The sequence below is a fragment of the Mytilus edulis genome, chromosome 8 (assembly GCF_963676685.1).
Source record: "Mytilus edulis chromosome 8, xbMytEdul2.2, whole genome shotgun sequence".
Taxonomy (NCBI): Eukaryota; Metazoa; Mollusca; class Bivalvia; order Mytilida; family Mytilidae; genus Mytilus; species Mytilus edulis.
Window position 1 is genome coordinate 77,043,223 of NC_092351.1, and position 144,179 is coordinate 77,187,401.

The window sequence follows — 144,179 nt, forward strand, 5'->3', positions numbered from 1 at the left end:
AACTTATTAAAAATTCATAAATACTCGGTATATGAAAAGTATGCTGCATACATATGCATGGAAGATATTGTAGAGAAAAATATTGAAGGTACTAAACAAGGAACATTTTTGTATTTGCATACTTGCCATATAATTAGTACTTTTCTATTAAATGAAAACATAAATTAGCCTTTCCTAATTTTCATGCATTTTTCTGAAGCACAAAATATTTGTTTTAAAATCTATAAAAATCTTTGTAATTAAACCAGTTCCGACTGTGATAATCTACATGTTTGGCCCTTTGATGTAATTTATCAATATACATATTTGTGTTTTTTTTTCGTCTGTCAAATGCTTCGTAAGACTATAGGTAAGGCTAATAAAAACAAAAAATAAAAGTAACAATAAACAAAAGTAACAATAAACAAAAGTAACAAAAAACAAAAGTGACAATAAACAATAGTAACAATAAACTGGTAACTATTCTAGATCCTTTACCATCCACACTGTTTAAAGAAACGACCTAAAATACATGGGAATTTGATCAAAACATTTGAATTTAATTTTTAAAATCATATATCAGTATAAAATAGAAAAAAGTGAATCCAAAGGAAAATTATGGACGGCTGAATTTATTGATAAGAACTAAATCATCAGCGTATAACAGATATGATATATCATTATCATTTAACTTGGGTGGTTCACATGTTGAGTCAAAAATAGATGGTAAATCATTAATATATAAAGAAAATAATGTAGGGCTTAAAATACACCCTTGTTTTACCCCAACTGAGGAATTAAAAAAATCAGTGATACCTTCCGAGATCTTTACCAAGTACAAAACCTCTTTATACATATCTTTCATTATACTAAAAAAAAGGGACCATCTATGTTGTAATAAGACAATTTGTAAAAGAGGGCATCTCTATTAATAGTATCAAATGCCTTCCTGAAATCAAAGAAACAGGCATTTATCTTTTTTGACATATGAAAATGTGGTATACGTGACTTTCATTTTGAGCAATGAATTGAAAGGATTGCACTTTTGGAATATGGGATATAGCTAATCCATCCTTTTTCTCATCAATTAGAGATATATAGGTAAATTTATCCTAGATATTAACCTGTAAGTTTCTTCATTTATTTTTATATGCGTTAATGTCATCGTTTAACTGGGCATTTACATTTTTAACACACAAAATACCATTGAAATGCTGAAAGACACATTTATTATGTTTCAGTTACTATTATCATATAAAGAAAATTACGATTATCAAAGAAGAAAAATAACATAGAGTTACGATTATCATCCCGAATTTTTCAACGGCTATTTTCACAGCTCTTAGACAATTCCAGTGCACCGTTACGATTCAAATATGATGTAATGGTATAGATAAACCTTGCAGCTGAGTAACTATTGACAAAAACATGCTACATCTAAGAAAAACGAGTGTAAAGATTTTACCTATATCTACCGTCGCCATATTGGGATAATCGTAATTGCAGTTACTATTATCTCTTTAATACCAGTGCAGAAGCAGGTAAACACACCCATAGATAAAGGTACATGTATGTTAAGTTTAATTGACATTTTAAAACATTTGTGTAAAATTAGAAATATTTTATAGAACATATTTACAATGTATTTCATCACAAAAAGTCATCCTTTAAGATTATTCAAACGCATTTTTATTCAATGCTGTGCATTCTCCGTAAAAAAATTATCAATGCAAATTCGACAAAGAGCAAATAGTAAACAAACAATAGTAAATAGTCAAATTTATGAAAAGAAACAAAGAAAAAAGTTAATAATAATCATTCATAAATAACAAATTATTACGAAACATTATATTGTTTGCATCATTTACTAATTCTTTTTGTTTGTTTTAACCGCATTCAAAGCAAAGAAAGGATGTAAGTTATTTGTTTATTTTATTACACGTGAATTTCAAACATTCGTTTGCAATTACATGGTTATTCATTTTGCAAAACTTAGAGCAAATTTGTGAATTTTGTTCTCAATGATAAAAAAAATGAGGAAACTTATGGCTTCGATGTTGACAATACACATTTGAATGGATACAGGTCAATGTACGGCTTAAACAATGAGAAAAAATACACGGGATACAAAGTCCTCTGAATATCAAACAAATTCAAACGTGAAAAGCCAATAATCACTATAACCTCCATCAATAATGGTAGACAGGTAGCAACCATGACAATAAAGCGTGCTGACTGCAGCTCATCGTTTGGTTCACAGGGACATGATTGAACATTGAACCCTTCTTCTAACTTGGAAATTAGCGTAGTAATACAAGGTTTAAAAAGAATAGACAACTTTCGAGTTCGATGCATTTCCGTCAAAAACTCTGGTTTTAGTGAACGTCATTTTTGCGTTTAGGGGCGTCGTCACTTCCATTCCAATGTTGAGCGAGTGGTTGGAAAACTTTAAATCTATATTGTACGAATTATTCGGCAAATCGAATTCTCAAAATTGACAATTAGCACTGCTGTCCTTAGGGAATTGTCATTAAGTACCTACAGAACAACAAATCAAATTGAGAATGGAAATGGGGAATGTGCCAAAGAGACAACAACCCGACCATAGAGCAGACAACAGTAAAAGGTCACCAACAGGTCTTCAATGCAACGAGAAATTCCCGCACCCTGAGGCGTCCTTCAGCTGGTCCCTAAACCAATATATACTAGTTCAGTGATAATGAACGCCATACTGAACTCCAAATTGTACACAAGAAACTAAAAGTTAAAATAATACAAGACTAACAAAGGCTACTAGCAGTTAACTGACATGCCACCATTACTTCTAGTTTATTCTGCACAATGACGATCACTAAGACGCTTGATGAACGTAAATAGTGCAGGGATACAGGCGACCCCCTCTATCTGGTAAATGACGTCATAAATGCACGCACAATTGACGAGTTCCTTCCGTTGACGGATGAACTCGAAAGTGGTCTATTGATTCATTAGATTGAGAATATCATATGACTTTTTAAAAGCATACAAATCAAAACAAGTCTACATTAATGATAGTAAGTGACGTGAATGTTATTGATTATTATGTGTAGGTCAGTCTGGCACGTTTGGTGCACACGACTTTCCAACCATCAGGTTTCCAGCATCAACTGATATAAAGTTCAACCCACAATTCGATGCTACACCTTCGCTTGTGTATGGATTATATTTATACGACACATGGAAGGATACCAATCCAAGGATAATAGCTCATGCTGGCGGTCTTACCAGATATGGATTTAACCTATCAATTCGAACATTTGCAGACACCAAATTGTGGGGAGCTCGTATTTCCTGGATGGCATGTCCTAAAAGAATACTATAAGAGATGCAATAAATTGATGATGTGATGACGTGTTATTTTTCTTTATTATTAAGGCATAAAGGATGGTTTTCAAGCCGATCAATAATAGCTGTAGCAAAATCTGTCTCACTGGTATAAATCAGACATCTATTGTACATACTTAAGCAAATTATTTAAGATTTCGGTCTTGCACCGTACAATACATCGAAAATCGTCATATCTTTTTTCACCTTTTTAAAATACATTAAACACGAATTGCCGCCCCTGTATAGACGTCATAGCATGGTTTTACATCAACGAGACAGCAAACCATCGACACAAAAATCAAATTTAAAAATAATCGTCAGTCACCGCACCCTTACTTTATACGGTATTGTATAACTATTGGCTTGTATAAAAGTAAGGAGATGTGGTAACATTGCAAGTAGCATAATTATTCATCGTTCATTGTTAAAAACGTGAACAATTGCAGGTCGTTTTATAGCCTTCAACAATGAGCAAACTCCATAATGCACATACTTTTATATATAGCAATTTGTAAATAGCAATGAAAATACGGATTTTTTGTGTTATTAAATTTGCTGTTACAAAATGTTAAAAAATATTATAAATTAAGGAATGTATCTCCCTCATGCAAAGCTCTAATTCCTTTCAAGGATTTGGCTATACTTTTTTGGAACTTTTGGATTATAGCTCTACATCTTTTATATAAGCTTTGGATTTTACATATTTTGGCCACGAGCATCACTGAAGAGAAATTATTTGTCGAAATGCGCATCTGGTGCAGAAAAATTGGTACCGTTAATGTTATAACTACCACTGGGTCGATGCCTCTGCTGGTGGACTGTTAGTCCCCGAGGGTATCACCAGCCCAGTAGCCGGTACTCCGGTACTGGCATGAAAATACGGATTTTTTGTGTTATTAAATTTGCTGTTACAAAATGTTAAAAAATATTATAAATTAAGGAATGTATCTCCCTCATGCAAAGCTCTAATTCCTTTCACGGATTTGGCTATACTTTTTCGGAACTTTTGGATTATAGCTCTACATCTTTTATATAAGCTTTGGATTTTACATATTTTGGCCACGAGCATCACTGAAGAGACATTATTTGTCGAAATGCGCATCTGGTGCAGAAAAATTGGTACCGTTAATGTTATTACTACCACTGGGTCGATGCCTCTGCTGGTGGACTGTTAGTCCCCGAGGGTATCACCAGCCCAGTAGCCAGTACTCCGTGATGGCAAAATGTGCAACTATTAAAAAGAGAAAAGCAATGGCCTTGATTAAAACTACAAAATTAACAAAGAACAAACATCGATAACAACTGGATCAAATACAGGTAAAATTGAGAAAGGAAATGGGGAATGTGTCAAAGCGACAACAACCCGATCATACAACAGACAACAGCCGAAGGCTACCAATGGGTCTTCAATGTAGCGAGAATTACCGCACCCGTAGGTCAGTGTCCTTCAGCTGGCCCCTAATATATATATATACTTGTACAGTGATAATGGATGTCATACTAAACTCCGAATTATACACAAGAAACTAAAATTAAAAATCATACAACTTGAAGACTAACAAAGGCCAGAGGCTCCTGACTTGGGACAGGCGCAAACTTGCGGCGGGGTTAAACATGTGTATGAGTTCTCAACCCTCCCCTATACCTCTAGCCAATGTAGAAAAGTGCCTCGTTAAGGTTCGCTTCAACCTCACTACTTAGCACAGCTTCTTAGTATAGCATTGAGGCACGTAAGTTTGACAGCATTTTTTTCGTGAAAAAAGGCAAAAGATACCCGAGGGACATTCAAACTCATAAGTCGAAAATCAACTGACAACGATCTGGCTAAAACAGAAAAAGACAAACATACAAACAATAGTGCACAAAACACAACATAGAAAAAACTAAAAACTGAGCAACACGAACACAACTGAATTCTAGGAATGATTTCAGGTGTTCCGGAATGGTAAGCACATTCTCATCTACTTATGGAACCCGACGTGTTGCTCATGTTAGTAAAAAAAAACAGTAATAAGTCTAATTCGGTATGTGACATTCATGATAAGGGGACGCGTTTGTAGTTACAAAATTAGAAACATCTGGTATCGTGTGTAACGGATATAACATAACCAACTCGTGATGGCGCCCGTAAGCGACTTGTATTGCATCGTGTCACGGAGAATGACTGACATATCTACTGGTACTAGCCCGAATCATGAATATGTTCAGTGGGTCCACACTACAGCAAATGGAAGTGGACCAAACACTAACAAAACATACCTTATGTTTTTAACACTCTTTGGGACTTATTGGTCGTCTTGCCATACAGTAGGCATTCTTTATCTGGTTGAAAATTACCTAAAAACCAGAATTCTTTTTCACTACAGAGCTGCATGTACAAAGGGGATTAACCGGAATTCACTTCCTTATCAAAATCCAATTAAATCTCACCGCATCTAACCTAATGTCTCAAGTAATACATTGTAAACAGAAGTTCAAGACATCAAGGAAGAGGAAGCATGGAAGGTACTGAAGAAAAATCAAGGATAAATAAATTATTGATAACAATGAAATAGAGATGTTATTGATATAAAGAAAATATCTAACCTCAAGATAGGCAATTACCGATGAACTTTTTAATTTTGAATTCCTCAGGTTTCTGCGGACTGAAAAACTTTGTCTGGTCTTTTCAGAGTCATGAACACAGAGAAATCGACCATATATATCGAAAGTATTTCCGTAAGGTTTAACTATAAAACTATAAATAGATCTAAAAAAAAAAAGAACTGCCAAATTGACACAAATCTGTCATGCTAATTACATTTTATCTGATAACATTATGAATGAAGTTTAAGGAGTATATCTTAAAATCACAGACCATTGTACCAGCCTTTGAAAATATATTAATTTTGGCAAATAGATAAGGTCTGATGTGTTGACAAGAAGTATTGAAATCATACGAGTGAATCGAACCCTTTGATTTTAACCTGAATATTATCTTGTTTCCTTTTCGAAAAAATCTTGAAATTTTAAAAATGAATGTCATAAAAAAAAAATAAGGACATGAATACATTCACGCGCTCTTATTCTTTATATCTTGAACTTAAATTGTAATAAAACGTCAAGAAAATAAGACCATATACCAAGGGAAAATGAAAAACATGAAAAAAATAAGATATGTCCAAATTGAAAAAAATAGTCTTTTATCTACAAATATAAACTACAGGGTCATGAAGGTTACATGTACATAGAATGTTGAATTCAATAGCTATGAAAGAATATCTTTCCTTTATTATTTGATTTTTATATGGATGAGGATTTAAAGGCATCACAAAGCTATTCCCAGTCTTTCACGTTTTCTCGTTCACGACTTGTTAGCAAGAAACTTAAGGACCGAATTCATTGAGTTTGTACAAGATTAGAGCAACATGAAAATTTATGTATTACACATGCCTTATAAGCTTCAAATTTGCTTCACTGTGTACATAGGGTCTGCATAGAATTATAGGTATTCCTAGATATGAGACAAGTTACAGCGTTAAACACTATTGACGCCTGTCTATTGTAAAGACTTATAATATGGTGTGGTAGTGCCAATGAGACAATTCTCAATCCAAATAAAGAGTTATAGGTAATCTTTACCAAAGAGAACTTGCTCACACCGAACAACAAGCTATCATTAAAGGACCCTTAAACGATTAGTGTAAAGCAATTCAAATAGGAACACCAACGGTCTAATCAATGTAAGAAAACGAGAAAAGAGAAACTCATGAACCACACCAACAAACCACAATAACTGACCAACAGGCTTCTAACATAGGACAGTTTTATAAAAATGTAGCGATTCTAAACTTTTTAATATGCGCCAACCTTCACCCTAATCTGAGACAGTAGTGTATCATTACAACACATAAAGACATGCCGGTTTCTAAACCAAATCACCTTATTTCATTTCTATCCTATTCTAAACTATTCCCCTTTTTCTGAACCATTGAAAGCTACAATTTTGCAGTAACAATTATACTATTGTTTAAATTAAAAGGTAACCCCATCGGGGTTAAATGATATCTTATACAAACATGCATGTATTATGTTTCATACATAAATAATCCTTTTGATAAAGCTGCTTTAAATAGCTTCATTCACGCTTTACAATTAAAACGTCTTTAAGATAATGATCTATTGGCTGTTTACCTTTCTATGTCAAGTGCAGAAGTCAAAAGAATTGTTATTTATTTTAAAGTTGAGTAGAAGTAATTTGACCCAGTATGAGATGGATATTAGAGAAAACTTCGTACGGTAATTGTAAAAACAGATCATTTAACCTTAAGATAGGCCATTAAAACACATCAATATTTTCTTTTATCTGGAATATACAAATGATTGAAAGTACGTCGTTCCCGTTTGAATGCATGTTTTACACTAGTCATTTGTGGAGCCCTTCATAGCTTGTTGTTCGGTGTGAGCCTAGACTACGTGTTGAAGACCGTACTTTTTGACCCAAAATGGTTTTTCTTTTACAAATTGTGACTTGGATGGAGAGTTGTCTCATTGGCACTCATACCACATCTTCTTATATAGTTGTATATGAAAAAGTAACACAAAGCGATATACAGTCTCTAAAGATAGTCGGACATGTTTTTCTTTCTAATTTAGAATTTTTAAGACAAAACTTAAATTAGGTTGGGTTTTTTTTGTTGTTTTTTTTTTTTAGTTCTTTTTAATGTTTTTATGGATTAAAGATTGTCCATTTATTTGTTTGTGTTTTTAATACTTACTTTGTGTGCTTTGTTGTGTTTTTTTTTTTTTTATTGCGAAATAATACGTGTAATAAAATTTAAAAGTAGAGTTGGAACAGTTTTTGTAATCTAAGATTTCGGTTTCGTTATTCATGCAGCATGCCGATCCATAATAAAATGTATGAGTGACAGAAAGGTACAAAAAGGTGACAAATCCTTGGCTTGAGAAACTTGACCCCTTTCTATGATCATATGTATTTCGGTTGTGTGCAGACTAAACTTAAGTCTTTGCTTTTTAGGTTCATTCTTTCATCGTATCTAGGTTACCTGGAATCATTTGAAAATATGTAATAATGAAAAAAATGCAGCCTTTCTATATTGATAACATCCAAAATATGTTTGTTTATTGCCATCATTATGGATAAAGGATTTATAATAAATAAGAAAATTATATCAACACAAACAAAATGACGGCCTTTGTATGAACTTTTACAATAATTTTAATCATAATTGTTTTTGTAACTACCACATTTCCTTCTTAATGATGTAATAAAATATTTTATTTGACTTTTATTTGCAGTATATTGGTAACAAAACGCATGCGAAACAAAGAATACATTTGTGAATGGCCTTCGTCCCGTATCATATCGCACTGTGTTTTAAATGACTCGCGCAGTGTAGTAAAAAAACATATATATCACTGAAATAAAAGTATTTGAGAGTTACACAGAAGGCATTCGAAGTTACATAGTTAATAGATATTGCAGATACTTATGAATGAAAATGTTGTGCACGTGGACAAATAAAAAAACAAGTGGATTTTGAGGATTTTTTTCAATTGGATTAATTTAAAACGAAAACAATTGGGAAATAGTGAATTTAGTTGTTTTTTTATTCTAAAGTGGACATTCTGACGAAAAATTTACCAGGTATGTTGAATAAGGATCCTAACATTTAATAAAGAACAAGGCGGGGAATATGTTTTCCCCATTCAAGAAATTGTTCGCTAAATGTAAATATCTCGAGGGGGATAATATTTTTAGCTTTGAAAGTATTGGATTTGGATGCAATTCATGTTGGCATCATATCTAGGTTTTTCCTTTCGGGGTAAATAAAAAATTGCCAAAAAATGGTGTAATTTAAAAGCAGTTTCGGAAACAAAAAACAAATTAACAGTAAAATCCATTTGTCTAAAAAAAAACTATTTCGATGCCGTTTGCTAAGAATCGATTTCTTGCTTTTTGAATATGAGTGCTCAAGTTTTGAGAATATTATTTCACCATGTTGAAAAAAAAATCGCTCTTGTTAATTTTTGTTGACATTTCCCCGAAAGTGAAATGGGGACTTAATATTTATATAAAAAAAGCGACATTGCTATACATTCATTAGCAGGGTGTACTGGTCATATGGAAGTACGATGTTTTGCGTTGATGAATATGCTTTTCCAAATAGTTTTTTTTATAGAAAATGTGTACTGGTCAAGCAAACAAACATGTAATTTATATATACCTAACTATCATGACATTACAAAATGTTCTACACCACTGTACAATAAACTCATCATAGATACCAGAACTAAATTTTATATATACGCCAGACGCGCGTTTCGTCTACAAAAGACTCATCAGTGACGCTCGAATCCAAAAAAGTTTTAAAAAAAATAGCCAAATAAAATACGAAGTTGAAGAGCATAGAGATCCAAAATTCCAAAAAGTGTTGCCAAATACAGCTAAGGTAATCTATGTCTGAGGTAGAAAAGCCTTAGTGTTTCAAAAAATTCAAAATTTTGTAAACAGTTAATTTATAAATATAACAATATCAATGATTATTCATGTCAGCACAAAAAGTGCTGACTACTGGGCTTGTGATACCCTCGGGGAAATAAATCTCCACCAGCAGTGGCATCGACCCAGTAGTTGTAAATAAACTCATCATAGATACCAGGACTAATTTTATATATACGCCAGACGCGCGAGTATTTGGACCAAGATAACCGTTGTGATGTAAAGGACAAATGCTTGGACTGCACCGGCAAATTGACATGCAATCATATGGTGTGCGCATTTATTGTTGGCTTAACGTTCAGCGGCCAATATTTCATTTATATATGTTCAATGAGAAAAATCTAAAAATCAAAATTCGTATATTCAGCAATGTGGGACAACCTGGCTAAAAGGCGAAATTTCAGACTGGACCTATAAAAACAGATGAGGGATGTATATTTCGAAATTTTGCCTTGCTGCAGACTATCTATAACCAACAAAGAGCTATATGTCGCACAAGGCATACTGTAAAACATGGTATGGTATGATGGTATGGTATGTGTTATGGTATGATGGTATGGTACGAATACCATCATACCATGGTATGCATGAATGGTACCATGGTATGGTATGATGGTATGGTACAAATTCCTATACCATGGTACGAATTCCTATACCATGGTATAAATTATTATACCATGGTATAACTTGATAGAATGAAGCATGGTATGGTTTTTTGAAGTAGGAAATTTTGAAAAATTAATTTAGGTAATATGAACTATGATTTTGTTTTAATTTGTTTACATTATATATATGTTTTATTTATTAAAATAATATTTTACGAAATAGATGTAGACAAACCAGATAGACTATCACTCACATGTATAAAGCTGTGAACAGAAAACAAGAGAAAACTCAATTTAAACATCTCAGATAACAAGATAAGATAGATATAATGTCCTGTTCTGGCACATTATAAATGGCTGTCAATTATTCTTTGAAATTTTGGGAAGTACTGCATATCTTTTGATGATAATCTAGATAATGTAGTTAAAGTTTTATTGCATAACCTTCTGTCAATGGTCAACTTATATTGTTTTGAAATATGACACTTTAAACAGTTGCATATTCTGTCTACATCTAGCTATGGCCAAGAAATTCAATTAAAAATGTGAATAAAAGGTGAATGCATCTCCTGTGTGGATTAGAAAACACCATACTTTAATTAAAACTGTCACTAATATAATACTATGTTAGTTGATAGACACCACATGTTGTAGAGTGTATATTGTTTTCTTCATTTATATGTAAAAACAATGTGCATTATAGAAGTTAATGCACAATATCAACCAAGGAATGAGTCTTTTTTTTATTATGTGAGATTTTATTAAACAATTTTATTTCATTTTTTTAATACATGCTGAGAGTGACAGCTATTTCTGTGCAGATAGAGATAGGAATAGGTTTCTTTAAAATGTATTTCAAGGTCAATTATAATTGCCATGTGTTGTAAATATTTGACCTTTAATTACATCAACATTTAAGAACGATGTTTTTCCTTTTAGCTTTAATAAAGGGTTATAATAATTTGCTAGACGAAAAAAATCTATTATTTCATCTGATGTTCCATCGAATATTATGAATACATATGATCACATATTGTCCCTATATCTGCCATGATAGAATATTATGTAATGCAGAATTAAAGTATTTGATTCATTATTTTGAATATATTAACATGATTAAGTATATCACAGATTTCCCGTGAAGGGACTGCACCAATTGCCGCAACTATTATTTGTTTATAAATTTTTCCATCGAATTCAAATGCTATGTTTTCTAAAAAAAATTCTCAACAAATGTTGATGACAGATCTTGATTTGTCAAAACTGTCATGGGCTCGTTTACAGGACGTTTGAGGAAGATTAGTAAATATCTGTGTTATATTATACGAAACCAAAAGACTGTTTGCCATAGGTTCTAATTTCTCAATGATATTAATGAACGATGTAGTATCCTTTATATATGTAGACTGATTTTGAACTATAAGTATAAGAAAATGATCAACATAATGACCTATAAGAGGGGGGGGGGGGGGGGCAATACCTTTTTGTGTTAACCTGTTTTTGCCTCTGTGTTTTTAACTGTTATTTGAGACAAAATTAAACTGTTAACTGTTTTCAACTCACTGGCTGTCATCTGTTCTGTTAAAATTTGAAATGTTGTTTACTGTTTATATGAAAATGGGATTCCTGTAATTTGTTACTAGACACTTAAAGTGTTTATGGACATAATTTGTCCCTGAGAACTGATCTTACATGTAAATGTAGTTTACAATAATTTTAAGATTCACGCTAATCACATTAAATTTGCTGTCCATTTCATTCTTTACGGTGCTTGCTCAAAGGAGTGACATAAACAGCATATATGTAACTGTCTTTGAGTATAGTAAATCCTTCATAAAATTTAGAATGGAAATGAGGAATGTGTCAAAGAAACAACCCAACCAGAGAGTAGAAAACAGTCCAAGGTAAACAAAAAAAGTCGCTTACACAGTGAAAAAATCTTGCACCAGGAGGCGGGCTGAAGCTGGCTCCTAAGGGAGCAATAATTTAACTTCAAAAAGGGGGTGGGGTTAGAAGTTATATGGCCGTTTTCTGAACAAAAATGTGTACTAGTTCATATAAAATAAACGTGACAATACACTCCAAAACATATAAATGAACCAAAATTTAAAAAAAAAACAAGACTAGAGAACAGGTTCCAGACTTGGTACAGGTGCAACAAATGTGGCAGTGTTAAGCATGTTTTGTGAGATCTCAACCCTCGCCCTATACCTCTAACCAATGTAGTTAATTACTGTCTCCTATCTATAGTTTATCCCAAAGTTAACAGGAGTGGCTTCTCCTCAACCAGCTAAATCCCTGTTTTATTTAAAAGTCATCCAAACCCACCCAAGCATAATTATACATATATATGCTCATTAGCATTGATAATGTTTTTTGAAATGATCATAGATTTTAAAATTGAACCAATGAATATTTTGTTTACATTGTTTTTCAACCAAAATTCTTGTTCCTGTTTCTCATTGAAAAAAAAGTTTGTTTTGGAAAAGGTCAAAAAAGAAAGAAAGAAAACAGATATTTAATAAAATCCTGTTTAAGAATAGGTTTATTAACTTTTCAAAATTTCCTCTTTTGAAAAACCATACCATGCTTCATACCATAGCATAATAATTTGTACCATGGTATAGTAATTTGTACCATACCATCATACCATACCATGGTACCATTCATGTATACCATGGTATGATGGTATTCGTACCATACCATCATAATATACCACATACCATACCATCGTACCATACCATGTTTTACAGTATGCCGTCGCACAAGGTGTCTTCATCTTGAAATGGCCATACTCTCTCTACTTTATGCACCAGATTAAATTAACGTAATGTGTTCAGCCTGACGTGGTTTCGTATTTAAATAAAGCTTACAGCCAGACAGACATTATTTTCAAGCATGTGTCTATCGTCGGAGTGAGGGGTTCCTGGTGACCATATTTTTATATCCAACTTAAAGGATTGACTGCTCATACATTATGACAGAATATGAGAGGGTAAACGTAAATACTGCCTGACTCATTCTAAGGACAATCTGATTTAAACTTAATGTTGACCGTTTTACCGGATGATCCATTCAATTGTATATCGAGATGTAGGGGTAGGGACGTTAATTCCAGCCAGATGCATTGATCGACAAAAAAGGGGGGTTCAAAATACAGGAGTCCACTAGTCTAATTAATTACAGTTACTCATAAATGCCCTGTTCTTCATATGTATACTAATTATACTATATCTTTTGAATGATTATCTTCCGCACTTAGGTTGTCCAGGCTAACGCGAGACCACAAAGATGGTTGGAACTTAAACAATCCTATGTTATTTAACAGACGTGACACAGCTGCATAAATAGAAAACAAAAAAGGCATGCGGTTTAACCAGGTTTTACGGTTAGCTGTAACAGACATTTCCAGTATGTACCTTTCTCAAAGGATATGCTGACTTGGCAATTTCTTATTATGTAATCATTTTGACAGTATGATTAAATAGTTGAAGTATTTTCAATTATCGTACTGACTGATCAATTAAAGAAATGTACATATCATAAAGCGTTTAGATAATTTACAAAGTAGAATAAACAATAAATATTGCATCAAATGTGCGTCGAGATTTGGTATAACTGTGTATATAAAAATGAACATGTGGTATGATTGCCAATGAGACAGCTCTCCACAAGAGACCACAATGACACAGAAATTAACAACTATAGGTCACCGTACGGCCTTCAACAATGAGCAAAGCCCATACCGCATAGTCAGCTATGAAAGGCCCCGAAATGACAATGTAAAACAATTCAAACGAGAAAACTAACGGCCTTATTTATAAAAAAAAAATGAACGATAAAGAAATATGTAACACATATAAAAAAACGACAACAACTGAATTACAGGCTCGTGACTTGGTACGGGCACATACATACATAATGTGGTGGGGTTAAACATGTGTAACGTGTTTTGAGTATAAAAATTAAATGAGAATATTAATACTTGGTTCGTCCGAATCATAATCCACCAAATATGAAAGTAAGGACATGTGGTACGATTTCAAATTAGACAACTAGCAAACAAATTTCAAATAAAGTAGAGGTAAGAAATAATAGACTAGTCAACCGTTTGGCTTTTAATAATGAGAAAAATCCATAATGAACAAACGGTTTTGAAAGGCTCCGGCAGGAAAAAAACTGATGCATTTCAATTTGAAAAACAAACGGTTTAAATTATAACAAAACTATTTACGACAGACGAGTAAGACAGACGCGAACCAACGACAACTACTGAACTGCAGGCTGCCGACTTCAGACAACAACTGTCAACTTTGACTGAGATAAGTGTCTCAGAAATGCTACTTAGACTAGCAATATATTAATTTAATCGATACTGATGCCATGGCGGTCGAGTAACATAACACTTTCTGGTCAGGCCGGGTATATTGAAATAACGGATAATTCAAAAACAAATAATCCAATAATCCGTAGTCTTGTTGTCAAAGAAATATACAAGTAAATTCACTAATCTATTTAATAAAATTCCATTCCAGGACACTATTTACATTACATACAGTTTACAAAATGCATAGTTCATATATTCATTGGCACATTACTTTCACACATCACAAATGGGTTTCATTACATTCCGCATCAAAATAAGCAACAGTGTCTAATACTGTGCACACCAAAGAAAAACGCCACACGCATAGTGTCCAAAACCACGCAACAGTCTGAGCGGACAAAATATCAAAAATACAAATACAGTTGAATAGTAATAACACAACTTTCTATGAATCTATAAGTTCTCCCAAAATCGGCTAAAAACTGCCCAAAATAATGAAATATTTTTAACGTTTCATAATGTATAGTTCCTTTCTCACCTTCAATTCCTTAAACACTAAAACAGAGGTCTCTTATATACCTATCATCTCCAAATATTCTCTAACTGACCTAAATAATCTCCAAATATTCTCCAACTGACCCAAATAATCTCCAAATTTCTCCAACTCTTTGTTTACAAAAATAAAACATATAAATCATATGAAAGTGTACTGTCAACTACGAGTAGAACATGTTTATATTTATCTTTGGTTGTTGGAAGGCCACTTAAAATATCCATATGCCCGGGTCCTCCACCAAATCTGTCACCAAGAGCCAATGCACGTCGAGTTTAAGGGGGACTATCGAACATGCACAGCCCAAGGCACAGGGGGTCAGTCTTTCGCAAGACTTAAGCAATGGCAGGCAAAACTATAAAGCAAGCAGCAAGTTGTAACAATTTTATATAGTAACTGGTCCAAATAATAATAATGATGCCGAAACAATTTACAAATAAATAAAGTTCAAATGTTCCAAATAATAAAGTCACTAATTTCACTAATTCACAGTTAAAGTTAAGTCCAAAATGTTCGTAATATTCCAAATTGATGTTGTCTGGCTTGAATAGTTACTGTTGTGTTGAGCTGTCTTTTGAGTACGGATTTCTCCTGAGTAGCTGAGCCTGGTTGGCTTTTGAAGCACTCCTATCTGGATCACACCGACGAGACTATACTACGTGACATAGAGAAAATGCTATGTTAATCTCTTATAGCAGGATAGCCATTTGACTTAATGACTTTAACAGACGATAACCAAAACGTTAATATGACAAAATTAATTACAGTGGACATACAATAACACTTGTACAATGAAATCCGTTTTAATTATATACCTCGTATAAAGTCATAAAAGGGGTTAGTTGCGAAATCATAGAAACACCATTTTTGTAATTTAGTACGACTGTACAATTTACACGACAAATTCAATGTAAGCAATTGTATTCGAGTTCAAACCCTTGCACCCCAAGGGTGACTGGTGAATAGAATTACGGTTACTCTTGGTTCTCGATCGGCCGGCGGTTATACCCTTACTAAAGTGGGGCGTCCGTTTGGCTGTGCGGTATGTACAAGTACGCAGCCACGTCCGGTCAGAATCCGACACCTCGTGTTGAAAGAGTGCCACGCTCGTACAGAATTCTTCAATGACTCTTTGGGGTGGCCTGTTGCAAGGCCGTATTTTGCTCCTATTCAATATACTACTCTCGTTTTCAAGTTAAAGTTAACATTTTCCTAACCTTCATTTCCGATGCCATCTGTTGTGGAACCTATACCTATTGTATTGATGATTAATTTGATCTCGTCCTGAAAATGCGTTAAATATTTGCCACTGGACATAAAGCAACAAACAATCAATCAATCATACTATACAGTTACGTATTCCATTTTCCTCATTTTTATAACCATACGCAGCAGGATGTTACTTTTAATTCATTGGATGGCGTTGATTGTTGTATATCATATTTGTTTTGCATTTATTGTTTTGTATATAAATTTGGGATATCGTTTGAATTGATTTACATTTTATCATGTCGGGGCCTTTTATAATACGTTACTATATGGTAAGGATTTTGCTTGTTGTTTGAGACCTTGCAACGACCTATATGATTGTTTAACTTGACGCCATAAGGTCTCTGGTGGACTCATTTAAAGACGTACACCATCTTATAGAATTATAGCCGTAAAGCGTGCGTAGTTTAATTACAGTTTAGAATAATCTGGTTTAGGAAAAAAATCGAAATTTTAAAACAGTTATACACACAAAAAAATATAGTATTAAGATATCTTGATTTGAAATGTATAAATGGGTTCTCAGGACCACGTGCATCAGACATAAAAGTCTGGCAGAAGTATAACATTGATATACCTCATTAAAAAATGTCCAATTAAAACATGCGTTGTTTGACATAAAATAGCCATAAAATTAGGAACATCTTAAGATGTGGTTAAGATCTAAGAGAAAAATATTATGTAAATTGTGCACTTACAGTTAAATGCTGAATCAGCTTGGGTATCAAAATCTTAATTCCTTCTTTCATTACTGAGAGGGAATTTAATTTCAAATAAGAGTTTTTGGCACAAGTCCTTGTCCAGTGTAAGACATGAGCTGGTCCTTCACTTTTTATGTATGCTTTTAAATGTTTTAACACATTGTTTTACAAGACATGTACACAAAAAAGACGTCTATATTTATACAAAATCATCGTGATAAAAAACTGAAAAGAGTATAAATTAGGATTGGAGAGCAAGTATTGTAAGCACCGCTAGACTTTCTCCAGCTGAACAAGAGTCTTCTGTTTTTTTTTAATATTTTAAGACTTTTACACCCCTTTTCTTATCTTAAGGCTGTTTAAACATTAATTTAACTGATATCAAATTGAAACTTGTTAATTAAGCTGCAACATGTTTTCCCCTGTTGATAATTTGCTCCAGAATTCATGTATATATATCTATCAAATCTTTAATTGATGTAATATTAAATGACTTTTACATTTTTACACTTCGCCTCTTTTCTTTACGCTGTTCATGTGAAAAGTTAACTTAACTGATTCAAAACTAAACTTTTGACCAGTTAAGCTGTAGCGTATTTTTTCCTGTTGATAATTTGCTCTCGAATATAAAATCTTGTGCTAAACTTAAGTAGTCTTTAAATCAAGAGATCCTCGTCTAAATATTTTGCAGACTTTTTCATTAATAGTTTTTTCTCTTTAAGCTGTATTTATAAAATGAAAAAAAAACTGAAACAAGTTAATCTGCTTGCCCCTGTTGATAATGTGCTCCAAAATAAAATATCTTTTAAAAGCTAGTAACTTAAGACAGTCTGTAAATCCCTTAAAATTTATACAATTAGTATTTTATCTATGTGACCTCAAACGAAACTCGTTTTTTAATTAAAACCTCATTAACCTTTAATTTCATGCTGTTTTCTATATGTCAATAAAGAAAAATGTTAGTGAAAACTGGTGAGAGGTGTTTCCTGTACACAGAGTACACTAGTATTTTGGTCTGGATGGGGTTTCTTGAATATAAAATGATATGACGAAACACAAACCAATTAGCTTGGAGTATATGACATCTCAACTTACGTCTAGATTTCGGCACTCATCGGTCGTGTTCTTCGAATGTGTTGCGCGATTCTTATATTTCTGTATTTGATGAAAGCATTGTCGAGAGTTGCTAATCAAATGTTTAACTCTGTCTTACGCACAAAACCAACCCGAAAAATGTAGTCGTATATAATTTATTACGCTACTCTACAAGGGTTATATAACACCAGTGGAAGAGTCTAATAATCGATCACGGGTAGGAATAAATAATTCATGTAATCATACACAATCACGTTATTCAAATCATTCACGTTTCCCAATATAAATAACAAAATGTGTGTATGTAACCGGGATGAGTTGGTACACATTTGTTTACAGACCCAATTAATGGTTAACCATTTGAGTTCTTGTATGGCTTTATATATATATATATATATATATATATTGCACTCCTTTTCTTCACATTGAGGACTCTCCAAAAAATCCAAAGTAGCATTCAAAGATTTCAAATTATTTTGACCAAGTTTAAACATGATGACTCAGTTATATTCACTTTTATGTCTCATAAAGGAAAAAACTCGGGTCTTTTTCGGACACTTAAAAGATGTAATTGGCTAAGAACAAAGTCAGACATGTAATTTGAAATGAAATACTTAAAGCTTTGGAATTTAAAATTATTTATAAAATAAGCAGAATGATGTGTTATGATCATGAATGGCATAACAAAAAAACACTGTCCACCAGAGACCAAATGATGATGAAAGGAATTTGCAATACACACCTTTTCATACTACTATATACATAGGCGTTACTCTTGAAGCCTAAACATTTCACTTTGCATGTTAGAATACATGTTAACACCGTGAAGAATGTTGTACCTGATAAACATGGAATGATATTCTAATTACACTGCCTTTGATCTTTTGCCACCTGTAACACTGACATGGAATAATCTTGTTATATGCTATTTAAAACACGAGGTGTTACCCAATAGGTGGTAGTTTTCAAATCACGGCTATCAGCTGTCTGTGGTAATAAATAGCTGCATTTAGATTGGTTTGTATGATCGCTGTTGAACATGTATCAGAGGCCTTGCCCTAGACTTTTTTTCATACCACCGACATTTGACTCTGGAGTATGGAATTTTTCGACAGGTTACCTACATTGTGATCTGACATTCTGGTACTCGGTCAAGTAAAAGCAACCGAAAGAAGTAAAATGAAAGTCAATCGGTGCAATTTAACTGGAACACAACTGTTTTTCCCAATGTTTTTATGTGTCAACAGTAAAAACAGGATTAGATTAATAGACCAAAATCAGTCATGCATTTTACCAAGGAATTGTATATTTAAATATACTATTCCTTGATTTTACCAATCAAGTTTATAAAGTACAGTGCGGTTAAGGGAGCTACCATTTGATTTTTATGGGGGGCTAGGATGAAAAATTTTGTCCTGCATTTTTTTTAGTTGTAATCTCTGTCCTGCCTTTTTATTTTTCACTCTATTCGGTCCTGCCTTTTTTTTTATTAGTTTATCCTGACTTTTTTTACCTAAATTGTCATCCTGCCTTCTTTTTTTTGCAAGGTGTCTCATCCTGCCTTTTTTTTTTACTCAAAACTCCTGTCCTGCCTATTTTTTTCAAATTTCATCCTAGCCCCCCCCCCCCCCCCCCCCCATAAAAATCAAATGGTAGCTCCCTAAACTCATTTAGGAAAGCATGAATCAAAAGGAAATACTTTTATCTTTTAATATATCCATCGTTCAATTTTAAAATTAATTTTAAATTTATCATTAGTCATCAGTGCATGGATATGAAATGTGATTGATTTGAAGATTTTTTTTTATTACAGACAAAGTTCGCATGACAAAAGTATATATGGTAGATTGTTATACTTGTTATTGCTCAAATACATTTTATAATTGAATAAATCATAATATATGTGTCTCACTTGAGACGACTACAAGTAACATTTGATAGCATACCCGCTCTCCAGTGTTGCAATTTCAATAAGATTGTTTCAGTAGCAAGGTTAATATGTATACTTAAAAGCTACACTACACTGTTGAAGTTTTATATTAACGAGGGACAATTAAACCAGGTGTCACTTCTCATGCGACCATCGGTATAGTAATCCTTTGAAGAAAAGGATGTTTGGCAGGATTTTAGGCCAGGGGAAATGTTTTAACTTTAATAACTTTATTGAAAATCACTTGACGCCCATATGGGCCAATGGCTTAAAACATTATACATGATATACAGTTTACATATAAACAATGAAAATTAACAATGCAGACACTTTGTACTATAATCCTGTAACGGTTAAGGTAAAAAAGATTTTTTTCCGATTTAATGGGGATGGGGTTGACCGTCGCCCCTGTTTTATGGTGCACGGTATACGTCAGATGAAACATTTACAAAAAGCATGAACAGGTTAACATTCTAGTAATCTACAGCTATAAATAATCAAGGCCGAATCCATGATTTGTTTAAGGGGGTTCGTAATGTCCTAAAATGATCTATATACCGCCGTGCAAAGCGATACTATAAAAGTGTTGACGCGCCCATCTGATTTCGGAACTCATAATTGTCAGAACAAGCGTTCATCTTGCTCTTATTCGTACCAAGGCTACATAAGTTATGCGTTCACTTATTTGTTACTGTTGAAGATGTGCAATTAATACCAAATTTCAACTTCTAATACAACATTCGTACTATACTACACAGTGGATGAACGACTACCCACGAGAGTCTCACACAGTCATAGTAAAGAATTTTGTCTTGACTGAGTACCATGTAATAAGGATTTGTTTGTCTTATGAATGTAGACGTTGAAATGGCTTTCACAGACAACTTTATTGCTGCTAGATCACTTAGAAGATTTTGTAGCCTTGGATTTTTTCTATTTCCAGCTGATAACCTTATTATTATCTTATTCAGCCATGCAATAATTCCAACTCGGTGCAGATGAGTTTGTTTCTGTCAGCGATTTCTCAAAGCATTTCGTCTGTCCATCTATTTATAATATTACATAGAAATTCTCGTCCTTTTTGTAAAAAAAAAAAAAGGTCGGAAGATACTAAAAAACTTCAGATAAATTTTCAATTTCACAAATAATACATGCTGGTCTTGACGTATAGATTTTAGGTACTCGCGGTTTTTTTCCATCATAATTATGCGTTATGGTGTTCTTTTATTTGTCTTTGCCAGTTATCAACCCCGGCTGTTAAGTCCATTTTTGGTAATATCCATTTGGCGTGGCTCGGTACTTACGCATCCCGCAAATGTGTTGTGCTGTGGTCATTTTGTGTATACTTGTCTTTCAATTTTGGTTATGTAATTTGGCTGTATGCTATTTTGTTTTTCTTTGTTGACAGATTTGTTTCTTTATAGTAATTAAAATTATAACACAATATTGACTGCTGTACCCCTATTTTTGACATTTTTATCTATTGTGTCTGTTTCTTTTGCTCACGCATTAATGTCAACATAATGGAATTTCATGCGACTATAATACAAGTAAGAGGTTAAGCTAGCTATAAAATCAGGATTAATTCAATATGTTTCTTCTTCAGGAAATGCCTGTACCAATTTGGCAAGTAAGGAATATGACAGCTATTTGATTCGTTTGAAGTGTTTGAGCTTTTGATTTTGATGTTTGATAAGGGACTTTAAGATTTTAATTTTCTTTGCAGTTCAGTATTTTTGATATTTTTCTTAGAAAACTTTTACAACAGAAACAAGGGAAACGATAGAAATAGGAAACTGAATATTTAAGAGCACTAACAATTTCGATTAAAGAATATCTGGGGTTTGTGTAGATGAAAGTTCGATGTTAAACACAAGTTTAGTTGAACTTGTTACCGCGTGGTATCCATGTAATAACCGTCAGTCACAATCAGTTTGAAAACACAAGAGCAATTTCGTTATCAGAAATCACAAAGAACAACATATTTGATTGATGGTGACTTGTTTTTACGTATTAATGTCGGCATTGATTGACAAGTCTTCTACACTTACTAGCTGCAAAATAATGGCAAGACAATCTTAGTCAGTACATCTGTCAATTATTTTTCTAAAAATAGCATGGAATCACGTTACGATAATTGTAGTTTCGGATTCACATACTAAGTCAGGAATTTTGGCGGTATTTTTATGTTGTCTGTAATAGGAAAACGTTGTTCGGGAAACACGCTTGAACTCGGCGGCCGCAATTGAAGAGAAATTAATTCCCATTTTGTTACAGATTAAGAGCCATCAATTTGCTGCGAATTCAAGTGGCTAATGCGGTTGGCCATTGACCAAAGAAATCAATCTTTTTATAAGTAGATATTTCCTTCGGTATGTGAGGTATCCGACGTTTTCATCCCCAGCAGCATTATATACAAAGAGGAATTTTGACAAGAAAATTAGGTTTAGCATGTCTGAGTCAATAAAATATGTAATAATTAGGTTGTTAAGAGGTTGTGTTACATTTACTACATACAGATAACAAGAATTTATTGCACATAGCTTTGAAGATTTAGATCTAAACAACTTCAAGATAATTATACATCTTAATAGTAGTTTTTTTATTGACACAAAGCTTATGTATGTGCTGAGTATGCATTTTCGTGCAACCACAAACGCCAAGTGAGTTTTTCTGATATATTTGATGTTTTAATTAGCTGTTTCGTTTTTGTGATGTCTCTTTATGTAATTGAAACATTTAGATTAAAGAAAACTGTCAGACACCAAACTTTTTCCAGGGATCTTAGAGTTTAATTTCATTTGACGATAAACTGCATATTAACAAAGCATAAAGCACCAGACTTTGTCTTTGGATCCTGAAGTTTCACTTGACGCATTTGATATAATTAAAAAGTGCTGGTTCTTGGCATAGTTTAAAAACTTCATATGGTACCACAATCTAGGTTTAGAAATAAATGTTTGGATTGCATTGGTTCAGATTTTGAAAGCAATTTCTTCATTGTTACTTTCATCGGTCAATGAAATGTTCCACTTTCTTCATGTACCGTGTATTAATCAGATATAATATGGTGAATAATTTGTGTGTGTGTTTTTCATTCTTGTATTTGTTTTGTTTTTTTCTTATAGAAATGGACTGCATTATCAATTTCCTGTCTTGGAGCCTCGTCTTGAGTCTGGTGACCAGCAGAAAGAACTACAATTATCACACATACAGCCCCTACTATCAATATTCTAAACTGAGAAATATTCGGTCCATACGACAGATAACAGACGACGCCATGATGGGTGACCAGCCAGATTCTGGGTGAGTCTTTCATAATTTGGTACATACAGGGTTTCCACATCCGAAATCCGCAGATAGATCTTAATTTCCGAGGAGCAACTACACGAGACCGCGGGAAACGATGGGAAAGTAAAATCTAAATCCGATTCCCTCGGAGCATAATCCTCCGTTGAGATCTGATTCCGAATTTACTTGCACCGATTGCGGTCTCATGTTATTGCTTCTCTTCATTCGGATCCCAACGCGGAAATTTGGATCGATGTAACGATTGTGTTTTACATATTTCGGTATTGTATGTATTGTTTTAGTGTTAGCACAAAAAAATGATTGATGATAATATAAGGGATTGTATCTAAATTGTTAAATTCCCTCAAAAACAGAATACAACCACACGACTATGAAATATATAGAAATGTATATTTTTTGCAAACAATGACAAATACAATATAGAAAAACTGTACTCAAGCGCCCGGCATATGTGTTGAACTGGCGTTAAAGCATGCTTGTAAAAGGCTGTATATGCTTCAATGAAGGGTTACTATGTTGAAAGTTCTATCAACGCGAAAGCGTGCTTGTAAATGTAACTGTATATGCAGAGGGAGTTTATAGGCTGAGTTTTCGATTGATGTATATATTATAACCAAAAAAATACTTGTTAATTCTTAAGTATGCTCAATGATACTAGGCTAAAACTTCGATTAATGCGAAAGCTTGCTTGTAAGACCAAGGCTTTGCATACGGTAAGTACATGTATCTTTGCACCATGCCGGGTAATCAAACAACATATCGCGCTGCATAAGACATTATAATACAGTCTATGCTAGAGTTCACGAATTATATAACCAATACTATAAAATTATTATCAGATTTACAATAACTGTCAAAACTAAACTACCAAAGCCTAATGGTTATTAGTATTGCTTCAAACAGTAAGGTACTTATAGCGAACAAATAACAATTATGGAGATAACATTTTCTTTTTGATCTTTTAATACCACTGGGTCAAGAGGGTTAAATAAATACTTCATACTTAACAAATGTTGAGCAGCTGATTTCAGATTTGTTAAATACGTTTTTGATCTTGTTTCTATTCCGTGTTTAACTTATTTTAATATGAAGATTTCTAATTTGTTAAATAACTTCTTGACCTTGTTTCTATTCTATGTTAAAACTAATTTCATTTGAAGAGAAACACAATATTGAAGGGGTATATTGTTTTGAGTCAAAGAACTCCACAGAATTGTTCGCAGAATTAAACAAGTAAATAAATTTTGAAAGCCCGCATAGATTGGCGGGATTGAAGTATTTATTTCAATGGGTAACATAATAATATATAATTATCAAGAAAATGTTAAAAGTATGCACTTCATTTTTCTAATAAATGTTTGATCTCATTAGAGAGGCGGATTAAGGGGAGCCTTATTGAGCTACGTATATGATAAATGCATGTATATACTTTTACCAAGTATGGTCCAAACGTAAATAGGCTAACTTCTCCTCCTTTCAAACTCCTGGATCCGCATGCACCTACAATACACCATATATTTTTCAGAAAAAGCTGCTGACATCAGTTTAAGAATTGAACGAACATTCTAAATAGAAATAACAATTACGAGTATGTCATTAAATTGTTATTTGTTCGCTATAAGTACCTTACTGTTTGGAGCAATATTAACCGTTAGGCTTATAGTCGAGATTCACGTTGATAGTAAACATGCATATTTAGAGTATAAATATGGTATATTAGTATATATATGGTACAAATAAGTGATATATATCGACAAATCTGAGATTTATGATAATAAGGGGGAGGGACTATATGAGGCTCATACAGGATCCTGTCCTCAAGCACCTGTGAGCATAAGAACAGCATGCGCAGAATCGCGTCGTACTAAAAATGAGCTCCGTCACTTGCTTTCTTTGTTTTGATAAAATAAACATCGTTTAATATCATTAAAACATGTCTCTGTCAAATCTGCGAATCATACTTCAAGTCAATGAGCTCATTGAAATTCATAAGACTTTTAGGAAATAATCTAATTAATAGTTGACATGCGTATTTTGACATGTACCTCCGGTTTGATAGGCTTGGTTTTGTGTGTTGAATCAGAATGTCTTGTTTAAAGATCGTTAATGGTCTTAAAACTCTTACACGATTATAGTTAATGGTCATAAAAGTTGTCCGTAATTCAGTGGTCGTCGTTTGATTCTGTATACCATATTTATTTTTCGTTAATTGTTTTGTACATAAATCAGACGGCTAGTTTACGAGTATGTCATTAAATTGTTTTACATTTGTCGCTTATTAAAGCTAGCTATATAGTTGGGTGTTTTTGCTCATTGTTGAAGGCCGTACAGTGATCTATAATTATAGTTGTTATAACTGGATCCGTCTGCCGTAATTAAGGATGTTTGCTGCTCAGTTTCAAGATAAATAACTTTCCACAAAACTAGTATATATTGATAGGGGATTAATTAAGAATCAAAAAAGCAAATCAAAATAGGGAATCCCGGATTAATGTGCTTGTTTTCGAGATATTAGCCATTGACATTTTGGCGGGAAAATGTTCTCTCTTTACTTTTCATAGCTTTATTATTGACCAGTTAAAATTCTCAAAAACTATTAAAAAATAAATAAGATTTTATAAGACTTTTCAAATGGCTTATAATTATACATGTAAAAGATTTATAAAAAGGAAATTGGGGGTTCATGGGCATTTTTTTAAGGGCATTCAAAAGGATAAAACCAGAGGATTTCGAAAATCTGACCAAAAATTCCCAAACATGACAAGCAAACATCCTTAATGGACAGATTGAGTGCGACTTCACAATAAACTACCGTATTATGATGAATTCATGACCATTGGTGTCCCATTGGCAAGGAACTGTCGAGGAGATGTAAATAAATTGGATGCAAGGACTTCCTGACAATTGAAACCTTTTAAAACTTAAACGAGAGCAAATGGTAAAAACTTTAAAATGTATTTTATTTATAATCCGATTACTTCTAAGTTTAAACTTAATGTGAAATATATTTTCATTGCTCTGTTGAAATGTGTTAGATTGCACTTAGGTCAAAATGAAAACGCCTGTTTCCCACACGAAACAGAATGTATTAAGTTGGTTTTCCTGTACTAGTCATGTTGGGGGACTGTATAGCTATGTTGTTCGGTGAGAGCCAATGCTCCGTATTGAAGGTCGTTCTTTGAACTATAAGTGTTTTTTTAGACATTGTGACTTGAGTTGTTGTCTAATTGGCACTAATACAACATCTTATTTATAAGATGCTTCCTTTTGTCAGCTATCACTCCGGCAAATACATTCGGATTTCCGTTCCCGAATTGCTATCAAAAGAATAGAATTTGCTATTCTGTCCAGTAGACTTTTGTCTGCAGTTCCTATTAGCATATAGCAATACAATGGATTCTACCATCATGTAAAGCAGATGCTGATCAGTGTTTGTCGTACTGTATCGGCAGTTCTGATGGCCGGTACCTGTTAGATATAAGGTGTGTTAAATCGTAATGTTTCCTATCACAGAGGGAACATGCACGTTTATAATAAAAGGCGGACGTCTTACGCAAAGTGAGCTTGCTTTTACATCTGATTCTATTATATGACTCTTTGTTACTTTTTTTATACAAACTCCGTAACACATCTGGTTGAATGTTATTAAACTAATGTTGTTGTAAGCATCTGTAACCTCTATGGGAGCACCTGTGTTATGTAGTATAAGTTACAAAGGACTTCTACAAGTGCATATACATTGTACTAGTAGTAATAGACCTGAATGGTACCAAACCAATATACAGTTAACTGCCATGGCTGATTTTGCTTCAATCAATTAATGCCATTGCTGCATAAACATATACTAATAGGAAAAAAATATAAGAGGACGAACACATTAGAGAGAGGTTTAGCGCTATAAAACCAGGATCAATCCACCATTTTCTACATTTGGAAATGCCCTTACCAAGTCAGGAATATGACAGTTGTAGTCCATTCTTTTGATGAGTTTTATCATTTGATTTTGCCATTTGATTATTGACTTTCAGATTTGAATTTTCCTCGGAGTTAAGTAATTTTGTGGTTTTACTTTTTATTGGACAATACCACAGAAAACATCAGCCGCCAGGATAAGATCGAAGTATAGTGGTTTATAGGATCAAACCTCGAGAGAATACGAGTTCACATGATCTCACAATCAGTGGCGGATCCAGAATTTTCATAAGTGGAGTCCCACTGACTGACCTAAGAGGGGGCCTGCTCCAGTCTAGCTTCAGTGATTACCTATATAAGCAACCAAATTTTTTTCCAAAAAAGGGGGGGGGCTAAATCCGCCTCTGACAATAACAATCCGACTTTGACCGTCCGTGTAGACAATGTTGGAAACAGGCGTAAGAAACCAGACCATTATGACTCATATTTTAAAAACGGAAATGAAGAAAAAGATCAAATGATATCGATATATCTCTAATCTCGATATCAAGTTAACAAATAACAAAATGTTGCACTCAGAAAGATATTGTGTATTTGCATATGCTTTTACTTTGTTAATTAGGTGTAAAGTGGTATTTTGTTATTCTACTCGATGAAAGGCGTTCGGACAAATCGTCCGTTAATATCAGTTTGAAATCTAAAAATAAGTTATTTCTTATGCAGACCCTCCTGAATTTTGGAAACTGATATTCTGAATAAATGGGGTTGATTTCTTCCAAAGATTGAATTTGTATTGTTTTATTTGGTGTTAAGTTTAAGATGGTGCGATTTTGAGGTCTTTTGTTTCAAACGGCCCAATTTGCAATTATATCGTGTTTTTGTTGACAAATAATTTATTACGACCTCTGTTTCTGTCTTGTGACCGATGAATAGATAAATAGTTGTTTGTATTTACAAGATTTATTATGATAATTATATGAATGGGATTTTATCGTAATAGTTTGAACAAGTTTTTATGAATGGAAAGATAATCAGGCGTACAAAATTGTTTGATTAAAAGGGTGTTAAGTTTATTTTTGTGCACTAAGTACAGTTAGTTAACCAAATACTATGGCCTTTTAGCCGAATAACGAGCAACGATGGTGATATCTGAAATAGGAACATGCACTTTGTGTATACATGTACAGATTCGGATCCCGGATTTTGAAAAGGGGAAACACAGAGGAGGGATATATTAGACAACGTTTGTGAAATACGTAAACTAAGTATTTGCATTAACCATATATAGTATGAAGATCTATACCTCGCCCCACACCGCATCTGAAATCAACTTATTGGCAGTGACATTATTATACTTTTAATAATTCAATATGTTTTATAAAAAGTCCATTGTCTCCGGATAAAGTATTCCTGTCCCAAGTCAGGAGCTTCCGGCCTTTGTATGATTTTTTATTTTAGTTTCTTCTGATATTTCGGAGTTTAGTATGACGTCCATTAATCACTGAACTAGTATACATTTTTGTTTAAGGGCCAGCTGAGGCACACCTCCGCCGTGCGGGAGTTTCTCGCTTTATTGGAGACCAATTGTTGGCCTTTGGCTGTTGTCTGCTCTTTGGATGGGTTGCTGTCTCGTTGACACATTCTCTATTTCCATTCTCAATTTTATTGTGTATCTTTTAAAACACTGTCACTTCCAGATCAGTAAATTTGTACTCTATCCGCTCTTTTATAATTAGACCTAATAGATTATTGAATTCATCTCTCTTCCTATCTTTCTTTCTTTACTTACTTACAGACTTTTCCCATTCTTTTATTTCTTCCTTACTAATTTAAATGTTTACTGATAACTGCCAGACTACTGATTGCCAAGATGTCAGTATAATGGTAATCTCCTAGTTATAGCAGTAAAATTGTTAAAGGGGCAATATTGGAAAAAAAAACATAATTAGGAAGGGACTAGACTTGCAACAATTCCCTAGCTTTCTGTTATTTCTTTCTTACTCATTTATATCTTTACTGATAACTGCCAGCCTACTGATTGCCCTTGGAGAAAGGGGAAAAATTGAAGAAACAAAACATAATTAGGAAGGAATTCTACATGTAGCAAGTCTACTGTCTAACATAAATACATATACTAGGTGGTCTAGATCTAAAATTGTGTGCATGATTTGATCATAGGGGGCAAGTAGCGGACATAAAATGAACATAATCTTACTTTAAAAGATAAATTCATCTTTGATCGTAATTGCAACAAGGTCAAATAATGGTCATAAAAAACTGGGGATGGTACGACTAATCATTTCGGCCATTTAGTTATTGTTCAAAGACTAATTTCTTTAAATGTTTTTTTTAAACTCCCATTAATTAAATAGGGTTATCTTTTTGTACTTATTGTAATGTAAAAGGAAAGATAAGGTTTTGTGTGATCTTGTGTCAGTTGGGTGGAGCATCTCGAGTGGTTATTAATTATTACTACACATTCACATGCGATTATTTCATTAATAAACTGGGTAGCAGAAATGAAATATACGTACGTTGTTAAATTGAGTTTAAACCAATTTTAAAAGATAATGTTGTATAGAAGGCAGTACGATGACCCATAGTTGTTAATTTCTGTGTAATGTGGTCCCTTGCAGAGAATTGTCTCATTGGCAATCATACCATTATCTTTTTTAAATGAGTTTTTTCTCCTCCCTCTCCTATTTTCCTTCTTCCTTTCGTTTCTCATTAGAGGGTCTTATACACTCTGAACAATTATCAAACTTTCTCTTTTTTATCCCCGCTTTTTATATATTCTTGTCTCTGAATTTTTTTCTCTATATACCTTAATAAAGCATATCAAGGTATAGAAAGGGGGATTCTGAGACAAGTGCCTGTGTCGCCTTTTCAGTCTCGGAGACTCTCCCATACATCACTCTCGTTTTAAGTGTTAGATATAAAAGGAGTGGGTGGACATGAGTACTTTTCTCACTGAAAAGTTTCTTTTTACCAGTGGTAACGGGCTGTGTGTTAGGATTTGTTAGAGGATTTTTGGAATTCTGTTACCGAATTCTATACAAGCTGCCATCCAAATGAATCATAAAAATATTCTATACCAGAATACCGTCATGCCACAATATAAACTATGTTTTCTAAGTTATTTAGTACACTTTGTATATTTTACGTAAGTAACAAAGAGCACCTGTCCTGATATATTATTATGTTGTGCAACAGCATATATACTACGTGTGCATTTTGTAATAAATTACTATGTTGCAGATTGTTATATAATCCAATACTGTAAAAAAAAAAAAAAAAAAAAACAAGTGTTAATTTGACCACAAAATGTGCAATTGAACATGAAGAGAAATTGCCAAATCTTCACTTAAATTTAATTGAATGATCTGCACCAGAACAGAAGTTCATTATATACAAATTACCTTCTTGATGCAACATTGAACAGTTGCGCTACTGTACCAAGGGCATATAATGCAATTGTATTGTATGCATATTTATAAAAAAACAAGAATGTGTCCATAGTACACGTATGGCTCACTCGCACTATCAAGTAAAAACTCTTATTTGACATTAAAACTAGAAAGATCATATCATAGGGAACATGTGTACTAAGTTTCAAGTTGATTGGACTTCAACTTCATCAAAAACTACCTTGACCAAAAACTGTAACCTGAAGTGGGACGAACGGACGGACGAACGGATGGACGGACGGACGGTACGACAGACGGTCAGACGCACATATCAGAAAATATAATGCCCCTCTATACTATCGTAGGTGGGGCATAATAAACAGATATGGTATAATTGCCAAAAACCCTCACCACCAGAGACCAAATGACATAACAGTTTACAACTAACGGTCACTATATACGGCCTTCAACAATAACTAAAATTAATATCCCATGTCTCTGCTTCTTCTTCACATCAGTAGTTTTGTCTCGCCTTCAACTTTTGTCGCAGAATGCGAGGTATGAATTACTATCCGGCGGCGGCGACATAAACTACCCGTATTTGCTTTATATTTAACTGAAGAAGGTCACGTAAAATACCTAATATTACGAAATTCCCGTCTGATATATATTTCTATTGTCCTTGTATGGGGCACTATGTTCTTCCGTCTGTGCGTCTGTTTTTTTCGAAAATTATTGTGTGATTGAGGCATCTGTGCTCTATAGTTAGATTCTTTTTTTTTAATGTTATGTCTCACTTATTATATTGGTAACAGGATACTTATATTTGGTATACGGGTTCCTTGTAACCTAGTTGTAACACTCTATCATGTAAATGTCCGCTAACCAGGGTTCAGTTGACCGTGACCCCATTTCATAGACTCGGGATCAACGTTTCTTTGGATACGAATAACAGTCTGTTATATGTCAGTGGGTCAACTATTGAGGGTGTATTAAATACTTGTTAACAGATGGTACTAAAGACAAATTAACAGATATTACCATACAATTGCCAGATATAAAACATACATGTTATAATATAATTGTCAATTTCCTGATGTATATTACAATTAATTTCCCATATCCATCTATGTTTTTTCATGTTTGTAAGTCGAGAGGTGTTAATATACATTGTATTTATCTCATCTATAAATATCTCAGACATGCAATACAAATATACTGAAAACGGGCGGTAAACCGAATTGATTCTGAAGAGTTACCCGAGTTCATGACCAACTAGTTATAAAGTGAAACTGGAAAAGGGTCGTAAAGGAAGGATCAGGAAGGGATGGTTTTCATTAAAAACTAATGCATTTCAAAATAGACCTGGGGACAGTATATCTAATATATATGTTCCCAATTAAACTATACTTGCAGTAAACGCGAATGGTCTGAAAGAATAAGCAGCTCATGTTCAACAAGTTACTAGAAGCGATCATTATGTATATACAACGATTTTAAAATTTTAAACATTTACGAAAATTGAATATTTGAATGTAGGTATAATTCAAGAATTTTTAACTTCTTTGGTTTGTTTTCAGTCCAAACATATGTAAGATAAAGGAAGTATATGGGACTGGAGAGAGATTCTACCAAGGTTTTACAGACAAGAGACCCAAGAGGATATGTGATCGGCCCACGTAGGTATTGTTCTTTTTCTGTTCTTAGTCACAAAATCTGTCTCATCATCTATTGGAATTTTCAGGTATCTATGAGGTGAGACAATGAAATTACCCTTGCAGTAAACACATTTATTTGTTAGTACACTGTAAAGGGACATACCTCTTTGAAATCACTTCTGCGTTTGTGTCAAGTCTTTGTATAAGATTATTTTAAGCTTCTGAGAAAAAGAAATATTTTTAACTCTGTTTCACATGAATGCTTTAAAAAGTATTGACGAAACTAGCTTTAACAAACACATTTCTGTTAACTCACTTAGTTATTTGTATAATAATCTAGAAACAATTTATAAAATGAATTTTTTACCAAAAAATCTCTGGAATTTAATGAAGAATAAAGATCCTGCTGCAACCTTATCATTGAATTTTTGTGTTAAAATGAAAATAAAAATTGTGAAAGTCATCGATTTAGTTTTTTTTTAAAGGATTGATAATTAAGAATTTGTTTATGTTTTATCATGTTTGTGTAATGTATTACAGGTTTATAAGATATACATGTTGTACTGGGTACAGTAGAGAGGTAACAGGCAAAGGATGTCCAATAAGTAAGTTACACAATGCTCAGTTTTAAAGAGTAGGTAATTTTTACATCCATAGTGAATTCCATCCTGTTAGCTGATAGTCAGCTAAACTTCACAGCACTTATTGTACAAGGATGATTTTCATAAGCTTTTCTTGGCTCCTATTGAAGGGAATGATCAGTTATGCTCCATTGTATACATGTATGGTTGCTACCTCAATTTCACACAGTGAGAGATGTCCGCCTGTCCAGACCCATTATTGGTCTTGTTTAAAAACTAATTTTGGGAGTTGTTGTAATTTATTATGTAAATAAAGATGTTACCATAAATTATGGCATTCACATTTTTTCTTGGTCTTAAAATAAAAAGTCTCACAAAATAAATCAAATTCTTCATCAGTTTGCAAAAAGTAGCAAAAACTTAGACAGATCATTTGCAGCTATTTGTAATCAAAACTTATTTTAAAAGAGGTGGAGTGCATGCTACTTCTGAAAACAAATAACCACATGTCAGGCACATTTTTAATAGTTGTCTTATAAGATATATCAAGTAGTGTTTTGTCCTATACAGATGTTGGCATTTTTACATCTGTTAGTCAACATTTGTGTTTGGTAGAACACTTTCCAGGGGCGGATCCAGCCATTTTAAAAAGGGGGGTTCCCAACCCAGAGTAAGGGGGGGGGGGGGGGGGGGGGTGTTCCAACTATATGCTCCCATTCAATTGCATTGATCGTCCAAAAAAGGGGGGGTTCCAACCCCTGTAATCCCCCCTGGATCCGCCAATGCTTCATATCTGTATTGATCTTAGAAGTGAACCCCCCCCCCCCCCTATTAGGAAGCTAAAATTTATAATTAATGCATATAATGTTTACATGTTCTACTCTTATATGTTGCCTATATTTATCTATTCTAATATACAAGGGCAGTTACTAAAAAAAAGCATTTTCTTTCTTTTTTTTAAATTAATATCTAAAGAGAAATCAAGGCTTCAGGCCAAATGCAATATGGTATATCAATTATGATTTATATTTCAAAGGGGGCATAGTTGGTTAAATTATTTCATCAGGACTTATTTTCGCGAGTTTCAAAGACATTGCTGATGATATAAATTTCACAAAAATCTGGCAACACATGACAGACGCCCGGCATTTCTGTCCCCTGCAACGCGTTAAGACAAGTAATAAAAAAAGCCAATGTGGAGGCTCAAATTCCGGGAAAGGGGAGTATCACTTCAGAGCCTATATTTCAAAGTTCCATATACATGTATACAAAGGGCCTTTTAAAGGTCCATTTTGAGATGTCATATTTCAATTGGATGTGAAACTTTAACATCACATATTACTGTATCTAATGATGGTAGTTACGAGAAAACAACAAAATTCTGTTAGAAACTTATATATTGATGGGTATTTTGAAATTAAACAAAAATCTAGCCATTGTCGGATTGTAGGGGGAGTACACAGTCATGTATACAGGAAAAACGTCTGAAAAAAAAAGTGCATAAAAGGTCTTAAAAAAATTTCCACCTCACTCCGCTTGGCGAACAGTTTCGCATCCACATCATTTTAACCCTGGCTATGCCACTGTCTCTGATAGAGTAAATCCCACATATCCTTTTAACAATTGAAGGTTAAAGCAATGAAATAAAAGATTCTGTCTGGAGATATTCCACCTATCTGATTATGAAATCAAGATTACACATTGTGTCTCTTTCTATAACAGCTGGTTCAATGGAGAAGATATTATACAGATAATACCACACACGCCTAAACATTTAAATTCAAATAAAATCAACAAGGTTTTCACACTTCATTTCCTATTCACAGATAAAAAAGAAAACTTTTTTTTTAATTAGAGATTAAGTTTGTTTTTATCTGATTATTAAAGATTAATGGGAGATAACCCTGATTATTAAAGATTAATGGGAGACAACCCTGATTTTTATAATGATTAGATATGCATTCTATACACAGATGTCTAGAATTATTCTTTCAACAGGGACACACATCAAATATTAGTATTCACTGGAAAGATTAAAGAGAAATATAAATATGTAGCAATTGTATCAGGATTAGACATCAATTCATTTTGATTTCTTTTTTTCTTTTCTTTATTATAAAAGATCATAAAAGTGCACCTGTTATTCAACTTTGAAAAGAAATATGGATAATAAATTTTCCCATCAAAAATGTGTAAAAGAATTTCAAACTGCTTAAACATTTATGGCATGGAGGAGAGGGTTACATGCTGATTGAAAATTTAAATTTTTTCAAAATTTTAGTAAATGATAGAAATAACAAAACTGTGGAAAAATTCAAAAGAGAGTCAGTCATTATACAGAATATAAGATTTTTTTTATTGTGGCTTAAGAAGTTTATTTTTAAATTTGCTTTTAAGTCCAGCCATAAATTATAGTCTGCATTAAAATCTGATCCCACTTATAGTCTGAAGACCTGAAATATATAATTCAAACTTTGGTCAACAAAGTTTTGCAAAATTTTACTAGTCAGAAATAAAATTTTACTAGTCTGGGTCATCAGACTATAGTGGCTAACAACATAGACTACCAAGAATTTGAATAAAGACTTCTTCAATAAATAACTTATCATAATCACATAGATCTATATAATTTAGAAATTAATGATGCAAGGCTAAACATTTGACCTTAAGTGTTAAAGTAGCATTATCTAAAGCTCTAGAAAATATTTGAATGATGCATAATTTCAATGACTGACAGGTTGATAACAATTTCATTGCAATAAATGCATCACTTGAGAAATATAAGTTTTAGAATGATATAAATGATGTACTTTAGATAATATTATAATCAAATCACATATTTAAACTACAAATAACTTCTAGGGACAGACAATGTTTTCATTACTTTATACAACCATGTAACAGGGACAAGATCATTGTATGGGAAAACTCTTTTGTCTAATTTTTTTCTCTCCTGATTTGAATAGATTCACTTGTTTGACTAAATTTCGTGAAAATAAACCAATTAGAAATTCAAGAAATTTAGTCAAACAGTATATTTTAAAAACCATCCCCCCTTCCCCAGTGGCAGATTCCAAAATTTGCATAAGGGGGTAGGCACTGACTGCCTAAGGAAAGGGCAACTCCAGTCATGTTTCAGTGATTCCCTTAATTATCAACAACTTTTCCCCACTACAGGGCCCTGCCCCCCTTAACCCTTTCCTCCATAATGACGCTTTTTGACGCCACCGCCTTTACTCCATAATGACGCCTTTTGACGCCTCTGTAGTACCTTAGTTGAAACGCTTTGACTATGAAATGTCTGCATCAGACTTAAAAAAAATTGGATACAATATAAAAAGGATATTCATGAGAATATCTGACTTGAATTTCATTGATGAAATATTCATTTTTTCAGAATGAATTGATACTTTAAACCTGATGATTTTTTTTTATTGAAAAAATCCTATGCGAATCAAGTATGTGAAGAAAAAAAATTCCATTGAGGAAAGGGTTAAATCCACCTCTGTTTCCCTCCCCAATGACCATCACCATTACACGACCACCATATAAAAATGGAATGAAAAGTGCCTGAATCTTAATATACTTATTTCTATGAAAGATTTTACATTTCAGTTATATTTGAACATCACTCAATAGACTCATTAATTTAAGAATTAACTGCCTATCATCATTTATTGCAATGAGAGCATATATATAATAACTTTTTTGTCTTAGTTTAATGTGGGGCAGGTGCTACCTGATGAGCTCCCATAGATAATCAGTGCAAGTCATAATGCAAACTTTTCTACTATCAGATTTATAGATTAACATGAAATTAATCATTTCTCCTTCATAAATAATGTTTTACACAGGGGGGGGGGGGGGGGTAACTTCCTATTATTGGGTATACGGGGATGTGCCAAAAATATGGGTCATAATTTTGCGAGATTTTATATAAAAATGACCCTCCTTTTTAATGACATCCTATATTAAAATGCATTCACGTTTGATAACTGTATATTGATTTGGGGTAAGATCTACATATCATATATAAATTCAATCTATTCTTCTGCAAATCTGATTAAATTTGCACCTTTCTGCATGGAAGTATTTGACATTTAAAAATATCATATATATTTTAAATATTGTATATAAGTATAGGTCATTCTTTCTTAAATATCTATATAACTATAGTTACTGAATTTCAGTGAATGTTATATTAAAATGGGTACGTTTTTTGAGGCAAAAATGGCACACCCCTACCAAAAAAATATCGAAGTTACCCCCCGTGGTTTTACATAACAGTCCTGAATAAACCAAAATATACAGTGTGGGTGAGAGTGACCTTGATTTTTTTATTAAGAGAAAAAAACAAACTTTGCATGAACATTAAAACTGACTATTTCATTATCCTTAAATCTATCACTGTTTTAGTGCAAAAAGTTGATCCATGTATGAAAATGTAAGTAGAATATATCTTTCACAGATTTATATCTCATGATATATCTTCATGTTTTCAGCCAAGCCTTTGACGAACATAGTGGAAACAGCAGGTGACAAGTTGTTCCTGTCAAAGTTTGTAGCACTGCTTACTAACACAGAGCTGGAAGAAAGCTTGAAGTTTGACGGAGCCTTTACAGCTTTTGTTCCCGTTGATGAAGGTTTTTTAAACATTTCATATGATGATAGGTAAATATGTCAAATTTTAGCAATAAGTGGATTTGTTTTTAAAATTTCATTTAAAAGGAATGGTTATTATGCATTTTAACAAACACTAACATTGATGTGTCAAATGGTCAGTTCTAGTTTTCTCATAAATGCACCTTGGATGCTTAGCAGACAAACAGCCTTTTAACCATTAGAACTAATAAGAATTCATTTAGCACCCCTGGAAAAAATTAAACAAGCACTGAGAATAGGAGTTATTTCTCTTTGTTTCCTGCACTGTTGGAAGGACATGCATATTTCATTTTTTAAACAAGGAATCATCTTCTTTATTTTTTCCCTTATCATGTAGAGTTGTCAACTACGACTTGAGAGGATTAAATAGAGATGATACATATGCATAACCTTAATCTGAATTGCAGTACCAGTATGTTGGGTTTAGGGAGCTACCATTTGATTTTTATGGGGGGGCTAGGATGAAAAATTTTGTCCTGCATTTTTTTTTAGCTGTAATCTCTGTCCTGCCTTTTTATTTTTCACTCTAATCGGTCCTGCCTTTTTATTTTTAGTTTATCCTGACTTTTTTTTACCTAAATTGTCGTCCTGACTTGTGTCACATCCTGCCTTTTTTTTACTCAAAACTCCTGTCCTGCCTATTTTTTTCAAATTTCATCCTAGCCCCCCCATAAAAATCAAATGGTAGCTCCCTTAAGTATAGTTGACAATAATGTACAAGAAGTTTATATGTTTAAAGTGAACATGTCAATTAAATTGCTGCACCCTGAACCAAATTGCGTACTTGGAAATTGCTATGCTTTTCTTGTGTGTATGTATATGAATCTACTTTCAGAGAGAGGCTACATCCATGGACTTTCAATGCACCTTCATTGGTCCATTATCATGTGGTCAAAGGTCGTCACAGTTATTCCAAGTTTAAAAAGAATCAAGAAATACCAACATTATATTATGGAGCCAAAGATGTCAGGATAAATAAATATGCTTATGGGGTAAATTTATACATAGGTTTTATCAACTATTTATTTTACTTTGAAGCTAAGTTGAAATGTTTTTAATCATTGAAAAATCTTCAGACAATTTTGCTTCAGTATTTATGCATGATTTACAGCATGGGGATTCATTTATTTTTGTTGGTATCAGTTTTTCGTGAATTAAAGAATACTTGCATTTTCGTAGATATTTGATTTCGAAGTTTTGTCAATCCCTGAATACAAAGCAAATATGAATAAACTCATCATAGATACCACGACAAAATTTAGTATATACGCCAGACGCGTGTTTCGTCAACAAAAGACTCATCAGTGACACTCGAATCCCAAAAAGTTGAAATTGCAAAATAAAGTACGAAGTTGAAGAGCATTGAGGACCAAAATTCCTAAAAGTTTTGCCAAATACAGCTAAGGTAATCTATGCATGAGGTGGAAAAGCAGTATTTCAAAAAATTCAAAAATTTGTAAACAGTAAATTTATAAATATAACCATATCAATGACAATTCATGTTAACACAAAAAGTGCTGACTACTGGGCTTGTGATACCCTCGGGGAAATAAATTCATTGGAATTCGTTCAACATTTGAATTCTTGGTTCACATGTACCCATGAAACCCACAGAAATTGATATCGAACAATTAATAATGAATCAACAGTATTAGAAAATTCAGACTAGACATATTTAAAAAAGAAGATGTGGTATGATTGCCAATGACACAACTATCCACAAAAGACCAAAATGAAACAGACATTAACAACTATAGGTCACCGTACATGCTTAGTGTTGTAATATATCAACATTTAATTAAAGAGTTTTGTCTTTCATTTTTCAATATTTAGTAAATTATCTCCCCTAGTATTACAACATGGAAATATTCAGTGACTTACATCCCTACATTTGTCCTTTTTACTGCAAATTTAATAAAAAAAATAAATGGTATAAAGAAAACTGTATATCTTCAGTTACTAGCTCCAAAATTTAAGTCAATTAAGTTCTTAGAAAAAACTTTTTATTGATAAATCTTATTTAACTTTCAGGTTGTTACAGTAAACTGTGCCAGGATTATTATGCCTGATCAGCCTGCTTCTAATGGTATCATACATGTAATTGATAGGGTTAGTATTTATAAATACAAGTAAAAGACAGTTTCTTGTAAGATTTAAAGATGTTAGTACTTAGGGACATAGCACATTTTGTGATAGTCCTGCTATTCTACTTATTTTATCATTAATGAAATATTGTTAAAAAAAAACATTTAGGGCAAATATGTTATGACTACTATATAACAGGTTACAAAAATGAGCTTCTGCACATTTTTTGTGTATATTTTCAATACACTTTCATTTTTGTTCAAGGAGCTAAAAAAGAAACCTTGTCGTAACTTTTATGATATAAATGGAAAACCTTATATATTTAATATATATTGTAATATGATCAAAGATGGAAATAAAATCATTAAAGAATGATGATTTAAAGCCTACAGAAAAAGAAGTTTGAAATTTGAATTTAAAGAAATATTTTAAATGAAATAAATTTCAAAACAGTTGCATATATGGTAATTAATCTATCAATTATTTCCAGATGATAAAACCATTGGACTCCATAGGTGACTTGGCAGAAATATTACTTAAACAAGACAGATTTTCTAAGTTCTCCCAACTGTTGTACAAAGCTAACTTAGTGAAGATGTTACAAGGAGACAGACATTTTACCATCTTTGCACCAAACGATGCAGCTTTTGATAGATTGCCTAAAATTATAAAAGAAAAGATTTTAACAGAGAGAAAAGTAGCTGAAGGTATGAAGATATATAGATTTGATTTGAACAAATTACAATTAGACTAATAAGGTACCACCATTGTCTTTCCCAATTACTTAATTTGCACTTTTAAAAAAAAAAAACTTTTTAAAACACCTAAAATATATGTTTGTGACTTAGAATTGTTTACTGCAAAGAAATGTAGGATTTATTTCCAACAACTGTCAAATTCAACCTACTTTATACTTCAACAATACAACTTAAAAAGATGATGACAACCACTGACCAGAATTTGGGAGAAAATACAGCCAGGATTTTTTATTGACAAATATGGCATATTTTATATTTAATTCATACATAATTTCAAAGTTCTTTTGATAATATCGATACTTTTGTTAATTGCAGTCATTGCTAAATTCGATGTTATAAATGGTTCTTTTTCGCTATTATCTTTACAGCTATAGCTAAATACCATATAGTAAAAGGAGTCCACTGTAGTGCAAGTACAATTATGACATGGGGATTAAATACTTTACATAGTGGATCGCTGACTTTCCGATGTAAATTCAATGGAAATTACGTCAACGAGGCCAAGCTATTGACAGAGGACATAATGGCTGGTAATGGTGTAGTCCATGTTATTGATAAAGTTTTGTTACCAGACTCAGGTATGATACAAATATTCCTATTTTTCAGTTTCCATACCCCAGCCACTAGGCATTTAGTTGTATCCTTGTCCATCAGTATATATGTCTGTCTGTCTTAAATTATATTCATTGGTCTGTTCATACAGTAATTGGTTTTCCATTCTTAAAATTCAGTTTCTTGATCTACTGTAAATTCAGAAATTATTGCAAAAAATGCGATAGGGTAAATTATAATCACAATAATTTAAACTTGCATTTTGAAATTTTTATATGAATTAAACAGGATTTTTCTCGATATTGCAAAAATAAAAATTGGGTGGCATCACTTTTGCTTCTTTAATTGTCTTCACTCTAACTGTTGTATGTGCTCACCTAATGTTTCATGTTCACACTCAGAAGTTAGAATTATCACATCGATGCTTCCATTTTTATAAGTGGGCTTCTGTGTGCCATGGATATATACATTCTTCTTTTATTTGTAAAATCTGTACATGTATAAGTTGAAATATAAATGGATAAATGAAAATAAATTACTTTAAATTTTAATCATGTTAAAAAAATTAAAAAAACTAAGGTTTTTCTACCCCTCCACTTACTTAAAATTATTCATTATTCTTAGGGATCTACATCCCCTTAGGCCCTAGTCAACTAACAGGGCCGTAAATTGCCTGCACTGTAAGGCCGTTTATTATCGCTGAGCGGAGCGAGGCAACAATTAAAATTTTGACCCATTCCATGCAGAAAAGGATATTTTTCGGGCCTTTTCCTTCTATGCAATGTACCTCCCAAGAATACACGACTTGTTGATTTTTTGTTACATTTCAATAAATATGCGCCTGGAATATATTAAAAATAGTTATAAACCAGAGTTAGATTACGTGTCCCGGTAGAGTAAGATTTGTTTTCGCTTTATCCTGCTTTACGGCTCTTTACAAGCTATTTTTACTTAAGTTTCGGTAAAATTTTGCAAAGACTTAAAATGAAAGCCCCCTCAAGTTGATCATTTTTTGTGGTTTATCCGGCTTATTTGGCTTTCCAAATCGAACTAATTTTGACTTCATTTCAAAGACACAATTTTCAAACCTTAATATGAAAATGCGTACTCAATAACTCATAATTTTATCTATCCAGTTCAAATTATTAATACGTTTGTTTGTATACACCAAAAAGTTTTATTCTGGCTTTGTCAAATGCTAAGGTGATTTTTTTCTGACTGGAAGAATCCCATCTTTTTAACACTTTTATGCATTCAATATTGCCAACATTGTCACTTCTATGTATGCAGATTCAATAGTATTTGGTGGGAAAATTTTATGTGTGCAAAGGAGTTGAGTTGGGTACCGACCGTTCAGATCCAAATATTGAACACACCTGCATGCCATTATAATTAACTACCTTGTTGTTTTAACTAACAGCCAGTGCTATAAAAATAATGCATAATTTTAACCAATCTTTTCTTTTCAGTGTTTTTGTTCTCCATTTATTTTTATTTTTTTGTCAGCCCGCAATAGGAGGCAACTGCCTACTTGCCTCTATGTAATTTACGGCCCTGACTAAACTATTTTTATGAGATTCTTTTAGAAAAAGGGAGATAACTTATTTTATTTCACAAAGGTTCTGAAATATGATAAACAGGGGAGATAATTCATTACTTTTGATTTTATTTATATTGTTTTTGACAGGAACAATTTAATTTTTGCCTCTGTACAATTGAATTTGAAGTCATACAATGTCATTTTAGCTCTTTAAATTGGAAGTGCTGAACTATGATCGAAATTTTACAAATTTGTAACAAATTACTAATTTTCTTAAACATTTAATTGGAAATAACCAAAATATAAAATTATTTTATTTTAATCACCTAGCGCTTGAAATAAATGCTGAAGAATTTTAACATCTTCAAACTTAATTAAGGGTCATGTAGCCTTTTCCAGGAGAACAAATATAAGCATTAAAATATAAAATAAACAAAATATATCTGTAATTATTTTTATATATTTTAGTCAAAAATATGTTGGAGATTGCAGAAACATATGATACAAAGACATTTGTAGAATTAGCAAGAAATGCTGGATTGACAGACAAAATACAGACGAAGAAAGATGTATCTTTATTTATACCTAATGATGATGCTTTCAAAGGTAAATTGTAAGGTTATTTCAGAAAAAAAATATTTGGTGCATTTATTTGTTGATTTGGTAAATTATTAAACATCCAAAATAAGTTTGCATTGGTTTGTTATGAGTAAAGTCTACAATCAATAATTGAAGACAGAGTGACGGTGAGTGTGGGCAGCAGTAAATTGAGTAAAATGATTTTTTTCTTACTAAAATCAATCTAATCGGAAGTTAAATTATAAATATTATATGTTTATGTTATGGAGTAATTAATTAAGTTATGTATCAATTGAGAAAACTAACTGTTGAAATAAGGGACAGTAATAATCATTCTTACATATTACTTCTAAATGGGAATTTAAGATGCATATCTTCTGAAAAAAATTGTGACTGAATCACAAATTGCACATCTTACTGCAAAACCTAGACACTAGCTCCTCACTTATTGTAAATTCAGAAATTATTGTGATGTTTTTATTATAGCGAAAAATGTGACAGGGGTATAATCGCAATAATTAAAACTTGAAATTAGAAATTTTGTTATGATTCAAACAGGATTTTCTCAATATCTCCAAAATTAGAATTGCATTTTAGTTAAAATGACAAAATTGCAAAAATAAATGCCCGCAATAATTTCTGAATTTACAGTAAATGATTATTTATATTCAATTTTACCTCACACCAAAAAAAAAGAATCAAAAATCTTAAATTTCAATTCATTTGGAATTTCCAACAATTAAAAACAATATCTTTCTTGAAATACTGTCATTCATTGACTGACAACAGTTTTGTAAATTTTGTCCAGCATTACCACCAGAATATATGGCATCATTACGAGAACAGCCAGGGATAGTGGAACAGATGATAGATTATCATACTGTTCTTGGTAGCTTCACTACAGATAAACTGAGAGGGAACCAGTTACTGGACACTGAACTGAAACCTACTAAACTTAAAGTCAGTGTATTTATAAATGTAAGTATTGATCAGTAAGGAACTATTTAGTTGTTCTGTGTGTATTAGAATACATAAACCAGAATGTTTGATATTTTATTTCAGAATCGTTTCAGGTAAAAATAAATGCTTGCATTTTAAAACAGATACTAGGAAACTGACCAAAAATATTTTTGTGAAAGTCAATGATTTAATATTTAAAAAAAAAATGTTTTAATAGGTTTTCTTTATATATTGTTATGTCGATGTCTCATGTATATGTGAATAATTCGTTGTTTTAATTTCCTGAATGTATTGCTAAATTTCTCCTCTTCATTTTCAGGGTTTAACTATAGATGATGCCCATTTAGTTATACCAGATATAGAGAGCAGTAATGGAGTTCTACATGTTATAGACAAAGTTCTTGTGCCTCCTGGTTTAAATATGATAGAGCTTCTTAATGTGGATGAGGAATTAAGGTAAGGCTCTAGAGTTGTCATAGACAAAATTCTAGTTCCCCCTGGTTTAAATATGCTAGAGCTCCTAAATGTGGACCAAGAGCTTAGGTAAGGCTCTAGAGTTGCCATAAACATATTTCTAGTTCCCCCTGGTTTAAATTTGCTCTAGCTCCTAAATTTGGACCAAGAGCTTAGGTAAGGCTCTAGAGCTGTCATATACAAAATTCTAGTTTTTCCTTGTTTAAATTTGCTAGAGCTCCTAAATGTTGACCAAGTGCTTAGGTAAGGCTCTAGAGTTGTCATAGACAAAATTCTAGTTTCCCCTGATTTAAATTTGCTAGAGCTCCTAAATGTTGACCAAGTGCTTAGGTAAGGCTCTAGAGTTGTCATAGACAAAATTCTAGTTCCCCCTGATTTAAATTTGCTAGAGCTCCTAAATGTGGACCAAGAGCTTAGGTAAGGCTCTAGAGTTGCCATAAACATATTTCTAGTTCCCCCTGGTTTAAATTTGCTCTAGCTCCTAAATTTGGACCAAGAGCTTAGGTAAGGCTCTAGAGCTGTCATATACAAAATTCTAATTACTCCTTGTTTAAATTTGCTAGAGCTTCTTAATGTGAACCAGAAGATTAGGTAAAGCTCTAGAGCTGTCAAAGACAAAATTCTAGTTACTCCTGGTGTAAATATGCTAGAAATTCTTATCATTGTTGAAGGCCATATGGTGACCTATAGTTGTTAATGTCTGTGTCAGTTTGGTCTCTTGTGGACAGTTGTCTCATTGGCAATCATACCACATCTTCTTTTTATAAAACTTCTTATTATGCAGATCAGGAACTGAGCTGTGAGAATGACAATTCATTACAAGGCTCAGTTAAAATGGACCCATCTGGTTTTATTCATTAGTTCAATAAAAATATAATACCTGTATTTGTTAAAAGTTTTTGTACACATACCTGTATAATAAAATTTGACAAAGAGAAGATTGTTGGTTGAAAAGTTTTAGTGTTTTGTATATTATTGAAGAAATCACAGATGTCCATTGCCATTGATGAAATGTACATGGTCTTAACCTTTAAAAATCATCAATGACCTAATGAATAGCACTGGGAAATGTTGTCTTTTGGTTTCATGGTTCTTAAAAAAACAATCAAATTAATGCATATTTGCGTATCACGCTCTGTGTAGTGTTTTAAGAAAAATATCTCTGCATGCAAAAAATAGATAACAAGCCATCACCATTAGAAAAAAGCCTTTTAGCCATTTATTGTAAAACTCATGCAGTTTACTTTGTTTTTACTATTACCATGAAGGTATATAATAAATATATTCATTTTATATTCAGTATGTTTAAAGATTATGTGAAGAAAGCCGGACTGACAGAGAAGTTTACAGGAGGAGAACAGATTACAGTGTTTGCTCCATCAAATGAAGCATTTAAAAAAATGAGTGATTATCAAAAGAAATTCTTCTTAGAATCTGAAAGCGGCATCAAAATGGTAATTATGTGTTTTTACTGCAGATAACAAATTCTACATCTGAACCTTTTCACTGGGTTTATTTGTAGTTCTTTTCTTGTTTTTCAGTCCAACCTTCCTTAAAGATAAAATTAACATGAGGAAAGTTTTCCATGTTTTATTGTAATCACACATTCAGCAACTATTTCCACTCACGAAAATACCAATTAACAGTAAAAAACATTAATTTTTATGTTGTCAAATTTGACATTTTTATTATTTATATTTGGAGTTCCACTAGAAATACACCAACATGCATTTTTTCTATTTATAAAAATTCAAACCATTAAGTTATCTTTCGAAGATGACCAATTGTTGAAAACTTTTGCAGATATTTTACGAAAATTGATACAAAAGAATTCAACCAATTTTAGACAAATTCATTTCGACTTTAAACACTCACAATTTCAGCCTTTTCATGCAAATCTTTATTTTTAATTTTATAGCATAATGATTTTGGTAGATGACTTCCTATGATGCCTAGTAAAATTTCTATTTTCAGCTACTTGAACGACACATGGTAAATGGAGTAGTGGTTTCTATAGGCATGTCAAAAGACGCCATCTTTACTATTCCTTCTATCCAATCAGATAGTCTTAATTTGACCTTTGACTCTGACGAAACAACCCTACGCATCAACAAATTATCAAAAGGAGTAACTTTAGATATGTTAGCTACGAATGGTATATTGATTAAAATTGACCGAGTGCTAGTCTGTGAAAGTTGTAAACAGGTCGATATTAAAAAAGAATTATTGTAAATTGTTTTATTGTAATTGTTCTAATTTGCTCATAATTTCTACTGTAGGAATTGACTATGATTCTTTGGACCAAACACAGATAATGTAATAATTCAAATATAGGTAATATGCAGATGCTACAATATTTTTGTTTGTGTGTCCACACATAAATGTCCATTCACTACAATGGTTTATGGACAGTGGAACACAATTTTTTAAGGAAAAATAATTGATTGTTGGTACAAAATGTATTAAACACCAATTTACCACATTTGGTTTATATCACAGCAGTCAGAAGAGGTCAAATATTAAGTGTTATACAAAATAACACCTCACTGTGTCTTTCAAAACATTACACTAGTTGATTGATTGATTTAAAGTGTTAAATGCCTCTATCAGCTCTGTTGCCTATTTCATGGCAGTCATTTTTTTCTTGGTGGACGATGTCACAGTGCCTGGAGAGAACCATTAAATGTTTTCAGGAAAACTGACTATTCTAGTCAATTAAGATTGGAGTCAAAGGTATCTGCTATTTCCATTGTTTAAATCATAACCTAAAAGTGGACAGACTAGTGATACAGTAAGTGTTCTTCTTGGCTTTTGAGGCCAAAAAAACATCTAAACAACACTTGTCCCAATCAAGAAATAGTGTGATCTCAGGTGCTCAAGAGGGTTAACAGATCCTGCTACACATCTGGAACTAAGTTATGCTAAGAATGTTTCATATTTGAACATTTTTCTTTCATCTCAAGAAAAACATTGCATTAAAATTTTGAAGCTTATATATATATATATATAAAGGTGCAAATGTAATACAATACACACGATAAAAGGTCCATATAAACATGTTCCCATAATGTACATACTGTTGAGGCACTCTACCATGACATATTGTATTCTTTTGTAAATTATTTGCAGTATAATTTCCTGTGGCAGCTATGTATATATTTCATCTGATTAGACCCAGAATTTCTCATTTGACATACAATAAATTGCAGGGGAAAATGCAAAACTTTTTTTTCAGGCTGTGTATAGATTTAAATTGATAAAATGTATAACCAGATTTTCTTTAGGCCTTGTAAATGTCCTAATATTTTTCATAGGACAATCATGTAAACAGAGGCAAGAGAGAATTTAAATTATGTGTAGATTTTAAGTTTTGAATGTTGGTAATGTTGCTTTGTTTATAGGTTATTGTACATTGCTAATGTTACAAATGTTAGATTTGTATACCACATGATGAAAGTGTTATGAAAGTGCAATAATATGTCAGAAATAAATACTTTTTTTACTTTTGATAGTGTTCATTCATTTATTGATGGCTGCATTTTACCTGCACTTGAAATTGGTAGAGTTTCAATTATTTATGATAATATGAAATACAAATAGAACAACTGATAATCATAGTTGACCTTAGATTATTCTAGCAAATTTTTTAGGTCATCTGTCATATAATGTATAGCTCTTCATGTGTTTAGGTCACACACTCTGGCTTTCAAAGAAAGGTTGGATTGTTCCTGATGAAAGTTTATGTAGGAAAGTGCTTTGAACACACGGAAATTAAGTCTTTTTTCATTTACAACAAGAATGTGTCCCAAGTACACGGATGCCCCACTCGCACTTTCATTTTCTATGTTCAGTGGACCGTGAAATTGGGGTTAAAACTTTAATTTGGAATTAAAATTAGAAAGATCATATCATAGGGAACATGTGTACTAAGTGTCAAGTTGATTAGACTTCAACTTTTTAAAAACTACCTTGACCAAAAACTTTAACCTGAAGCGAACAGACGCACGGACGAACGGAGGCACAGACCAGAAAACATAATGCCCCTCTACTATCGTAGGTGGGGCATAAAAATTACTTGCCCAATCTTACTTTAGAATTATTCTTGGATGAGATAATGAGTTTTCAATGGTATTTTTACACCTCGTGTATTTAGTCAGCAGTCATAATGAAAAGACAACAATTCATAGTGACATTTAATAAACAAAGTTGTCTAAAAACAACAACGATAACAATACACAACTGTTGATATAATTTCCTGTCTTATTAGCATATTAACTAAAATATAATAATAACCATTAGCATAATACAAGTGATTGTGGGCAGATGCAGTTTTATGATTTTGAAAAAGGGGAGGGGGTGGGGGGGTACCAAACCCAAGCAACCTCAGGAGTAGTGCATGTAAATGTAAAAAGTGTATGCATTAACCATATATGTAGCTTGTATTAAATCTGTCTAATGTGATTTGGTAAGTGGCTGTAGGATCATATCATTAATTAAAATAACCTCTCAAATGGGAAAGAGCAATATTTACCCTGGAACACCACCAAAAAAAGTCTTTATACAGAAATGTTTCAAGGTCAATATAAAAGGCAGCCAGGTATTAAACTTTTAGTTTAAATGAACTTTTCCGATAATAGATGGTTAACATTATTTTTCAATTACAAGAAGTTCTGAAGATACCCATTATAAATACTTATTAATTCGGATCTTTCAAAGCAAAATGCAGACACAAAAGCACATTTTCAAAATGAAGAAAAAATACTATTCAATCACTAACATGAAATTTCTTCCTCGTTTTTTGCGTCCATTTTTATAATGCTTTTCATAATATTAATGCCAATTAAAAGTAATTCAATTTTAAACCTAATGTGGTCCTAAACTATATAGTGAAATACTTTAAAAACACCAACCCCAATAAAGAGTGGTCTTGGAACATGCACCAAAGGTTTTAATGCATCAAAATCATTGTCATTTATTTCATTTTAACTAATTCTCGCTTTATTAAATATTAATTCACCCTGTTTGCGAAATTCTCTTCAAAATGAATAATGAGTTACTATGTTTGTTGTACTATACACATGAATAAAATGTTTGATTAAACATAAACAATGCCTATATCTGGAATGATCTGTGATAAAAATATGACACAATCTACAAATGTAATCAGCTCTAACATTTCAATTATTATACAGTGTGTAAGGTCTAAGACTTTTATTAAAAATTTCAACATTTACTCTACAATAAGTTAATTTTTTCTAGGATTTCTTATTTAAAATTGTCTTTTAGACATACTCCCCATTTCTATTCTCAATTTTCTTGTCATTTCATTTACTAATTTGTACATAACGATTCAAACTGGAGATTCATTCATCAATAGATCAGCAATCATTACAATTTCTAAGCCAATCAGATTTCAAAAATTCAAAGTTATTGACCAATCAGATCTTTTGATATTGAAAAAAGCTGATCAGATCATTTTGATTCAATAATTCCAGCAACCAGTCAGCAAATTAGATCTAAATAAATCAAATATTTCAGGTCAAAATCTAAATTTTTTTAGAACTCTTGAAGTTGGCTCTGATAATGGCTTTCAACTGTTCCACTTCTAACAGTAAACAAAAGCATTTTCTTTGAGGAAATACACATTATTAATGATTTAAAGTGAATTTCGCTGAGGTTCTTGCCCTTTTACTGTCTGATTATGAAAGAAAAGGGCCCTTTACTAGGATATCAACATCAAATAGGACCCAGTGAAAACAGACTTTTTCATAACACACAATGGAATGTGGCGGTTCCTTCCTGATATATCACAATATGTAGGTTGCTTAACGTCCAGTTGCAAATATTACATGCATGTTCAGGACAAAAACTCTCTCATTTCTAGACCATTACACAAACTGTAAAGTCATAAATTATCTGTCTACACAATGATCACAGTAAACTAGCCATAACAAAAACATATCTCTATACTGCCCGTCTATAATATACAATATCACTTCTCTAAAAACAATTAACTCTATACTGCCCATCTATAATACACAATATCACATCACGAAATAATACTTTGATTAATAAGTACACTGTTGAGCTATTTGTACAGGAAAAAAAGAGGAGGACACATAATTTGAGAACAGTTTTAGATTTATTTATTTTCTTGGGTTTCGAGTTTTCATGGCTTTGAGCAACAATTGTATTTTATGGAATTTGATTTGTGGATTTGCAAAATTTTGCTCACAAGCCTTTTGAGAATTTGTATTTCCATGAACCTGTAAATTTGTGGTTCACCTTAACCAACGAAATCCCCAAATAATGACATCCCAAGAATGATAATTTATGCACATTATTAGAAATCAAATTTAATTTAAAAATTCAATCCATATGAATCATTTAAAAAATAAATCATTTTAGAAACACCAAATTTCCCACATCAATAGGGGAGCAAAGATTTTAAAAATAAGAAAAATACTTGATTGGATTTGATTTATATATTCTGTTCAAACCTTTCACTATTTTAAATGATTTTGATAATTCCAATTTCAAAACACATAAAAATAATTCCATATTTTATGCATGAAAATTGTTAAACAAATTCAGAAATAAAATTTGTCATGCATCTTGTAATACATACTGGGCACAACTTGCAATCAGAAACTTGTGTCTAAATTAGCATGGCACAATTGGATTTTAAAAACATAATCGTAACAAATTTTGCACACAGCACAAAAACAACATATACATGTATATCACTGGTTTTAAGTTGACAAATTTTAAAACTCATCTCTTTTAAAGAGATCTTTGCCTACAGACAACATGAGTTATCTCCCATTCTTTGCCAACATAAAATGTGAGTTATCTCCCCTTAATTGTCAAATGAAAAATGCCCGATTAATACATAGGCTGAGGAATATTCAATATTTACAAAACAGATATATAAACCAACAATTCTATACATTGCATATTTAGATTCTGGTGACTTTTAGTGTGATATAATTTGCATAATGAAATTTTTTTTTTTAAACACATCATGTAAAGGATTTCAGAAACTGCACTTTGTAGGTATTTTTCTTTACTATATTAATGTTGTTGTTTTTTTTAAATTGAGTAGTTATTTTTTTTTCTTCTTTATCTTATACCAGAAAAAGTTTTAAAAAATTTCATAAATACTCCAGACATTAAAACTGGTATTAAAGCACTATATTAATACAGTGTAATTTGATATATTTCTACTTCATTTATACATTATATAAATGGTGCATATATATATATATGTAATAAGTGTTTGTTATTATGCATTGTAAGAATCCATATATAATTTATAAAATTACATTCAAATTGTCAGTTAATGATTTTTAATCGCCCTTTCAAATATTCCCCATTTTTTTCACAAAGATTTTTTAATGCACATGGATTTTATACATCATCTCAGACAGCAAAACAATTTGTGTAAAAGTTGGACGTGCCTAATGTGCATTAACATCCTGATAATCTTCTAAAGATTTTAAGCAGATTCTTAAATTTGCAGATCCATACACATAAAAGCACTTAAATATGACTAGAAAAATAGAAATAAAAACATCAGATCTTTTTTTTTTCAATATCAGCTGTTTATGTAATTTGAAGTTTCTAAGTTCAGACTAAATTAAAATAAAAGTAACATTTCATATTTAGATGAACTGTCAATTTTTCATTGTCAAATTAGTTATAAATTAATCATATCACTACTTAAAGAAAATTTTCAACCATTTTTTATCACTACAAAATGTAATTGCATTATAAAAATCCACTATATTCGACTACCATTTTTTCCTGAATGAGATGTTAAATATCCTAAATTTTACTCCAAACTGGTTTAACCATAAAACTGAACTATGTTATGTTCAAGCATATGGTGTGCTAAGGGTTTCAACTCTTTTAAAAAAAAAAACCCAAATAATCAAAGATATTCAGACTTTTTTCCTAAGTTCTCAAAGGAGAGAAAATCATGTTCATCTTGTAATTGTTTTGAAGCAACAGCTCATTTTACAAAAGGGCCCAGTTTCATATCTGACAAACTTTATCATATGCTAGATTGTCTATAAACAATATCAAATATTTTTGTTAAAAATCCAATACACAATTGTCATGCTATAAGTATGTCATATATCTTGACAACAAAGATGTGATTCAATTCAGTATTTATAATATTGACCTTTTCAACAGGTCACTGAATAATTAGAACATTCAAGTACAAATGTTATAAAAACCACATGATAATAGCACTAAATTTGCATAACTACGATATAATGCACAGTTAGTTTTAACCCTGATCACAACTGCAGTGGATATTCCTATGTAAAGTAGATGGATCTGTCCTTGACCTCACGGAGGTCATCATAACACTAGCATATAACCTTTTCCTTGGAATTAACAAGAGTTATTTCCCTTTTGTATACTTGGTCCTGGCTTTTATAACCAAGGTCAGCATAAAACTATTACAGTTGAACCTGACCTCATACAAAAGATTCTTCACCTTGTAAAGGTCAGTATAGAACAATTATAGTTGATCCCAACCTCATACAAAAGATTCTTCCACTGGTAAAGGTCAGTATAAAACAATTACAGTTGGTCACGACCTCATACAACAGATTCTTCTCCATCTTCATCAAAATCATAATCATAATAATCACAGTCATCATAACTATTATATCCACTGTAGTGTTGTTGATTCAGGGAGGCTGAGGTAAATCGGACCTTTTTTAAAATCTGAAATATAGATCATCAATTATACAGAATATTTCTTTAACAATTGGCAGTAATTTATAACTTACATAAATGTGATGATACAGATTAATACCTGACCTTTGTTAGTCTTGTATGATTTTTAATTTTACTGTCTTGTGTATATTTTGGAGTTTAGTATGACATTTTTTATCACTGAACTAGTACACATTTTTGTTTAGGGGCCAGCTGAAGCACACCTCTGGGTGCGGGAGTTTCTCATTGCATTTGAGACCTATTGGTGGCCTTTGGCTGCTGTCTGCCCTTTCGTCAGGTTGTTGTCTCTTTGATACATTCTCCATAATGCATTTCCATTCTCAATTTTTTGGCAAATGTTACTTACTTTTTTAAAAATTTTATGAACATGTATGTATATATATATATATATACAACACAACAAGCAACAAAAATCTGTTTTTAAAGGGTCATGTATTTTGTAAAATATTATAAACAGATATGTAATGACTAAATCAAAAATCAAAATTGTGATCTAGCTAAAAAATATTTAATTCTAAAATTAGACACACTAATTTCTAAAAACTACAATAAAATAAATCCTAGTGTATAAAGTACAACATTGATGTTCAGTTTTACCTAGTGTTCATCATCACACTGCTAGCATGAAAAAACATGTATACTTTTATACTTCACAAATTAGTCTCATTGGTTGATGTAAAAATTACCAATACAAAAAGTAGAACAGAGTGTTGTCAGATCATATGACGTCAAGGTTACATGACAAAATTATGTCTATGAGCTGATACACAATTTTGTTTTAGCCAATTAAAAGATGTTTTGTGTCCAAAATTAATGGTTACATTAATAAGTTTAAAAAATTAATCTACTTTTTCTTAATTTTTGCCTAATTTTCATAATATTTCAATATGCACAGAAACCTTTCTGGTTGCAGAATAAGATACATAATATTTGACTACATAATTCTTTAAGATTAGTTTGTGGAGAAATATATCATTACAATTTCACATTAAAATTTTTTATCCTTTCACAATCTTTCTACTTTTAAATAATTTCTAAATGTAACAGCGATGCACTGTGTTTACTAAGTAACTAATAAACAGCTGTGCCATGAGCACATGATACGCCTAACGTCTTGTGTGGAAGTTATATTCAATAATCATCAATAGTTTCTGAGAAAGTTTTAAGCAATAACCATATATTGTTTTTGAGACACGGCAGGACATCTGAAACACCCACCCCCTCCACCTGTTTTTTTTTACAAAAAACTAAATATCACTAAAATAAAATTTTGAATCAAAACCAAAATGTAAACAGATCTTTAGATTAATATAACAAAGAAGTGTGTAAAGTTTTAAGCAATAATCATAAATTGTTTTTGAGATACAGTGCGACATGTAAAAAAAACCTCCCCTTTTTTACAAAATACTCAATAACTCAAAAATGAAATTTTGAATCATCACCAAAAAGTATATAGATCTTAGATATAACAAAGAAGTGTGTAAAGTTTTAAGCAATAATCATAAATCGTTTTTGAGATACGGCACGACATGTAAAAAAAACCTCCCCCTTTTTCACAAAATACTCAACAACTCAAAAATGAAATTTTGAATCATTACCAAAAAGTATATAGATCTTTAGATTAATATAACAAAGAAGTGTGTAAAGTTTTAAGCAATAATCATAAATCATTTTTGAGATATGGTGCGACATGTAAAAAACCCCTCCTTCTTTTTTACAAAATACTCAATAACTCAAAAATGAAATTTTGAATCATCACCAAAAAGTATACAGATATTAAGATTAACATAATTGAGAAGTGTGTAAAGTTTTAAGCAATAATCAAGAATCGTTTTTGAGATACAGTGCGACATGTAAAAAAAACACACCCCTGTTTTAGTTACAAAGTGTCGTAACTCAATAAGTTTTAATCTTATTTTCACCAAAAAGTATACAGATCATTTGATCATCATAAGAAACAACTGTATTAAGTTTTATGAAATTTTGATAAGTCGTTCTCAAGTTACTTTGCAACATGTTTAAGCAGGACAGACAGACGGACACTGGACATTTGTATACCATAATAGGTCCCGTCAAAATTTTGACGGGCGTATAAAAATGGCTATGGTGGTATAAATTACTCAGAATTAACCGAAAATCACCAAATAATGAAAATCAACTAAAAACTTATAAGAAAAAATCTTGAAATGTGAGTACACGACTACAAAAAGCTAGTATTCAAGATCTAATGGCACATCTTTAAAAAAAAAAGTACAAATACACTGCAAACTCTATTTGTTTTAATATCAATACCCCTTGTTACTATCTTCGCTTTTTTCTTAATTTAAATCGAGGAAATAATTAATATATATTTGTTCATTTATTTTGTGTTTAGGTAGTTATTTTTTTACAATGTTATCTCTATGGCAACACATGTATGAAGAAATATATCTCCAAGACAACCAACACTAACCTGTTCATTTCTTTGACTACCTATATCATCTACAGTGTCACCTAGAAAACAAAGATTTATACATTTTGATTTCATTCTGATAAAGAAACATGTGAATTTGTAAGATCTAGACTCAGAAGAAAAATCTTCATTCTGATAAAGAAACATGTGAATTTGTAAGATCTAAGAGTCAGAAGAAAAATCTCAAATATACTGATCTTGTTCATATCTCAATTTAAAATGTTAAATTACTCTAGGAAGAAAGACATGGATGCATAATATATAATTAGAAAGTGCAAAACTCAATAGTTTTAAAATAAATAAAACAAATGCAATAACATTCCAAAATTAAAATCAAAACATGAAGGCATATTTTGTAAATTAAACAAAATTAACAGGCTATTATTTGAACTTGGAATTATTTTTAATTATGGAATTCGCATAATTTCTTGTGTTTAATTTTTTTTATAAATTCCATGTTTATTTTGTATTATGATCTTTTGAGGGCTTAATAACACTTTCCATACAATGTATTTTGGTTAGATAGTGTTGTGCGCGGCACAGTACATTCTATTGAAAATATACTATTTTCTTTGTAATAGAAAGTGTTGTGTGCAGCACAGAACATTTCAGTACAGAATAAACATGGGATTTATTAAAAATTTCAATAACAAGAAATCAAGCAAATTCCATAGTTAAAAATAATTCCAACTTCAAATAATAGACTGTTAAATGATGCATGTATACATTGAAGCTTTATCATGCACTAGTTTTCAATCATTAAAGAATACAAATACTTAAGAAAAGAAAAAATCATACAAAAATGTATATATAATAAATGATCAAATGCTACTCTAACTTTGGAAACAAAAGAATAGAAAATGGGAAATATACTAAAATCTAAGGGAATTGGAATCACTAGCTTATCGTTAGTTGTCGGCCATTACTTGACATCACAAAAGTTCCCATAAAATTTTGAAGTCATAATAGAAAACATCTGACGCCACAATGGAAAATTAATTGTTGTATGAAGTCAAAAGTTCAAGCAGAACAGATTTCTAAATAGCGACAAGGTGTATTGGTTACTTTGACATTTTTTGGTTCTTGCTGTTCTGTTCAAGCGAGTGCCTGTTGATTAAGACTTTGTAATAAAAATTATGACACGAATATTTCATATGACATTTATAAACAATTATAGATTATCTACATTTTTTTTTTAAAATGAGAATGATTTTCAGCTATAATCTCTTTGACAAAAGGGTGCCCTGAGATGAGATCTAGTACAGAAGCATCCTGAAGTTTGATAAACCATTGATAATCTGTTTATTATGGGTTCCTCCAATGTCATTGTTGAAGGCTCATAATGTCATACATTTTCTTACAACTCGACTGAGAGTAACCCTTATCCCTTCAGTAGCTATAACAAATTATCACCAAAAACAAATCAAAGCAAAACTTGTGAAAATAGAGTTTAGTGTTTATTATAGTATGAAATGTGTACCATAAACAGGTGCAAATTATCAGCAATAGTGTCAGTTAGTACATTAATTTGGCATATAAGAAAGTGTTGGTGTATCATAATATTATATGTGCATCAGCTATTTGCTATATTAGTACTGTGCAAGATTGAAAATATTGTTTCTGTACTATGTCTTAACTCTGACATGAACCCAGAGCCTCTGGTCATAAAACTTCACCTAGCTGGTACTCAAAGAGTACAAAATTTGAGCTCCAAATTTCAAAATACCAAATCCAGTATTTCGATTGGGGTTGATCCAAAGTATGGTAATTGTGCTTACATTCTTATGACCACAAGGCTAGGTTAAATCTCTGTGCTAAAAGCATATGTATTTATTTAGTAAATAGCTCTGCTATACAAAGTTCTTGGTTAGTAAGTTTAATCTGATTAAAGAAAGTCAGTACACACACACTCTAAACATTCAACTTTGTATTTGATGTTTGATAAATAAGAAAAATAACAGTCGGAGTAGGAATTCAAAATGGGTAAACTGTTTAAAGTTTATAAACAGGTAATTATACTTTTTCTGTACAAATAAGTCTTTAATATACTTAAAAATCTAATATATATTAGTGAATCACTCCAGCAAGTGATATTTTGATATCATGACTTACAATAATCTTATAATCTTTGTATCATGTATATATATTCCATTCTCAAACATAGATTCAATAATTTATTTCTAGCAAAATTGTGGCTGGTTTTTGTTTAGAAGAGGATAAACAGCATCTGTACAATGAAAACTTAAGTATTTCAAAATCTTATTCAGGGTTGTTAACGTTTTAAAATATATTCTGACACAAGGATTTCAAACAAACAAAAAAAGAAAAGTTATATATTAACAGAGATGATAAAAAGGTCTACATTTTTTTAAACAAAATTAACCACAGGTCCATGACCTTTTAACCGTAACAAAAGTTTTTAACCTCAGATCATAACAAGTATGTGTTGTGACTAATTATAATCAGATTAATACAGTTGTATTTAGTACGAGCGTGTGTTTATTCCACAGCAGAGTTGTATTTAGTACGAGCGTATGTTTATTCCACAGCAGACCAAAGAGTGTGTGACCAACCTCTTTGAAGCGTTGAAACAATATCTGCGAGCATATTTTCCTGTGTACAAAAATAAATAATATTGTCTATTGTTAAACAGCTATGTACATGCGAATGAACAAATCCATATGTACTAAAAAATTAAAAAATATTGATTTAAGTTGCCTATAATGTTACCACCTTTTCTACAAATCCTTTTTTAAAACATGAACTAAGTTTGAGTCCAATTATTTGACTGCAGTCATATTCAAAAACAGAAATAAAACTACCTGAGTAAAAGCCATTTTCTTTAAACTGGAATATTCTAAAAGAATATAAGAATTTTAGAAGTCAATTGGTTAAGGGAAATAACTCTTAAAATCATCAGTACGTTTGTGTCAGCCATTTTCATAAATATGTTCTAAGCTTCTTGGATACATAGATTATTTCCAATCTGTTTCAGGTAAATGCTTAAATTTCATTGACAAAACTTGACTTTTACAAATGCATAACTGATTTAAAGAGTTATATCTCCCTGAACCAAGATCTACCCTCTTAAATCTCAAGTGCCTATTCAGAATTATGTTCATCATGTTCATACTGATCATCTTTTTACAAAGAGACTGCACAAAATATACTTAGTTAAGGGTGGTACCTAACACTACAGGGAGATAACTCTGTAAAATCAGAAGAACGTTTTAATGCATCATGTTGTTAAGAGAATATTAAGCTTCTCAATGATCAAAATAAGTTTTTGTCAAACTGCTATATAACCAGTGTAATTTGTTTGATTAAACGGTTGGTTCATTTGTTTTTTAAACTTTTATATTTTTGTCAAAAGTTCAAAGTAAATACTTTGTCAAAATTTTAAGAAAATTAATCGAGCCAAATTAATTTTAGTTCAGGTGTTAGGTACCACCTTAAATATAAAAATAATATGATGTGGTATGATTGCTAATGAGACAACTCTTCACCAGAGAAATAATTTCAATTCCTGATTTATTTATACCCATAAAACACATAAAAATTATATTAAATCTACAGAGCCACTTAAATGGTTCTTCTTATATTGCAATCCAATTAGTATAAAACGTTTCCTGTATTGTACATTGAAACAATTCTATGAATTTAATATTTCTATGTTATGTATTCATGCTTAAATACATTAAATCATGCCTCATTCAACATAGACCATAAAAAACAGACAGAACTATGGCATTCCATATATATAAATTCTATATAAACTATTGCACTTTCTCCGAACTGTATTTCCGTAAAATATGAATTCACCGGCTAAAACAAGAATTTAAGCAAGTTGTTGCCTTTACTAATTTATCTGTTCCTTTAAATGCAAATTACAAGTGACAATGTATGTACTTTCAATTTAAGTAACAGAGATGTTTTCATTTTGATTCAATTATTAACTATGCTTTTTTAGATATCTTTAGACAGGAATTTTGAGTCCTTCCTATAAAAATAAATAAACTTTACTAAATGCATCCTAATTCTAATCTGATTCCACAATTATCCCCAACTAATTAATAAATTGTAATTAAAATATGTGTTTAAAATACAATAACATACACTAGTAAATATATTTTGAACTAAACAATTTTGATTTGAATCAATAATCATTATTTTCTAAAATTAAGTAATCTAGGGACATAACTGAGCATCAAATAGAAATCAACCTTATGTAAATAAACTCATCATAGATACCAGGAGTAAATTTAGAATATACGCCAGATGCGCGATTCGTCTACAAAAGACTCATCAGTGACGCTTCAATCCAAAAAAGTTAAAAAGGCCAAATAAAGTACGAAGTTGACGTATACATTAACATGTATCAGACTTGATTTTGGAACATTCAAATACCAAAATAAAAGTTGAAATTAGGTGTTTATTGCTTAGAGATTTTATCAACCATGCTTAAAGTTGATCTCCAACCGACGCAACTCTTGATAATCAGTAAATTCTTATTCTGGTTGACATAAAAGCTTAAAAATCATAAAAATTTAGCATTGATAAATTAGCTGTTACTGATTACTTCTACCAGACAAGGACAGCTCCTTAATTCAGTAATGTTAAGACAAATGACTTGCGGTAAATGAAAATCTGTTAAGCGTATTTCTAAATGTTAAAAGATTGATAACGATTTGCAAGATAATAGACATAAAAATTCTGAACTGGCTGGATGTTTGTCATACTCAAATACTTACAAGTTACATGAAACAGAGATATAGATATCATTGTTTAATCTTTTTCTGTGAATTTTATTTTTTTAAGAACAAATGTTATACTGTGTCTACATCAAAATGGCTGTTTCAGTTAACAATATATTTACTAGTGGTTTGTGATAACATGTATGTAAGCTGCTAGCGTTTAGAAACGTGTTAGTCTCGTGTATGAAGTTTTATACCTATTACACAGCTGATTCATAAGAATCAGCATTAATTGTGCCGGAGTGTGATCTACGATGATTTGAATGGGGTTTACGGTGATGATGAGAAGAACTCCTATGTGTTCTGGCTGAAACTAAATACCACATTACTAAATTAAAACAATAGGAACAGAAATTTGGGAATAAAATAAATAGAGCAGACACACAAAATTGTTTACTGGTAATGATTTAATTTTATGCTGAAAGGTTTGGGGTCATAGCAGGTATCACAAATGTTGCAGGCAAAACAATAAAAAAGTATAAAAATAATAAACTTAAAAGAAAGGAATTTGCTGATACAGAGGTAAGACACTTATTTTGTCAACTGGATTGAGAAAAATAAAAATAAAATGATTTATAAACGTTTGTTATGGACTAGCTGATTTCATGGATTTTGAGTAAAAAAACACATCTATTAACTACTCAATTAAAACCTAGACATTATAATTTAATATGCACAATGACCCTAGTTTGCATAAAAAAAATAAACCTTACAAAGATTTTGTCTTAAGGTGGTACCCAACACTTTTACTAAAATTAATTTGGCTCGTTATTTTCATGAAATTTTGTCAAAGTATTTACTTTAAAACAAAAATATAAACAATTCAAAAATTTTGAACAAACCCTTCTGTCAGAAAAATTACACTGGTTATATAGCAATTTGACAAACACCAATTTTGATCATTGAGAAGCTTAATATTCCTTTTACAACACAACGTAATTAAAACATTTAGCTGACTTTACACAGTTATCTCCCTGTAGTGTTAGGTACCACCTTAAAACATGTAAAGGAAGAAATACAAGTTTAATTTTCAAATTATTGATGAACCATTTTAGTGATACTTCATTATAGGATAAACTAACATTGATAATGCAGTTCATTTTCTTATACATAGTACAATTAGGATTTCAATAATTTGGCTTCTGGGAGCAATATTTCATTTACAGTATCAACACCCTTACAATAAATATAAATTACTTCCCTTTAAAATGAAAGTTACTGAACTTGAAGACAGGAAATATATAAGTTTATATGTATTTAGAAATATAAAAATAAATGTAAAAATTTAAATTAAAACTAAAATTGTTCAACTTAATTTTGTATGATAAAAAATATAATACAAATTTGAATGTAGATATAGACATTGTTTATTTGTATTTTCATGGCTATTCAGCTTTATACAAATTTTTGAACTGAACTTGGAACTCTGAACCTTTGAGCATTGATTAACTCTGTCCTCACCTTGTTTATATGATGGTGATAATGGTGATGGAGCAATCTCCTCAGCTGGTGTGGCCGGTGTTATGGTGACAGGAGGGGGAGATAACTGTGGAGGAACCTGTTTTAATGACAATGTATATATATATGTAATTCTTTTTTAAAATGATGTGTGCAAATAAAAAGTCTTTTAAGGATGCAAATACATTCTCACTTCTGGTGTTTGTTTTGCAGAGAGATGTTCAGTATTTCAGAATTTGCCAATTCAAATTATTGGTTTAATGGCTTTAATGTAATCTTTCTTACCAACCATTAAATTGATCTCCCAATGCCTTATAGATCTGCTTCTACAAGATGAGTTTCCAGGGGCGGATCCAGCCATTTTAAAAAGGGGGGGTTCCCAACCCAGAGTAAAGGGGGGGGGTTCCAGCTATATGCTCCCATTCAAATGCATTGATCGGGCAAAAAAAAGGGGGGGTTCCAACCCCCGGAACCCCCCCTCTGGATCCGCGCCTGGTTTCTTATAAATAGTCAAGTCAAGTCAAAGAGTGAATGTAAAAAATCCTGCAATAATGTAACAGTTTTCTAAAGGTTTATATACGTTCTATGTTCAAAGACGTTCTAGAAAATTTCAGCATGCTCTTTTAAAGCAGATTTAGTCAATTACAATTCTGTAAACATGCAAGAAAACAGGCGTATTCAAGACAATCAAATTATAAATAGCAGTCATTGATCAAGAGCTAATATGTTATTAGAGTATTTGCATGCTACAAATATGAACATTTAAATATTTCTGAGTTTTCTGTTTTAAATTAATCCTTGATTTGTCGAGCAACAATTAAAAAAAAATTGCATTTTTTTCATACATCCTACAAGTAACTGAAATTTGTCTTCTAAAAAATGACCCCAAAAAACCATTAGGTATTTATGTGAATGATTATAAACTAAAGAAAATGTGTACATATAATATTATTTACATCTTACAATACACAGTATATTTTTTTGTAATTTCACAACAGTGGAAAAACTAACAAACCCTTAAAAATGTATTCAGAATTAAATTCTCCATCTTTTTTGGAGAAATAACTATTGCAAGTCAATCATAAAATTAGTAGGTGATAAAGTATATATAATTTGTTCTTATCAAAGTGATATCTCAAATTTACTATACCTTCAAACCCGAGTGTAGTACCTCCACTACCAGTGACGGGAAAACACCAACTTTCCCATTTATTTCTCCTTCCCAGTAGCCATCGTCCACACCGTTATCATCTTTACGTAGAACTTTTATCAACATTCCCTCATTGAATGATAATTCCTCGTCAGATAAACCTGAATAGTCATACAAAGCTCTGGCCCAAATTCCATCTGTACAAAAAAATAGAATGATTAATTTTAAGATTATGTTCAATGATAATTTTACCCAGTGTTTAACACTGTAACCATAGTGACCAAAACATTTGTGCTCTTTTTTAATTCCTTTTTTGAAATTCTATTGTTTATTTTTTATTTTTATATATTTATGTTCATGGATTCCAGTTCCTATAGGATTGAAAAAACTTGCATATAATTTGACATTTGATTTCAGTTTTGTTAAACGTCAGCATGTATTGCTATAGAGCATTAAAGGTGGTACCCAACACTTTCACTAAAATTAATTTGGCTCATATAATTTTCATCAATTTTTGAAAAAGTATTTACCCTTTGACAAAAATATAAAAATTTCAAAATATTTGAACCAACCAATTTATCAGAAAAATTACACTGGTTATATAGCAGTTTGACAAACTCTAATTTTGATCAGTGAAAGGCTTAATATTCCCTTAACAATACAACATAATTAAAACGTTTAGCTGATTTTACAGAGTTATCTCCCTGTAGTGTTAGGTACCACCTTAATAAGTGGAACATTTAAATTTGTGGTTACCTTGTACCAATACTATTGAGGAAAATTGGTATTCAAATTCAACAGGCCCATTGTCTATAAAATACTTCTTACCAATTAAAACAGCTAAGATATTAAAACATCAATTTATGTTTAATGTTAAGAAAAACGAAAAATATTAATGGACCTAAATTCTTTATTCAAATTTAGATTGTGAAAAGTAAGTACTACACACTTTAAAATTATGAGTTATCTCCCTTTGGTCAAAACATTAATCCTCTTTACAGATATTTAATTTTGGTATATATAATATTTTCCTCTGTGCCAAATAGTGCTGATGAACATACAACATATTAACAGATTACAGTTCTATTTTTTAGAGAAACACTTGCTTATTCTGTGTTTTCACCATTTACTTCTATCAAAATCAAATTTTGTATTTCATCCAGAAATTAATTCTATTATCAAACAAATATTAAAAAGTCCACCTTACCATTATAATACCCAACTTAAAACACATGGATAATTTTCCATTACAGTAGGGCTAATTACCTCCCTTGTAATTTTATCACATCAAATTAAAGCAAGAGTTATTACCTCCCCTGCAAATAATATAAGGAAGGACAAAGAGCATACCTGACAGATCTGGATTATCTACTGGCATTGTATTGGTTGTCATCTGTACCTCCATGTCACTAGAGGAATATGATGTCACTTCCTGTCTCATGGGATCTATTGACGAGGTCGGTGACACTACCTCAGTATGAGGAGGTGATGTTGCCTGAAAGTCTGACTGAGTCACAGGATGAAATTCAATATTTTCATTGTCTCCAAACATTTCAACATAATTCTCTGGAATGTAACCTTCACGACCTTCATGATTACGACCTTTGACCCAGCCATCACCTTCACCACTACTGATTATTTCTAATTGTTCATTTTCCACCATGTCAAGTTCGTCTCCATTACTGGCCTGCAAAAATGGAATTAGGCAAATACATCACTGCAAATAATTTTGTTTTGTCAAAGATAACTTCTCTTATTTAAAGGGGCCATTTGAAGCCTGCCTCTGTGTGTGGGATTTTCTCCCAGTGTAGAAGAGATATTGGGGGCTTGGACTGTCTTCTGCTTTGTTGTTCCTTTTGACACATTCCCCATTTCCATACATTAATATAATGTTAAATCATAACTTGCTTCAATGTTGGGGCACTTTACAACTGGCAATACCGCTCACCTATATTGAAACACATTCTTGCCTTCAGAATCTTTTTTTTTTTGTGCTTTTAGATTACTTTTTTATTCACTGACAAGTAAAGGTCACAAAACTTACTATCAGTTTCTTGTGACTTTAAAGTACTGTTATTAACTATAAATAAAAATACCTGAAAATCATAAATAGCTCTACATCTCTTTGGCACTGGGTATGCATGCTCAGAACTTCCATGTGAGAGGTAGCTATCATCATATTTTGTAGCTTCAAATGTGTCATCAATGAAGTCATCATCGTCATCATACTTTGTATAGGTTTGTTCAATTTCATTGCTCATCTAAAAAGAAAAGAACACAGATATGATAAAATTATTGTAATATTTAGGTACCAGTATTTTACAGTACTTAATTTGTACTTGAATTTTAAGGACTACAGATTTTTTGATGCACGGTTACATTTTTAGCATTTTGAACATCTGTCTTTTTCAAATCTCATAAAGTTATGTTGTTCAAACATGGAATACTGTGGTCAGTGTTGGTATTATTATTGTACCAATATTTTTAGTACAAATCAAATATGGGAAAAGACAAGTACCAATATGACAATAATTCTAAAGTAAAGAAATTTCCAGTACTACAAATTTTAAGTACAGAAATAGTACCTATGCAAAAGTAGCTGTGTAGTGGGTATTCAATTTAAGGGACTTGCCAAAGTCTGCATACAAGCCTAAAGGAATTTTGCATTTTAGTGAAACTTTAATATTCAGTGTGCACCTAACAATTGACCCACTCTTCCTGTCACTAGAACTAACCTTTCCCGTACTATCACTCCTCACAGACACTTGACTAGAACTTCTGGACATGGCATCTTCTTCTACCCGCAGACTTTCAGCCTGAGCACTGGCTAACCATTCATCTACATTTACTGTAAAGAAATCAATTAAAATATACAATATTTACAATTTATCTAAAGGTTTGACTGTTTCAGAAAAAGGAGAAGGTTTGGTACCATTAAAATGTTTAATCCTGCTGCAATTGTTTGCACCTGTGCTAAGTCAGGAATCTGCTGTTCAGTTATTGTAGTTGTGGTCTGTTTATGTGGTTCTTAAGTGTTTTTCGTTTTTTATAGATAAGACCATTGGTTTTCCCATTTGAATGATTTTACATCAGTAATTTTTGGGGCCCTTTATAGCTTGCTGTTTGGTGTGAGCCTAGGCTTCGTGTTGAAGGCTGTACCTTGAACTATGATTGTTTACTTTTACAATAGTGACTTGGATGGAGAATTGTCTCATTTGCACTCAAACAACATCTTCCTATATCTAATTATACATGTAACTAGGAACAGATCATATGCATTGGTCTTTTTTCGTTCAAAATTGTGACAATATTTTATGTAAAATGAGCTCTATTTAACATATTCAGATCATATATCAGTGTTCTCCCCAGAAATTTTGGATAGCATCACATTTTGCGTAAAAAAATACAAAACTAAATATCTAGTACACAAAATTAACTATTTTTATATTATATCAAGTAAAGATAAAGTAGCAAAAGTAGCAAAAAAAAATCTATTTAAAAACTTTTTTTTATCATGTATATGAATTAAATTCATTGTTTCATGGCACTCAATGAATTAGTCCCAGTTGTTTCTTATCTTTACATCAAAATGATATGTATGGTATATTTTTTCTGTCTACTGTCCATCTGTTGTTATTATCGTGAAAATGCGGATTTTTGACATATCTGGCCTGGTTCCGATCCGCAGTTTACACAAAAATGTGCAATGGCGGCCGTAGAAAAATTTACGAAAATGAGTCTGAGAATAAACATTGTTTGACAAAAGATTGTGCATGAATAAGACGCTTTTAATGCATTAAATGGATTAAACATAAACTTAAGCCAATTATGATAACTTTTTAAAGAAGTATTAAACTTAGTTTAGCTCTAAACCAAAATTCTCGCACTCGTATTACCGGAAGAGAAAGAAAGTAATTTTTGGAGAGATGCACAAATAAACGACCTTTTTAAAAAAAAATAAAAAACGTTTCAATCTTTGAAAGTTCGTAATACAAAACGTAGATTTCGAATTGTTTTGTGATTGCATTTTTCCATGTCGAAATTGGTGATTGCAGACATGTGGTATTAGTCATGTCACAAGTGTCAGCTTGGGATATTCGCATCCAAACAGTAATCACCCTGAGGGCAATTAACACCTAGCTATTTAATCTCTTAATTGCTTTTAGTGTCCGACTTAAAGGGATTACAATTAAAGGTGATATAATTTTTATGATGATAATCGATAATAGATGAAAGTTCAAAATTGAGGACAAGTAAAATAGCATCTTCAAAATAATTATAGCGTCGCGGGAATAATTATAGCGTCGCGGGAATTATTATAGCATCACGGTGAAAAAAAACGGCCTGGGGAGAATATATAGAGAGCTTGACATATTGTATAGACACCTGTGGATTATATAAGATTCTAATGTAACATTCATTTTGATTGAATAACGTCACTTTTTTACATGGCATCATTTGATAATTGATGCTATGGGACGTACGCACAAGTGCAGACGGCATATGACAGATTTTAGTTACATGTTTTAACATCGTTTTCTTTCTGTTTCATTAGAATGGAGATAACAATATTGTATTTTAAGCTCTAACGGCATCAATTGGGGATTTGATGATCGCAAATACCTGTTTACTGTCTCCACTAACGTGTTGCCAGTAAACTTAATTTGTGACCATCAAATCCAACATTGATGCCATCGGGGCATAAATACAATACAGTTATCTCCTAAATTTCACCCTCAAGATGTCTTTTTGCTATTTCTGTAGTTGGATTAAAATCATTATGTTGATTATTCCGGATCTCCTTTCCTTCATACTGAATATAACATTCCAAAACAATTATATGCTGTGGCATTTGGTCTAACATTTTTATTCATTTTTTCACCAGTATAAATTTTTTAACAAAGAACTAATTTATAAGATTTATTCATATCTCAAACTAACCTCCAGAATCTCTGAGCATTTCTATCCTGGCCTCAGCCTTATCTTTGGCAGTCTACAATGGAAGAAAGGAAGATTATTACATTTAAACAAAAAGGAGAAAGCCATCAAGTATAAATCTGGTTAACAAAATTTACAGTTTGTTCTTTCGTTCCTAAATTGTTCTGTTGCACCACTGTCCAAGGTTAGGGGTGGTGGTGGGGGTAGGTGGGGGGTTTGATATCAACAAACATGTTTAAAACAGACATTTCTTTCTGTATGTGCATGTTCTAAGTTAGGTCTCAGACTGTAATCCAGAGGCTGAAATTTTTTGCTGATTATCATATTTGTTTTTAAATCTATTGTATTGGACATGAATTGTATAAAGTTGTTAGTTTTCTTATTTGAATTGTTTGACATTTGTCATTTCTAGGTCTTTGAGGGAAGTGTTTTGCTCATTGTTGAAGGCCATATGGTACCGTATAGTTGCTAACCATTTGGCCTCTGATGGAGAGTTGTTTCATTACCACATCACCTAGTTTTAAATTAACTTTTAACAACTCATTTAATATTTATCAGCCTAAAGACTCAAGTCATTAATCTTGTGAACTTGTCAATGTTATTTTTAATTTCCCCTCTATTTACATAATTATAAATTTATTTCACACAGTTTTAGTATATTTCATTGAAAAGTAGGGATATAATAAGATTCATATATGGCCGCTGAAATTGCAAAATAGATTACTATGGATTCATTTATTTTCATTGGTATTTATTTTTTGCGTGGATTTAGGAAATATTGTATTTCTTGTTGATGTTTTTACTAAAGTCCTCATATAATCCTATAGAAAATTTGTACTTCGTTGAATATTTAAATTCGTGGTTAACCTTTTACTTGGAAATCCATAAGAATTGATATCCTATGGATATTAATGAAACCACAGTATAAAGAATCAAGCATTCCATAATAAAAATACATGTAAATGACAAATGAACATGTAATTTGTAAATTTAGAAAGATCACTTGTGGTGTCAGAATTACATCATAAACATGTCCAAATTGAGGCATTTGTCTTAAAATGGTTACTTCTTACTTCACGTCAGAATTACATCATAAACATGTCCAAATTGAGGTATTTGTCTTAAAATTGTGACTTCTTACTTCACACATAGTTCTTGGACAAAATAAATATGCGCCCTTTGAAATTGAAAATCAAAAAGTTTTGATTCATATATACTTTTTTATTGCTATACATGTATTATTGAAAGCAAAATCTTTAATTATATTTAAAAAAATATATGCTTTGAGTCACAACATGAAGCTTCATGTCAAACACAGCAAATGAGTTCAACAGGGCTTCATATTGTGTCTAGCAGCTGATATTATACAAAATGAATATGCAGACATCCTGATAATCGACTTATCATTGTTATTGTTTATCTAATTTATACATGTTTCTTGTTTCTCGTTTTTTATATAGATTAGACCGTTGGTTTTTCCCGTTTGAATGATTTTACACTAGTAATTTTGGGGCCCTTTATAGCTTGTTGTTCGTTGTGACTGACATATAGATCATAAAATAATTCAATACACCAAAAATAGTTGACCTATTGCATATAGTATTAGAAAAAAAGACCAAAACTCAAAAACTTAACATTAACCACTGAACCATGAATATGAGGTCAAGGTCAGATGACACCTGCCAGCTAGACATGCACACCTTACAATCGTTCCATACACCAAATATATTAGACCTATTGCATACAATATAAGAAAATAGACCAAAAACACAAAAACTTGGCTATAACCACTCAACCATGAAAATGAGGTCAAGGTCACATGACACCTGCCAGCTAGACATGCACATCTTACAATCGTTCCATACACCAAATATAGTATACCTATTGCATACAGTATAAGAAAAACAGACCAAACCACAAACACTTAGCTATAACCACTCAACCATGAAAATTAGGTAATGGTCAGATGACACCTACAAGTTGGACGACGTACACCTTACAGTGCTTCCATACACCGAATATACTAGACCTATTGCTTATAGTATCTGAGATATGGACTTGACCACCAAAACTTAACCTTGATCACTGATCCATGATATGAAGTCGAGGTCAAGCGAAAACTGTCTGGTGGGCATGAGGAGCTTGTAAGGTACGCACATACCAAATATAGTTATCCTATTGCTTATAATAAGAGAGAATTTAACATTAGAAAAAATCTGAACTTTTTTTTTCAAGTAGTCACTGAACCATGAAAATGAGGTCAAGGACATTGGACATGTGACTGATGGAAACTTCGTAGCATGAGGCATCTATATACAAAGTATGAAGCATCCAGGTCTTCCACCTTTTAAAACATAAAGCTTTTTAAAGAAGATAGCTAACACCGCCGCCGCCAGATCACTATCCCTATATCGAGCTTTTTGTCGCAGGCTCTACAATAAATCAAGTGGCCCATGTTTAATTCCCAACAATGAGTTCAAATATAATGGTCAGAGCTAAACAATGTTTTGATGTATTTTTTTGACTGGTCAACTTGGGATCAAAACAATTTCACTTCACAAATTCAATACTGTGATTTCATTATTTTTCGTTGATTTCTTTGGGAACCAGGGAAACCACAAATTAAAATTTTTAACGATTTACAAATTTTCCATCGTCTTGTATGCAGACTTTAGCAAAACCACTGATTTAGATATCAACAAAAGTGTAAGTTTTCCTCAATCCATGAAAATTGTTATCGACGAAATTAAATGAATCAACATTACATGTATGTCTTTATTTCAATAGTTATTTATAGAAATGCCATATTTTGGTTCTAGCTTCAAGACTTGCATTTTTACCAGTGTATTACATCATCATTATATCATAGGGTATTGAACTGATTGATGTATACTGACAACTTAAAGATTTATTAGTTACTATTTATTCCTTCATTACAGTTTACATGATATCCATAATTTGGGCCATTTTAAATGTTCAGCAAATGAGCAAGCAAGTTAAATGAATTGTTCAGAGTTATAACATGATTATAATGATAGGTGATTCACTGATTAACTAGGCCTATAGAACAAGATTTATTCTGAACAAGAATAAGCCCATAGAGGACACAGAGCCCCACTCACACTATCATTTTCAATGTTCAGAGGACTGTGAAATTAGGGTAAAAATTTTGGCAGTAAAATTATAAAGCTCATATCATAAGCAACATGTGTACTCAGTTTCAAGTTGATTGGACTTCAACTTCATCAAAAACATCTTGAACCTAATGTCGGACAGATGAACAGATGTACTGACAAACAGACGCACAGACCAGAAAACATAATACCCATAAAGGGCCATAAAAATTCAGAAGAGTATATACTTGTGCTGCATCATTTAAACTAACAAAGGAGACTTACTTCAGCTTTCCTGATGTGCTGTTTCATTTCTTCTATTTTCTGTTCAATCTCTTGTTGATTGTTTTCCATCCCTGTTCCAGAGTCAGATCCCTAGAAATTAAATAACAATCATATAAAATCTGCAATCTAACAGCTCTTTAAAGATCTGAATCAGCATTTATGTTAGATAATAATTGCAAATAATTCAGAGATTCCAAAATCTTATGTGTTCTTGGTAAGATTTTCAAAAAAAACAGAAAATGGTTGTAATATTAGTTAATAATTGTCCTTTACTATGGGAATAAAATCAATGGCAAACAATAATTTTTATTTTGTTGAAGGAACAAGATATTTTTTTTTTCCAAACTATCATATTTTTCTAGCATCCTTCAAATTTTTTTTTTCTAAGTTTCGTATTTTATTCTGAAATTATTTTTTTTCTTCAAAATTTTGCTACTATTACCAAGTCCCCTGCTGCTGTGGCCTCAAGGGCCTTGAGTGTTTTTTCATGGTCCCTGATGGCTTTGGTCTCCTTGGCTATTTTTGTGGCCCATTTCCTGGCCTCTTTATCAACCTGAAGGTCTGCACCATGTTCCTTGGATATTTTATTGCACTGGAATACACAAACAATAACATACAAATGTGCTCAAAATCACTCCAATCCGAAAATTTAATAAATAGCAGGTTAATGCACCATTCATAGCATAATTTTACGAATAATGTATATTATAGAACTGTATAATTCACTTAACATGACCCAGATAATGTCCCACTTGCATACAATGTTATAAAGGGACATAACTGAAAAATGGTAAAAGTGTTGCAACCCAAATAAGCACTTGATCTGAGTTTTGTGGTTATAAGTATTGTATAAAAGTTTAATAACATTTGGTAGAGGCAAATTAAGCTAGAGAACATTTTAACTTTTTCCAGTGTGTAGTGATAAGCATTTTGTGTATAAGTTTCATAACATTTGGTTGAAGCAAACTAAAATTAAAGGATCGAACCAAAGTTTTGGAAGTATAGATCAACAAGAGTAAAACGTAATGCCCCCTATGGCTATGGTGGCGCATAAACAGAATATAAAAGGGCCCAATTTATTCACTAATTTTATTTGTATTGTTTATTGGATTTCTGTGTGGTTGTCTCAATAACCTTCTCTGCATTCATTTGTATATACCGTAACTGTGGTTTATATTGTTTGAAGTAATGTGACTGCAGGGATGGCATTTAAAATTTTTAAATTTAAATTTAAAGCCCAGCCAATAATTTTGTAAGCTCAGTTACTAGGCATTCACTTAATTTCCATCCCTGCCACCTCACTACAGTCATGTTAGTATGTGACCTACCTTATCGTTATGACATGGTTCAAACTGGTATTGCACTTTGTCTGTTAATATTTTATTACAATAAAGAAAGCACTGGTGATTAAAATTTCTGTCAATCTGAAAAATATATATAAAAATATCAACTTGCAGTATAAATTAAAACCAGGTGCTCCGCAGGGCGCAGCTTTATACGACCGCAGAGGTCGAACCCTGAACAGTTGGGGCAAGTATGGACAAAACATTCAAGCATGATACAGCTCTGAATTTGGATTGTGATCAAATTTTTGACATTACATGGGTTTTTTTTACACAAAACAAATGCCAAGATTTTACAAATCAATTAAAGATTTCTTCTTCAAACTTTTTAAATCTAAAATTAAATAGTTGACACAGCATAGGTTTCTGACACAGAATGAATGTGGTCTAATGAACTTAAAAGGTTTTTTTTGCCTTTGAGCAAATCACTATGCTGTTGAATATTAATCCTCTCAAAAAAATGTTTGAAGAAATTTTCTTTTTATTTATGAAATCTGAAATGAGAAAAATTTAACCCCCCCCCCCTTTTTTTTCACATCCCCGTTTCCATTTTTCAAAACTGATATCAATTCAAATTTCTAATGGAGTTTGCAACAATAACTACTCATTTAAATACATCATAAAATATTAAGATGTAAAAAAACTGCTTGTTATCACTGAATGGTAAAGATTATTTAAATTTATCAGTTGGTAGTAAAAAGTGTATATACATTGTATATTGTATATAACAAAGATTTAAGTTGATTCTGGACAAAGAAAGATAACTCCAATTAAAAAAAATTCTTGCTATTGCACAATATTGTGCAATAGAATATTTCTTGCTTACTATTCTGGACAAAGAAAGATAACTCTAATTAAAAAAAAAATTGCTATTTCACAATATTGTGCAATTAGATATTTCTTGCCATTGCACAATACTGTGCAATTGAAAAGACTTGCTATTGCACAATACTTAATATAATAATTTTAGATCCTGATTTGGACCAACTTGAAAACTGGGCCCATAATCAAAAATCTAAGTACATGTTTAGATTCAGCATATCAAAGAGGCCCAAGAATTCAATTTTTGTTAAAATCAAACTTAGTTTAATTTTGGACCCTTTGGACTTTAATGTAGAATTTGAAATTTGAAAACAGGACCAAAAATGAAGAATCTACATACACAGTTAGATTTGACATATCAAAGAACCCCAAGGATTCAATTTTTGATGAAATCAAACAAAGTTTAATTTTGGACCCTTTGGACCTTAATGTAGACCAATTTGAAAACTGGACCAAAAAACTTCAATAATCAAGAATCTAAGTACATTTTTAGATTCAACATATCAAAGAACCCAACCGATTCATTTTTTGTCAAAATCAAACTAAGTTTAATTTTGGACCCTTTGGACCTTAATGTAGACCAATTTGAAAACGGGACCAAAAGTTGAGAATCTACATATACAGTTAGATTCGGCATATCAAAGAACCCCAATTATTCAATTTTGATGAAATCAAACAAAGTTTAATTTTGGACCCTTTGGGCCCCTTTTTCCTAAATTGTTGGGACCAAAACTCCCAAAATTAATACCAACCTTCCTTTTATGGTCATAAGCCTTGTGTTTAAATTTCATAGATTTGTATTTACTTATACTAACATTATAGTGCGAAAACCAAGAAAAATGCTTATTTGAGTCCCTTTTTGGCCCCTAATTCCTAAACTGTTGGGTCCTAAACTCCCAAAATCAATACCAACCTTCCTTTTGTGGTCATAAACATTGTGTTTAAATTTCATAGATTTCTATTTACTTAACCTAAGGTTATTGTGCAAAAACCAAGAAAAATGCTTATTTGGGCCCTTTATTGGCCCCTTATTCCTAAACTATTGAAACCAAAACTCCCAAAATCAATCCCAATCTTTCTTTTGTGGTCATAAACCTTGTGTCAAAATTTCATAGATTTCTATTAACTTAAACTAAAGTTATGGTGCGAAAACCAAGAAAATGCTTATTTGGGCCCTTTTTGGCCCCTTATTCCTAAAATGTTGGGACCAAAACTCCCAAAATCAATACCAACCTTCCTTTTATGGTCATAAACCTTGTGTTAAAATTTCATAGATTTCTATTCACTTTTACTAAAGTTAGAGTGCGAAAACTAAAAGTATTCGGACGCCGGACGACGACGACGACGACGACGACGACGCCGACACCAACGTGATAGCAATATACGACGAAAATTTTTTCAAAATTTGCGGTCGTATAACAAGAAGACATATGCCAAGTAATAATGAAAAAAAAAAGAAATCAAAATAAAAACTGACAAAGCCAAAAAAAAGTCTTTTCAAATCTATTTTTGCTATGTTGATTTACTTCTACATTGGCAGATCCAGGGGGGGGGGTTCCAGGGGTTGGGACCCCCCCCTTTTTTTTGGCCGATCAATGCATTTGAATGGGAGCATATACTTGGACCCCCCTTTACTCTTAGTTTAGAACCCCCCCTTTTGTTTTAAATGGCTGGATCCGCCCCTGTTCCGCATATGTAGAATGGTTACCTGTATATGACTTGTGTGGACTCTCTAATACTGAATTTGTGTGCAGTATTTATGTATATCTATGTGTCTGCCACATGACAATGTTCCTGTTTCAAATCAGGACCCTTGCCAGACATTGCCTTCTGTTTTATTGGGGAATTAGTTCATTTAGCATTTCCCGACACAGTTCAAAAATGTAAGATAAGTGCTCACAACAATTTCTGAATTGACAGTAAGCAAAAATAAGGAGAATTAGTATGATTACCAATGAGACATGTACAACTCTCCACAACAGACCAAATGACACAGAAATTAACAACAGCTTACAGTATGTCCTCCTTTAACACTGAGCAAAGCAAAAATATGCATATGCAATGGTATTTACTACATTCTGACAAATTATCCTATCATGAGCAAAGATGTACTTACTAAATCAGCTTCAGTGAATATATTTTCACAAGCAGATTTTTCCTGAGTACTGACATCTAATGCAGCTTTCCCATAGGTCAGAAAATAATCTCTAATATGGTCATACATATCTCCATCTAATGTCTGAAAAAAGAAATAACAAATTGTAAAATTTATTTCTAGTTTTTAATTAAGCAGTTTTTTAAAACACATTCATGGTGTAGGGTTTTCAAAACCTTCTCAATTTTGAACTGCAAATTGTATATCTATATGCCTACCGGTAATTAAAATTGAGAATGGAAATTAGGAATGAGTCAAAGAGACAACCGTTAGTCTGTCAGAACCCGATCATAGAAAAAACAACAGCAGAAGGTCACCAACACGTCTTCAATGTAGCCAGAAATTCCCGCACCCCGAGCGTCCTTCAGCTTGCCCCTAAACAAATATATACTAGTTCAGTTACTATGCCTAATTGCGTTTTTTATCAAATCTATGTTTTTTCCCTGACAGTGTTTCCCCCAAGCCCTTAATGCACTAGGGTCCTATAATTTCAAAGTATGGTCCTATCTGTCTTTTGGTGTTGTTTTATTAAATCTTGCAATTCTTTTTAATTATTCTTCTGCAGATATGAATGCTTTCTTTTAAGGTAATTGCAGTAAACATCGAGCTCTGAGAGTGTAGAATTACACTCTATTAGTAGGGAATGAAAGAACAGATTGTTTCATTTTATATTACTTGAGAGTTTAATTAGTAATTGTCATTGTAACTTGTCAGCAAACACATAATAAACTTTGTACTACTTTCCAGTGTGTAATTTTCTGCCTGATTAGGCGGTGCAACATCTTACAAAGTATACACAAATTATTTTTGCAAAGAATTCCGCCCAAGCTAGGTCAAAAACTTGCAGTGAGATGAGAGTTTTTTGCTCGGAGTTGAAGGCCTTACTGTGACTTTGAGATGAAGAACAGCAATAAAAGCGCTGTTCTTTTGGTTTATGTGTGATTTTTGCTGTACCTTATCTGATTTGGTATCTTGGATAGATACTGTATATCCTTTCTTTTTCTATATCATAAATTACTCTTTAAATCATTCAATCATACCATACCAAAAAAAGTTACACATTTCTCAGGATTTTATAAATTTACATACGTCTATGAGATCGGGTAAATTCGTTGAGTAATACCGATGTTGATGAGCACTGCTTGCAGCTAAACATAATAAATATTCATTTCGTGAGTTTGTAGATTTGACTTCACATCCGTCTCGTCGGGTATTTAACTAAAATGGAGAAAAAGATTAAATTGAAAGCATTGAATTCTTATAACAATTTAAAATGTTAAGCAGAGTAAATGATTTTTTTGCCTGTTTTCTCATTCTTTTTAATTTTCTCAATGTGTGCCTCACTATGTACAGTGATCGGGAAGGACGTGCGCCCTGTGCCTATATCGCATATTGACAAGAAATGGCGCATACAGTGACAAATGTAAGCACCCACATGGCGCACGATATTTTTCACTTCGTTTAGATATCGTCAAATGGATTTCCGATCGTGTTCTGTGCCGCCATATGTGTGTACACAACTGTGTAATGTTCCTCCAATAATAGGAGCACCTATATATTTTTGGGACGTCTCGGGTGTTTTCCTGTGATAATAGAACCATGCGGTTTAACGTCTCAGGTATTTTCTATGGTAATAATAGAACCATGCAGTCTAACTGATAACCAAAAAAACGTAATTAACCATCATTCATGATATAATTTTTTATAAACAACTTTAAATTTGTGAAATTTGGCTAGTACCGACGAGATTTAACTCTAATAATAATCTCATTTAGTTTTGTTTGTTATTATTTCGATTGAAAAACCCCAAAGCCTCTTTATGAATATAGTTTTTGGCTCCATAAAAGAAGCTTAACTGTCCTTGTCATTTTTTGGTCTTTGGCTCTTTTGACATTTTGTAAACATGACTTCAGCGAATTGTTGTTTTGTTCTATGAATTAATGGTACCCTCTACTGTTATTCTTGTCACCGTGATGAAGTTATAATAATACAAGAAGTGCAGAGGAAATGCCTGAAGTGTCATCTGATACGGAACGTCTGGAATAAGTATGGTATCGACGAAGACCCAAATTTAATGTACAAAAAAAAAAACATGAACATGAACAAGGCAACAGTACCAGTTTAAACATTGTAAATAAAGGTTAACTTACATGTAAATATTGTTCGGTTTGGAAAAAGTTATTGTATATTCATTGAAATTGAAATTACAAAGTCACAGGAGCAATTTCCATGATATTATTTGAAATCATAAAGGTATAAGTACCAACATCTCTTTGCCAAAATATACTGATACTTTTATTTTTTTTACAGACGTCAATTTAAATGGCCCACTCATTAGACAACATGGCCCATTATTTTTTAAAATGGCCCATTGAATTAATTTTTGAGGGGCCCTGGGCCCATAGTGAAAAAAACCTTCCAGATCACAGCTGGATGTATCAAGTAGTGATCTTTACTGGAATAATTTTCTTTGTACAGTAACTTTGTTTTTTCTTCCCTTATTGTTTATACACAGTCACAATATTTACACTAGCATATTGATATTGTAAAATAGCATTGGTATAACCATATATTCAATATCCAGTTGCACATGTTCTATATATATATATATATATATATACAAGCACATATTTAGGACATCTAGTTTATAATTATTATACCTTGGCACAATTTTTCTGTAAACTTGCTAGGGAAGTAAAAATTCCTGTAGATTTTCTTGATAATCTGAAAATAAAATTAAAATACAGTAAAAACTCATTTTTGTCTAATAATTTATGCGATTTGAATTATAGAAATAATTGATTACCCTCTAAACTAAATCCATACTCCTACAAAAGTATGTATTGATCTCTAAAGGGATACAAAATATAATAAATGCATATTCAAACTCATATTAGTCGATAACAAACTGACAATGCCTTTTGCAATATAAAAAGGTTTTTTTTCAGCACATCAAAACTTTGACTTTACTTTTAAACCAAGTACTGAGAAGAAAATCTAATCCTCTTGAGTGGTGAAGATCAAATCAATAATAGTAACTTTAAAATATGATAATGACTTAAAATGGCCACAAATTACTTATATTTAGTTATTACCAAAATTGTGTGATTTTGTACTCTTAGAATTATTAATGTTAGCCACAGCAGCTTTTTGTCTCACCTCATGAGCAAGAGTTTGATCAATGTAGAGCTTAAGGCTCATAAGTAGCACGATGAGTCTGGGTGCCTGGGTTGTCGTTTGTTGATGTACCGGTATATATCGTATTTGTTTGTCATGCATTATTTTGTATATAGACCAGGCCCTTAGTTTTCTTGTTTGAATTGTTCTACTTTGACATTTTGTGCCTTTTAATGAAGACTATGGAATATGGTCTTTTGTGGAGAGTTGTCTCATGGGTTCATACTACATCTAATATGTTTGACTTACCTGTCGTTAGCCTCAGCAGCTTTTTGTCTTGCATCATGGGTCAGTGTTTGGTCAATATTATAGGTTTTCTGTGATTTGACCATCTCATTCACAGTCTGGCTGATCTCTTGTTGATAAGTGGTCAACTGGGGTACCATCTACAAAAATACAAGCATTTGGAGTTTAGTCATGTTAGTATGGCATTCATTATCACTGAACTAGTATATATATTTGTTTAGGGGCCATATGAAGGACACCTCCGGGTGGGGGAATTTCTCGCTGCATTAAAGACCTGTTGGTGACCTTCTGCTGTTGTCTGTTCTATGGTCGGGTTGTTGTCTCTTTGACACATTCCCCATTTCCATTCTCAATTTTATTGAAATTATTATAATAACTATAATATAATGAAGATTGTGTCTGAGGAAAAGAGTGCCACTGCTCATTAGCTTGCTTTTCAAATGAATGGACAGAAGGACGGACAGTCAAGGGATAACGCTTTTAATGTCCCTTCACCTTGCGGCAGGGAAATAAAATATTCCAATGCAGATTTCAGAAAAAACCATGAAAATCAAATGTTAAAAAAATAGTTGATTTGTGGGGGAGTCATAATCTTATAATTGTTTAATGTTGATGCATATTATTTTTTAAATTATTTATCATAGTCATATTTTAAAACAAAATTTCTTAAAAGGAATACATTGTGCTTCAAAAACAAACTTCACATACAAAATCATAAATTATACCCGTTCATAAATATATAGCAATAAATCAGCATAAAACCAATTAAATTATTTTTCAAAAAATATTTATTTCACTCCATTTTTTCATTCTTCTTATATCTTTATTTACTTTAACAGATAAACTTTTACTCTAGTTTAAAATGACTTCCCTTTCCTTAATTAAACAAACAAAATAACTTATGTGTTGCCTCAAGGTTTAATACCATAAGAAGCTTATCTAATATAAGCTCTTCCTGATTCCTTACTTTTTTCAATTTTTTAAGCCGTGGTTATTTTTAAATGTCTTGTCACAGCCTCTCATAAATCATATATTTTATGAAAATAACGCTTAGTAAATTTCTTGTTTAGGAAGTTCTTTCTGGATAAACTTTCATCATTGACGTTCAATTTAATTATTTTAAAGACACTGATGAAGAAATATTCAAAACATGAGGAGCTCTATAACGATCTGAAGAATCTTGTGTAAAATTTATCAAGCTTATTTTTCTAATCATTTTAATGTATCATTTCTAGGCTGATAGTCTTTTTTGTGTCCCTGGATTGCTGCCTTGTTGACAAAATCCCCAGATCTCCATCGACCAGCCTTTGAAAGTGAGCTGTTGGGCCAGCTTATAAGGTAAACGGACAGAAAGTCACAGGACAAAAAGTCACAGGACATCAAAAAAGTCACAAATTTGGTAGGACAAAAAGTCACAGGACAAAAAGTCACAAATAATTTGTTGACAATTGTTTGAATATATAAGAGAAATATCTTGAAATATTTACTTTTTAATACATATATTCATATCAAAGTTTAGGAAATGTGTCATTATACTAGAAAAATCAAGATTTGTTAAATTTTAATCATGCAAAAGATATATTTCTTGGCACCATGAACCCATGCCATTTAAGTGCCAAGCCACTTTGACATTTTGTTTTTTTTAACAATTATTTGATCATCTTTGATATTTTTTTTTATAAATTGTGTTTACAAAGTTGGTTTATATATGTATAGTTTAAGAAAATACAAAAATATTTTTGTAGAAATAAGCGTTTTTTCTTGAAAGAAAATAATCAGAAAAAAAGAATTGTGACTTTTTGTCCTGTGACTTTTTGTCTGTGACTTTTTGTCATGTGACTTTCTGTCCTGTGACTTTTTGTCATGTGACTTTCTGTCCTACATTTGCTTATAACTGTAGGCAAATCTTATTCATATTCAGCCTTACCTTTTTATAACATTGTATTTTAGCAGATTTTAGAGGTTTCAGAGGCTCAGCTATTTTCTCCATGTATATTTCAGCTGCCTGAAGCCGAGCCTTGGCGAGTCTTTCTGTCTCTTCCAAGATTGTCCTCCATACTCCCAAAGCGGTTCTGAAAGATATAATGGAAAAATTAAACCTACCATTTTTGTTTTAAATGACTTTCTTCTATTTCTTTCTCTAAATTGGACCTGTATTAGATCTCAGTCACGTTTTTTAAACAATCTAAGTTTGAAACAAATTTTGACTGAACTGCAAACTCTAATACATCAATTTGCAATACACTCTGAACAGTCATGAATTCAAGACTTAACTATATCTATGTAAAATAAGATTACTTGCACTCAATATGATGTTTCATCATTAAAATTTATGACAAAAATTGGGCAGCAGTCCTTTTGCGCCAATTACTGTTTTTCAGGGGTATCATTTGCGCCAAATTTTATTTTCAAAATGTATCAATTGCGCCAATATTCGGAACTCATTTGCGCCAATTTACCTGTACATATATCTATCATAAATATTAATGATTACTATATATGTATTCTTATTTTTGCCCCAAAAGGTATCACATATTAGGAGATATTTCAGCATAAAGACGAGTTTCTGAAGAGAATTAAATGACTTAAGCAGCATTAGACAGACAATGTACAGAGAGAGAATAAAACTTATTGCTTTGCTTAACAAAGATATGCCAATATAGAAAATAGAAGTTTTTGCTCTTTATGTTTTAGCCACAAATGTTGATGACACAGAGCTTTGTTCCCACCATGCGTATGGGCTTTATTATTATTATGAACTATTATTAACTATTTTATGGATTTCATCCTTCAATGTTTGTCTTTTTGGACAATAAAAAGAAGTTAAAAGCTACTACATACATTAAATTGGGAAGTACCCATGCAGCAGCAGTAATAAAAACATATGTTTCAGAAAAGGAAACATGTGCCGTGTTACACTGCCGGTTCCAAGTCCGAATAAAGGAGCAAGGAAGTAATTTTCTTTTAACTGGCGCAATCGTATGTTTTATTTTTGGCACAAATGAAACCATCTAATTTTAAAACATGTGGCGCAAACGTAGCATTTGAGAAAAAAAGTTGTGGCGCAAAAGGACGCATTTTTGGCGCAAACGGATCTCTCCCAAAAATTGCCCTTTCTGCTCAATTTTCTAGTTGTTTTGATTTTCACTTTTTCTATGCAATCAACCCTGAAGGGTATTCTAAAGGGTAAACGGACAGAAAGTCACAGGACAAAAAGTCACAGGACACAATTAGTCAAATTTGATAGGACAAAAAGTCCATGACAAAAAGTCACAAATATTTGTTTGACAATTTTTTGAATACATAAGAGAAAGGTTTTTTGTCCTGTGACTTTTTGTCCGTGACTTTTTGTCTGTGACTTTTTGTCCTGTGACTTTCTGTCCTTCATTCTTCTAACATGTCTAAAGTGGATTCAAATGAAGATATTATCACTTTTCCAATACAATATTACATATGTTACACAGATATCAAAACTAAATAAATAATATTAACAATTAAAAGCTATTAAAAAGCTGTATTACAGACTAAACTCATCTAGAACACTCATAATTTCTAACTTAAATTCATAAAATAACAATTAAGAGTGAAAAACAAACCTAAATATGTGCTTGTGATAAAATAACTTTTTATTAAATGGCTTTGAACTTAAGGTGTACACATAAGAAACCTTGACATAAAATTTAACGCAAGGATAAATTCTATTAAAATAAAGTGAAAATGACACCAAAAATTAAAAAAAGTAAAAAAACAACTTTCTATACAACCAACAGGTATTAGTAAATTATAAAAAATGTTATCATGTGAATTAGAAATTAAATAAACATTTTCATTTCAAATTCCAGTTCTTACCTTCCAGATGGAGACCTTCAAATAGGAAATAAAATAAATTGAAAATTAAAAAAAAAACAATGCTTCAATCAGCTGGGTCTGCCATAAAAATACCACATGAGGTTTTTTTTTAAATTTTAAGCCAAGATATATCTCATGTATCTATTTCAGGTTTAACTTTGTTTTCAAATTGCTGATTATTCTTTTGTTTCAGGTTTAAAAGATGGCATATGGCATAGAGTCTGTATAACTTCAAAGCTAAAAAAAAAAACTTCATTTTAATTTTTAATAATCCACAAAGATATCTACATTATTTCTGGTTTATTTCTTTGTTAAATTGCTGTCTTATTTATGTTTGCTGAACTTCTTTGTTCATATAAAGAGAATACTTATATGTATTAAAAATTCCACTAGAAAAAAAATCAACTCAATCTTTAGCAAAGATGTCATTTTTGGTTTTATCTTCAAATCGCTGTCTCATACAATCATTTTTTTAACTAAATTTGGTCATATAAAAAAGAAGATGTGGTATGATTGCCAATGAGACAACTATCCACAAAAGACCAAACTGACACAGACATTAACAACTAAAGGTCACCGTACAGCCTTCAACAATGAGCAAAGCCCATACCGCATAGTCAGCTATAAAAGGCCCCGATAAGACAATTTATTAGAACCTTTAATTGCATTCCAGAAAGTCTAAGACAAAGAAGACGTCACTTTAAAACACACACGTGAAGTCGGGGACACAGAGTGCACGAGAAAAAAACCTGTGTATAACATGTATATTATATATGTTACTCTACTTAAATTACTTAGAGATCAAAAGGCCAAATAAAGGAACAAATTAGACTGCATGTTATATGTCAAAATTATTAGTAAAAGACCATTACTATTTCATCAATTTCGCACCTCCATGACAACTGATTACAGATTTATTGCATGTTATTATGACATCAGCTTATGTCAGCCTTAAGTCGTAACACCTGTTTACACCTGGTTAACATTGCAGGTAACAACTTATACCAAGGACATTGGTGTACTAATAATGTACCATATGTCATAATACTCAAATCAATTTTACTAACAAGATGTATATGGTCTATTGGTTTATGAATCGAAAATGAAGATTTTCATATGTCAAAAAAAGGGGGGGGAATTGGTTTCAAATACATACTGGTATGTCATTATACTCAAATGAAATTTACTAACAAGATGTTTATAATTGGTCTATGAATGGAAAAATTGAAAATTAAAAAAGGGGGGAAATTGGTTTCAAATATGTCATAATACTCAAATGAAATTTACTAACAAGATGTTTATAATTGGTCTATAAATGGAAAATGGAAAATTGAAAAAATGTCAAAAAAAGGGGAAGTTTGTTTCAAAATTGGTAACAACTTATATCAAGGACATCAGTGTACTTATAATATACCATATGTCATAATAGTCAAATGCATTTTACTAACAAGGTATATATATGGTCTATTGGTCTAAATGGGAAAATGTCAAAAAAGGGGGAGGGTTATCACAGACATTGGTGTACTTATAATATACCATATGTCATAATAGTCAAATGAATTTTATTTACAAGGTTTATATGGTCTATTGGTCTATGAATGGAAAATTGCAGATATCTATTTACCAAAACAAGGGGGTATATATATATGGTTTAAAATTCCAGTGCTACATATTCAAACGATTATTTAAAAGTTTTTTTGGAAGACCTAAAACCTTGGAAAAGCTTTTCACATGAGCCTTAAATTGTGTATTCTAAAACTGAGAAAAAAATATCTCTCAAGCATGGAAAATTTCCGATTTACATAATGCTTAGGAGTATTTAATTTTGGTGCACATTGGTAAGCTTAAGGACTTCTGTATTTTCGCTTTAAATGTGGGGTGTTTATAATTTATGTAAATGGCGCCAGTATGGTGCAAACAAAACAACAAAGGTGCTAAAAATTCATGTTCTGCACCATAAATCTTTTTTATATGACAATGAGAAACCATCATTGCTATTATTTCTATATGATTTTTATAGCCAATCGTTATCATAATTAAAGTCAAGTTTAACAGATCACTCTCTTTGTCTTAATTGTCTTGAGAACTGTACAATACCCAATATATTTGATTGAAACTATTCATATTGCACAATAAATAATTTGAAAAATATATTTTTATATTTCATGCAGTATTTAGAAAAGGCTTTTAATTTTCTCAATTGAATTGTTTCATATTTTTCATGTCAGGGCCTTTTAAAGCAAACTATACGGACAGGCTCAGCACAGTACTGTGAGTGAGTTCCCTATAATTGTTAATTATCTAAATTCACTTCATTTTAATTTGTGCATAGTTGTCTCATTGGCTACCATACCACATCTCTTTATCTTTATTTAGGCCTGATTTATTCTTAAAATAATGTATGGCATTGCCCCAATCAACAGTACCTACAGAAAAAGGTAAATGGACAGAAAGTCACAGACTGTTGCAAAAAGTCACAGGACATAAAGTAACAATTTTGGTAGGACAAAAAGTCACAGGACAAAAAGTCACAAATAATCTGTTGACACTTGTTTGAATATATATTAAGAGAAATATCTTGAAATATTCCAGAAAAACAGGCTTTCTACTTGAGACAGACATGTTATGTCCTGATAGCCTACATGTTTGTGGACATTTAAACTTTTCCTTATCCATGTGGATAGTTGTCCTATTGGCATCTTGAATCTTACCACATCTCCTTGCTTTCTTATTCATCATAACAACCTTGGAACCATAATATTACGTACATGGGGGAACATATACTTGCCTCCCCATGTCGCTAAAGTTATATTTGCTTAAGAGCAACAAAAACACATCTATTTCCATAGCACGTTTATTTCAAAGAGACTGATAACATCACATGACAAATAATAATATGCATCATCATCATACAAAGGGACACAACTCTCACGACTAAACTACAAAACACATACGACCATACAATACAGATACATAACAATAAGACAAAAGTCCAAAAGTACTCAGGGAAGTAATTACTTGAAGCTTAAGTTCAGACCTACCCCGGCGAGAAGAAATTCATGACTTCATGAACTATCATGAATGGTTCGTGAATGTTCATGAATGGTACATGAAAATTCATAAATAATTCATAAATGAAGGTTCATGAATCTAATTCATGAACTGTTCATTAAAAGTATTTTATGAATGTTCATGAAGTTTTGATGAATCACTAGCTGCTCATAAAAATTCATGAAATGTTCATTAAAAGTATTTATGAATGTTCATGAAGTTTTGATGAATCACTAGCTGCTCATAAAAATTCATGAAATGTTCATTAAAAGTATTTATGAATGTTCATGAAGTTTTGATGAATCACTAGGTGTAACATTTATAACTTACATCACACGTATTTTTTTTTATCTTTATTATCTTACATCACACGTATAAATGAGTATCATAGGTACCGTTTCGACCTTTCAGAGTAGAACATTTTACATAATTATTCGTGAAATATCATAAATGTATGGTGTTTTTATTTTTTTATTCCTGCAAAATAAAAAAATAAAATAAGATGAAATAGAAGTTGTAGCTGTATTTTAAGATAGATATTATATACAAAACTAAAATTTTAAAAGGAAAACGTATATTTTAATGAAAGTGAAATACATTTTCAAAACATTTTCAAACACCCATATTAAGGGGAAGTAACTCTTGTGATTTTAAATTTCTACAAACCGGCAAACCCCGCAAATCGGCTGTTTCCGTAGTCCAACGGTCGACCGATTTTGAGAAGTTCACTGAAATACCATAACAGGGACGAATCAACTTCGGGCCGATATTATATGGGACGAGATTGACACCTTGACTTAAACGCACTTGCAAATATGACGTCATATGATTACGCTGGATAACAAAAATGGAGAATCCAAACGCAGATGTTTTCAGATAAGTATTTGATTTAACATATAATGATTATGAAATACAATTTGTTGAGGCAATATAAAACATTTAGGATTTTAATCTGAGCAAAACATCAGAAAGTTTAGGCAGACAATAAATTAATGAAGAATGATAAATTGATATATTGTTGTCACATTCATAACAGACATATCGTAATCTGACATGTAAATGGTACATGGGTATATATGATAATCTGATATGTAGAAATTAAATTGTGTGAATAATATTCATCGTAAATTAAATTGGTGAAACGTTAATAATAATTTAAGTCGCCAGTTTCATCTTCAAGGGATAAAGAGGGGGGGGGGGGTACTAAATTTGAGTTTAACTTAAACTTCCAATGCAATTTAAGATGCATAATGCTGTTTCTATTGAATGTATTGCTTCATACAATCATTACCTCTTGAACAATTGATTCTTTGTGGATATTTTTGTACTTTTAGGGGATTAAATATGAGCTGCCAGCAATGATATGAAACAGATTTTATGCAGACTCCATTTTAATACCTTTATTCAGCAATTATTGTTGGAAATACAGAGACAGCAAGTTTTGAATTACAGAAAGGAAGAGAAGTTTATATATCACACATAATTTTTATATTAGTTAATCAGTTTGTGGATTTACCAGTGATAATTCCAGTGGAATCTACTGGAACAATTCATGAACAAGAAAGGTTCATGAACATTTAAGTGTTCATGAACTTCAATGTTCATGAACAATTTATGAACAAAGTTCATGAACAATTCATGAACAAGAAAGGGTTCATGATCATTGTTGTTCATGAACATTTAAATGCTCATGAACCTTTCTTGTTCATGAATTGTTCATGAACATTAAAGTTCATGAACATTACTGTCGATTTTCAGTTCATGAATTGCTCATCAAATGTTCATGAAGATATGATGAACTGTTCATGAAATCTGTTCATGAACAGTTCATGAAATGTTCATGCATATTCATGAATTATTCATTATCATCTCACAGGGGTAATTACATCTCATAAATAAATGATGTTTTCCCAGACTAAATCATCTCTTTGTATACTTTAGTGTTGTAACAATTATCTATTCCATGTCAGAAAACCATTTATTTATCTATGAGAGCTAAGACAATTGTATTAATATTGATCAACTTTTAAATAATCAAGATTAACTGAAATTTAATTATCATGCCCAAGCTTAGGCATTTGAACTTGTTTCTAAACGGGTCTTATCTCTTTAAATCTAAATAAGGTGTGGAATCATATGAGCAGGAATAAGACAACTAAGACTAATCCACCAAAAACTGAACAATATGGGTAAAAGCAATGATAGTTCCCCCTGGAAAATTTAATAACACCAGCACAAGTTGGTTGACCATTATCATGATTATTGAATATAATATAGATGATTACAGATACTAATAATACCACTTGTAATAACCATAACCATGTCCTTCTATTCCCTTAATGTGATCTACTGAATAAGGCATTTCAATGACTTTGTGTTTACACGAGCAATCATGACAGGTGCCACATAATTACCCTTCCTTAAAGCAACTGATATCACCCCAGTTTTGGATTGGATTTGTATTGCTCAGCCTTTAGTCTTCTACATTGGGTTTTTTATATTTTAGTTTTCTGTTTTGGAGGGTTCTTATAACAACGCAATTTTCGAACAGTTAAACAATTACAATCTTTGCGTTTTTCGACCTGAAATATGATAACAGATGTATCAATTTTCATTTGCATAAAATGTATTCCTATCTGCATGGCCATGCTCAAATCATTATTTAATTTGAACATTTAAGGAGATGAGACCAATTTGTAACAGAGGTGTGAATACATTTAATAGATCTGTCATCAAGCCAGTATGTATGTGCTAAATGCATCTGACAGTCCATGTTAATTTCAATGCATTGAATTCAAAACAATACAATTGATACAGAAAATGATAATTCAACATCAATTCCAAACAGTACAATGTTTTTAATCCAATTTTCATCAATTCTTTCTACGTAATTCTGTTAAAAGTATGAAAGATGCTCAATATATTGACTTATTCTTTGGTGTAGCATGAAATGGATGTAAATTTACAATTTTCCGTATAAAGCACGCCATAATAACATGCTTCCAATCTCCTATCACATGATGTATACGGTAAAACATTAATCAAAATTATGGATTTTTTAAGTGATTCTGTCTTTAATGAGAATTTAATGTTTTCTGATATTTTCAAAACATTATACTTTAAAATATGTATATAGTTTGCTGTTTGGGGTGAGCCAATGCTCTGTGTTGTCCAGACTGTACTGGCCTATAATGGTTTTTCTTTTACATATTGTGACTTGGGTGGAGAGTTGTCTCATTGGCACTCATAATACATCATCTTATGTCTATATATTACAATTGGTTGATTAATTCATGTTTGCTTAATGTACAGTGGCAAATATTTGGTGCATATTCAGGATTGTTAAAAGTATCCAAACTTATATTGGATGCTATAGTGACAATTCAAATAATGAAGTCTTCACAATCACCTCGGTAAAATAAAAGTGAAGTTTAAAATACCACAAAATTGTAACTTTTCCACACAGAGGGTATACAATTACATAACAACATAAATGTCATTTAACTAGGCTGCATTTTTCAAAGGTAAAACTTACACAGGTATTAAGAGATAACAAGGTCATTGCCATTAAAAATATTTATAACCAGTCTGATTCAAGTCTTTAAAAAATATGTTTAAATGTAGGGTGTCTTGTTGTGCTTTATAACATAAACTCACACTTTACCTGATACTTACTTTCTGATGGAAAATTAGTACACAAAAATGTATATGTATGATGAAGCTTTATGTAATATGTACAGTACATGTAGTAAATGTATGTAATGAAAGAGTACTGGTAATTGAACACTGTGCTATTCTGCTATGGGTCCTCTGACTAATGTTATAAAGGTTTCATATTTTCAGAGACTTGATCTTATGATCTTGATTCTATATTTAAAAATTTATAAACAACTAGTTGTATTCAAAAGAAAAAAATGTAAACAATGCATACCTTTGGCCTGGGAAACAAATGTATCATTAGTCTTAACTTTAACATTGTGAGAAATAAGACAAAAAATCATATTTATCATCTATGACTAAATTCTTTACGTTTTTTCACTGAAAAGCTATGTGACATTTACTATAGCTAATTGTCATGAATGTTGTGAACATGTACTGTAAATTCAGAAATTATTACCAGGTTTTAATCATTTGGGTGACTAATCTGATAATAAGAACTTGCATAATAAATGATACTTATATCTATATGCAGAATTTCAAAAATTTTGTAATAATTTATTTCCCATGTTTGTCCATATTACAAAAATTGAGAATGGAAATGGAGAGTGTGTCAAAGAGATAACAACTCTGACAAAGACCAGAAAGCAACGAAAGACCTCCAAAATGCCAGGGTCTTTAATACAGCCAGAAAATCCTGCATCCAGTGCATACATACTATAATTTCTGAATTTACAGTACACACAGCAATGCACAGTATATATAATAATTAATTCACATTAAAGTACTGGTGATCTTACTTATGCTCTTGACCATCATCTGTACTGAGATCTGGTGTGGCAGAAAATTCTCTTTTCAAAAGGCTTGTGGTCAATTTCAGGAGGCTCTGGAAAAGTCAAAATGACACACATTACATATACAATTATATGATTAAAAAGAAATGTGCAATGACAACAATAAAACAGCAAGCTAAAAAGATTTGATTTGATTTTTGGTGTTTTAATGCCACTTTTAAGCAACAGATTTAGGCTATTTCGTGGCGGCCAGTTTTTATTGGTGGAATGGAAGCCAGAGTGCCCATAGAAAACCTCAGACCTTCAATAGAAAAACTGACAATCCTAGTCAATTAGGATTGGAGTCGAGTGCACTGCATGAGTGGGGTTTGAACCCACAACCTCAGTGTTGACTGGCTTTAGTGATTACAGTAGTTACTACTTAGACCACTCGGCCACCACTAAGTTAACAAGAGGACCAACACAAAAATGTTTGAACGCTAAAGAGAACTTTTATTTTAAGCACATACTAGTTTAATGATGATTTGTAATGCTGATCTTTTTGCAATAACACTTCTAACATCTAGCTCCTATATTTTTCAACATAAGAGCAAAAACTGCCAAAAACCTTATATTTCAAGGGAAATAACTCCAAAGCTGGTTTACATTTTTTTCTTCATATTAATATATTCTTATTGTGATAATACATTTGCATTTTACACTTTTAACCTTAAGTTCGTCTTGTGTTTACCCTAAAACAGCCTTCAAATTATAAAATACAAGTTACCGTGGATGTTACACTAAGAGACAACATAATATTTCTAACATATACGTATATAGAAGTCATACTAAAAATTTACATCCCCTTATAAAACAATGCACTTAAGGTGGTACCTAACACTTTAACTTAAATTAATTTGGCTCGTTTAATTTTCTTAAAATTTTGACAAAATATTTACTTTGACCCTTTGACAAAAATAAAAAAATTTCAAAAAATTTGAACCAACCGTTTAATCCGAAAAATTACACTGGTTATATAGTAGTTTGACAAACACTTATTTTGATCACTGAGAAGCTTAATATTCCCTTATGAACACAACGTCATTAAAACGTTCTCCTGATTTTACAGAGTTATCTCCCTGTAGTGTTAGGTACCACCTTAAAAAAAAAATTAATTGAGGAACTGTAAGTTTTATTTTTCTGATCTCATAAGCTGTGGTGTATTCTTCTCATGGTAAAAACAAATAAGTACATGAAAAAAACACTTTTAAAAAGTTGTTATTTGAACTTAAGTATACATCACATCCTTTACAGAAAAGTTTCCTTATTTAACCAAATATGAACAAATATAAGTACCAATTATTCCACAGGCACTTGTTTCTAATCATGGGAAGACCCACTATCAACGTCGTATATATTTATATAAATATACGTTGATAGTGGGTCTTCCCATGGATAGAAACAAGTGCCTGTGAATTATTCTCTGAAATTTCTGAATCATATTCATTAATCAGATTATCAAATAATATTTTTCGATTCTATTTTTAGAACTTGTTAATTTGTCTGATTCCTACAAAAACATGACTTAGCACTTGAATTATGAAAGGGCATCACATACTAAAATCTATCAATTTCCTTTACAAGTCTTATTCATCATGCCCCGTCATGATATTTATAAAACTTTCTGTCATCGCTCAATCCTTTTCATGTGAAAATCTGATTCTTTACGATTATCAGAAAACACGAAAAGTGATTCTAAAAGAAGCTGAGAAAGCTTCCAAAGAATCTTGGAGAAAATCAACAATATACAGAGCTTCCTTTTGTCTAGGATGATAAATCACTTTCATTTTATAAATTTTGAAGTATCTTTTATCAATAATGTATGTTTCAAGACATGAAATAGACACTGGTGATCAATACATAAAGTATCAATATATATAATCTAATTTTCATTCATTTCAAATTTGTAAAGTACGATGAGAAATTGATTTCATCGAAAACTATACCTGGGAAAAACAGATAAACTGTTTTTTTAACAGTTCTGAATTATATCAGGAAACAACACAAAATTAATATAACTCAGTCATTAAACTTTGGTGAAATGAAGACTCAATTTCTATATGTACTGCATGTGTACCTATAATAAACTGATACAGTTAAAAATTTGTGAACTTTATACCATCCTGAAAGAACTCAGATTTATGATTTTTAGTGATTAAACAACACTTAAAGTAGTACTCTTTGCTTTATGCTGGCAGCTATTTCTTAAACACTTTATTGCTATTTGACTGCCATTATTGGACATAACATAGGTTCCCTTTAATTTTGATGTCACAACAGAAAACATCTGATGCAACAATTGAAAAGTGATTGTTGTATGACATTAATATTTCAACTCATTGAGGCGCATATTCTGGGGTGAAACGGGCAGCTGAGACTTAAAACAGTGACAGGTATTGGTAGAGGAAGATGCAGTGTCAGATGAGAAAAAGTCATCATGGCAGGAAAATTGTCAACCCTAATTAATAAAGATTGGAGTCAAATGCACCTGTACTAATAGTATATTGTTCAAAACTCTCAACCTCAGTTGTTACAGGCTAGGGATTACAGCTGATCATAAACTATTTGGACCAATAGGTCATCATAGCCCTTGTCCTGATAAGAAACATCATATGGGATTTACAAGTACATGTACCTACAATTAGTCTAAGCAAACAAACAATTTCTTTAAATACTATAGACAAATGACTGTAGCATATGTATGGTCCAGAGTCAAGAAATGTAGGGAATTAATCTAACCAAGATTATAATCAGAGAGGGAATCACTCAGTATTAAAATTGTGTCAAGTTCAAACCACAAACTAATCCTATATACAAATAGTAATTTAAATCTGTTAATCAGCTATTTTATTTATTATTTATATTACAATGAAGTACCAATATTTAAAAAAGTTCAAATTTGAAATGCATGGCTCACAGAACCAATTAACAAACAAATCAATTAACATGCAGTCACTGGCCTTCCTTAATTATAAAAAGAAGATGTGGTAATGATTGCAGGGGTGGATCAAGCTATTTTGAAAAGGGGGTTCCAAACCCAGGATAAAGGGCGGCTCCAATGCCCTTTTTTCCCCTGCCACCCATTAAGGACCTGCCACTGAATATGCAAATGAGACAACTCACCACAAGTCAAAAATGACACAGAATAATAACAACTTTAGGTCACATTATGGCCTTCAACAATGAGTAAAATCATTACTGCATTATAAGTCAGCTATAATTTAAATTCAAATGAGAAAACTAATGGCCTGATATATACATGTATGACAATTCAATATCATCACACATCCACATTACATGTACCATAATGTTACTGAAGTATTGACAACACTAAAACAAATATTTAATGTTACGATCAAAACAAAAACAAACCTTTAAATAACTTGAACCTACAGATACATTTACAAATGAAGAAAACGGTTAATTAATTAAAATCAATGGCCTGTCCCAACATTTATCTAAATCAGGTTAACATTCACTGATGGAGATACAGTCCTAAAAAAATCAAATAAACCAATTAATTGTGCCTTTATACAAAGTGATGAATGACTCTCTCCAATTATTTGTATCAGAGATATTTGTGCCTTTATACAGAGTGCTGCGATTACTCTCTCCAATCATTGTATCTGAGATAGTTGTGCCTTTGTACAGAGTGCTGCAATGACTTTTTCCAATCATTTGTAACTGAGATATAACTAAAGTCTATCATCCGAATGACAAATATAATCTATAGCTTTCCAATAATACACAAATCTTATTTTAGAAATTATAAGTTTCTTTTAAGGAATTTGTTGATAAATAAAAATGTTGACCCAGAGATATGTCTTTCCTGAATGTACTTTGATTGAAAAATGAAATTGTCAGAATTAAAATATGGGAATGTGAAATATGCAAAATATTCATTGTTACTGAACCATTATTAATGGTTCACTAGGTCAAATAATTACTGTGGTAATAAGATATGCCAAGGCACTGCATACCAAATTTCAGAAAATGAACCACATGATCATTTTCCAGAACAGGATGTAAAATTCTTTTGAGTCTATTTTTATAGCACTTGCAGATTGCTAATCTTCTACCTCATTTGATCTGGTATTATAAGTGCGACAGATTATAATGACTGAGCTGTATATTCAATAAAGTGGGAATCATCATAGTGTGTCCATGGGACACAGATGATGCCCCACTTGCATATCTAATAAAGTTATTAAAAGGGACATAACTGAAGAACAGTAAAAGTGACACTAACCAAATTTGTACAGGTCTGTACTTGATCTGAGTTTTGTGGTAATAAGTGGTGTGTATAAGTTTCGTAACATTTGGTTGAGACAAACTCACGTTAAAGAGCGTTAATGAAAAATTCAGTTATATCTTAATTTATAAAGGGACATAACTCAAGAACAGTAAAAGTAATGCCACCCGTTTTCAAACACCACCTTTGTTTGGTGGTAATAAGCATTGTGTATAAGTTTCATAACATTTTGTTGAGGCAAACTAAAGTTAGAAAACAGAAACCAGCTTTGGGACGTACAGATAGACAAGGCTAACACTTTATGCCTCCTCCACTATGGCCAGGGCATAATAAAAGATAGCCAATGAAACAATTATATAAATCTTCTTATTTTATATATACACATGTATATTGGTATGTCTGATTTTTGTACATTTTCTTGTTTTATCCTGTCCACACTTGTACTGTGCACAGTCGCCAAGTTGTTAAAACTTCAAGATGGTTCCTGGCATTCTAAAAATCTAAAATTCTGTTGAACTTCAAATCCCCTCCAAAAAAATGGAAACAAATCTAAAGGTACTTCATCATCATCATGACATAAACATTAATAACAGTTAGTTGTAAAATTACTCTGATAGTAAACAACCTGTTTGGAAACTAGTTAAAATCATTCCAATATGATGGTCCCATGAGCCACGAGTCCACAAAATATGCAGTCTGATGTCAGAACATTCTAAGCCTATAAGACAGTGACTCTCTCCTGAGTATATCAATTGTCCATTGAAGTCAAATAAACTCTTTTTTTAAATTGTCCTAAACCTTGGCCCACTCAGTTTCAGTATTAACTATAAAGATTTAATTGATCTTCCTTTTTTCTATGAATGAAACACTGAGATAAATCAATGATTGGTATTGAGAAGATATCATTTACACCAAACTTAATAAGAGGGTCTGAAAGGGGGTTTAGAGAATACAGAATATATTAAAATCCACCCAAAATATAATTAATAGACAGAATTTTATGAGCCAAAAATATAAAGAATAGAGAATAATGGGGTGAAAAAGACTAAAGAATACTTGTTGCAAAAATAAAAGAATCTTATACATAGTTACAGTTATACAAAACTGATTACAGAAATGTACATTTGTACCACATACCTTGTCGTAGAAGTTGGAAATAAAAAAGTACAGGTTCCAGCCCCACTCGGGGAGGAAGTTACGAATCAGATCTACTCTAACATCGTTAGGTTGATTTTTTAGGCACTTTATACATATTCTAAGGCCTGGTATTTCTTAATCATAAGAAATCCGATGGACAAGGTATAGTTTGCAGTTGTCACTACACATAGGCAGAGATGTACCACATACATGACATACAGATGAGAAATCACTAAATTACATGAAAATTTAATATAGTACTTACAAGAATTTTACAGAATAAGTAGTTGATTGAGATAAAGAAAATGCCTTAAATTTCTTAATAATTCAGGAGCCCTTTTCCATCCAGACCCTCATTTAATCAATGAGAACACTTTATGTGTGATTGAAGTAATGTTTGAGGAGGATGTAATGTAAACAGTATCTACTAAACCATTACTTTATTTATTTACAATATACAATGAGAAAAATCAAAGGACCAAACAATTAATTTATGTCCAGAGAACCAAATCTAAGACAGCAATTGTGTTTTAGAGGTGCTATAGGCTCAATGTTTCTGAAATTAGAAAAGAGTCACTGAAAACTATAAATATGATACAAGTGTCTGGACAATCAACTATACAATGTGAAAACATGGTAAAATACTTAAGAGTTGTATAAAAGACATTCTTATTTTATTCAGCATGAACATCATGTACATAGAGATGCATCACAAATTTTTGGAATCAAAAAAATTTACAAAGCGAAGTAATAAGAAATTTTTCTAAGGGGCATAACCCTTGTTAAAATAACTGGTTTGGACTGATTTTTCAAATTCCTCCAAGACATTACTGATATAAACCATGACATAAGTTTCATAAAAATCTGGAAAGAATTGTACATATGAGAGCACTTAACCCAGACTAGAAGGACAAGCTCTTAGTATTTCCAAAGTCCCCCTCCCCAATTGTTTCACATGGACAAAAACAAAAGTTACCAGAAACTTCTGAGGTAAAGGTATACAAGAGGGATCTGCAACCTTAAGTTAAATAGTGCATTTGAATTATCTAATGACTATAAATAAAGATAATTTGTAATACCCAAAAAAATATCTCAAACAAAATAAGTTTAAATAATCTTAAATTTCTTAATGATCTAAGTTACATTCACCCTTTAACCAAAATAAATTACAAAAAGTTATTTTAGAATAAGAATTTGATCTGTTCTGTTTCAATTAGACATTTCCAATATGCATCAAGCCTTTGCACAATATCTGTTTCTCATTTTTCACCTCAGAACATTTCAAACAAAATAAAGTTTGTTGATAAATACTCCTCAATCTCTTCTCCTTGCTTTAATTTGGACGAAAATAACTTAAATCTCAATTGAAATAAGAAACATCTGACAACGTGTATTAACAAGATATATTTAGGTTGAATCAATGAATATTTCATTCAAAAAGAACGGAATATATAAATAATACATTATGAGATTCTTTTGTCATTTTAATTATTTGGGCTACAATTATTAAACTCACTTTTTTATTATTCAAAGGAATTCAAACAGGCCATTTAATCCTATACATAAATTAAAATAAAAAGGTCTTTGGAGAGATTGAAACACAGTTCATTATTTGATTAAGACAGCAACCCAGCAATGATTATTATGTCAAACTTTCACAAAACAAATATCATGCACAGACTCAACGATAAATTTTGCAGACTAACAATTAAGCACATATGATATGATTGCTAATACAAATAGTCCACCTCTAAGTCACAAACATAGCGGAAGTTTAAGCAATTACATGTATCAGCAACCATAAATGATGGCCTTCAACAATGAGAATTAACCCATACCTTTTATAAGTCAGCTATAAAACGCCCTGATGTCTCATTCTAAGATTCATGATCTAGCTTTTTATATATTCCTCCTACAATTTCCTATTAACCATCATGCCCTCTGAGACTAAGACTTACTGATTTGTTCTTTGAAATGGATAAAAGATTACTTATGGATGTCTATTTCATTTATGCCATATTGAAACTAATTTCATGGATGACTGCACAAAATCATGAAGGAAGGATAAAACCATTTAATCTCAGGATTTGTTGGGAGTTATTCTATAATAAGACAGCAAATGTTACAAATCCATGAAGTAATACATCATAACATATCATTCAAACATGTACAATGTACATCATGTATAAAAGCTTTGAAGAAAAAAGTAGTATACATGTAACTATTTATTTTTAAATAAGCTTGTCCCAAGAATTAATCAATGATACTTGTATTTAAATATTCTGATCCCTAATTAGATATTGGACAAATGTTCTGGTCAAGCAGATTACAAAAAAAATTCTGAAGCAAATTCCCTTATCATGTTATACATTTTACCTTATCCCTAATTAGATATTGGACAAATATTCTGGTCAAGCAGATTACAAAAAAAATTCTGAAGCAAATTCCCTTATCATGTTATACATTTTACCTTATCCCTAATTAGATATTGGACAAATATTCTGGTCAAGCAGATTACAAAAAAAATTCTGAAGCAAATTCCCTTATACCTTATAAAAAAAATTAATCTGATAGCCATTGAAAAACTAAATGTTCATGCTTGAATTGTTGCGCAAACAAAAACAAGTACCCTCCCCCTTGAAGTTAAATGGTTGCATGATTCCTTAATTGTTCCAAATGAAATAATTTGGCAAAAAACAAACAATTTTGACTTTCAGCTGGCAAAATAAAAACAATACAGAAATACATTATCAACTTCAAACAAGAGGGACCAAAGATACCAAAGGGACAGTCAAACTCATAAATCTAAAACAAACTGACAACGCCATGGCTAAAAATGAAAAAGACAAACAGAAAAACAATAGTACACATGACACAACATAGAAAACTAAAGAATAAACAACACGAACCCCACAAAAAACTAGGGGTGTTATACAAGGTGTTATACAGACAATATATACTGAGACAGTAAATGCAATTTGACAGCTTCAATAGTACAACATTAGATTATCTTCAACAAACATGATTATACTTATTTTTTTTTTCCATTAACTTTTGCAATAATTTCTTAGAAAGATTTAAATGAAGAAAATTTGACCTTGAACTCAGTAAATATTACGTTTAGAAACGCAGAAAACAAAAACAGTAATACGTTTAGTTGAAATATTTTTAGGACCAAATAACTACATAGCAATCAGCTACCAATTGTTTCATGAAAATAAACGACTAAAGTGTTTTTCCATCAATAATTGCTTCATTACCCATTAATTATATTGTCTTGTTTCTTTCATTTATATTGGAAATCCTGTATTTGTTAGAAATCCATAAAAGAAAATTGTTCAAATGAAAATCTTAGCCACTTTTCAGTTAATCTGAGTAGCATAAATGATAGGTTTTTTTTTCAGATTAAACCAGATAGAGGTGATCTAAAGGAAAATTAAATGAGATAAACCTAACGTTTCAGCATGTTCCAACTACTCATTCTAGCTTTCTTAACATTTAAGTAAAAGAAAAGAATGTACGGAGGAAATCCTCCAGGCAATTATTTCAACCCGGCATTTCAGTTTATTTCATCTGTTTTAAATATTTTCTAAGTGTTCTGAAAATCTTGTATGGAGCTGGATTATGACGACTTTTTATTGCGTGTTTGGCATTAAGTATAAAAAAAGAAGATGTGGTATGATTGCCAATAAGATAACTTTTCACTTGAGACCAAATGACACAGAAGTAACAATTATAATGAGTAAAACCCATACAGCATTTAAGACAATTTTATTTGGTCTTTATGGGCTCCAGGATTGGGAGAGTTATGTGCATGTAAATACAAGTCAAGTTATCTTGACATGTAGGTTGCTAATTGTTCATTTGTTGTTGTTGGTCTTCGGTTTATATCTAAATTCAGGAGTCAGGTACATATTTTTGGTATTGCTGTTTGGTGTTGTTGATTTAATACTATCAAATATCTTTACTAATTCCTGAGTCTTATTATCCTTTTTATGCGTTATGTAAAAACAACAGGCTTTTAAAAGCTTTAGTATTCAAATGACTTATATGTGCATCATGATACAAGTAAGCCATCAAAATATATGAACATGTCCATTTACAAGTTACCAAATTTTATTTCTATTTGACAAACAAATTACCATACATGTAGATCTATAAAAGCAGACTTATATCTTTATTTTACATTTCTCTTGGGTATCATCAATACTGGAAATTCAATTAAGATACTATAGCCATAGAAATCAATTTAGAAAATAGGAACAGCTTCCTATATCTTAAAAGTGACTTAGCAATAGACATGATAGTGAATCCCTTTGCAGTATTTATCTGTTTATATTTATTAACAAGACATTTTACATTACGTTTTAAGAGAATTTCCAAACTACGTGTTAACTATAATTGGCTTACAGTACAAAGTTTTTGAATTTCTTCAGATTTTAAAGTCCTTTAACATTACTTGGTTCAAGAGAATTTATATGTCTAGATCTCCTTTAATTGGATTATAGAACCAAGTTTGACTACTAAATAAATTTATTTTATAAAAGAAAATTGACAAATTTAGAAATACATTTAACTTAATTTATTTATAAATTTAATGCACACAAAATGTTTATATATATATATACAGGAAAATTGTGATAAAATTTGGTACTTTTTATGACACAGAAATTTCTTAACGAGTTTAAATGATTTTTTAGCAATGGAATTGATTCATATACATGTATATATATAATTTGATATCACTCCCAAGTCAAAATAAACAAATATTGACCATTTAACAATATGCAGGAGTTATTTTTTTTGACTGATAAATAGTTGCATATATTCACAATACAGGAATACAGTAATTGTTCAAGGTTCAAATATGAAGCCTTGCTGTTGTTGTTGTGCATAACATTCAAAACACTTGTGTATAAATGTAACAGGTATCTTTGCAAATACATCATTTGAAAATGCATCTAAAATCATGGTTACACCTTAAAACACAGTTGTTTTGTCCTGCTTGACAGGAGTTCTATGTATGTCACCTTGTGCATGTTGTGAAAATTATTTTCCTTTTCTCTCCTGAACCATTAAATAAATTTACATTACTTTTTTGTAACATTGTCGGATCTGCTATAAAACAGAAACTATTGCAAGATTTTTATTACTACATAATATAGACTGGGTTTAAATGGTTTAAGTCTCGAATAATTAGAACTTAAGCATTCTAAATTTAATAACCGAAGTTTCAAACATTGAAGATCTGTTAAATTTGCATTTTTGACCTTTTTTGATGAAATAACAATAATTTCTGAATCGCCTGTGACTTAGTTGGACTGAAATGCAGTTATGTACAATGTTATAACTTTATCTTTAAAATTCACATCTCTCTGTAAGAGTTGATATCAAAATAACTATACTTTACTTAAAATAAATATTTGATATTGCAGCAAAAAAAATAGAACCAATTTTATGTCTATAATCCACATACTCTACTTGAATAACCCCTGAGAAATACACTCTAGAAAAGGTCACAAATCAATAACAGAAGAATACAATAATTAAAATGTATTACATCATTATCAAGAGAGACATTAACCAGGAAATAAGCTGTTTTGTGGCAATTAAAGGGGTACTTAACTGTGGTATCCTAATTACAAGGGCACTTAACTACAATTTACTCATTTTCATAATAAACTAATTCAAGACTTTGTAGCAATAAATAAAACAATAGGAAGCATTAGCTAGAAACAGGAGCTTTTCCTTGATTATGATTAATAACAACAGGATCCAAAGGACCAAGACTTTGTATTAATGAATAAAACAACAGGATGCAAGATGAAAACAGGAGCTTCTTCTGATCAAGGAATAACAAGAGTCTCCTAAGAGCCTAGCTATTTAAATAGTTTCTACCCGTCTTCAAAATAATATTCAAATATTCAAAATTTATTATTGTGATTGTCAAGACGACTTTTTAAGTGATTACAGGAAAAGCAGCATATATATCAGATATCCAAAATTAAAAACACAAAAATACTGAACTCTTAGGAAAATTCAAAAAGGATAAGTCCAAATTCAAAAGGCAAAATCAAGTCCAAACACATCAAACGAATGGAAAACAACGGTCATATTCCTGACTTGGTACAGGCATTTTCTAATGTAGAAAATGGTGGATTGAACCTGGTTTTATAGCTAGCTAAACTTCTCACTTGTATGACAGTGTATTACAGTGTATGACAGTGTATTAAAATGTGAGTTCTAATTATTGTGATCATCATGATCCTAGTGCTGCTCAAGGAATCACATTAATAATAACCTTGCAATATTTGATGTCTTCCTTTCCTTGTTAAATTCCTGTCATGTCAGAGGCAGACATTTCATGTATATAAATGCAGCTCAACATAAATGAAGCTTAAATAAATTAGTTACATTTAAAAAACAGAAATGGGTGATTTAAAATAAACAGCTGACTTACCTGAGCATATTCTTTCTCTATTATTGATCTCTGTCTACTAAAATTTCTGGAAAAAAAGATAAATAGAATTTAACAATTATTGACAGAGTTTGCGAAAAGTGTCAGTCCTCAGGATTTTACCACCAAAATATTGCATAGGACTGACACAATTTTAGTATTTTTCAATAGAACTAGTAGTGAGGACCAGCAGATTTTCTTCAAGGACAACCAGGGAAAAAAAGATTTCGTGAACTCTGCATTGACTGCCGGTGAATTTGATGGTGGTCCCAGGAGTTATATGTTTGATTTTAAGATGATAGATCCAGTACCATTTGAATATTGAATAGGAATGTTTCTTAAGAAAGTCAAAGGGACTGTGTAAAGCCTCAGTATAAAGAATCGACCAGGTCAAAGTCAATGAATTTTTAAATACTCAAAAGTCTCCTCCTACAACCTGTGCGGTTTGCTATGAATTCATATTCTGTTAAATCTAAACATCTTCAATACATTGGCAGATCCAGGGGGGTTCAGGGGGTTGGAACCCCCTTTTTAAAATGGCTGGATCCCCCCTGCAATATATGTTCAACAGATGTACTACAGTACTACTACTGTTGTACAAAAATGTATGCATGATATATGATGAAGAGGTTTTAAATTTTGAGTAAAATATTGCACTACTTAAAAAAAAAAGTTAAGTTTCCTACTTGTATGTTGTAGCTGTGTATATAGATATGAGAAGATGTGGTATGAGTGCCCATGAGAAGTATGCATTGTAGTACACAATGTATACATTGAAGTATCAAAGTTATTTACATACATTGAACGTCAGTTTTTTAGTATTATACATTTTGTACATGTACAATGTCATGTAGACATAATTTGTTTACTATGTTCACCTAATACATATTAGGGTATATGTACATGTAGGTACAATATTTGTTTACACTTAAAGCAAATGTTACAACCAAGGTGATCAACTGTTGGTGGGCCAAAAGTTCCCAATCTTGAGGTTACTATTACTAGCCTGAGGATTCCAATTGGGTTTACAGGACAGAGAATAAATCAGCAAACAGGGCAGAATCAGAGGCGGATTTAGGAGGGGTGGGGCAGGCCCCCCCTTTTTTCAAGGGGGCAAGAAAATACAAAAAAAGAAATGAAGGAAAATGATTCAAAAATAAAGAAATGAGGGACCTCCATACCTGCATACAGACCCTCAATCAGTGGAAAACTTTTTCTTTTATTTAAAATTGATGTAAAAAAATTCATTTTATGAGATTTATATTCTCAATCATAATGCATTAATAGTTAATGATCAACCCTGGGACAATGGGAAAAAAATGTAAAATCATACAATAAAAAAGAATTGATGGTCTAAATGTCAAAATATTATCATGATCTATGAAAATAGTGACTCACTAACAAAACCACCTATACTAATACCCATAAAATTATGTGCATTGATTTGTCAAGTGCATAGCCTAAAACCATCAATAAATTCAACAAACCATGAACCACCAGATTTACCAAAATACCACAAAAATCTTAGTCAACAAATATGTAACCTTCACAGTTGTATAAGTTAACTCAATAAGTATAATATACATATGCAAGTAAATCACTATTTCCAGAGAAAATAAGAAATAACGTTAACAGTACTCTTGGATTGTTTTAACCAGACAACTGTTTAAATTGCTTTTGTCCAGTGGCAAATATTACATGAGTATTTAGCATGTTGTACATTAACATGTACATGTGTAGTTCATTGTTTGTACATGTTTAGAGGTGAATTAAGACAGGCCCCTTTAGTGGAATAACTTTGGTTGATTAAATTGGGATTTACAAAAGTATGACTGGAGCAGCCCCCCCCCCCCCCCCCCCCCATTTATAAAAATTCCTGGATCCAACACTGATACTTCATACATACATTGTATTTAAAGCTTAGGCCATTAAAATAATATTGATACAAAAAGATGTGGTATGAGTGCCAATTTAGTAACAAAACTCTCCACCCAAGAGAAAAAAAACTATTATAGGTCATGTTTGTTTGCCCTAATGCTTCCTACCCAATATCTTTTATTGGCCTAATGCGAAGTTTTTATGGAAAGGCATGAAGAATAAAAATTATCTGATTTTTCAATTCCTCTTTACAGAAAAAAAAAGTCCACCTTCCTACATGTACAAATGTACAATGTGTCTCTACATGTACCTTAAGTTCGGGTGTGGGCAATCCAAAATATTTTTAAATGTGGCCTTAAATCAGAGTTTACTTATAAAATGCCAAAATTAAATTGTTGTTTGGTACATTAATTGCACATATTTGATAAATGATATGCATGTAGATTTTATATACTTTCCTAAAATGTATTATTAAAATACAGCTGATATTTGTGTACAAGGATCTGTCCTAGAACTTTCATCAATTTGACACATTCAGAAACTTTATGAAAAGTATGAATTTGTCAGACAGTCATTAAAATACATATTGTAGGAATACATGTACATGCATGTACCAGTACATCAGTCAGAGAAAATGAGAAAATTAACTTTTATTATCATTGAAAAATGAAATTTAATTTCATTTATTAAATCCCTACGTGCCCTACATGTACATGCATTACATTAATTACATGTACATTGTATAATACATGACTTTGTGTTCATTTTGTAATGCGTACATGTAAGAATGTAAAATTAGAAAAACTAGATTTTTTATTCAAAATATTGACAAGCAATTTAAAGGTACAAATGTAAGCTCTCATGACCTTTTCATTAAAAATATAAATTGTGTCGACACATGTACACATTTATACATTTTCACTAAATTTTCAACATTGACAACAGAAAACTACAAAGAGTAGCTATCATATAAGTGCAATTAATCATTCTCCTTTATTTCTCATAATTCAATCATTCATTCACCTGAATGTATTAGTGTATTGCAAATAGTAAATAAACAATTAATGTAATGTACACTATGTTGTAAATAATGAAAGGTCAATAACCAGGATTAGTTGTGTAGAGGTATTTTCTAAATCTTTATAAGGTTTTATTTACACATATTCATTAAAACTTTAAATAGAATTATAACATTTCAGATCTTAACATAATAAAATGTACTTTAAATCTGTTAAATCTCTGCTAAATGCATTCTTTGAAACAAAACTTTCTCCTCTAATGCGCTTGTTGACATAAATATTAAGGGGGCGTGTGTCAACAGAAAACGTCACAGCAATCAGCTGTTTAAGGACATTTTATAGATAATAATGATAATAATTAGAGATAAATATAATTTTACATACCTGATATCTTCCAGTAATTCACATTCTTGTTGATGTTTTGCTTGAAGCTTTGACACCTGTTCTGAATGTATGTTTTTCAAAACGGCAGCGTGTTTTACCTGCGAAAAAAGGTTGTAATGTTATAATTGAAGGATTAGAAATTTCAAAAACACAAATCAGTCGTCACATGTTTTTCTGATTAAATTGACAGTACCTTTCTAGGAGGTGGCTGCATCATATATATTTATGCCGATCGTCAGTTACCACGCCATTCTGGCAAAATTGTTGTGGCCGTTCTGTTCACCTCCTACCGGAAGTCTTATAACTCATTCACAAATTACGAAATGTTATTGAATTGTTTCCGGCATAAAGTCTAAACATTGTTTCTATTTTAGTCAAAAGGATATGATTAAAATTATATTGTTTAAATTACAAATTTCATTTTTAAATTTGATAAGGGTTACTAATGGGAAATTTTAAAAGTACAATTAAACTTAATTATGACTACTGGAAATCTCAAGATTAACATTGTCTCTGCTTATAGTAATTATATGTATTTGAAAGTTGTTGAAATAGGGTTCAGCAGGTCCTCATTAAAAATAAATTTGCTCATCTTTCTCCTATAATTTTCTTTTTAACCTTTTAAAAGCATCGAATAAACTCATCATAGATATCGGGATTAAATTGTTTAAAATTTTAATAAGTATTTCAAAAATTCGAATGTTTTGTGAACAGTTAATTTGTATAAATATGACCATATCAATGATAATTATAGTCGCCATCTTTTCAAAGATTATTGAAGTTTAAAATTAAAAGTTATTTTTTTTTGTCAAAAGATCATTGTACTGTATTTGGTACATTGGACTGTTGGTTCTCGTGTTTAAATGGTTTTACACCATCATTTTCGGGACATTTAGTACATTTGCGGTTTGATGTGAGAAAAGGCTCAGTGTTGAATGCCGTACTTTGACCTATGATGGTTTACTTTAAATTTACAAATTGTGACTAGGATGGAAATTTGTCTAGTTGGCACTCATACCACATATTCTTGATCATTCTTATATCTATTGTTAATTCAGATTGTCCTTGTGGTCCCTGAGAAAGTTGTATAAAAATATGATTGTATAGCGTTCAACATGCAGAAGCACATAATATTATATCCTTCCCAAACAAAAACCCGTTTGACATATAGCCGTTGGGCACTGAGTGTGGCTATCATCTTAGATGTATGCGATATGCAGTAGTTACAATGCAGGCAATATATCTCGCAGGCGACTTCTCCCAAAACTTGTAACACGAAGGAAACGACTTGCGAAGCAATTAGGATCTGACCATATCGGAGCAGTTGAATGTTCATCTTTTTTGGGGTTCGTGTTGCTCACAGTGGCGGATCCAGGAATTTTCCTAAGTGGGGCCCATTGACTGCCTAAGAGGGAGCCCGCTCCAGTCATGCTTCAGTGATTCCCTATATAAGAAACCAAATATTTTTGCCCAAAAGGGGGGGGGGGCAGGGCCTCCTCCCATACATCCGCCTCTGGCTCAATATGTGCTTTTATATGAAGCTTTTTTTACTGTTACTTGTATGTTTGTCTCTTTTTTATGGCTATGGCGATTTCGTCTCTCTTCGTCGGATGTTTTCTATTGCCTTCCCCTCAGCGACAAAGCTAGTCATGCTAGTAGTCTTTTCTTAATTTATGTATCATGTAACGTAATTTTGCTGTTTTTTTTTTTTACCTATATTGACATCGGACTTCTTTTAAATTGAGTTTTACTGTGCGTATTGCTGTTTCTTTATTCTACATTGGCCAGAGGTATAGGGAAGGGTTGACATCTCACAATACATGTTTTATTCCGCCACATTTTTGCGCCTGTCCCAAGTCGGGAGCCTCTGGTCTTTATAAGTCTTGGATGTGTTTAATCTTAGTTCATTTATATGTTTTGAGAGTTTGTTTGGGAGTTTAGTGTGACGTCCATTTTCACTAACTAGTACACAATTTGATTTAGGAACCAGTTAAGGACCACCTCCGATGCGGGATTTTCTTGCTGCGTTGATGACCCATTGGTGGCCTTTTGATGTTGTTTGCTCTTTGGTCGGGTTGTTGTCTCTTTGACGTATTCCCCATTTCCATTCTACATTTTACTTCAAAATCATAATTCAAACTATTCTTGGATTAGTCTTGAAGTTGCAGACAGGTACTATGACTGCCTGCTCCTAGTAAAAAATCCAAACAATGATGTTAATACTAAGGATAGCAAACAAATCACTATTGCTTTGTTATGAGTTTGGTCAAGTTCGTTTTGTTTCTTCAATTACTATATATAATACCAGACTTAATTAATCGATCAGATCGGTAATCGAACACTAATCGGTCATATTTGATCAGTACTCGATTGATGACTTGATGTCATCGATCAGTAATCGATCAAACTCTCTCAGGAGTTTGATCGATTAGTGATTGATTAGATTAATGATCGATTTAAGACCGATTACTGATGGATTAGTGATTGATTAATGACAGATTAGTGATTTTATTATTATTGACAAAACAATGCTATTCCAGAAATAAGCCTTATGAAAGACATCATTTGTGAAATAAAAATTCCATGAAAATATTTTCACCAATGCAAAAATTTTCTGGAATTCTAGAATTTAAAATCATTTCACTGCTAAGAAGATACTGGAATTTTTTTTCATGATGTTGTCAATATGTCTGGAAATTTGAATGTAAAGATTAGAACCAATACCCATGCCAGACATCAGTGTTTATTTTTAAGTCTTAAATTTATGTTTCTGTCTAAATATGCCAAAAAATCCAGGATTTACTCAGCAATACATTTTTACACAATATGCAGTCGTAACCAAGAGAAGCGTATCTAAAAGCTTAGCCCTAACATATTCCTGATAAAAAACTACATTTTTGTAGGTTTACCCATGTATATTGGTACAATAACTGTGACGTCTTGAAAGGCTATTGTAATTTTTTCTTTTACAAACTTTCATTGACGGAAGGCGTCAAAGCAAAATTTAAAAAAGCCATCCAAGATGTCATAATTATTGATATAAAAACTCTAATTTTTATATGTGTGCATGTAACAAATTTGGTTGTAGAGGGGTCTAAATACAGCACAATCTACATTTTCCAAAAGACCAAAAGAGTGAAAAAATAGATTTTAACAACAACATTTGACTTGGATATAGTAGTATATTTACCAAATTATATATATATACTTCCATGGTTTGATAAATATTTGATGCCTTTTAAGTTAATGACCTTTGTTAACACATCAACATTAATTTTACATATAATATTAGCTTCAGACACTTGTGATTTTATTAAGAAGATGAAAATTTCAACCAAGCTAATATATATTAAAATCTGTATTTTTCATATATACGGATTAATCAACACAAATAAATTGTGCAATTTGATATATCCTTAACTTTATGATGAAATTTAGGGTTTGTCCTATAACATTATTAACTAATGCCAGAATTTAGGTCACAACTAAATAGCCAGAACATTTACCAATTAACAGAAAATTGATACATCATTTATTCAAACACACTTGTTTGTCTTCACAGCAGGATATTGTCTAATTTCCACAATAATGTAGAAGACTGACCAGAAATGACCAGCTGTGGACTATGACTCTACTAAGGATTGCAAAATACTGATAAAAATAAATAGATTGTTATCAGAGTCAGTGGAAAACTTTCTATTGACTTTTGAATTTACATACAGAAGATCCCCCCTTTTTTCTAAAATTTTAAAATAGTCCTAATGCAAGGCAATAGTGGTTAGTGTTTTATTTTCATACGAAAGCATACACATCTAAAGATAAGTAGAATGAATATGAATAAGAAATTAAAGATGTTTTAAATAGAATTGAGTATGTGCCCGTCACAAGTCAGGAGCCTGTAATTCAGTGATTGTCTTTTTTTATTATGTGTTACATATTTGTTTTTAAATAAATAAGGACATTATATCATCCTATGATTTGTAGTTGCATAGTGCAACTACAAATCATTGTTCTGGCCTTTCATTGATACTGTGTAGCAATGTTTAGAGTTTTTCTGTAAATATGGTGATTAAAGGGAAACTTTCAGCAGAGACCACCCCTTCTGTTTGTCATTTTTTTATTACTGCTTTTAATTTATTGATTTTTTCATAATTTTGTAAAATTTGTAAATTTGAATTTAGATTTTTTGGTTTTTTTTTGCAGAGTTCATGAAATCTTTTTTCCCCAGGTGGTCCTTGGAGAAAATCTGCTGGTCTTCATTATCAATTATTCTATTGAAAAATACTAAAATTGTGTCAGTCCTATGCAAAATTTTGGTGGTAAAATCCAGAGGACCACCACTTTTCACGAACTCTGTTTTTGATTTTCTAACTATTTCATCCTATTTCAATAAATGTTGAATTAAGTGTTTCCTGGTAGAATTTTGTCTTATAAGAATTTTAGTTTACATGTGAGGTTTACATGATGATGGTCATTAATTAGTTCTGCACAGTGAAATATTTTGAAGGAATTGTGACCTTCATACAAACCATTTTATAGGTCATTTCATTAATTCACCAATGTTCTATTTCTTTTGAATCCTATGGATAGGTTTTAATGGATATGATACACAATGTAGCACTTATTGAAGAATCTGTTTTAATAAGATGCCAGAATTTCCTGAATACTTTTTGAAGTTCTTCTGCTTGAGGATGATAATATGTAAATGATACATAACATCTATTTTAAACTTTTTCCTTTTTCTTAATTTTATCTTTTCTGTCATGGAATTTAATATAATTTGTTTTACCAATTTCAGTTAATAAAATGGTTTTTCAATAAAGAGTTTTCTTTCTGGTTTGTGTTTCTATGTAAATGAATACCTTTGCCTTTAATATAGGATTTAAAGTTCCAAATGGGTTGGTTTTGGGTTTTTATGAAGATGTTGAAATTTTTCTGTATTTTTTTTTTTTATAGCATTTCATATCTTACCAGTATTTTCATGTTCGTCTTTGAGGATTTCAAGGTCTAGAAATTTTATGGAATGATTATTGCATTCCTTAGTAAACTTTAGCAGGTAGTGTTGTTGAATGAATTGAGTGGTAGGGATGAGCTGGTCACCATGGTCACGATTTCAAGCTCTATTATATATTTCATGATAAAATCATGAAATTTAGATGGAGGTGAAGTTTTCAACTTGCCTGTTTATATCACAAGTGTCTGAAACTAATTAGATGTCAGAATCTTTTGATGTTTGTTAATGTTTCCAATAGTGTGGTCAAATCAATTATCTCTAAATCGATTTTCCCATACAATCTTACCAGCTATTTATTTGCTGTTTGTGCTTTTGATCCTATCATTTTGACATTTTCACCTAATTAACATTAACAATATATAATAATGAAACATTACATTACTAAAAATGTATCCTGAAAAGAAATTCTGATGTCTTTAGAAAAAATTGCAATGTATCTTTCATCAGTTATATACATGTATACTTAGGTTAATCTTATTTTCATAAAAAAAAAACATTTTATGACAGATATACATTTTTGATAAGTAAAAATATGATACGGGAAGGGTTGGGTAAGTGCTGGATCCAAATTCACATGGAAATAATGTTGTAGGTCATATCTAATTATATAAACAGTAGTCCAAATAATTATGACATCTTGGATGGCTATTTTAAATTTTGCTTTGACCCCTTCCGTCAATGAAAGTCGTAAAAGAAAAAAATACAATAGCCTTTCAAGACGTCATATCATAGTTTTTAGGACTAATATACATGGGTAAACCTACAAAAATGTAGTTTTTAGTCAGGAATTTGTTAGGGCTAAGCTTTTAAATACGCTTCTATTGGTTACGACTGCATATTGTATAAACATGTATTACTGAGTAAATCCAGGAATTCCAGAAAATTTTGGCAATGGTGAAAATATTTTCATGGAACTTTTATTTCACAAATGATGTCTTTCATAAGGCTTATTTCTGGAATAGCATTGTTTTGTCAATAATAATAAAATCACTAATCTGTCATTAATCAATCACTAATCCATCAGTAATCGGTCTTAAATCGATCAGTAATCTAATCAATCACTAATCGATCAAACTCATGAGAGAGTTTGATCGATTACTGATCGATGACTTCAAGTCATCAATCGAGTACTGATCAAATATGATCGATTAGTGTTCGATTACCGATCTGATCGATTAGTTAAGTCTGGATAATAGCAATACATATATCAACTCGCGATCGTTTCTATTAGATTTATCGACATTGTCTTTCGTGCTGTGTGCAGCCGGTAAGAGTTACCCCGTGCATGCTCTCATATCTACAGTAACGGTGTTTTTATTCTTAGCACATACCTACAACGTCTCGTTCAATTAAATTAATTGAAGTTGTCTCCTAAGTTTTCTAATACATACTGTTCATAGACTAACCTTTCTTGAGATAATGCATCTCACGTTTTCTTCTTTACTTTTCTCTTTCAATCTGTACGTTGACAAACACAAAATACCTTTCACCGAGGTTTTTATTTCGGCCTCCCTCTGAATTATTTGAGATATAAAGAACAGAAGACCCAGTAAGAGATGTTTCTTTAGTACTAAATTGAGGTTTGACGAGCACGTGTCGGGATTTTGTTTCATGAATATAAAATATGTGCTATATGTGTCTTAAGGGGGCTCGCGGGTCAAAATCTATTTTTTTATTTAATATAGGATTCCGCTATATTTTCTATAAATGATATTTATCTTATACTTAATAGAAAAATGAAATACAAAATGGGGTCACCGTTGCTCATAATCTGCCTTAGAAACGAAGCATACTATTTTTGATAATGTCCTTTTTTTCTGTTGAGCTAATAAGAGAAATAGCGGTAATATCGAAATAAAAAAAGAACTAAATTACAGAAATCGCTAAAATTTTACAATTATTTAGTTTATGTACAGCTTATTCGAAAACAACAATAAAAATATAGGTCACCTATAAGTTAAAAAAAGATATTACAATTTTAATGCCAAAATATTGCATTTTTGCACCAAAGGGAGATAATTTGGAGTTTTTTTCAATGATATCTTCATTTTAAAAGTCACGTGGGGCCAACACGAATTAATTTTTTGGAATGATTTTTGTACCATGTGATAAAGTAACAACTACTAAAGGTAATTAATAAAATTTGTTATGAAAAATAAATGTTTCATTTTTTTCTGAAAACCTGATACCCGCGAGCCTCCTTAATATACTCTATTGCAAGTATATCATAGACGCCGCACATAGGTGAACAATCAGATAAAGTTTCTAAAACAATGTTTTAATACTTATCAGTTAATAAATTAAATTTCATAAGGATCTATCATTTTTTTAATTATTTTTAATTGCTTTTTTCCCTTCATTTTCCTAGCTAATACCTTTTCCCTGTGTTTCCCTCACAGTCAACCCCCTGTTCGTCACAGTTTCATATAATTTACTCGCCAAAAGTTTATAAAAAAAATGAAGGAATGGACATATATACATAATATTGATGCTATATGAATTTAAGGCGCAATTACTACATAAGTAAGCCGCCTGCCAAACGCAATAACAACCGTGAAATAAAGAATAGATGAAATATCCCGCACAAGGTAGGTGCTCTCGAATCCAATATAAATTTACTAGGATTGATGCTTTACCAATACCAACGATAGTCGGTGGTTTCTCAGAGTAATCCAGCCTCAGCCATGCACCAATAAAAACTGACCGCCAAAAAATAGCACACTAGTGTTGAAAGCTGCGTAAAGCATCAATCAATCAAACAATCATATATTTTTTTTTATTTAGATGACGTCAGATTAGAGTAATCATGTGTAAACGAATTTTAATAATCTTTTATATACTGTTAATAAAATACCCCTCCAGAAATTAGACCAATGGAAGAAAAAAAGGCATCTATCTGAATAGCAAACGTTTCCTTTCACTACACAACGTTTTTATCTAAATCTTAACAAATTGGTAACATATAGATGTGGTATGACTGCCAATGAAACAACTATCCACCAGAAACTAAAGGATGAAACTAATACAATTTAAGGCACTGCCATGACAACGTCTTGGTTAATGCAAACACAACAAACGAAAATCAAATCAGATAGCAACCAACAACAGAAACTTACTTATAGACTCATTTATGACTTAGGACAGACACGAAGAACTTGGCGCGGTTTAATTTATTTGTAAACGCCCACCTGTCCTTACCATTCGACCGTAGTGTAACAACTGCATAAAAACGAACGACATTAATGATTTTAGGCATTGATAAATAAGGTAGGGATGGATCTTCATTTACTCCTACAATTGCTTAGCATTTGGCCTTTGGTAAAACACGAGGTCTTCAAACCAAAGTATGATTCTCTCCTCTGCTTGGATTTCAATATCATACCTACATTTATGTGGTCAATTGTTACTTAATTTGAAATCATTCCTGTTTTTATTTAGGTTAATGGTCTTGTTTCTTATAAAAGCTTTATAATATATACAGATGTAGGAAAAGCGAGACAACTCTGTATGATTACCATTTCATGTCCAATGTAAAAAAAAAATGAGGCATAGGGATTACTAATATTTATTTGGAAAACACTAACTTACACCACTGTTAAGAGGGAGGGTCGGAATCTTGTTAACATTTCTAACCCCGCCACATTCTGTATGTACAATGTAAATGCCTGTCACAAGTCAGTAGCCTATAATTCAGTTTCATAATGTCGTTTGTTCCTGTGTTATATATTTGTTTTTCGTTCATTGTTTTGTACATTAACATGATTAATTAGGCAATTAGGGACCCTTTCATAGGTGAGTATTCGGTATGCGGCTTTGCTCATTGTTGAAGGCCGTACAATGACATATAGTTGCTCGTTTCTATATCATTTGGTCTCTTGTTGAAAGTTTTTCGTATTTGCAATCATAACACATGTCATCTTTTTATAGTTTATTCACATTTGTAATCTTTGCTTCGTAATCTCTATCTTGTAGATTTTGTTGGATTTATTTTGTAGGTTATTTTCGTCTTTATTTTCTTTTTTCAATATATATATATATATATATATATATATATATATATATATATATATATATATCAATTATTGGCGTAAAAGTCAGCATTTCGTGCGTAAAAATGACCACCAAAGTAGGCACGGGGTTTAACTATGCATTTCCCTGCATACTTAAACTGTAGCGATATATTTCTCTATGAAAAACGTATTTGTTCATTGAATTACGGTATTATTATTAAAGGCTTTTACATTATCTTCCACATGCACCAAAAATTAGCTCAATTGCGTTTATTTTCGTGAAATGCCGACACTTCGAAATTTCAAGATGTATATATGATGACCTATGCGCTTGCTTCAAACATATAACTTAAGAGTGCACGGTCTTTAATCATATATTTCTCATTTAAACTGATATATATATTGCTTTTTATTTATGAAATAGATAAAGTGTAAAATACCTTAATTTTTGGTTAAATTATATAAAGCCAACTTTCTTAGTTAAAAAGATATATTTAATAAACCGATATATACGCCTCGTTAAAAGGGTTTTCTTTTCTAGCAATGAATCTCACGTGATTAAATACGTCACATGTAATGTGAAGGACATTTGATATCATGTACAGTCTGTAGAAAATGGAAGTTATATATTTTGAGATTTACACTATATTACGAGTTTATCAAGGTATGAACATTCCAAATATGATTTTATTTGTATTATTTGTTTAATGTCAGTATAATAGATATAATAGATAGGTATTAAATGCATTTAGTTGTTATTTTTGGCTAGATGAGCTCTTGACCTACTTAACGTAATAAATAACAATAGCTTATTTACATTTAAATTTATCACAGACCCTGGCGGATCTAGAAATTTTCATAAAGTAGGGGCCCTCTCTAGTCAACTTTCAATGATTCCAAAGTGGCGGATTCAAAAGCGGTAAGATTTTGTGTTCCCTATATAATCCCCCCTTTTTTGTCCTGGGTTGGGAACCCCTTTTAAAAATGGTTTGATCCGCCTGTGTTCCCTTAATATTTAACCACTTTTCAGAAATAGAACCCTGCGCCCCCTTAAATCTACCTCTGGGCTCTGGGTTATATCTCCAATTGAGGTCATATTAGAGAAATCAGGTGTACAAACACCAAAGTAGGCACGGGGTTTAAGTATGCATTTCCCTCTATACATAAACTGTAACGATATATTTTTATATATGTATTGCTTTTTATTTATGAAATAGATAAAGTGTAAGATACCTTAATTTTTTGTTTAAATTAAGTAAAACCAACTTTCTTAGTTTAAAAAGATATATTTAATAAACCGATATACGCCTCGTTAAAAGTTTTTTTTTATAGCAATGAATCTCACGTGATTAAATACGTTATTACAATGATTTTTATAGTTGTTACAATAATGAAACAATAATGACACAAATCATAAACATGAATTTAACTATTTCTTAGATGTTAATCTACAACCAGATCAGAGCCATATACATAAAAAGGCACAACAATATATTTATTAGCTAGATGAGCTGTTGACCTACTTAACGTAATAAATAACAATAGCTTATTTAGATTTAAATTTATCACAGACCCTGGCGGATCTAGAAATTTACATAAAGTAGGGGCCCTCTCTAGTCATTATTCAGTGATTCCACAGTGGCGGATTCAAAAGCGGTAAGATTGTGTGTTCCCTATATAATCCCCCTTTTTTTGTCCTGGGTTAGGAACCCCTTTTTAAAATGGCTTGATCCGCCTGTGTTCCCTTTATATTCAACCAATTTTTCAGAAATAGTTCCCTGCACCCCCTTAAATCTACCTCTGGGCTCTGGGTTATATCTCCAATTGAGGTCATATTAGAGAAATCAGGTGTACAAACACCAAAGTAGGCACGGGTTTAAGTATGCATTTCCCCTCTATACATAAACTGTAACGATATATAATTATATATATATTGCTTTTTATTTATGAAATAGATAAAGTGTAAGATACCTTAATGTTTTGTTTAAATTAAGTAAAACCAACTTTCTTAGTTTAAAAAGATATATTTAATAAACCGATATACGCCTCGTTAAAAGGTTTTTTTATACGCCCGTCAAAATTTTGACGGGACGTATTATGGTATACAAATGTCTGGTGTCCGTCCGTCTGTCCGTCCGTCTGTCCGTCTGTCCGGCGTAAACATGTCGCACCGTAACTTGAGAACGACTTATCCAAATTTCATGAAACTTAATATAGTTGTTTCTTATGATGGTCAAATGATCTGTATACTTTTTGGTGAAAATAAGATTTAAACTTTTTGAGTTACGGCACTTTGTAACTAAAACAGGGGTGTGCTTTTTTTCACATGTCGCACCGTATCTCAAAAACGTTTCTTGATTATTGCTTAAAACTTTACACACTTCTTAGTTATATTAATCTTAATATCTGTATACTTTTTGGTGATGATTCAAAATTTCCTTTTTGAGTTTTTGAGTATTTTGTTAAAAGGGGGAGGGTTTTTTTACATGTCGCGCCGTATCTCAAAAACGATTTATGATTATTGCTTAAAACTTTACACACTTCTTTGTTATATTAATCTAAAGATCTGTATACTTTTTGGTGATGACTCAAAATTTTATTTTTGAGTTATTGAGTATTTGTTAAAAAGGGGAGGGTTTTTTTTACATGTCGCGCCGTAGCTCAAAAACAATTTATGGATATTGCTTGAAACTGTACACACTTCTTTGTTATACTAATTTAAAGATCTGTATACTTTTTGGTTTGATTCAAAATTTTATTTTAGTGATATTTGTAAAATAAAACAGGGTGGGAAAGGGGGGGGGGGGTTCACATGTCCCGCCGTGTCTTAAAAACAATAAATGGTTATTGCTTAAAACTTCCTCAGAAACTAATTATGATTATTGCATAAAACTTCCACACAAGACGTCGGGCGTAAGCTGTTTTTTTTTATAGCAATGAATCTCACGTGCTTAAATACGTTATTACAATGATTTTTATAATTGTTACAATAATGAAACAATAATGACACAAATCATAAACATGAATTTAACTATTTCTTAGATGTTAATCTACAACGAGCCATATACATAAAAAGGCACAACAATATATTTATTAGCTAGATGAGCTGTTGACCTACTTAATGTAATAAATAACAATAGCTTATTTAGATTTAAATTTATCACAGACCCTGGCGGATCTAGAAATTTTTATAAAGTAGGGGCCCTCTCTAGTCATTCTTCAGTGATTCCACAGTGGCGGATTCAAAAGCGGTAAAATTTTGTGTTCCCTATATAATCCCCCCTTTTTGTCCCGGGTTAGGAACCCCTTTTTAAAATGGGTTGATCCGTCTGTGTTCCCTTTATATTCCACCAATTGTTCAGAAATAACACCCTGCTCCCCCTTAAATCCACCTCTGGGCTCTGGGTTATATCTCCAATTGAGGTCATATTAATGCAGTTTTCATCACTTATTTTTCAAGATTCATCATAACACAAGTTCTTTATCTAATAATGTATATGGCTGAATCCGCCTCTGTAGAAATTATCTTTCTGAAACACAAAATGCATTTAACTTTTACACATCTAGTGTATGACAGATCTTAAAACTTTTCCAACTGAAGCCAAAAGCCAGAAAACTTTTTATTCTCATAGTGGTGTGAACATGATTGTTGTTCCCATAATACTTGTTCCCCCTGGAACAAGTCTTTGAATGGTAATAAGTTCTTTGGAACAAACATAACATAATTTTATTTCCACCTTCTTAAGATATTTTCCTGGAACTAAAATGTTATATGGTTTCATAATATCTGTTCTTTTAGAGAGAGTGTCATTTGATTTTTTATACTTGATCACACCTTAGTTGATATTCAACTCACATTTCATTTACCTGAACATGAAGTACATACAAAGAACATGAAGAGTGGGCAAGAAAAGGGGAACGTGAACCCTGGAACACATATTTTTTTTTTAAATCTCCGGACTGACTTTAAATTTAGTCCCTGTTTATTTTGTCATAGACTGTGAGAGAAATCAGGTGTACAAACAAGAAACACGAGACCGGGATAAGGTACCGGTACTTCATGTATCTCTAACAAATGTAAAATTCAAAAAAATTCAAAAAAATTATAAAAAGAGATACTGAAATGTTTTATTTAGTGTATAAAGTGTTTTTTCAAAACTAATATATTTTCTCGTTTCAGCTGAAAGTACCTCTCTAATAACTGTTTATGTGCTGCTTAAAAATATATTGCAGCACTTCACAGTTGGTTGAAAGGTTGAAAATGTCATCATGCAGAAATTAGAGCAGATTCCTCATATTAAAATCATTGAAAATGGATAGATGCACTGGTCCTGGTGGTATACATCGATACAATTAATCTTAATTACATTTGGAATGAAAATTGTCTTCTTTTTTGGTTTTTTGCACGATAAAACCAATATTTAAAGTGAGTCACTCGTTAAAAGTAATGTTTATCCCATTCTTAAACCAATGCATGTATATCATCAACTTAGTCTTCTGTGCATTTCTAATGCAAAATAAGGCAAAATGTTTGGTCCGATTTGATTCTGTTATTACAAACTTTTTAAACAAATTACTTCCCTTTGTTAATCTGAGACTGGTTCCATACCGGACAATTTGGCTTTTGCCAATGCAAAGTATGATGGATTGAAAATGATGTATCGGCGGTTAAACTAATTTTGTATGAAAAATAATTTCTGATGTCGTAAGTATTTATCTAAACAACAAGAGGGACGAAAGATACCAAAGGGACAGTCAAACTCATAAATCTAAAACAAACTGACAACGCCATGGCTAAAAATGAAAAAGACAAACAGAAAAACAATAGTACACATGACACAACATGGAAAACTAAAGAATAAACAACACGAACCCCACCAAAAACTAGGGGTGATCTCAGGTGCTCCGGAAGGGTAAGCAGATCCTGCTCCACATGTGGCACCCGTTGTGTTGCTTATGTGATTACAAATCCGGTAAATAGTCTAATTCGGTAGGTCACATTCATGAAAGGGTTATTCCATAACGGTCAACCAACTCGTGATGGCGTCCGTAAAATTTACGAAGGGATGATTTCAACTTCACCATTTGGAACTCTTGGTTTAATAGCTTCCTTGTGAGCAGTAACCCTCTATCAAGAAAATCATGATAGGAAATGCAAGCACGGGAATATCGTTTCAATTGGGAGATATATACCCCGTATGCAGGTGCTGCTGGAATGTTGCTACTTAGAAATGGAAAGTTCACAATTGGAAAGCTGAAATCATCTCTTTTGTCGTAAAGTTTTGTTTTCAACCGACACTCATTTTCAATTTCTAAATGTAAGTCAAGATATGAAGCCGACTTAACTGTATCTGTAGTATCCTTTATCTCCAATTCGATGGGATAGATGCGTTCCACATAGTCACCAAATTTTGAATTGTTTAGTGAAAGAACGTCATCTATATAGCGGAAAGTAGAGTTAAAGGATATTGCTAACTTCTTATCTTTCTTCCTAAGAAGTTCCTGCATGAAGTCAGCTTCATAATAATAAAGAAACAAGTCGGCAAGTAGAGGGACACAGTTTGTTCCCATTGGGATGCAGACAGTCTGTTGAAAAACACGTCCTCCAAACGTTACAAATATGTTGTCAATCAAGAAATCAAGCATCTTGATAATATCGGTTTCAGAAAAATTTTTGTCTGAATCAGAGTGATTCTTTACAAAGTATGATTTATCCCTCCCTAAGACAAGATACTTGTATCTACGTTGGCCATTTTTTTTATGAAGCAAAGTAATACCAACTCTTTCGTCTTTTAGTTTGGAATGTCGAATACTTGTGTAAAAAGTAGAAAAGTCAAATGTTTTAACACTGTTACAAGATGAAAGAGAGTTAGATTGTATGTACTCTAAAAGATCTTTGGAATTTTTAAGTATCCACATCTGATTCACGCCACCTCTAGAATAGGCAGTTTCACAATAACTTTGAAGCCCATCTTTGATTGCTGATAAAATAGATGTTAATAATTTAGAAAGAGGTTTCGTGGAGCACTTGGAAGTTTTTAACAATAATTTCTGATGTCGTAAGTATGTATCTAAACAACAAATTAATGTAATTAAAAGATTTCAAAATCTAAGATTACGCACAGGTAAATTTGCTGTTCCTGCTAGCTCTCCATTGTAATAAAAAAAAATGAATGTCCCTCATAATGGAGACAACTAAAAAAAGGTATCTAATTACAGGGTCGGGAATTGGCAAATGGACTATAATAATGCTTTTTTTCTGCTTATCATGTTTGTGGCTTTGATCTTGTTGTACGTGCTTTAACATGATGATGATGGAAGTGTTTAATTGACATTGACTGGATATACATCCCGCGTGCAATTGGTGAGCTTTAGATATTTTCTGCAGTTGATATCACAAGGATTTGTATAGTAAGACTTACTATACAAATCCTTGGTAATCAGCAACAGGTTGAAGGCCGCTATTTTGGTGCGCGGCCATCTTGGTTATGCTGAGTTATTTTTGGTTTGTTTACTCTTTTGATGTTTCTTTTGTACTTCACAACGGCTACTTTCAGGCCCAGGTTGGTTAGCTTGATAGCCCGCTAACAACGATGATGGCGTACTAGTCTACGAGTTTCTGACGTAGTAATAACGATGACAGGTAGCATAATCAGTACCAAAGTCGTGAGACAGTTAAATGAATGTCCATTATTCAACACCTCGGTTACAGCTCTCGAGCGTTTGTCGTCATAACACTCCCCCATCAAAAATGAATTTTGGAGTGTATGCTGACGCGGGTTGGTTTCTGTCATCGAAAGAAGTTAGTCGTTAATACATCTAATAATAAAAATTCCTAATTTTGAAGCAAGAATAAAACTAAAATTTTCATCGCACGAAATTGAAATAAAATATAGTGTACGAAAATCAATACAAATAAAATATTAAATAACGATATGTTTTGTTTCTATTAAGTTAATGAAATTAAATGAATAGACAACTTTCGAGTTCGATGCATTTCCGTCAAAAACTCTAGTTTTAGTGAACGTCATTTGTGCGTTTAGGGGCGTCGTCACTTCCATTCCAATATTGAACGAGTGGTTGGAAAACTATACTTCTATATTGTACGAATTATTCGGCAAATTGAATTCTCAAAATTGACAATCAGCACTACTGTCATTCGGAATTGTCATTAAGTACCTATATAACAAGCATTATTTCTAGTTTATCCTGCATAATGACGATCACTAAGACGCTTGATGAACGTTAATAGTGCAGGGATACAGGCGATCCCCTCTATCTGGTAAATGACGTCATAAAGGCGCGTATAATTGACGAGTTTTTTTCCGGTGACGGATGAACTCGAATGTGGTCTATTGAATTAAAATTTCCAAACTATATATGTAGATTTCTCATATTTCTCGACTGTCTTCAATTATTACAAACAAAAAGAAAAATGTTTATTTAGCGGGTTTTTTCTAAAACAATATATCTTCATTGTTTTTTGATATTTCAAAAGACATCTTATTTTGTTTGTTTGCCAAGCTTACTTGTATGCGGTTAGTACCATCACTAATAACTTCTAACTATTAAAGACCAAATGACCTAATAAACAACAACAAATGGAAGTTTTTAACGACCTTGACTGGCTAGGCAAAATAAACCTGATAATTGGTATTCAATATATATAATCCTAGGTCATGCCTGACATATTTCACAAAAACGGCCGATGAAAACTTCGATAACTCCTTAAATGTTAAAATGTTAAAATGATTTTATCAAAACAAAAATTATTAGATGAAGAGTTATATTATCTATCGAATGCATACCTTCACAACACACTAAAACATATATTTCATGTCCTGAGTGCAGTTTGTATGTCCTGCGTGCACTCAGGACGTCCTGAGCGGTGTTTAGACGTACCGGTGTCTTTTGTTTAAGTGTTTCATTTTTTTACATTGTCATTTTGGTGCCTTTCTTAGCTGACTATGCGTTATGGGCTTTGCTAATTGTTGAAGGCCGTACGGTGACCTAAAGTTGTTAATTTCAGTGTCATTTTGGTTTCTTGTGGAGAGTTGTCTCATTGCATGGCAATCATACCACATTTTCTTTTTTATGTTTGTAAAAGTTAACGCACGACAAATGATGAGAATTATTCACCTAGCCCTGGTGTCAGGTGAGCTAAAACATTTGCATTCAAGTATGACTACATATTTTGGAATCAAAACCAGGACACTATTGACTATTGGGCGCGGTTTTTATATAATTATCCTTAAAAGTGTTTTGTGTATGTTCAGTGGAAAATATTACAGAGTAATGAAATGGAGTTTTGAAAACGATCTGTAAAATGTCGAAACATATACAAGAAAAACATACAATCTTCACGCCATACAATAATTTCTACGGAATTGGCCTGTACAATTTCTTTCGACAGGCTTGTAAAATTCTTTTTTACCAGTCAACAGAATTATAATATACAGTGTTAATTTCCATTGTTTAACGCAAGCGTACATTGTAGATAAATAAATTAAATTGTAGTGACCTGGGGTCGTGTCATCGAAGGTGTCTTAGGACTAAGACATGTCCCAAGACCATCGTAGGAGATTTTTTTGCTCTTATCCATGTTATTGAAACGATCTTATTTTAAGAGATGTCCTAATGGTGGTCCCAACTTTAGGAGTACTACTAAGGTCTTAAGGACATTTTCACTTTAAGGATAACTTTATGAAGTCTTAGCATATAAAATTAAAGAACCTTAGTGAGCACGCTCATATACCCCACGTCCTCACATTGTCACTGGAGAAATTGAATAAGTGTAAGAAAAAAAAATTGTATAAGAAAAAATAATGACTAATAATTTCCTGTCAATATGCACATCTACATACAGTGAAACCTGGGTAAACCGAACCCTGATAAAACCGAATTTCAGTTTAAACCGAACAATTTTCCCACACAATTTCCCTATTAATTAACGTTAATCTAACCTGAAAAAACCGAACCCTGTCAACACCGAATTCCGAACGCTTTTTTGAAGGCTCGTTAGTAAATTTGTATCTAAAAATTACCTGTCAAAATCGATCAATACCAATCAAAACAATAAAATATAATTAATTATTTGCATGATTTAATTAAACAAACACAGGGTGGCAGAGTATCCCCGAAGGTATTTGAGGTTTAATGAACTTGTGAGTTGTTATTACAAACTAATTAGCATGTCTGTGTGCATGTATAAAGTGATTTTTTCGTAAAGAAACGTTAAACTGGTCAGTTACCCCCATCGCCGATAATGACAAGAAAGGAACTTTCCCTCAGATCAATTAAATGAACCTTACTCAAATAATTACGGCCACAAAATCGAAACTGCCATTCTGTAGCTAAACTGTTTAATTAAATAATAGTTTGAAAGCCTTTCACCGGATTAAGAAGTCGTGCAACACAACAAGGTCAATGGATTTCGATTTCTGGATTCCCATTAGAGGCCCTATATATTTGATTCGAATGCTCCCGAAGACTTCCGTTAGTTATTTAGCAACGATAAAGTCCGAGAATAAACTGGACCCCTGCTGTTGTTTCACTGTTATCGTGTGCCGAAGTATCAATCAGCGGGTGACCAGTTTAGTCCGATAACTCGTGTTTACAATGACATTCCCGATTCAACTACGGAATCGTCATATGACAGTGACTGTGAATCTGAATTGGTCAGTGAATTAACGGATGAGAAAATAATTATAAAAAGCAAAATCGCTCCACGTCGGACATCTCCCAACGACGAGCGTGATTGACGGAGTGGCGTTTGTTTATCAACAAAAATGTAGCAATAGTTATCAAAGGTACCAGGATTATAATTTTGTACGCCAGACGCGCGTTTCGTCTACATAAGACTCATCAGTGACGCTCATATCAAAATATTATATAGCAAAACGTCTATCTTTTATCTTCTTTTATTTTCACATTTACATCTAAATCAACACAAAAATAAACTGTCGGCTGTTGTGTCACAATGTAGTATGTCCTTATTATCTACAAAATTTCATGAAATACTGTTGTGTGGTTTCAGAGGAGTTGAGATGACAAACTGTTGCAGAAGTACATTGAAACAAATAAGTTCAAAGGGGCCTAACTCCTAGAAAAAAAATGAATCGTAATTTCCTGTCAATATGCACATCTACGTAGTATTTCCTTATTATCTACAAAGTTTCATGAAATTTTGTTGTGTGGTTTCAAAGGAGTTGAGATGACAAATTGTTGAAGTAGTACCTTAAAGCAAAAAAATTCAAAGAGGCCTAACTCCTATAAAAAAAATTGAATCACAATTTCCTGTCGATATGCACATCTACATAGTATGTACTTATTATCTAAAAAGGTTTCATGAAATTCTGTTGTGTAGTTTCAGAGGAATTGCGATGACAAACTGTTGCAGTAGTACATTTAAGTAAATAAGTTCAAAGGGGCGTAACTCCTAGAAAAAAATTGAATCGTAATTTCCTGACGATATGCACATCTTATAGTATGTCCTTATTATCTAAAAAGGTTTCATGAAATTCTGTAGTGTAGTTTTAGAGGAGTTGCGATGACAAACTGTTGCAGTAGTACATTGAAGCAAATAAGTTCAAAGGGGCGTAACTCCTAGAAAAAAGTTGAATCGTAATTTCCTGACGATATGCACAACTACATAATATGTCCTTTTCATCTAAAAAGGTTTCATGACATTCTGTTGTTTGGTTTGAGAGGAGTTGCGATGACAAGAAACAGGACTGACGGACGGACTGATGGACTGACGGACGGACGGACGGGTCAAAAACATTATACCCTCCGCAACTTCGTTGCGTGGGGTATAAAAATGAATCTTGCAATTAGCCAACTATTGTATAAATAACAGGTACATACAAATAAATGTTTGCTTTTTTGTACTTGTCCTGTTACCCCAATTCCACGTTGAGCAAGCAGTAATATGAACATTTCTGTTTCCAAACCAGTTCATTTTGGGGTCCTCTTCGCGGTCCGTGTTTCAACGATGTCGATTTTGTGAAATTAGAGACAATGATTTTGATTTTATAACTAAAGTTTCAAGTGTTGGGAGTAATTTCAGGATTCCTCTTATATGCGTTGCGGACTATATCGACTGTATACCTTTTGTTCCTCTGTTAAAAAGCTTTCGAATGAGATATAGGGTATATCTATAATTAGAGCTAAAAGGTCGCAGCAGTTCATTCCATTTTTCAAATTATTCATTTCATTATTCAAAATTTCTTATTTTTCTTAATTTTCACGCGTATTTTGGCATTTATGTCCTCCGTAACCCCTCTAATAGTCAATGCTGCACATATCGTTTATACTCAGTTTATTCCATTACCAATAAGCTCTCATTTGGTGTATTAATTTTGTCTTGATTAGGGACAAACGGCTTGCAACAATCCATTCCGTTATTCAAAATAAGCTATTTCTTAATGTTCAAACGTATTTGATGTTTTGTTCCTTCTGTACTCCTCTAATATGCGTTGCAGAACATATCGTTTATCCTCAGTTTATTCCTCTATCAATAAGCTTTAATTTGTATACATTTTGCCTTGATTAAAGGCCTAGGCCTTGCATCAGTCCATTTCATTTTTTAAAATAAGCTATTTCTTAATGTTCGAGCGTATTTCGATGTTTAGATCCTTCATTACTCCTCTAATATGTGTTGCTTAACATATCGACTATTTATCTTGTTTTCCTCTCTTAATAAGCTTTCAAATGAGGTATAAGGGATATCAATAATTAGGGGCTAAATGGTGGCAGCAGTCCATTCCATAAATCAAGTGTATTTCGATGTTTAGGTCCTTCGTTACTCTTCTAAAATGCGTTGCGGAACTTATCAACTATATATATTTTGTTTCTCTCTTAATCAGCTTTCGAATGAGGTTGAAGGTATCTCTATAATTAGGGGCTAAAGTCTCGCAACAGTCCATTCCATTATTCAAAATATTCATTTTATTATTCAAAATTGGCTATTTCTAAATTTTCACGCGTATTTTGGCATTTAGGTACTCCGTAACCCCTTATGGTCAATACGGCAAATATCGTTTCAACTAAAATTATTCATCTATCAATAAGCTTTAATTTAGTGTATTAGTTTTGCCTACATTAGGGACTAACGGCTTGCAGCAGTTCATTCCGTTATTCAAAATAAGCTATTTCTTAATGTTCAAGCGTATTTCGATGTTTAATTCCTTCGTTACTCCTCTAATATGCGTTACTGAACATATCTACTATATATTTTTTTTCATCTCTTCATAAGCTTTTGAATAAAGTATAATGTATATCTATAATAAGGGACTAAAGGGTTGCACCAGTCCATTCCATTATTCAAAATATCCATTTTGTTAATCAAGATTGGCTATTTCTTAATTTTAACGCGTATTTTTGAAATTAGGTCCTCCGTAACCTCTCTAATGGTCATTACAGCACATATTGTTTAAACTAAATTTATTCCTCTATCAATAAGCTTTAATTTGGTGTATTAACTTTGCCTTGATAAGGGGCTAACGGCTTGCAGTAGTCTATTCCATTATTCAAAATAAGCTATTTCTTAATGTTCAAACGTATTTTGCCGTTTTAAGGTTCTTCGTTATTCCTCTTATATACGTTGCAGAACATATCCACTATATATATTTTTTTCCTCTCTTAATAAGCTTTCGAATGAGAAATAAGGTATATCTATCATAAGGTACTAAATGGTCGCAGCAGTGTATTTCATTATTTAAAATATCCATTCATTATACAAAATTCGCTAATTCTTAGTTTTCAAGCATATTTTGGCATTTAGGTCCTCCATAACCCCTGTAATGGTCATTGCTGCACATATCGTTTATTCTCAGTGTATTCAATTATCAATTATCTTTAATTTGGGGTATTTTTTTTTGCCTTGAATAGGCTCTGACGACTTATAGCAATCTATTCCGTTATTCTAAATAAGCTATTTCTCAATGTTCAAGCGTATTTCGAGGTAAAGTTCCTTCTTTATTCCTCGAATATGCGATACGGAATATATCGACTGTATACCTTTTGTTCCTCTGCTAAAAAGCTTTCGAATGAGATATAATGTATATCTATAATTAGAGCTAAAAGATCGCACCAGTCCGTTCCATTATTGCAATCATTCATTTTGTTATTTAAAATTTCTTATTTGTCTTAATTTTCAGGCGTATTTTAGCATTTAGGTCCCCCACAACTCCTTTAATAGTCAATGCTGCACATATAGTTTATACTCAGTTTATTCCATTACCAATAAGTTCTCATTTGGTGTATTTCTTTTGCCTTGATTATAGGCTAACGGCTTGCAACAGTCCATTCCGTTATTCAAAAAAAGCTAATTTTTTTTACGTTCAAGCGTATTTCGATGTTTAGGTCCTTCGTTACTCTTCTAATATGCGTTGCGGAACTCGTCAACTGTATATATTTTGTTTCTCTCTTTATAAGCTTTCGAATGTGGTTGAAGGTATTTCTATAATTAGGGACTAAAGTCTTGCAACAGTCCATTCCATAATTCAAAATATCCATTTCATTATTCAAATTGGCGATTTCTACATTTTCACGCGTATTTTGTCATTTAGGTACTCCGTAACCACTCTAATTGTCAGTACGGCACATACAGTTTAAACTAAATTAATTCCTCTATCAATAAGCTTTAATTCCGTGTATCAATTTTGCCGAAATTAGGGGCAAACGGCTTTCAGCAGTCCATTCCGTTATTCAAAATAAGCTATTTTTTAATGTTCAAGCGTATTTCGCTGTTTAATTCCTTCGTTACTCCTCTAATATGCGTTGCTGAAAATATCGACTATATACCTTTTGTTCATCTCTTAATAGGTTTTCGAATGGAGTATAATGTATATCTATGATTAGGGACCAAAGTCTCGCAACAGTCCATTCCATTATTCAAAATATCCATTTCATAATTCAAGATTGGCTATTTCTTAATTTTCACGCGTATTTTGGACATTAGGTCCTCCGTAACCCCTCTAATGGTCATTACGGCACATATCATTGATACTCATGTTATTCCTCTATCAAAAAGCTTTAATTTGTTGCATTAATTTTTCCTTGATAAGGGGCTAACGGCTTGCAGCAGTCCATTCCGTTATTCAAAATAAGCTATTTCTTCATGTTCAAGCGTATTCCGATGTTTAGTTCCTTCGTTACTCCTCTAATATGCGTTGCAGAACATATCGTTTATAATCAGTTAATTGTTTTATCAATAAGCTTTAATTTGGTGTATACTTGCTGCATTGATTACAGTCTGAGGGCTTGCAGCAATCCATTTCATTATTCAAAATAATCTATTTCTTAATGTTCAAGCGTATTTCGATGTTGAGATCCTTCGTTACACATCTAATATGTGTTGCAGAACATATCGACTATATATCTTTCTTTCCTCTCTTAATAAGCTTTCGAATGAGGTATAAGGTATATCTATACTTCAGGCTAATTGGTGGCAGCAGTCCATCCCATAAATCAATATCCATTTCATATTCAAGATTGGCTATTTCTTGATTTTCTTATGGCCATTGTCGCACATATCGTTTATACTCCGCTTATTCTTCTACCAATAAGCTTTAATTTGGTGTATAAATTTTGCCTTGATTAAGGGCTAATGACTTGCAGCAGTCCTTTCCATTATATCAAAATAAACTATTTTTTCATGTTCAAGCGTATTTCGATGTTTAGGTCCTTCGTTACTCTTCTAATATGCGTTGCGGAACTTATCAACTATATATATTTTGTTTCTCTCTTAATAAGCTTTCGATTGTGGTTGAAGGTATTTCTATAATTAGGGGCTAAAGTCTCGCAACAGTCCATTCCATTATTCAAAATATCCATTTCATTATTCAAAATTGGCGATTTCTACATTTTCACGCGTATTTTGGCATTTAGGTACTCCGTAACCACTCTAATTGTCAGTACGGCACATACAGTTTAAACTAAATTAATTCCTCTATCAATAAGCTTTAATTCCGTGTATCAATTTTGCCGAAATTAGGGGCAAACGGCTTTCAGCAGTCCATTCCGTTATTCAAAATAAGCTATTTTTTAATGTTCAAGCGTATTTCGCTGTTTAATTCCTTCGTTACTCCTCTAATATGCGTTGCTGAAAATATCGACTATATACCTTTTGTTCATCTCTTAATAGGTTTTCGAATGGAGTATAATGTATATCTATGATTAGGGACCAAAGTCTCGCAACAGTCCATTCCATTATTCAAAATATCCATTTCATAATTCAAGATTGGCTATTTCTTAATTTTCACGCGTATTTTGGACATTAGGTCCTCCGTAATCCCTCTAATGGTCATTACGGCACATATCATTGATACTCATGTTATTCCTCTATCAAAAAGCTTTAATTTGTTGCATTAATTTTTCCTTGATAAGGGGCTAACGGCTTGCAGCAGTCCATTCCGTTATTCAAAATAAGCTATTTCTTCATGTTCAAGCGTATTCCGATGTTTAGTTCCTTCGTTACTCCTCTAATATGCGTTGCAGAACATATCATTTATAATCAGTTATATGTTTTATCAATAAGCTTTAATTTGGTGTATACTTGCTGCATTGATTACAGTCTGAGGGCTTGCAGCAATCCATTTCATTATTCAAAATAATCTATTTCTTAATGTTCAAGCGTATTTCGATGTTGAGATCCTTCGTTACACCTCTAATATGTGTTGCAGAACATATCGACTATATATCTTTCTTTCCTCTCTTAATAAGCTTTCGAATGAGGTATAAGGTATATCTATACTTAAGGCTAATTGGTGGCAGCAGTCCATCCCATAAATCAATATCCATTTCATATTCAAGATTGGCTATTTCTTGATTTTCTTATGGCCATTGTCGCACATATCGTTTATACTCCGCTTATTCCTCTACCAATAAGCTTTAATTTGGTGTATAAATTTTGCCTTGATTAAGGGCTAATGACTTGCAGCAGTCCTTTCCATTATATCAAAATAAACTATTTTTTCATGTTCAAGCGTATTTCGATGTTTAGGTCCTTCGTTACTCTTCTAATATGCGTTGCGGAACTTATCAACTATATATATTTTGTTTCTCTCTTAATAAGCTTTCGATTGTGGTTGAAGGTATTTCTATAATTAGGGGCTAAAGTCTCGCAACAGTCCATTCCATTATTCAAAATATCCATTTCATTATTCAAAATTGGCGATTTCTACATTTTTTACGACTATTTTGGCATTTAGGTACTCCGTAACCACTCTAATGGTCAGTACGGCACATATTATTTAAACTAAATTTATTCCTCTATCAATAGGCTTCAATTCCGTGTATTAATTTTGCCAAAATAAGGGGCTAACGGCTTACAGCAGTCCATTCCGTTATTCAAAATAAGCTATTTCTTAATGTTCAAACGTATTTTGATGTTTAATTCCTTCGTTACTCCTCTAATATTCGTTGCTGAACATATCGACTATATACCTTTTGTTCATCTCTAAATAAGCTTTCGAATATATTATAATGTATATTTATGATTAGGGACTAAAGTCTCGCAAAGTCCATTCCATTATTCAAAATATCCATTTCATAATTCAAGATTGGCAATTTCCTAATTTGCACGCGTATTTTTGACATTAGGTCCTCCGTAACTCCTCTAATGGTCATTACGGCACATATCATTAATACTCATTTTATACCTCTATCAATAAGCTTTAATTTGTTGTATTAATTATTCCTTGATAAGGGGCTAACGGCTTGCAACATTCCATTCCGTTATTCAAAATAAGCTATTTCTTCATGTTCAAGCGTATTCCGATGTTTAGTTCCTTCGTTACTCCTCTAATATGCGTTGCTGAAAACATCGACTATATACCTTTTGTTCATCTCTTAATAAGCTTTCGAAAGAAGTATAATGTATATCTATAAGTAGGGACTAAACGGTCGCACCAGTCCATTCCATTATTCAAAATATCCATTTCCTTATTCAAGATTAGCTATTTCTTAATTTTCACGCGTATTTTGGACATTAGGTCCTCCGTAACCCCTCTAATGGTCATTACGACACATATCATTAATGCCTGATATTCATATGATGAAAACATAATCTTTTTATCAGTTTAATTGAGATCCGGAGCTGGCATGTCAGTTAACTGCTAGTAGTCTGCTGTTATTTATGTATTATTGTCATTTTATTTATTTTCTTTTGTTTCATCTTCTGACATCGGACTCGGACTTCTCTTGAACTGAATTTTAATGTGCGCATTTTTATGCGTTTACTTTTCTACATTGGCTAGAGGTATAGGGGGAGGGTTGAGATCTCATTAACATGTTTAACCCCGCCGCAATTTTGCGCCTGTCTCTAGTCAGGAGCCTCTTGCCTTTGTTAGTCTTGTATGATTTTTTATTTTAGTTTCTTGTGTATAATTCGGAGTTTAGTATGACGCCCATTATCACTGTACCAGTATACATATGTTTTAAGGGGCCAGCTGAAGGACGCCTACGGGTACGGGAGTTTCTCGCTCCAATGAAGACCCATTGGTGGATTTCGGCTGTTGTCTGCTCTATGGTCGGGTTGTTGTCGCTTTGACACATTCCCCATTTCCTTTCTTAATTTTATCAATTGATTCCTCTATCAATAAGCTTTAATTTCGTGTATTAATTTTGCCTTGATAAGGGGCTAAAGGCTTGCAGCAGTCAATTCCTTTATCTAAAATAAGCTATTTCTTAATGTTCAAACGTATTCGATGTTTAGTTCCTTCGTTACTCCTCTAATATGCGTTGCAGAACATATCGTTTATACTCAGTTAATTATTCTATCAATAAGCTTTAATTTGGTGTATACTTGTTGCATTGATTACAGACTGAGGGCTTGCAGCAATCCATTTCATTATTCAAAATAAGCTATTTCTTAATGTTCATGCGTATTTCGATGTTGAGATCCTTCGTTACTCCTCTAATATGTGTTGCAAAACATATCGACTATATATTTTTCTTTCCTCTCTTAATAAGCTTTCGAATGAGGTATAAGATATATCTATAATTAAGGGCTAAAGGGTGGCAGCAGTCCATAGCATAAATCAATATCCATTTCGTATTCAAAATTGGCTATTTCTTGATTTTTTTATGGCCATTGTCGCACATATCGTTTATACTCCGCTTATTCCTCTACCAATAAGCTTTAATTTGGTGTATAAATTTTGACTTGATTAAGGGCTAATGGCTTGCACCAGTCCTTTCCATTTTTCAAAATAAACTATTTTTTCATGTTCAAGCGTATTTCGATGTTTAGGTCCTTCGTTATTCTTCTAATATGCGTTGCGGAACTTATCAACTATATATATTTTGTTTCTCTCTTAATACGCTTTCGATTGTGGTTAAAGGTATTTCTATAATTAGGGGCTAAAGTCTCGCAACAGTCCATTTCATTATTCAAAAAATCCATTTCATTTTTCAAAATTGGCGATTTCTACATTTTCACGCGTATTTTGGCATTTAGGTACTCCGAAACCACTCTAATTGTCAGTACGGAACATATAGTTTAAACTAAATTAATTTCTCTATCAATAAGTTTTAATTCCGTGTATTAATTTTGCCAAAATTAGGGGCTAACGGTTTTCAGCAGTCCATTCCGTTATTCAAAATAAGCTATTTCTTCATGTTCAAGCGTATTCCGATGTTTAGTCCCTTCGTTACTCCTCTAATATGCGTTGCTGAAAATATCGACTATATACCTTTTGTTCATCTCTTCATAAGCTTTCGAATGAAGTATAATGTATATCTATAATTAGGGATTAAAGGGTCGCACCAGTCCATTCCATTTTTCAAAATATCCATTTCATTATTCAAGATTGGCTATTTCTTAATTTTCACGCGTATTTTGGACATTAGGTCCTCCGTAACCCCTCTAATGGTCATTACGGCATATATCATTAATGCCTGATATTCATATGATGAAAACATAATCTTTTAATCAGTTTGATTGAGGTCCGGAGCTGGCATGTCAGTTAACTGCTAGTAGTCTGCTGTTATTTATGTATCATAATTGTCATTTTATCTATTTTCTTTTGTTTCATGTTCTGACATTGGACTCGGACTTCTCTTGAACTGAATTTTAATGTGCGTATTGTTATGCGTTAACTTTTTTACATTGGCTAGAGGTATAGGGGGAGGGTTGAGATCTCACAAACATGTTTAATCCCGCATCAATTTTGCGCCTGTCTCAAGTCAGGAGTCTCTGGCCTTTATTAGTCTTGTATATGCTTTTTAATTTTAGTTTCTTGTGTATAATTCGGAGTTTAGTTTGACGTCCATTATCACTGTACTAGTATACATATTTTTAAGGGGCAAGCTGAAGGACGCCTACGGGTACGGGAGTTTCTCGCTACATTGAAGATTCATTGGTGGACTTCGGCTGTTGTCTGCTCTTTGGTCGGGTTGTTGTCGCTTTGACACATTTCCCATTTCCTTTCTAAATTTTATGAATGTATTCCTCTATCAATAAGCTTTAACGTCGTGTATTAATTTTGCCTTGATTAGGGACTAAAGGCTTGCAGCAGTCCATTCCTTTATTCAAAATAACTATTTCTTAATGTTCAAGCGTATTTCGATGTTTAGTTCCTATGTCATCCCTTAATATGCGTTGCGGATCAAATTGACTTGATAACTTTAGTTCCTCTCTTAATAAGCTTTCGAATGAGGTATAAGGTATATTAATAATTAGAGACTAAAGGGTCACAGCAGTCCATTTTATTATTCAAAATATCCATTTCATTATTCAAAATTGGCTATTTCTTAATTTTCACGGATTTGAAGGTTTTTTCAGGCCCGGGCCCCCACTCTTATCGAGATATATATATATAGTGAAGCGCCGTAAACACACACAGAGTTGAGTTTTTCAAATGCAAATAATGAAGTTTAAAGATCTTATATATGTGGTATTTTACTTTATTTCTTTAAAGACTGCCAGGTATATTACTGTAAATTCTTAAATTATTGCGAGGTTTTTAATTATTGCGAAAATTGCGACAGAGTTGTAAACGCAATAATAAGATTCGTAAAAGTTAAAAATCGCATTTAAGTCTAAAATGACAAAATCGCAATAATAAATGCACGCAATGATTTCTGAATCTACAGTAAGTAGTTATATAAAATCCATAGTCCAAGTTTAAACCATTTTCACTCATCACACCATTTGTTAATAAACAAATAGTTAAAACCCAAAAGTTTTGTGTTGTTAGATTGCTGTCTCGTCGATGTATACTCACACCACCTATTATTCAGATCTCTAAGAGATATAAATATGCTAAAAGGTCATGTGTGTTAGAAGTCACCTTAAAACAAATGTCTAAATATTAAAAGAAATAAGAAATGCATGCATCTATTTGTTTTAATTATATTATAATTGTGCAGATCAGAAGATCTTTCTATATAATGATATTTCCCAGTTCAAAGTCTTTTATTAAAACCATATATTTAACACCAAAACGAAATTGTTCTCCAAATTAATACTCAGATACATGTACAAACACTTTGGTTTGTTTTGAGACTAAGAAGGAGCGGGAAATGTAACTGTAAGCTATACATTATAAATCAGCATGTGTTAACCCAACTAACATGTTTATTTAGATAGTGTCCAAAATTGTTAAATGATGATAGGGCGAATGAAGCGGGAAATATAACTGTAAGCTATAATACATAACATGCTGATTACGCATTTCTCACGGATATTTGATACAGGGAAGGTCGTTGTTTTATCATCTCTACCACAAGTACACATTCCATCCTCTAGTTTCCGCTGCAATTTATAATTAATCTGACAGTGCTCGACATCATTCTAAAGTATTTTACTTCACCGATAAAGGATTAGATATAAAAAAGAATCAAAAAATTATTAATATGATACTTTAAATTGCAACAGTCTTTTTTTTAACTATTTTTAAACATCGACCATCTTTTCATTTATAAAAGGAACCATGTATATTGAAAAAAGGGAATATGTTAGTTTGTTCCAGGGCGTTTTATCCTTCGATTTGGAAAACAAATGTTTGTTCCGAGCAAATATAACTATACCCCCTTGAAAAAATGAATGTTGGGGCTAAACAAATATTTGGTTTTCATTTAGAAAAAAAAATAATTATGAAGTTCATTTCATGATTCAAAATAAGCTATTTTATAATTTTTACCCGTATTTCGATTTTTAGGTACTTCATTACTCCTCTAATATGCGTTGCGGAACATATTTATTGATCATCTTTTAATAGGCTTTCGAATGAGGTAAAAGGTATATTTGTATTTGGGGGCTGAAGTGTTGCAGCAATCTAATCCATTATTCAAAATATCCATTCCATTGTTCAAAATTGGCTATTTCTTAATTTTTACGCGTATTTTGGCATTTTGGTCCTATGTAACCGTCTTGAACGTAATTGTGGGTTTTCTATCAATAGCTTCCACATGGTGTATTTAAAGTTTTTCTTATTTAGGGACTGAGTTACTGCCTCTAAATAAAATTTTATTACTGACGAGTCACAGCAATTCATTCTTTTCTTAAAAAGAACTATGTCTTAATTTTTATATAAAAAAGAAGATGTGGTATGATTTCTAATGAGACAACGGTCCATAAGAGTTTTAAATGACACATAATATGCATTATGTATTTTTCGACATGTTAGATCCTCCGTTTCTCCTCTAATATGCGTTGCGGAACATACTAACTACATATATTTTGTTCTTCTATTGATAGGCTTTCGAATGAGGTATCATGTAAATATGTAAGTATGGGTTGAAGGGTCGCAGCAATCCCTTGCATCATTCAAAATTGGCTATTTCTTAATCTTCACGGTTATTTTGGCATTTATGTCCTCCGTAATCTCGAGCTCTCTAATGGTCATTGCGGCACATATTATTTATAACCTAAACCACTTTGTTTCTCGATCAATGAACTTTCAAATGGTTATAACGTTTTCCTTAATTAGGGGCCGACAGTCTCAGCAGTCCATTTCATTATTTAAAAAAAGCTACATTTGTACTTCTTAATGTTCACATGTATTTCGATTTTTAGGTACTTCGTTACTCATCCGCGTTGCGGAACATATTAGCAATATACATATTATATACCTTTTGTTCCTCTATGATTAAGCTTTCGAATGAGCTTGAAGTTATTTCTGTAATTATAGGGCTGAAGGGTCACAGTAGTTCATGTCATTATTTCAAAATATTCATTCAATTATTCAAAATTGGCAATTTCTTTCTTTTCACGCATTTAAGTCCTCCGTTACCTCTTTTATGGTCATTGAGGGACGTATTATTGATACATTTTGTTTCTCTATCAATGAGCTTTCACGTGGTGTATAAAGTTGTCCTTCATAAGGGGCTGACAGGTCGCATCAGTCCATTCCATTATTCAAAGTAAGCTTTTCCATAATGTCCACCCCCAATTCGATTTTTAAGTCCTTCGTTACTCCTCAGATTTGCATTGCAGAACATATTGACTATATATCTTTTGTTCCTCTATTAATAGGCTTTCGAATGAGATATAACGTTCAGATGTAATTAGGGGCTGAAGGTTCACAGCAGGCCATTGCATTATTCAAAATATCCATTCCAAATTGTCTATTTCTGAATTTTCACGCGTATTTTGGTATTTAGGTCCTCCGTAACCCTTCTAATTGTCATTGGGGCACATATTATCAATAAAAATTTTGTTCCTCTATTCATAACCTTGCAAATGGTGTATAAAGTTTTCCTTAATTATAGGGCTTATGGGTTGCAGAAGTTCATTTCATGATTCAAAATAAGCTATTTTATAATGTTCACCCGTATTTCGATTTTTTGGTACTTCATTTCTCCTCCAATATTCGTTGTGGAACATATTAACTATATACCTTTTGTTCCTCTTTTAATAGGCTTTCGAATGAGGTAAAATGTTTATTTGTAATTAGGATCTGAATTATCGAAGCAATCAATTCCATTATCTAAAATTGGCTATTTTTATTTTATTTTCACGCGTATTTTGGCATTTTGGTCCCCTGTAACCCTATTAAACGTCATTGTGGTTTCTCTATCAATAAGCTTTCACTTTGTCTATAAAGTTTTCGCTAATTAGGGCCTGAGTTACTGCCTCTAAATAACGATATTGTTACTGACGAGTCGCAGCAGTCCATTATATTATTAAAAAAGCTATATTTCATAATGTTTATGCATATTTTGACATTAAGATCCTTCGTTACTCCTATAATATGCGTTGCGGAACATATTAACTACATACATTTTGTTCTGCTATTAATAGGCTTTCTAATGAGGTATTATGTATATCTGTAATTAGGGGTTGAAGGGTCACAGCAATCCATTCCATCATTCAAAATTGGCTATTTTTAAATCTTCACTGTTATCTTGGCATTTATGTCCTCAACCTCTTTAATGGTCGTTGCTGCACATATTATTTATAATCTAAACCATTTTTGTTTCTCTATCAATGAAGTTTCAAATGGTTACAACGTTTTCCTTAATTATGGGCTGATGGGGCGCATTCATCCATTTCATTATTTAAAATAAGCTACAATTGTATTTCTTAATGCTCACATGTATTTCGATTTTTTGTCTTTCGTTACTCCCGCAATTACATTTTAGCTATATACTTTTAGTTCCTCTATAAATAAGCTTTCGAATGAGGTTAAAGGTATTTCTGAAATTAGGGGATGAAGGGTCACAACAGATCATGTCATTATTCAAAATATCCATGCTATCATTCAAAATTCTTTCTTTTCACGCGTATTTTTGTCATTTAGATCCTCCGTAATCCTTCTAATGGTCATTGCGACAGCAATGAACTCTCAAATGGTACATAAAGTTTTCCTGAATTAAGGGATGAAATGTCGCAGCAGTTCATTTCATCATTTAAAATAAGCTATTTCTTAATGTTCACGCGTATTTCGATATGTAGGTATTGTTACTCCTCTAATATGCGTTGTGGAACACATTAACTATGTACCTTTTGTTCCTCAATAAATAAACTTTCGAATAAGGTAAAAAGTATATCTGTAATTAGTGACTGAAGGGTCGTTGTAGTCCATTCCATTACTTAAAATATCCATTCCATTACTTGAAATATCCATTCCATTACTTAAAATATCCATTCCATTATAATCAAAATTGGGCATTTCTTCCTTGTCTTGCGTGTTTTTGGTATTTAGGTCCTCCGTAACCAATGTAGTAATCATTGTGGCTCAATCGACATGTTTTATAATCAGGGGATAAATAACAGCAAATACATAAATAAAAATAACCTTAATCATATGGGCACAGGACGTTTGCGCTTTTTCACCTGTAAAACGATACGACATTTGCGCTTCAAATACTATGGACATTTGCGCTTTAAATTTTGATTCACCAGTATTAAATTGACCGGACATTTGCGCTTTTGCACCTATTGTCGTCTATCTGTAATTTTAAAGAGAAGTAATTATTGCGTAAATAAATTTAACTTATATTTGGCATTAGTACGACAAATGGTCCAGAATCATTCCCTGTACATTATAATGAACAGTTCTACTCGACTCATCCTGATATTTTTATCTTTTTAAAGAGCATCATTGAACAACAGTATGTGAATCACATTAGATTCGTTATATTGATGAACAGGCACCCCTGTCAAGAATTAGGAAAGAGAATATTGAATATATATTTGAAATGTGTGCGAAATGCCAGTCTGGACAGATAAACAGAGCTAAATTTGTCCAATCCTTGGTCTTCGTATATCAAGCGAAAACTGACCTGTGATGACTGTACGTGTTTTTAGGTCTTTAGAATGTTTACCTTTAGCTCAGTGTATATAGACTTTTAAACACATATCAATGTGCTATGAAATGAATGTGCTATGAAATGTGCTATTAAATGATTTTTTTAAACCTTTAACCATAAAGAAAAAATATTATTCTGCCAGTATTAAAGAGGAAGATATGATAGTCATAAAAATCAAATATTGCAAAAGGGCAAATGTCCTATGTTAACAGCGCAAATGTCCTTTTTTTAAAAAGCGCAAATGTCCTATGATTTGAAGCGCAAGTGTCCAAAAAAATAAGCGCAAATGTCCTATGAAAAAGCGCAAACGTCCCGCGCCGAATCATATATATGTCTTGGTTTTCAGGTTGTCCATACATTGAACCTTCACTTTTTATCTTGAAAACAGAAATACAAACTATATATCATTATTCAATATACATCACTTAACATTGAATTTTGACTACTGAAAAATTAATAATGGACATACATCAGTGCAATGCTTTCTGTTCTTAAATTGTCTGATCTAGCCAAGAAATCCTTGCTAAAAATTCTGTGGACCTCCTACGGCACCTATTAGTAGTTAAAGATTTGTTTTTACTAAACAAATTAATTTAATGTATGACCTGCATGTACGTATCGCTTAGAAAACGGCCATATACCATACGGCGCGGGACGTTTGCGCTTTTTCATAGGACATTTGCGCTTTTAATTTTGGACACTTGCGCTTCAAATCATAGGACATTTGCGCTTTTAATTTTGGACACTTGCGCTTCAAATCATAGGACATTTGCGCTTTTTAAAAATGTACATTTGTGCTTTTTACATAGGACATTTGCGCTTTTGCAATATTTGTTTTTATGACTTCCTTCCTCTTTTATACTGGCTTGGGACCGACAAGTCATATTTTTTTAAATGTTTAAAAGTTTATATACAGCTAAAAGTTAACATTTTAAAACACATAAAACACGAACAGTCATCACAGTTCATGTTTCGCTTAATATCTGAAGCCTAAAGAGTCAAAATAAGTAGCTCTTGTTATCTATTCTGACTGGTATATTTTGTCCACATTTCAAATACAAAAATCAAGTTTTTCTTTCTCAGTTCTTGACTGGAATGCCTGATCATCAATATAATGAATCTAAATGTAATTCACTGAGTGTTGTTCAATGATACTCTTCAACAAGATAAACATAGCAGGATGAGTCAAGTAAATCGTGATTCAATTGTCACATAATTTTTGCAGATAGTCTGCAAATTTGGAACATCCAAGTTCACTTATACAAACGTAAAAAGCGCAAATGTCCAATCAATTTAATACAGGTGAATCAAAACATAAAGCGCAAATGTCCATAGTATTTGAAGCGCAAATGTCCTATCGTTTTACAGGTAAAAAAGCGCAAACGTCCCGTGCCCATACCATAAGGTCAATATTAATCATCGATGTAATTTGCTCTATTGGATGTTTGAAATTTCAACGGAGGCAATTTCTTGGCATGACAAGCCAGCCTCTTAGCGATAAAAGAATATTTTTGAAAGAACTTAGCATTTTGCTACCTTTTTATTCTTCAGTTCGTTTTTAAAACCTCTTTGTTTCTCCAATTTGAAAAATTCAAATAAAACGAAAACTGAATTTTCTTTCATTAGTGAATTCGAAAAATACTGCTTCATTACTTATTTCAGAGTTTGAACACTTGGTGCTTAGTTTCACTTCATTCGTAGTTGACAAGGATGGACAGATTCCATGTCGAAGGTCAGTGTCTCTCTCCAGGCTTCCCAGTTTTTCTCTACATGCCATGAAATAGCGAATAATGATAAAAGTGGCGTTAAAGACCAACAATGAACACACCAATCATTATATATCCTTCACGTTTCACAAACAGATCATAGTTTTGTTAAACATAAATATTATTATTTGAAATTGAATTTGACAATAGAAATTTCCCCGAATCGTTTAATAGTGAATCCGGATTACACTGTAATATGTGCCGCTGGATATGAAAAAGCTCAAACTCTAATAATTTTGAACAACTAGTGGAATAGATAATTTTAAAGCAAAACTATCTTAATATTGTGTCAGCTACCTTAAGGGAAAACAATAAGTAATGAGAAGATATATAACATTTCCAAGGATAAGGTTACATTCCTTACTTAAAGTCGACACCTAATAATGTAGAATATCTATTTCCAATAGAAAAGAGTAATTCTGAGAATAAAGAGAGCAGTCGCTATTCAAAAGGAGCATGTTTTGAGGGTTGAGATCTCTAAAAACATGTTTAACCCCGCCGAAATTTGCCCCTGTCCCAAGTCAGAGACCTCTGGCCTCTGTTAGTCTTTTATGATTTTTAGTATTAGTTTCTTGTGTATAATTCGGATTTTAGTATGACGTCCATTATCACTGAACTAGTATACATCTTGTTAAGGGACCGGCTAAATGACACCTCCGTGTGTGGAAGTTTCTCGCTACATTGAAGACCCATTGGTGGCCTTCGACTGTTGTCCGCTCTATGGTCGGGTTGTTGTCGCTTTGACACATTCTCCATTTCCATTCTCAATTTTATGTCTTTGACAAGCAATGCTTTAAACCACTGACAGTCTCTTTAACGATCCCATGCACAAAAATGACAAAACTAAATAACAAAGTATATTGTCCCAGCTAGCCTGAATAGTGTAGGTTTCAGCTCGAGAGTTCCCACTAAAGGCATTTCGTTTTTTTTTAGATAAAAAGATTTGAGATACCCAGTCTACAAAATTAAACAAAAGTTCAAAATCTGACTCTCGTCTGTACTAATTGTTTCATTGGCAATTTTACTACATTTTCTCATTATTATGTTGCTTCATAAATGTCTTTAAAGATGAAACTTCTGTTGGTGGTTACGGTTCGGAGATGTCAGATTTCTCATACATGTTTTTCTATATTAATACTCTAGCTAGAAGAAAATAGCTTGCAGTTATCCGCTATCTCAAGAAGTTTAGACATTTGCTTTAAATAACATGCGATGAAATAAACACTTGAAATGAGTGAAATTCTAAAGATGTCGTAGACATATTGATTTATTAATTGATTAGGATAAGATATCTTGGTTTTCAGTTGATTGCATCCGTTTCGTTCTCTCACAAGTACAAATGAAGATCTCGATCATTGATTATACTGTTCTGTTAATTTCTGTGTCATTTTGTCTCTTGTGGAGAGTTGTCTCATCGGTAATCGTACCACATCTTCGTTTTACAAGTACAGAAAATTTTGGAAAGCTCATTTTTAATTATTTTATTTTTTTTAATCGAATATTCCAATCGTTACACCATTTTCCAAGGTCATGAATGATTGGCGCCTTTAACATGATTTAACCCTGTCACATTATGTATATATATATATAAATATATATGCCTGTTCCTACTTAGGAGCCTGTAAACCAGAGGTTGTCATTTGTTGCTGTATATCATATTTGTTTTCCGTTCATTGTTTTAGTACATATTTCATTTTTTTCATTTGTCATTTTGAAGCCTTTTATGGTTGACTATACGGTATGGGTTTTACTCATTCTTGAAGCCCGTGCGCACGTGGCGACCTAATGTATATCTGTAAATTTCTGTGTCATTTGGTCTCTTGTAGAGAGTTGTCTCATTGGCAATCATACCATGTATTCATTTTTATATTGATACCAGTTTATAGGTATTCAATTGCACCAGAAAAAACTTAATATGGGGAACCTTTAACCTATTTTCAATACAATTCAGAAAGGGAGCTTCCCGTTTTGATAAGATCTGTATTAGATATTTTTTTAATTATTTGTTATTGACTTTGAACTAACTGTTAGTAACTGCGAGTAACGTTATGTGTCTGTTGTTGTTGTGGGGTTGAATAAATCCCTGGCACGTCCAGGATGTGTTCTGTTAGTTGTTTTGTGCTTTCGATCAATCTGATGAGTTAAGCCCTTTTCAATGATTTTTTTTATAGTTTGTTCTTATGTTCTATGTACTAGTTCACCATGCACTGTCCCAGGTTATCAGGGAGTTCTTGAGGCAGCAAACTAGTTTAAATCCGCGTCATTCTAAATGTGCATGTAGCAAGTTAGTAGCCTGTATAAATCTGTATGCTTGCATTTATTGCTATATATCATAATATTTTTCCGCTGTTGTTGTACATAAGTCAGGCCGTTAGTTGTTTTATATTTGTCATTTGAGGCCTTTCATAGCTTGCTATATGTGGTTTGGGTTTTGCTCATTTTTGAAGACCGTACGTTAACTAATAGTTGTATAATTCTTGTGCATTTGTTCTCTGACCATGTGGAGATTTGTCTCATTGGCAATCATACCAAATCTTCCTATATTTATATATATAAATATACTAGTTAAGCATTTTTTGTAAGGGAAACCCCGAAAGATTACACGATTAAATAACTGGTGAAAAACTTCATTGATTGTAGAGTAAAATTATCTCAG

At 32.1% G+C, this 144,179-nt stretch overlaps 2 protein-coding genes across 13 annotated transcripts; one reads left to right on the forward strand and one right to left on the reverse strand.

Moving 5' to 3' along the window:
• The first annotated feature begins 8,741 nt into the window (after nucleotides 1–8,741).
• On the forward strand, nucleotides 8,742–48,314 carry LOC139486317 (transforming growth factor-beta-induced protein ig-h3-like). 2 transcript variants are annotated; one of them, XM_071271172.1, is made up of 14 exons: nucleotides 8,742–8,992; nucleotides 23,456–23,633; nucleotides 32,539–32,637; nucleotides 33,157–33,221; nucleotides 37,700–37,868; nucleotides 38,695–38,851; nucleotides 39,891–39,968; nucleotides 40,435–40,651; nucleotides 41,071–41,280; nucleotides 43,263–43,400; nucleotides 44,182–44,351; nucleotides 44,653–44,789; nucleotides 46,108–46,261; nucleotides 46,782–48,314. In XM_071271172.1, exons 2-14 carry the CDS (start codon nucleotides 23,458–23,460, stop codon nucleotides 47,037–47,039), a joined length of 2,028 nt encoding a protein of 675 aa, XP_071127273.1. In that variant the 5' UTR covers nucleotides 8,742–8,992; nucleotides 23,456–23,457; the 3' UTR covers nucleotides 47,040–48,314. The 2 variants fall into 2 exon arrangements, with proteins under 2 accessions (XP_071127273.1, XP_071127274.1); XM_071271173.1 differs by lacking the exon at nucleotides 8,742–8,992 and having other exon boundaries at nucleotides 23,493–23,633; nucleotides 32,539–32,641.
• Nucleotides 48,315–48,987: 673 nt separating this feature from the next.
• Nucleotides 48,988–106,337, reverse strand: LOC139486319 (F-BAR and double SH3 domains protein 2-like). Of its 11 annotated transcripts, XR_011655542.1 has the most exons (23): nucleotides 106,165–106,292; nucleotides 105,972–106,069; nucleotides 102,694–102,739; nucleotides 90,812–90,897; nucleotides 83,304–83,318; nucleotides 81,382–81,526; nucleotides 79,458–79,594; nucleotides 78,692–78,755; nucleotides 77,121–77,249; nucleotides 75,993–76,115; nucleotides 73,040–73,135; nucleotides 72,154–72,303; nucleotides 71,712–71,801; nucleotides 68,317–68,368; nucleotides 66,111–66,223; nucleotides 65,472–65,636; nucleotides 64,726–65,062; nucleotides 63,376–63,572; nucleotides 62,229–62,325; nucleotides 60,965–61,080; nucleotides 58,587–58,626; nucleotides 56,014–56,054; nucleotides 48,988–53,549 (listed from the first exon to the last, which is right to left on the reverse strand). XR_011655542.1 is itself a non-coding variant. In XM_071271180.1 (22 exons), exons 1-21 carry the CDS (start codon nucleotides 106,186–106,188, stop codon nucleotides 56,051–56,053), a joined length of 2,208 nt encoding a protein of 735 aa, XP_071127281.1. In that variant the 5' UTR covers nucleotides 106,189–106,292; the 3' UTR covers nucleotides 48,988–53,549; nucleotides 56,014–56,050. The 11 variants fall into 11 exon arrangements, 9 of the variants coding, with proteins under 9 accessions (XP_071127281.1, XP_071127282.1, XP_071127275.1 ...); XR_011655543.1 differs by lacking the exon at nucleotides 83,304–83,318 and having other exon boundaries at nucleotides 106,165–106,268; XM_071271180.1 differs by lacking the exon at nucleotides 60,965–61,080.
• Nucleotides 106,338–144,179: the final 37,842 nt, after the last annotated feature.

Excerpts from the sequence above, each read along its gene's own strand:
- LOC139486317 (XM_071271172.1), top strand. The coding sequence starts at position 23,458 with ATGGACTGCATTATCAATTTCCTGTCTTGGAGCCTCGTCTTGAGTCTG. Across the intron at positions 23,634-32,538 it reads GGTGACCAGCCAGATTCTGG|TCCAAACATATGTAAGATAA; the intron begins GTGAGTCTTTCA and ends GTTTGTTTTCAG. Across the intron at positions 46,262-46,781 it reads CTGAAAGCGGCATCAAAATG|CTACTTGAACGACACATGGT; the intron begins GTAATTATGTGT and ends TTCTATTTTCAG.
- LOC139486319 (XM_071271174.1), bottom strand. The coding sequence starts at position 106,188 with ATGATGCAGCCACCTCCTAGAAAG. Across the intron at positions 90,898-102,693 it reads TAGAGAAAGAATATGCTCAG|AGCCTCCTGAAATTGACCAC; the intron begins GTAAGTCAGCTG and ends TGACTTTTCCAG. Across the intron at positions 73,136-75,992 it reads TATTCACTGAAGCTGATTTA|ATTGACAGAAATTTTAATCA; the intron begins GTAAGTACATCT and ends TATATTTTTCAG.